Consider the following 137,639-nt stretch of genomic DNA (forward strand, 5'->3'; position numbering starts at 1 on the left):
AAATATTTAATCAGAATAAAAAAAAAAACAGACAGACAATAGAAACTGCTTGTGATCAGACTTCATTCTGCAAGGGCCACCTCTCTTCTCCACCTGCCCAGCGGTGGCTCCACATAGCAGTGTGAAAGGGCTTGCTCCCTTTAGGAAAACAATGGTTGCCAAGAGAGCATGAGTGGAGGCCCCCAAAGAGAAACGCTGGAGATGGAGGTAAGCGCCTGCCCCTTCCCTACCCTTTGGGTCTGGTCCGTGTCCTCAGGAGGCTTAGAGAACCCTGACTCCCAGCACAGCCCAGAGCCCATGCCCAGAGCACATGGTGGCAGGAGGCACTTTGTGTGCGATGCTGACGAGGAACCTGGGGCATGTCAGGCTTTTCAGTATTAGTTGTCTCCTCTCCCACTCTGTCTTCCTCTTAAGTCCTCCAGGGAAGTTGGAATCAGATGGTAAAATACAGAAAGGTGCACCTGCTTGAGAATCCAAAAATTAAAATGGGGGGGGGGTAGGAGTAAGGGAAGATGAACCTCTCAAAATAAGAGAAAAGGCCACACCGGGAGTTGACATTATGGCACAATGGGTAAACCCACCACTTGGGGTGCCTGCATTCCATATCGGAGTGCCGGGGATGGAGTCCCACCTCCCCTCCACTTCTGATCCAGCTTCCTCTTCCTGCTAGCACACCTGGGAGGCAGCAGACGATGGCTCAAGTACTTGAGTTCCTGCCACTCAGGTAGGAGACCCAGATGCAGGTCCTGGCTCCTGGCTTCAGCCTGGCCCAGCTCTGGCTGTTGTGGGCATTTGAGAAATGAACCTGTGGCTGGAAGAGTGCTCCCCACCCCTCAAATGCATAAATACGGAAACACGGTAGCAGCATTGGGCTTTAGGAAGAAGGCTAAGGAATCACTCCCAGTTAGGAGGCATGCACAGGTTGCCTGTCAGTCCTGTCCCTGTGCACCTCTGTTGAGAGGGCAGTAGGTGGGCAGGACACAGGAGTAACATCACAGAGGGGCTTAGGTCAAGGGCAGCAACCTGGGGAGACCTCAGTGTGCTGTGTCTGGCCATTCTCTGCCCATCCCTCTTACCTCTTCAAGGCATCTACCAAGCCCAGAGACAGTCTGGAGCGGCCCGTTTCCTCACGTGAAGAACCATCTATGGGACTGGGGGTCTCCACTTAAGAGACCAGGTAAGAGAAGCTTGATGTGTAAAGCCTCACCTCCACATATATAAGTAAGGATTACTTTTTTTCTTTTTTAAAGAGTGATTTATTTATTTGAAAGGCAGGGTTACAGAGAGGCAGAGAGAGAGAAGTCTTCCATATATTGGTTCACTCCCCAGGTGGCCACAACGGCCGGAACTGGACCCATCCAAAGCCAGGAGCCAAGAGTTTCTTCCAGGTCTCCCACATGGGTGCAGGGGCCCAAGGACTTGGGCCATCTTCTTCTGCTTTCCCAGGCCATAGCAGAGAGCTGGATCGGAAGTGGAGCAGCCGGAACTCGAACTGGCACCCGTATGGGATGCAGTGGTAGCTTTATCCACTATACAACAGTGTAAACCCCAAGTAGTACTTTCTTCATTCTTCTCATAAAGCTAACTGGCAAAGCAGGAGATATACATTAATCTCTACTAAAGTACTAAACGGGGCACCTCCCCTGAGCACAGGGTGGGGGAGGGAGGGGGATTACAGGATTACCGGAGAGCATGGCCCCAGGAGCCCGGAAAGCACTGACTGCCCTTTGCTTTGTTTTGTGTACTGAACTTGCAGGAGGCGGCCACCAGACTAAAGCCTCTCCCGTGCTAACCCAGCAGCAACAGAGAAACAGGTTCTCACTGGAAGGCGCACCAACAGAGGGAGACAGCCTGAGTTCCAGGAACCCACACTCACCCAAGGGTTCCTTTCTGCTCCCAGTTAGCAGCATCATTTCCCATTAAGCTCTGTGCAGAAAGATTGACGGTTGAAATAAAGGGTATGTTTTATTTTAAACAGAAAGGCACCAGATTGGGACAGCACTCAAGTTCACCTGCTCTAATAAACAGTTTGACTTTTGTTTAGAAAAGGGGCGAGGGGCGCAATGACCACCTGTTTTCTCAGATAAACTGGCCACGTCACTAAAGCGCCCAGCTGGCCTCCATCACTTTGAGTAGGGGGACCTGGAGGTGGTTGATTGTCTAAGGTAGTGAGCTGAATTCCCAGTTTGCTAGATCTAATTAAAGGGCGTGGCGGAAAACAGTGGTAGTGATGACGAGGCGGGTGGATGGCTGGGATGGGTGGGCAGAGGACAGAGGGAAACTGCCAGAGTGGAGTCCTCCCTCAGCTTATGGGGCCTTCTTGCTCTAGGAACCATACCCCGAGGCGCCCTGATGCGGCATCCCATCAAGCACTGCATCATAACCTGGGCAGGCATCACATTCCTGTGGCTCTGCATCACTGTGGAATTCCCCAGGGAAATTGAAGATGACCAAATAGCCATGCTTGTCGAAGGCCAAGTAGCAGCCCTTACTCTTGTTTGGGAATTGGGGTTGTGCGGGGGTGGGGAGGGGGCTTGTGAGGACCAGCACCTGGGCTTCCTTCCTTCTGGAACCTTCCCATCTGAGAGCAGGAAGCTCCAAAGGGAACCCATTAGTCCACAACGGAGCTGCTTTTATTGCTCGTTTTTGTTAAGGCAAGGGGAAGAGCCGGCCCTGCTCCCCTGCTCGGGCCTGCACCCTCGGGACAATGGCCAGGCATCCTGAGAGCAGCAGGGCTCACTGCAGACCCAGGGCCCCGCTCCGCCCCTAGTTCCCTAGAAAAGCATCGGGAAGCCACCGGGGGACAAGACCCGCTCCTGTTAGGAAAGGAGACATGTTTTCCTTGTCCGTATCCCAGGGAGGTGGTTATGGCAGCAGCAAGAGCCAGAAACCGCTGGAGGACTGGGAGACGATCTCCCTGAAATACACAGAGAAGATGCAGCGCAGACGAAAGAGTGAGCCCCGCGGGCGGGAGGGGGCGGAGGGCGAGTTCCGTAAGTAAGTGCAGCCTGGGCCGGGGGTGGGGCGGGGTAGAGGGGAAAGCTGCAGTGAAGCTGTTAGAGAAGATGGGACTTCTGACTAGAAAACATTGCCTGGGGCACAGCCTTCATCCCCTGTGGGTGCAGGTTCAAGTCCTGGCAGCTCCACTTCCCGTGATGCTCCCTGCTAATGTGCCTGGGAAAACAGCAAAGGATGGCTGCTTGGGCCCCTGCACCCACCTGGGACCTGGATGGAGTTCCTGGCTCCAGGTTCCGGCCTGGCCCAGCCCCGGTAGTTGGAGCTGGAGAAGGAACCAGTGAACCAGTGGGTAGAATCTCTCTCACTCTCTGTCTGTTTTACCTTTCTTTTTTTTATAGATATATTTATTTTATTTATTTATTTCAAAGTCAGAGTTATACAGAGAGAAGGAGAGGCAGAGAGAGAGAGAGGTCTTCCATCCGTTGGTTCACTCCTCAATTAGCTGTGCCACTCTGAAGCCAGGAGCTTCTTCCATGTGGGTGCAGGGGCCCAAGGACTTGGGCCATCTTCCACTACTTTCCCAGGCCATGGCAAAGAGCTGGATCGGAAGTGGAGCAGCCGGGACTCGACCTGGTGCCCATATGGGATGCCGGCACTGCAGGCAGCGGCTTTACCCACTACACCATAGTGCCGGCCCCTGTTTTACCTTTCTTAGATACATTTCTTTATTTCTTAAACAAATCTTAAAAATAGAGAGAGAAAGCATTGTCTTAGACGGAGTCTCAGGATCACACAGGCCAGCTCCCTCGGGTTTGTAAACTCTGGGGTGAAAGGCTTGCTCACAAGAACAAAAAAAAAAAAAAAAAAAAAAAAAAAAACGAGAAAAAAAAAAAAAAACCAAAAAAACCGAGAAAGGCTTGCTCACGATCACTAAGTGGCTAAGCTGGGACCAGAACCTCAGGCTCCTGACTCCCAAGAGCAGTCCCTTTCCAAATACACGTTCTTCACAGGAGAGCTGGGGGAAGAAGAGCTGGAGAAAAACAGAAAGAATTGCAACAACCATAGTAATAGCTACAGTTCCTGGGCACTTAGAGCGTGTGCCCTTGAAAGTTCACAGCTCCAAGACTCAGAGGGCCCACACCCTCCTGTGCAGCGCACTTGAACACCCCGCTGCTGTTCAAATGCAGATTCTGAGCAATTAAATTCCAGGGAGGGGCGGAGTCTGCATTTCTCAGCAGCTTGTAGGTAAGGCTGACCTTGACCTTGCTAAGGACCACACTAGAGGTAGCTAGGATGCACACATCCTCTCTGCCTAAGGAAAGAACAGAGTGGGGGTGGGGGTAGGGGAGAGACAGGAGAGGGGTACAGAGAGGGTCCCACACCGCATCCCGCCCTCCACTGCCCTTCATAGCCCGCACCACCAGGGAGCACTGACAGCCGTCTCCCTTTCCCGCCCCCTAGCATGGCTGACGGTGGGGCTGACCGCAGCGTCGCAGCAGGACCAGAAGGGCCTCCTGTACACGCTCTTCTCCCTGTTCCGATCGTCCTCCAAAGCCGAGCGCAAACGCCTCACGGTGCTGGTGCACCTGGCCGACTCCGACCTCGCCTGGCTCAGCGAAACCATGGCCCACCTCTCCAGACTCTTCAGCCCGCAGATCTTGGCAGGGCAGCTGCTGGTGATCCACGCCCCGGCCGACACCTACCCCGCAGTGGACGAGCAGGACCAGGCCCACGGCGGGAAAGTGTACTCCAAGCAGAACATAGACCACGCCTTCCTCATGAGCTTCGCCAGGAACCTCTCAGATTACTTCCTGTTGCTGGAGGACAACATCTTCTGCGCGCCCAACTTCATCACCCACATTCGGTCCAAGGTGGCCGCCATGAAGGGGCATCCCTGGGCGCTGCTGGAGTTTTCCAACATGGGCTTCCTGGGGAAGCTCTTCCACAGCAGGGACCTCCCGCTCGTGGCCCACTTCCTCCTGCTCTTCCACAAGGAGAAGCCCCTGGCCAGGATGATCGCCCACTTCCGCACCCTCCTCACCCAGGAGAGCCCGATCCTCTGCCAGCCGTTCCTCTTCTACCACAGGATGTCCTACCCCATCTCTGAGGACAAGGACAGACCAGGTCACAGGCAGAGCCCTGGCAGCCCTGACAACCCACCCGCGTCCGTCTACACGAACATGAACGTGTTCAGCGTCCACTTCCCCTGGGAGGCCTACACTCTGGACGAGTCCTTCTTCTGGACCTACAACGTTAGCATCGAGAACCACCTGACCGTGATTTTGAACCATCCCATGAACCTGAGCAGGGTGCAGGTGCTGACGGGCTCCATCGTGGACGGAGCGAACGCCCTGGAGAAGGGGCAGGTGGAGCTGGGTTACAGCCCCCAGGGGACGCCTCAGCACTGCACCACCTTCATCCTGCTGGGCCACCTCCTGGAGGGGCAGATGGACCAGAAGATATTTATGAAAAGTATGGGGTACCACGTGAGCTGTGTGAGGCTGGTGGCAAAAAGCAGCCAGAAGGGGGGTCTCATGATCAGGCATATCTACCTCTGGGAGGAGAAGCCCCAAATGTAAATACGCTGACAAGGCGATGACAGATCAGTAAGCCTATGAGCAATTAAAACCTTGGGTCCATCATTCTGGCCTATGTGAGTGGCACAGGGGAGACCCAAGGGCATCGGGGGCAGGCAGAGAGAAAGTAGATTCTCCGGCCACCAGGATATCGGGAGACTTGTGCCTTCGCTTTCTACCCAAACAAGGAAGGACTTGGTGACTCCTAGGACCTTTAGATTCCTGGGATGCTGAATCAGCCCAAAATATGGAGTGCGTGGTGTGTGAGTGTGTGTGCGTGCGCTCCAACGTAGGCAGAGGTGGGGTGGAGTGTAATGTGGGTTATAGGAGGGTGAGTGGAGGAATCGTGGGGCATCCATGACATTGAGACCCACAGAAGCTGAGAAAGGGCGAGTCTTTAGGAGTCTGTCTCAAGTTCAGGAAAACAGGTGGCCTCATAGCAAGAAAATGACTTCAGGCCCGCACTTTTAAGCTATTTCCTAGTGTTGGCTAATTCTCTCCTTCCCTCACCAGCAAACCTGAGCATAAATAGTTTGTAACTGAAGCTCCATTCACTGTCAGGAATTCACTCCTTAGCTCCCCCACTGGCTCCTGTATCCACAACAATACAGAAACTCTTTCCCATTTGTAAATGAAAAAAAGAAGGTAAAACCCAGAGGGCCAATCATCTAGTCCTCCTGCTTCTCCTCCTCCACCACCTCCTCCTCTTCCTCCTCCATCTTCTTCCTCTTTTTTTTTTTTAATAAAGATGTATTTGAAAGGTAGTGACAGTGAGAGGAAGACACACACACACACAGATCTTCCATTTGCTGGTTCTCTCCCCAAATGGCTGCAGCTTGCAATGTGGGTAGCACATATGGGATCAAATACCTAATTATATAATCTTAAAAAAGAAAAATGGGCCATAGATCATTCAAAGGGGAAAGAATAGTCTTTTTTTTTTTAATTTTCCAGGTTTAATGTGCTTTATTGGAGCAGAATTTCAGCAACAGATGGTTTTTATTACAGACTGAATGTTTGTGGGACTATCCAGCTAATTCACTTGGACTCAAGTGAGACTAACTATTAAGCTTGTTCATGTATTTCCTTTTCTTTTTTGGAAGATTTATTTATTTATTTGAAAGGCAGAGGGACAGAAGGAGAGGGGGAGAGAGAGATCAGTTTTCCATCCACTGGTTCACTCTCCAAGTGGCCACAATGGCCAGAACCCAGAGTTCTGTCTGTCTGGGTCTCCTTCCCCAGGCGCATTAGCAGGGAGCTGGATCAGAAGTGGAGCAGCCGGGACTCGATCTGGCACTCATACGGGACGTTGGAGTCACAGGCGGCAGCTTTACCTACTGCACCATCACACTGGCTCCTCGTGTATTTTCTTATTTTCAATTTACATGCAAAAAACTTAGTTTCATTCTCATAAGCCGTCACAAAACACACCAAACACTGGAGTAAGGGAAAGGGTTTATTGGGGAAAACCCAGCAGGCTGGAGGGAAGGGGTGAAGAGGGGAAAGGAGAGTGAGAGAGGAGAAGAGGAGGCTAGAGAGCCACATGTTCAAGAACAAGTCCTTTCGAAACTTTGCCGGAGGGCGGGCGGGCAGGGAAGCAGGAGCAGAGAATCCCATTAGGATGGGGGTGGAGCTTGACACACAGTGGTTGGGCCATGTGGCCACCTGGTTTCCAGCAATGTCGGTGGGGGCTGGAGCCTAGGATGTAAATCGGGGTGTAGATCGCGCCATAGATAAGACTGTGGCCATTTTCCTGACATCCACATCCCATATGGGCTCTGGTTCAAGTCCCAGCAGCTCTACGTCTGATCCAGCTCCCCGCTAATGTGCCTGGGAAAGCAGTAGAAGATGGCCCAAGTGCTTGGGTCCCTGTACCCATGTGGGAGACCCAGAAGAAGCTCCAGGCTCCAGGCTTCTGGCTTCAGATCGGTCCAGCTCTATCTAGCCATTGTGACCACTTGGGGAGTGAACCAGCGGATGGAAGATCTTGCTGTCTCCGCCTCTGCCTCTCTGTACCTCTGCCTTTCAAGTAAACAAAATTTTTTTAAATCCCAATATTGTAAATTACAGATAATTTTCCCTCAATTAAGTACATAGCTTCAAAATACATGCTTTTAATAGGTTCAGTCTTGAAGTATAATCCAGTGAGGCTGGCAACTGAATATTTCAGATCCTGTACCAAATAGTGAGGTACTCCAAGGCCTTCAGATCCTTTGAGAAATGTCTGTGACTAAGAGAACCTCTTCTGATGTGGTAAGAGAAGTGTGTTCATCTCCACTTACAAGGTCACTCTTCCAGTGGCCAAGCCTGCCAGGGAGGCTGCGAAGCGTTGCTATCTTTTATAATTTCACCGTCATCAGTGATTCTCTTCAGTTCTTCCATTGTACCCAAGAGCGTTTTCTCATCATGACATCATTTTGGTAATGGCTGTTGTCACATCTAAGCTTTTTGTCTGGCCTAAACTCTAACTCCAGAAACGCATGCCCAAACTTGCCTTGTGCTCTGTGTAGCAGCGCAGCTTGAAATCACTAGTTGAAGCCATTTTTGTTCTCCCATAAGCCCACTGAAAGCCCAGCCAATGTCACAACTGGTGTTGAAATAGCTGGAAATCCACGTGCAGTAGAATGGAGTTGGATCCCTACCTCACTGCACACAAAATAAGTAACACAAAATGCAGTATAGGTCTAAACATAAGGATTAAAACCATAATCAATCAACACACCAAGACATTGTGCTTGCATCATCATTGGCTCTTTGGGAAATGCAAATCAAAACCACAAGGAGCCCCCCCCCCCCCATTGTGGTGTAGTGGGCTAAGCCTCTGCCTTGCTGTGCCTTGCTGTCCCAAATGGGTGCGGGTTCTGGTCCAGGCTGCTCCTCTTCCGATCCAGCTCTCTGCTATGGCCTGGGAAAGCAGTAGAAGATGGCCCAAGTGCTTGGACCCCTGCACCTATGTGGGAGACCCAGAAGAAGCTCCTGGCTCCTGGCTTTGGATCGGTGCAGCTCCAGCTGTTTTGGCTATTTAGAGAGTGAACCATTGGACGGACGACCTTTCTGTCTCCCTCTATCTGTAGCTCTGCCTCTCAAATAGATAAATAAATAAACACAGTGAAATACTACTTCACACCTATCAGGATGACAGCGATTAACAAAAAGGGAGGAGGTGTTGGCGTGGATGTGGAAGTGGCTCCTGTGTTGCTGGTGGGCTGTGACACCGTGCAGCAGCTCTGGAAGGCTGTTCAGTGGGTCCCCACTGTGGCAGGCAGAGTTACCCGTGATCAAGCGTTTCATCCCCTGAGCGCCTCCTGAGGAAATGAAAACCGCGCCCACACAGATGCTTATGTTGTGCACAGATGTTCATGGCAGCGTCACAGTCATGGGAGTGGGAGTGGCGCATCACTGCATGCACTTTGATTCAACAATAAAAACGGATGAAACAGGGATACATGCTAAAGCACACGTGAGCCATGGAGGAAACCGATTTCTTTTTTTAAAGATTTTATTTATTTGTTTGAAAGGTAGAGTTACAGTCAGTAAGAGGGAGAGACAGAGAGAAAGGTCGGTCTTCTGTCTGTTGGTTTACTCCCCAAATGGCCGCAACGGCTGGAGCAATCCGAAGCTGGGAGCCAGGAGCTTCTTCCAGGTCTCCCACATGGGTGCAGGGGTCCAAGGACTCAGGCCATCTTCTACTGTGGATCAGAAGAAGAGCAGCTGGGACTAGAACTGGCACCCATATGGGATGCCGGTGCTGCAGGTGGAGGATTAACCTACTACACCGCAGTGCCGGCCCCAGGAAACCAATCTTACCCAGTGAGTGTGTGGTCGCCACACATTGCATGATCCGCTTCCATGAAATGTCTAGAATGCACAGATCCATGGGACCTGAGTGGATTTGTGGCCACGGGCTGAGGAAGGTGACAATGAGGAGTGACTGCTGATAGGTCTGGGGCTTCTTGGGGTGATGCGAATATTGTGGATTGGTTATGGTGGTGGCTGTACACCTCTGCTACCATATGAAACCACTGCATCATATACTTTATGAAGAATGAGTCTGGGGGCTAGTGTGTGGTTTAGTGGACAAAACAGCCACCTGCAATGCCAGCATCCTACATGGGACCCAGTTCCTGTCCCAGCTGCCCCACTTCTGATCCAGCTTCCTGCTAATGGCCTGGGAAAAGAAGCAGAAGGCGGCCCGTGTTTGGACCCCTATCACCAATGTGGGAGATCAGGCTAAAGCTCCTGGTTTCAGCTTCACCCAGCCATGGCCATTGCTGCCATCTGGGGAGTGAACCAGCTGATGGAAGATCTCTCTCTCTCTCTCTCTCTCTCTCTCTGTTGCTTTGACTTTCAAGATAAATAATAACCCTTTTAGGGGAAAAAAAGGAAAAAGTTTTATGGTATATGAATTATATCTTAATAAAGCCATTATTTTAAAAATGTTTAAAAAGACTTCAGAAGTTGGAGCCGGCACTGTGGTGTAGCAGGTAAAGCCATCGCCTACAGTGCTGGCATCCCATATGAGCGCTGGTTCAAGTCCCGGCTGCTTCACTTCTGATCCAGCTCTCTGCCATGACCTGGGAAAGCAGTGGAAGCTGGCCCAAGTCCTTGGACCCCTGCACCCATGTGGGGGACCCCTGCACCCATGTGGGAGACCCCAAGGAAGCTCCTGGCTCCTGGCTTCGGATTGGTGCAGCTCCAGCCGTTGCAGCCAATTGGGGAGTGAACCAGTGGATGGAAGACCTCTCTCTCCCTCTTTCTCTCTCTCTCTCTCTCTCTCTGCCTCTTCTCTCTCTGTGTAACTCTGACTTTCAAATAAATAAATACATCCTAAGGAAAAAAAAAAAAGACTTTAGAAGCAAGTTAAAAGATTTGGACTATTCTGATGACTATAGGGAATCATTGCCCAGGGACCGGTGTCGTGGTGTCGGGTGAGCCACTGCCCGGACACCAGCGTTCCATATTAGAGCATGGTTTCAGTGCCAGCTCCTCTGCCTCTGATCCAGCTTCCTGCTAATGTACCCAGGAAGGCAGAAGAAGACTTCCCAAGTGCTTGGCCCTCTGTCACCCGTGTGGAAGACCTGGATGGAGTCCCTGGCTTCTGGTTTTGGCCTGGCCCAGCCCCAGCTGTTGCAGTCATCTGGGAATGAGCTAGTTGATGAAAGATCTCTCACTCTCTCTCTCTGCCTTGCAAATAAATCTTTAATGAAGTCATTCAAATCCATCCACAAATTGTAGTAGCATAAGACCTCAATATTTTTATTTATCTATTTATTTTTAAGATTTATTTACAGTTATAGAGAGAGGTAGAGCCAGAGAGAGAGAGGTCTTCCATCTGCTAGTACACTTCCTAAATGACTACAATGGCCGAAGCCAGGAGCCAGGAGCTTCTTCCAGGTCTTCCACGTGGGTGCAGGGGCCCAAGGACTTGGGCCATCCTCCACTGCTTTCCCAGACCATAGCAGAGAGCTGGATTGGAAGAGGAACAGCCAGGACTAGAACCGGCTCCCATATGGGATGCCAGCATTGCAGGCCAGGGCTTTAACCCACTGCACCACAGTGCCGGCCCCTGAGACCTCAATATTTAAAAAATCACTGAGCAATTTCTAGGAGGAGACCCAAGGACTCACATGGTGTCACTGTGGGTGTCGTCTGGACCCCAGATCAAAAGGTGTCAAGATGGGGAAGCCAACTGGAGTTAAACAAGACAAACACACGGTGCCCGTCTCAGCGCCTGCCGCTTACCAGGTGCGTCATCCCTGGCTCTCCCTACATCCTCTCTGTTTCTTTAGGGATTGAGCTTGTAGGGGTCTCCCTGTAACCCCCACAGTGGCTCAGGCCTCCTTCCCTTGGGTGCAGGGGCTGTAAGTGAAGTGGGATGCCTGGGCAGGCCAGGTGCCCGCAGCCAGCAGCAAAGGGGTCCTACCTGGCAAGTGGGCCTCAGAAAATGAAAGGAATTGGGAGTTTTGCTCGAGGAGTGATGTTATCAAGTCTTGCTATGGAAAGATTTGGGGAGGGTTAAAAGTAGGGGGGCCGTTTATAAAAAAGAGGTTGAGGTTGGCGCCGCGGCTCACTAGGCTAATCCTCTGCCTTGCGGCACCAGCACACCGGGTTCTAGTCCCGGTCGGGGTGCCGGATTCTGTCCCGGTTGCCCCTCTTCCAGTCCAGCTCTCTTCTGTGGCCCGGGAGTGCAGTGGAGGATGGCCCAAGCGCTTGGGCCCTGCACCCCTTGGGAGACCAGGAGAAGCACCTGGCTCCTGCCATCGGATCAGCGCGGTGTGCTGGCCGCGGCGGCCATTGGAGGGTGAACCAAAGGCAAAGGAAGACCTTTCTCTCTCTCTCTCTCTCACTGTCCACTCTGCCTGTCAAAAAAAAAAAAAAAAAAAGAGGTTGAAACTGTGACTTGAGGCCAGCATTGTGCACTGGGGTTAGAACACTGCTTGGTACTTCGAACTGAACAAATATTGGCCACCATGAGGCTCATCCAATGGAGAAATGGAGGAAGAATTGTGCTGCTCCCATCCAGGTGCTGGGACTGAGACCCCCCCTCGGTGCCTCCCTGGAGCCCATCCCCCTTCCTGTACCGCCGCCTCTCCTGCCCCTTCCTCTGAGCTTTCTGGGGGGTGAGCTCCTGTTTCACCTCTGACTCCATCGCTCAAGCTCAGTGGGTGTTGCTGAATGAGCGAATGATCCCTTGCTTTGTGTGTCTCTCCGATTCATCACGCTCATGGGACTTTGTCATCTAGTTTCACTTCTGGAAGCCCCTGGAGTCCACACGGGTTCTCAGATGGCTACAGCCTGGATCCTGCCTGAGGCTTGGCACCTACTTACCTTGTGCAGCCGAGGGCCCAGCGCACTACACGGCTGCTGCCAGCTACGGGGAGGTGGCTTCTGAGAAAACTCCCTGACGTCCCCACCCTCTGCCAGCAGCACCCAGCCCTTTCTGACTGTGGTCCCTGTGCTGCCACCTCTGACCGGACGCCCAGCCCCAGGAATCCGAGTCGCCCCAACACCTGTCCCCAGACCCAGCCCTCCCAGAATGTGGCTTCCTGTGGCCCAGGGGAGAAACAGGTGTCTCAGGCTGAAGTGTGGGGCGTGGGTGTCCTTTCGTCTCCATGACCAGCAACTTGGCTGCGGTCAAGCTGAATAGTGGGCTGGGATGGGGGAGAGACAAGTAGGGAGCAACACTCCCCACCGGCAAGTCCTCTCTGTAGGGGCCTGTGTAGCCTCTGGGGAATCCTCTCGGGCCAGGCAGCTCCAGGGGCTGCTTCTGCACTGACCTCCTTCCTCTATCAAAAGCAGCGAATAGGGTCTGGCGCTGTGGCGAAGCAGCTAAAGCCATTGCCTGCAGTGCCGGCATCCCATGTGGGCATCAGTTCGAGTCTCGGCTGCTCCTCTTCCAATCCAGCTCTCTGCTATGGCCTGGGAAAGCAGTGGAAGATGGCCCAAGTCCTTGGGCCCCTGCACCCATGTGGGAGACCCGAAAGAAGCTCCTGGCTCCTAGCTTCAGATGGACACAGCTCTGGCCGTTGCAGCCAATTGGGGAGTGAAGCAGCAAATGGAAGACCTCTCTCTCTCTCTCTCTCTCTGCATCTCCTTCTCTCTGTGTAACTCTGATTTTCAAATAAATAAATAAATAAATTTTTTTTCTTTTTTTTAAAAAAGCAGCTAATCGCCTGTTGGAGGAATGCCGTTGTGTCTTTTGGTAGCCAGTTCCTGCCGAGAGAGGCAATGGCCAGGTGGGACAGGCTCTGGCTGCCAGGTGAGGAGAGGCCATGACAGCTCGTCACAGCTGGAGCAGAGGACCCACAGGCTGATGTGGGTCAGGTCTCTGTTCCCCTCCCCCGCACTCCCCAGCAACCTGCTTTCTTCCAGGTTCCTCCTTCATCTGAAACCTGTATTGACTCCCTACTGGGTGCTGAGCACCTGCGGAGGGTGGGGGCGGGGGTGCTGGTGTCACCTCCTCCAGGAAGCCTCTGAAGCTTCTGGGAATACACAAAGGCTTCTCTGGAAGTACATAGGCTTCGGTGTCACTCAAACCCAGATTTTAACCCCAGCTGGATTTGCTGGCTCAGGGGTTTTAACGTGCTACCTGAGCCGGTTTCCCAGCCTGTAAAACAGGCATCCACCTATCATCACACAGAACTGGCATGCGAATGGAAAGAAATCCCAGTGGAGGTCAGAGGGCACCAGCCTGGCTCTCCCCTCTCTGCGGAGGTGCAGGGGCCCAGCCCTCAGTGCTGATCAAGCAGGCATTCCTCCTGCCCACTGCTCCCCCTCCGCAAAGAGGTCTGAGGCTGCAGCCCCCACCGGGGGCTCTGGGGCAAGGTGCACGCTGGCCCGGGCTCCCGGGGCCTCGTTCTGCCTGGGAGCCTCCGGCAGGCCCGGGCAAGCAGGGCTTCTCCAGTCACCAGCCCTGCCCCGTGTGGGTGTGGATGGGCAGGCTTTTCCCAGCACGAGGCTCCAGGGCATGAGCCTCCCCTTCAGGCTGGACGTTTTCAGGAGCACTGGACACAGCAGGAGGGCTAGGAGGCAGGGCAGAAATCCAGGCTCCCTGGGTCTCCCTCGGCTGTCACCACCCCCCTCAGTTCACTTGGCTGTGGGTGGCATCCACCCAACGAGAAGACGCCAGGATGAGGGGTGTGGCCTGGATATGTGGCTCCGCCCATGGACCACTGGGACCCCCATGTTCTCCATAGGGCCGCTGTGGCAATCACACAAGGTGAACGCGTGTACTGAGCAAGACTCAGAATCGTAACGCTAGAAATGTCATGTCGGGTTCTGACATGACCCAGATTAAAGTCTTTGAATGGCTTCCCATAGCTGTTGGAGTAACCATACATAAACATTTTTAGTTTATTTTCATTTTATTTGAAAGGAAGAGAGAGCAGAGCGAGAGCGAGAAGTTCCTCCATCTGCTGGCTCCCTCCCTAAATGCCCTCAACAGCAGGAGCGGAGCGAGGCTGCAGCCAGGAACCGGGAGCTCCATCCAGGTCACCCATGTGGGTGGCAGAGACCCCGTACCTAGCCCTCCCTGCTGCCTCCCCGCATGCACATTTGCAGGAAGGCTGGGTTGGGAGTGGAGTAGCCAGGACTCACACCAGCTCTCTGATGTGAGATGTGAGCATCCAAGTGGCCTCTGATCACTGATTCAAACACTCATCCCGGGGTGGGGGCATTAATACAGCCTGCGGTGACTCAGGGTCTCACCTCCCAACAGAGCCACACCATTCTTGCAGGCTTTTTTTTTTTTTTAAGACGTATTTTTTTTTTAACTTGAAAGGCAGAGTTTTATATATATATACATATATATATAGAGAGAGAGAGAGACAGAGACAGAGACAGAGAGAGAGATTTTCCATCCACTGTTCCATTGTCCAAATGGCTACAATGACAGGGGCTAGGCCAGGTGGAAGTTAGGAGACAGGAGCTTCTTCCGGTGTCCCACTTGGGTGCAGGGGCTCAAATGCTGGGACCAACTGCTGCTACTATCCAGGTGCATTAACAGGGAGTTGCATTGCAAGTGGAGCAGCCGGGTCTTGAACTGGCACCCAAATAGGAAGCCGGCGTCACAGGTGGAGGTTTAATCTCTACAACACAGAGCCAGCCCCATCTTGCAGGTTTTTTTGTTTTTTTTGTATTTATTTGAAGGATGGAACAACAGTGAGAGGGTGGGGGAGATACTCCCCAAATGGCTGCAACAGCCAGGTCTGGGCCAGGACCAAACCAGGAGCCAAGAACTCCATCTAGGTCTCCCACATGGGTGGCGGGGGCCCAAACACTTGGGGCAAAACCTGCTGCCTGTCCAGCTGCATTAGCTGGAGCTACATCAGAAGCGGGGCAGCCGGATTAGAACCGGCCACAATGCCATCCCCTGAAATTAATTTTTTAATTCATTATTTGAAGTGCAGAGAGAGAGAGAGAGAGAGAGAGAGAGAGAGAGACTTCTCACGTGTCGGTTCATGCCTCAGACACAAATGCCCACAATAGCCGGGATGGGCCAGTCTGAGGCCAGAGCCCAGAACTCAGTCGGCCTCCAACATGCCCAAGGGTAGGAGTTAGCAGGAAGTTGAAGTTGGGAGTGGAGCCAGGACTCGAATCCAGGCACTCAGGCACGGAATGTCGGCACCCCATGCCCACCGCACCCTCCTCTTCACATCCGCGACAAGCTTATCTCCAAACTGGGCCACATTCTAAAGGACTGCGGATTCGGACTTCAATGCGTGAATCTGAGGGGGACACCGTCCAACCCAGAACACCTCCCAAGCACCCCGAGCCTCAGGGCCGGGCTCTCAGAGGCCCCACAGCGTCCAGCTCCCTGGATGCTGGCTGTCGTGTTGGACAGAAAAGCCCTGGAGGAGGAGCCTGAGGCGGGGGAGGGGGTGCCGGCCCCCCCAGCCATGCCCCAGAGGCCCTCCAGGGTCCTCCAGGGTGCCCTGGCCCCACCCCCATAGAGCCACAGCCAGTGAGCTCTGCACACACAGGCTGCAGGAGCCTGAGGGAGTGCAGAGTGGCCGTTCTGTGCCCGGAGGTGTTGGGGTCCTTCCTTAGGTAGCTAGGGCTGACGGCAACAAGCCGACACTGCGAGCCTTCGTGGGTAACGCTGGCTTCCTTCTGCGGGCAGCCAGAGCCAGAGCCAGGGCCCGCCTCGCAGATGAAATGTCCGGGTCCCACTGCGGGCTAAGTGGCTGGGCAACAGGACAAAGTTGTGCTTGTACAGAATGAATGCCACCCTCTGACCTACCTCAAAGCTTCTGGGAGTGCGGGTGAGGGGCCGGGAGGTACTGAGGGGCGCTTTGTGCGGGCGGGCTGGCGGCCAGGGCTGGGCCGCACAGAGCCGATTGTGTGCGCTCCGGGGCGCTGGAGCCCCGGAGGGTCGGAGGAGGGCTGCAAGTCCTGAGAGGCCTTGGCGAGGGGGAAATTGGGATAATTAACCACTGAGAATGAGCGTCTTCAAAAGAGCTTAATTTTGGGGAAATGCAGAGCTACAGAGCGGCACAAAGAACTGATTGCTTCGAGTGGGGACTGAGGCTGATTACAGGGGACCAGCGATGGAGGAGGGAGTGCTTGAACACACAACGGGCACGAGCATTGACAGTGGCTAGCGCTAATGGACACCTCTGGGTCCCAGAACTGGTCCCAGCACGGGGCATACACTTAATCCTCACGGCCGCCCTGGGGTGGGAGTCCGTGTCCTCTCATTTTATAGAGCAGGAAACCAGGGCCCTGCAACAAGACCAGAGCCAGGCAAAGCCCGGGTATAGACCCGCGATGCTGGCCACAGAGCTGTCACCAGTTCTGTTGTTTCTGGCCAGGGAGAGGAGCTCCACGCAGAACCTCACTCCCCTGCAGGGCTCTAGGCACAGCAGTGAGGGCCCTGTTGCATAAACCCCTCACGGGACAGCCCTGGCCTTTGTGACAGCTGAAGACAGCCCCTCCCAAAGAGGAAGTCACAGTCCCCCAAGGGGAGGAGCCTGCCCAGACTCCAGGACCTGGGCCCCAGCCACCCTCAGCCTGCAGTTCCTCTTAGGGCTGCATTCTGTTTCTGTCCATGGAGACGCAGGTGTGTGCCCAACTGGGAGTCTAGCCCAGGGCTCCCCGGCTTAGAGACAAGGCATCCACAGGAGAGAATTCAGTGACAAGGCTCCATCCCTGCCCCAGTGGGGGAGGTGGGTCTTTCTTCCCAGAAGGGAGGAGAGGTGAAGGAAGCACTGGCTCACTGCCGGCCTCCTCTGACCTCTGCTAATGAGAGGACCCCCTCCACATACCCTGCCCCAGCAGGTGCTCAAGGCCAGCGTCAGCACCCCAACACCTGCTCTCAAGGAGGCTGGAGAGCACAGGGAGTGGCACAGAGGCAGTCTCAGTGGGAGGCTGAGGCCCAGGATCTGCACACAGTTTGGTCTCTAACTTTGTTCCCTGTCTCCCTGGGCAGCAAGGGGAGTGCCAGGTTCATTGTGCGGTAAGGTGCCCAGGAGCTGGAGTCGCCTCCGTGGATCACCAGCCCCTGAACTTGCCTTCTTAAACACCCATCTTAAGAGATTTATTTTATTAATTTGAAAGGCAGAGTTAGAAAGAGAGAAAGATCTTCCATCCATTAGTTCACTCTCCAAGTGGTTGCAACAGCCAGGGCTGGGCCAGACTGAAGCCAGGAGCCAGGAACTTCTTCTGGGTCTCCCACATTGGGTACATGGGGCCCAAGCACTTGGGATTTCTGCTGCTGCATTCCCAGGCACATTAGTAGGGAGCTGGATTGGAAGTGGAGCAGCTGGGACTCGAACCAGCACCCATATGAGTTGCTGGCTTTTACCCCCTACGCCATACCGGCCCCTTCTGTGACCATAACTCCTGACTCCAACTTCAAGCTTTCTGCCACACACCAGCTCCACCTTGCTCCCTGCCCACGTAGGCAGCAGGTGGACAGCACCCTGTGGGCGTAACCCAGTGGAACTTGGGTCCTGGGGCCGGTGTGGTCAGCAGGTTAAGTGCCAGCTTGTGATGCGGACATCCCGTATTAGGATGCTCGTTTCAGATCCACCTCCCTGCCAACACACCTGGGAATGCAGTGCAAGATGGCCCAAGTGTTTAGGTCTCTAATGTGGGAGACCCGGATGGAGCTCTCGGCTTCGGCCTGGCCCAGCCCCAGCAATTGTGGTCATTTGGGAAGTGAACCAGTAGCTGGAAAATTTGTCTCTTAAAAAAACAGAACAAAAACCTCCGGCCCTGCCCTTGAAGGCTCCCAACAGGAGTGTTTTCTTCCCACTTCCATTCTGGTCAGGAGATGCCGATGCACACACACGGCCTGCCCCTTCTCAGCTGTGTGCCCACACTCTGCCTCGCACCCAAGTCCCTGCACCAGGGAGGAACAGGTTTAGTTCTAGTCGGTGGGCGGGCCCCTGCCTGGCTCCTTCCTGACCTGCCTGGCCACTGTCATCCCCCGCACTGTCCACCTGCTTCTGTGCTCAGTCGACATATGTCACATCGCACTGCGGTTTGTTCACAGAGCTTCCTGTTCCTCTTAGCGCCCTCTGGGCTTCGACTTCTCGTGGTGGGTTCCACGGCCCAGAGGCCCAGTGCCCCTTGGAAGTGGCCCCGCCAGGGCTCGGGCATGGCTGGGGAGGCATGCAGTGCCACTGGAGCGGCCACTTAGGCAGGGGCGGGGGCCTCGGCTGCTGTTTCCACTCTGCTAGAGGGGAGCAGTCTTGAAGAGCCGCTGATCCCCTTTCTGACCGCTGGAGGGAATGAATAAAGGTGAATTCTACCCGAAAAAAATAGAAGGTGGGAGTTTTAACTTCCCACCTACAGACAGATCTGGACAGGCACCCGTCCCCTGGCGCAGCCGCATTTGGTGACATGAGGCCTGACGGGGGACAGCCCCTTCCCCTGGGGCTCCTCTCCTCTGCCAGCAGCACGCCGAGGTGTCTCCTCTACCTGACCTTCCCCAGGTGACCCCACGTGCTCTCCTGTCGGCCAGCGCTAGCCACCCCTGGACACAGACTCAACTTCCGACTGTGGGCTCCAAAGCAGCGCCTCTGGGGATCCGGATGTGCTCCGGGCGGCTCCAGGTCATCCGGGTCTGTTCTGCATCCCCACCTCCCCCACCCCCAAACTGAAGCCCTTGCTCCCTGGACCCCTGAGAGACAGCGCATTTGGAGACAGGGCCTTCACCGAGATGATTAAGATGAGGTCATGGGCGCAGGTCCCACCCCAACCCAACGGATGCCCTTATCAGAGAAAACCAGGACACCGGCACAGAGACACTGTGGGAAGGCAGGACCAGAGGCACGGAGAGACCTCAGATGACACCAGGCCCTCCCACACCTCCATCTTGCGCTTCCCGTCTCTAGAATGGCGAGGACACGCGTTTCTGTGGTTGAAGCCACCAGTCTGTGGTCCCGTTAGGGCAGCCCCGGGCCCCTACAGGGTCTTAGTCTGGATCCCTCTCCAGCCCAGAGGGAACCACTGGAGGAAGGACATCTCATGCCATCCAGGCAGGAGCGGCTCTCTTCCCAGTCCCTCTCATGGCTTTATCTTGCATCTTGATCACTGCAACAGCCATGCCCCAAGCAAGTCTGAGCGTATCTTGACTGCAGGGCATGACGTCAGGGCGCATTCTGGGAGGGGGGGCTGTTTGTGCCCTGCAGGGCCATTGAAGGCAGCACTGGTTGCACTGGTTTCCATGGGCCAGCCCACCCCACCCATGTCTCCAGATGTTGGCCCCGCAGGGGCTGACAGTTGAGAACTGTCTTAAGGACAGTTCTGGAAGATTCTATAGAGGAGAGTGTTCACTCTCTTCTGTTCCCAGCAGCTCCCTAGCATCTAGAAGAATAAATGGCAGGGCCGGCGTGGTGGTTTAGTGGGTAAAGCTGCCATCTGCAGTGCCAGCATCCCATATGGGCACCGGTTCGAGTCCTAGCTACTCCACTTCTGATCCAGCTCTCTGCTATGGCCTGAGAAAGCAGTGGAAGATGGCCGAAGTGCTTGGGCCCCTGCACCCACGTGGGAGACCTGGAAGAAGCACCAGGCTCCTGGCTTTGGATAGGCCCAGTTCCAGCTGTTGTGGCCATGTGGGGAGTGAACCAGCAGATGGAAGACCTCTCTCTCTCTGCCTCTGCCTTTCAAATAAATAAAAAATATTTTTTTTAAAAAAAGGAATAAATGGCACAGAGCAGGTGCTTAATAAATATTTGAATAAATCTAAAACCCAAGTCATTCAGTTGTGTGATCAGTAATTTGTCCCCGTGAGTCAAATTCTTCCATCGATTTGACATCTGAATTTTTCCCTGGAAGTCTGCAAGTGTTACTTTGAACTGTGTCCAGCTCGGCTTAGTGCTCTAGGTCATTACTTGCAAATCAGCAAGTCCTTTTGCAGCCACAAAATCAAGTTCCAGGGCAGCCACACTGCAGGGAGGGGAGTCGGGGCTCTGGGTATTGGAGATACTACCCATCCACCAGCTGTAAGTGATCTGGCCGTTGCTGGAATGGAATGATCTTTCCACCCAAGTGTCGCTCGCTGCTGTTTCACAATGTGCACCCACTCTCGACCCCTGGGCCACGTGTAACACCTCGATCTCCTGGATGTCCAAGGTCAGCTATAATCCCAACCCAGCTGCTTGGCATGCAGACCCCAAACATCGAGTCCCTCTGGGACAAACGTAACACAGCGTGCACAGGCAGGAGGGGCTGCTACAACCTGGACTTGCCTTTGGCCGGATGTGAGGTGCAGGTGACTTGGAAATGGTTTCATTCCCTTCACTGACTATTTCAGAACAGTTTCCTGTTAGGTATTGTGATGTCTTCACTCTGAGCTCTGGAATGTTTTTAGTACAAAGATCCAGGGACAAATTCTTCAGTTCCATGAACATGAATGGTTCAATTGATCCAGTTTTGCACCTTTTTCTCCAGCTGCAAACGGCTCAAGGTCACCCAAACAAAGGTGCTCATGTTCTCCACACCGCCCTCTGCCTTCAACACCCTGCCCACACCCAGCCCATCTTCAGGATCTGGTTCAAGTGCCAGTCCTCCCAGAAGCCTCCCTCTGTGCAAGGGCTGCCTGTGCTCTCGAGGCACACTGTGCCTGGATCCCACCCAATTCCACCGAGCTTAAAGGAAACCGGGAGACAGAAAACCAGCAGCTGGTTCCTCGTCGCCGGCGAGAGGACTAGCACACAAGGCCAAGTGCCTGCAGGAAGGGGCGGGCGGCACAGAAGCTGGAGCAGGCTGAGGAACTGCAAGCCCTGGGACATTCCGAGGGCGGAGGTGCAGGGTGGAGCCGAGAACAGGAAGCCTGGTGAGACATCTCCATGAAGCAGGGTGGGCACTGTGGCTCAGTGGGTTAAACCGCTCCTCGGGACACCAGCATCCTGTTTCAGAGTGCCCAGGTTCAAGTCCTGTCTCTGCTGCTGATCCAGCTTCCTGCGAATGCCCCTGGGAGACAGCAGAAGATGGCCCAAGGGGTTGAGTCTCCCACCCATGTGGGAGACCTGGATGGGGTCCTGGCTCCTGGCTTCAGCCTGGCTCAGCCACAGCTGTTACAGACATCTGGGGAGTGAGCCAGCAGATGGACGCTTTCCCTGCCTTTCAAATGAAAACAAACACTTTATAAAGAGTCTGTCAGACCCCAAGATCCTGTGTCTCACCTTCTTCAGATGTAACAAATCCCACACATTTATTCCCTGGAGCAGTCCCTCAGGCACAGCTCGGGGTGTAGGGGAGAACCAGGCACCAGGCAGAAAAAGCATCAAGGCCTCCCATCATATCTGTACATTCTAGAGAGAAGGAACTGTCCTTTGTTAGATTTTTAAAATTTTGAAACAGGTGGACAGACAGAGCTACCATCTGATGGTTCACTCCCCAAATACCTCCAACAGCAGACGCTGGGCCAGGCCAAAGAAAGCTAGGAATTCAACCCAGGTCTCCCACGTGGGTGACAGGGACCCAAGTACTTGAGCCACCACCTGCTGCCCCCCAGGGTGTGAGTTATCAGGGAACTGGAATTGGGAGTACAAGGACTCAAACCCAGGCGCTCCAATATGAGACATGGGTGTCCCAAGCAGAGTCTTAACTGCTAGGCCAAATGCCTGGCCCTTCTGTGAAGTCTCTTAAGAGCCCGGTTCTCCGGCAGTGGCTCCTGCTTCCCTCTCACTGAGGCCATTTCTCCTTGATCTTTGGTCCTGGACCAACGGCTGATTAACTGCCCTGCCCCCCAAGGACCCCACGGAGCCAAGTGCCCAGGGGCGCTATATCCTAGGGTAGCTGCAAGTGGCTCAGTTCTTGCTTTGGCCAGGACTAGAGTCGAGTGCACCTGCTGCTGGCTCCAGTAACATCTGTGGGCAAGGTCTCTGCCAAGGGCCAACCTTCCTCCGCGCTCATGCTTCAAGTGTGGCCCCTTTAAGACTTCAAGCGTCTCTGGCTTCGGATCACAACTCCCAGGACAACACTCTCTCTCCTCCATGCCCACCCTGGCGGCAGAGTTTGTAAGGAGCCCAGGCGAGACGGTGCCAGGGACTTGGTCTACTGGGAGCTTGGCCACGGTGTGTGAAGGGCAGGCACGGATTTGCCACAGGTCTTCCCTGCATGTTTGAAAAACTCAAACGGGGGCCAGCATCGTGGTGCAGCTGGTTAAGCAGCTGCTTGTGACACCAGCATCCCAAACTGGGGCACCGGTTCAAGTCCCGGCTGCTCCGGTTCTGATCCAGCTCCCTAATGAGCCTGGGAGGGCAGTGGAAGATGGCCTGGTACTTAGGACCCCGCCACCCATGTACAAGACACCAATAGACTTCCAGGCTCCTGGCTTTGGCCTGGCCCATCCACAGATGTTGAAGCCATTCAAGGAAAGAACCAGTGGATGGAAGAGCTCTCCCTCTGTGTGTCACCCTGCCTTTCAAACAAGGGGATGCCCCGAATAAGAAAAATGGATGCCCCAAATAAGAGAAAGGTAACTTAGAGTCATTCTACCTCGGAGCCACGAGAGGAGGCCTGGCACTGCTGGCTTACCCAAATGCATAATCTGGCTTGCAGCTGGCTCGCTCAGCTACTATCAAATCACAGGCGAATGCTGAGGGCCGGGGGTCCCGCCGCATGGACATCCTCCTTACTGTTGGTCTCGCTAGCGGGCAGAACACACGGGGGAGGAACTGACATGCGTGACGTCACGGGCCAGGAGGGAAGAAGGCAGAGGAAGCAGCAGCTCGTCGGACTCTGGGGGGCGAGCACGGCCGAGCGGGCTGCAGGCTGAACGAGGGGCAGGGCCTGGTCTCTCGGGAGAGCTGGCTTTCCCAGCCTCTTGTCTTCCTTCTGCGCTGATTCCCCTCCAAGCCCAGCCCTCTGGCAGCAGGGGAGCCAGGAGGTTTGGTGCTTGCCAGGAGCGGCCCTGGAGAACAGGATTCTGAAGTGGAAAGGCGACAGCCGGAGCAGGAAGACGTGAGCGGCTTCTGATGGAGGACAGGGCATGAGAATGGGAATGGGGGCGGGGCCGGCTCAGGCTGCACGGGCAGTGGTCAGTGGTCTGGGGGCTTTGTCTCCAGGGGCATCGTGGACTCTGGGAAAAGAGAGAAGTGCCCAGCCCGAGATTTCTACACTCAGAACTGCAGTGATGAGGGGGATGGAGAGCCGAGACCCCCAAGACCCCCAATGCCTGCCCAGCATGCCGCTGTGGGATGGGGAACCGCAGCGTGAGGGCCTGGGCTGTGGACGGCGCTCTCTCAGCACGGCCCTTCCGGGACAGGCCAGGCCAGATGCAAAGGGGCCGGGAAACAGCTTTAACACAGGCAAGCAGCCCCCGACCCGAAGCAGGGCTCCGGCTGACACTCAGCGCTCACGTCTACTTTAAGAAGGCAGAGCCCAGGGCCTCTCCGGGAACAGAGCCCGCCCCGTGGCGCGCACCAGCCTGCCACCTCTCCTGGCTGCGGGGCCCTGAGGCGTGGGCCTGAAGCCATCTTGGGCTGTGCGAGGAGGGGCCATCTGTGCCACCCTCAGCTGCTGGCAGAACCTCTCGCTCATCTCAAGACCAGATGGGACAGACTCGGCCCCTGCACCACGGCTCCTAACTTCCTCAGCGCTCCTGCAGGAGAGACTTCCTGCCTGAAACGCTCTCCTGCTCTCCCTGCGTGCCGAGCCCCGCTGATGCCTCGGTTTCTGGACCCGGGGCCTTCCTCAGGTGGCGGGGCAGAAGCCCAAAGGGTAAGATGGCTGCCACCCATAGGCCTGTGAGGTTGGCCTCTACTGCCCTCTGTTGGCCACAAGGAGCGCGCAAAGGATAAAAAGGCTGCTTTTTTCCAGGCACTGAAACTGAGCAGTTTGTGTCCCAGAACGCCAGGGGCAGGCCAGCAGCTGGAGCCTCCGGAAGGCTCGCTGTTCCCGGAGGTGGGCTGGGGACGAGGGCACACACAGGGACACACCTGCGGTCAAGCACCACGGCCCAGCTGCTGAGCTGGGATACCGAGATCCGGGTGGTCTTGACGGTTCTCCACCGGACACTGCCTGGCCAGAATCCCCGTAGGCAGAGGCCACGCTGCCCTTAGTGCAAAGGCAGCTGGGAAGGCGCACTGCCCGGACAGAATCTCACGCCACAGAGGCCTTCGTCACTCCACACGTTGATTGTATTTGCAAGGGGTCAGGGAAGCAGCGGAGGGAGACACCGCCGGGGTGCGGGGGCCGAGACCCCTCAGAAATCCACGGTGTCGTCCTCGCCGGCCGCAGACTCTGTGCCCACCTCCTCGTAATCCTTCTCCAAGGCGGCCAGGTCTTCTCGGGCCTCGGAGAACTCGCCCTCCTCCATGCCCTCGCCCACGTACCAGTGCACAAAGGCGCGCTTGGCGTACATGAGGTCAAACTTGTGGTTGAGGCGGGCCCAGGCCTCAGCGATGGCGGTCGTGTTGCTCAGCATGCAGACTGCCCGCTGCGCCCTGGCCAGGTCGCTCCCAGGCACCACGGTGGGGGGCTGGTAGTTGATGCCCACCTAAGAAGAAACAGAAGTCCAAGCGCCTGACTTCATGTTGCCGGGGGGGTCTGCCCGAGGACGCCCGTAGCTGGGAAGGGGCGGTGGCTGGGCTGTGGCATTTGCCAGCCCGGGAGAACTGTGCAGAGGGAGGGCAGCACTGCAGGGAGACAGACAGGCCCTGAACGCGGGGCAGCCCGCAGGGCCAGTCCCCTCCAAGTTGCCGTCAAGAGAAAGGGTGCGGGGCCGGCGCTGCGGCACAGTGGGTCAGGCCACTTGATGCGACACAGGCATCCCACGTGCCCGCTGGCTGGAGTCCCAGCTGCTCCACCTCTGAGCCAGCTCTATGCTAATGCGCCCGGGAAAGCAGTGGATGACAGTCCAAGTGCTGGGGCCTCTGCCACCACTTAGGAGACCTGGATGGAGTTCTTGGCTCCTGGCTTCAGTCTGGCCTAGTGCTGGTCGTCGCAGCCACTTGGGGAATGAACCAGTAGAAGGGTGATCTCTCTCCCCATCTCCTCCCCACACCATGTAACTCTCCCTTTCAAAATAAATCCTGGTGCTGGTGCTGTGGCATGGTGGGTAAAGCCGCTGCCTGCAGTGCTGGCATCTCATATGGGTGCCAGTTCGAGTCCCTGTTGCTCCACTTTTTTTTTTTTTTTGGCAGTTATTTGACAGGTAGAGTTATAGACAGTGAGAAAGAGACAGAGAGAAAGGTCTTCCTTCCATTGGTTCACTCCCCAAATGGCCACTACAGCCGGCGCTGCGCTGATCCAAAGCCAGGAGCCAGGAGCCTCTTCCCGGTCTCCCATGCGGTTGCAGGGGCCCCAGCACTTGGGCCATCCTCCACTGCCTTCCCGGGCCACAGCAGAGAGCTGGACTGGAGGAGGAGCAACCGGAACTAGAACCCGGCGCCTACATGGATGCTGGTGCCGCAGGCGGAGGATTAACCAAGTGAGCCATGGCGCCAGCCCCTGCTCCACTTCTGATCCAGGTCCCTGCTGATGCTCCTGGTGGGGGACAGCAGAGGATGGCCTGACCCCTTGGGCCCCTGTACCCCTGTGGGAGACCCGGATGAGGCTCCTGGTTCTGGCCTGGCCCAGCTCTGGTAGTTGCGGCCATTCCTCCCCCCCCCCCGCCTCTCCTCATTACTGTTTCAAATAAATAAATAAATCTTTAAAAAAAAACACTTAAAATATTTTTATTTGAAAGGCAAAGTGACAGAGAGACCTTCCATTTGCTGGTTCACTCCCTAAATGCCCACAAGTGCCAGAGGTGGGCCAGGCCAAATCAGGTGCCTGAAACTCCATCCAGGTCTCCCACAAGGTGGCGGGACCCAAGTCCTTGGGCCATCATCTGTTGCCTTCCCAGATGCGTTAACAGGCAGGGAGCTGGAATCAGAAGTGGATCTGGGACTTGAAGCCAGGCACTCTGATATGGGCTGTGGGCGTCCCCATCAGTGGCGAAACCTGCTGTGCCACAGCACCCAGCGCTGGGGGAAGTACTGTTAATCTTGTTAGGCAGAAAAGTGTGTGTGTGTGTGTTGTGTGTGTGATACAGCTAGGTAAGTGAGCACAGAGATTCAAATGTTCAGTCTAGGTGGCAGGGAGGTGGGTGCTAACGTGGCCCAGGGTCTTTAGAATGTTCACAGAAGCTATATTATGGGGCAGGCATTCGGCACAAGGGTCAAGACACCATTTTGGTGCCGGCACCCCATAACGGAGTACCTGGGTTCGAGTTCCAGCTGCACCTCTGCTTCTAGCTTCCTACTAAAGCACACCCCAGGTAACGGATGGCTTAAGCTGTGTCCCTGCCACCCAGGCTGGAGACCTAGACTGAATTCTGGGTTCCTGGCACCGGCTTGGCCCAACCCCGGCTGTTGCAGGCATTTGGTGCGTGAATCAGCGGATGCAAGATCTCTGCCTTGCAAAGAAATGAAAATACAAAAATTGCAAGAAATTGTGTATTATAGAACCATGCACAGGTTTTGAAATGTTTTGTACCAAAATAAACTTTGAAAAAATGAGATATTTGAAAGAAATAGTCAGAGAGAGAGAAAGGGAGGGAGAGACAGAGTTTTCCACTCACTGATTCACTCTCTAAATGGCTCCAACAGCAGGGCTGGGCCATGTCAAAGCCAGGAGCTCCATGCATTTCTACCACGTGAGTAGCAGGGGCTCACGACCCTGGACCATCCTCCGCTGCTTTCCCAGGCACACTGGTAGGGAGCTGGATTGGGAGCAGGGCAGCCTGGACTTGAGCAGGCTCTGATACAAGATGCCAGTGTCGGAAGTGGCAGCGTTCGGCTGCACCACACGCCAGCCTCTAAACTTAGCTTTTAATTCCATTTTTCCATTAATTTCCTGAAGCCTCCTCATACCTGTTTCTCTAGTTCCCTGTAGTTTAGAAAATTCACAGTTTAAAAAAGTACAAGGAGGGGCCAGTGCTGTGGCGCAGCAGGTTAAAGCCTTGGCCTGAAGTGCCGGTATCCCATACGGGCACCGGTTCTAGTCCCGGCTGCTCCTCTTCTGATCCAGCTCTCTGCTATGGCCTGGGAAAGCAGTAGAAGATGGCCCAAGTCCTTGGGTCCCTGCACCCACATGGGAGACCTGGAAGAAGCTTCTGACTCCTGGCTTTGGATCGGCTCAGCTCTGGCCATTGCAGCCATCTGGGGAGTGAACCAGTGGATGGAAGACCATTCTATCTGTCTCCAGCTCTCTCTGTAACTCTGTCTTGCAAATAAATAAAAAAAAAATCTTAAAAAAAAAAGTATAAGGGGGGGCCAGCACTGTGGCATAGTGGGTAAAGACACCGCCTGCAGCGCCAGCATCCCATATGGGCGCTGGTTCAAGTCCCGGCTGCTCCACTTTCGAGTCAGCTCTCTGCCGTAGCCTGGGAAAAGAGTTAAAGATGGCCCAAGTCTTTGGGCCCCGGCACCCACATGGGAGACCAGGAAGACACTCCTGGCTCTTGGCTTTGGATCAGATCAGCATGGCTCCAGCCATTGTGGCCAACTGGGGAGTGAACCAGCAGATGGAAAACCTCTACCTCTCTCTCTCTCTCTCTGCTTCTCCTTCTCTCTCTGTGTAACTCTGACTTTCAGATAAATACATCTTAAATATATATATATATAAAAGGAACTGTGAAGATCTCCAACAGGACCTAACCCTGACTGACTTTAAATAGGTCTATCCTGAATGAATACATGCATTTCAGATTCTGTGGTTTTATTTTCCCTTAAAGAAAGGGAAGTTTCCCACTGACGCCTCAAGTTCAAGGCGCTTACTCCTCCTCAACAAGCCGGGGGTGTCCTCTGCATGGCTCCGGCTCCTCCCTGTGCCGAGGCTGGGACCGCCGCCTGCCCTCATTGCCAGATCTGCCCTCCCGGCTCTGCCGCCCCTCCCATGGCGGCCACAGCCACTGCTGTCACAGCTGTCACCCCAGAGTGAACCCACACGACTCAGACGAGGTCATGAGCCTCACACCTTGGCAGCGGGCACGAACAAGAGCGTAACCGAGTTCTCGCTCCTATGCTCACAGGGGCCCTTCCCACTCCCGTTCTCCCCACATCCTGATGGCTGACCCTCTGTGCTGCCTGAAGCATCCCCTCTGGGCAGGGGCCCCATCACAGGCTGGGTCCTGGCACACAGAGATGAAGCTGTCCCCGCCCCCCCCGCCCCGGGCTGTCACACCTGTGGAATGTCTTCGCGCCCAGTTAGGTGACACGAGGCTGATACTTTCCCTTTCACAAAGGTAATCTTCCAAGGAGAGTCCTCCCTGGCTTCACAGTCCCCAGGCCTGGCTTCCAGGTGGGCTGAGATGGATCAAGTTCAAGGCAACCTCTACAGCCGCCTTTCTCCTGTTCCTCCCACCCCGGGGCACGCATTCTTCATGCCTGTGATTCTACAGGACCCTCCCTCTCCATGGGTGCACAGGCCACACAGGCCAATCCCTCCCTCTCTCCCGACTTGCCTTGAAACCTGTGGGACACCAGTCCACGAACTGGACGGTGCGCTTGGTCTTGATGGTGGCGATAGCCGCGTTCACGTCCTTGGGCACCACATCTCCACGGTAGAGCACGCAGCAGGCCATGTACTTGCCGTGGCGGGGGTCACACTTGACCATCTGATTGGCAGGGTCGAAGCAGGCGCTGGTGATCTCCGAGACTGACAGCTGCTCGTGGGAGGCCTTCTCCGCCGAGATGATGGGCGAGTAGGTCACCAGCGGGAAGTGGATGCGGGGGTAGGGCACCAGGTTGGTCTGGAACTCCGTGAGGTCCACGTTGAGGGCGCCTTCAAAACGCAGGGAGGCGGTGATGGAGGACACGATCTGCCCGATGAGCCGGTTGAGGTTGGTGTAGGTGGGGCACTCGATGTCCAGGCTGCGACGGCAGATGTCGTAGATGGCCTCGTTGTCCACCATGAAGGCGCAGTCCGAGTGCTCCAGGGTGGTGTGGGTGGTCAGGACGGAGTTATAGGGCTCCACCACCGCGGTGGACACTTGGGGGGCTGGGTAGATGGCGAACTCCAACTTGGACTTCTTGCCGTAGTCCACAGAGAGCCGCTCCATCAGCAGAGAGGTAAAGCCCGAGCCGGTGCCGCCCCCGAAGCTGTGGAAGACCAGGAAGCCCTGGAGCCCGGTGCACTGATCCGTCTAGAGGAGGAGGGGACGCGGTCAGGACACGGAGAGCCCAGCCACGGCGCCTGCCCCACCCTCTCCTCCAGCAGACTTTTCTGCTTCCCCACCTATAGGTGTATCTGCTTCTGGGTTTTGAAAAGACCTGGACGTGGGGCTGGTGCTGTGGCGCAGTGGGTTAAAACCCAAGCCTGCAGCACCGGCATCCCATATGGGCACTGGTTCAAGTCCTGGCTGCTCCACTTCCCATCTAGCTCCCTGCTAACGTGCCTGGGAAAGCAGTGGAAGATGGCCCAAGTCCTTGGGCCCCTGTACCCACGTGGAAAACACTGAAGAAGCTCTTGGCTCCTGGCTTTGGATCGGCACAGCTCTGGCTATTGAGGCCATTTGGGGAGTGAACCAGTGGATGGAAGACCTCTCTCTGTCTCTCTCTACCTCTCTCTGTAACTCTTTCAAATAAATAAAATAAATCTTACAAAAAAAAAGACCTGGATGTATAATTTATACCTAAGTGTGTGTGTTTTAAGTGGCGAGCATATACAAGGGGCCTTTAAGAAGTTTGTGGAAATGTGTGTTATGAAAAAACTATGGTTTGTGGTGGCGTGGGAGCAGAACAGGAGCTGTGGCGCTGGAACCACGGCCGGACAGGCATCTAGGAAGTTTCTTCCGCTCTTTGTCCAGGTCTTGGTTGAGAGGAGCACCACTAACCAAAGGAGGCGTTAGGCTCCCTGAAAAATCTCGAGGGAAAGTATTGCAGCAATTGTAGCAGCTGTTGGACCAGCCTCGAAGGGAAAGGGTGGAGAGCTTCAAGCAGCGAGTGTGAAAGTTGAGGGTAAAGTTCTTCTTCCAGAATATGGAGGCACTACTGTAGTTCTAGACAAGGGTTATTTTCTATTTAGAGATGGTGGCATTCTTGGAAGATACATTATGTAGACTGAAATCTCTGAAACGGCATCCCACGAAGCTTCCATTCCACTGAAGTTCTGAAATCTTTCATCATGGAAATAATTTCCACGTCTCTTTTATAATAAACCAATGCCACCTAAAACAATGACACCCATTGTCTCTAAACTTTAGTTGCACTGTTCTGGTGTAAGCATTTACAAATAAAACATAAAACAAACAAACAAACAAACAAAAAAAAACCTATGCCGGCCGGCGCCGTGGCTCACTAGGCTAATCCTCCACCTTGCAGCGCCGGCACACCGGGTTCTAGTCCCGGTCGGGGCGCTGGATTCTGTCCCGGTTGCCCCTCTTCCAGGCCAGCTCTCTGCTGTGGCCCGGCAGTGCAGTGGAGGATGGCCCAAGTGCTTGGGCCCTGCACTCCATGGGAGACCAGGATAAGTACCTGGCTCCTGCCATCGGATCAGCACAGTGCGCCGGCCGTGGCAGCCATTGGAGGGTGAACCAATGGCAAAAGGAAGACCTTTCTCTCTGTCTCTCTCTCACTGTCCACTCTGCCTGTCCAAAAAAAAAAAAAAAAAATAAGCTTATCTCTTAATTCCCTCTTTTGGGGCTGGCGCTGTGGCACAGCAGGTTAACACCCTGGTCTGAAGTGCCGGCATCCCATATGAGCGCCGGTTCTAGTCCCGGCTGCTCCACTTCCGATCCAGCTCTCTGCTATGGCCTGGGAGAGCAGTAGAAGATGGCTCAAGTCCTTGGGCCCCTGCACCTACATGGGAGACCTGGAAGAAGCTCCTGGCTCCTGGCTTCGGATCGGCATAGTTTCGGCCGTTGCGGCCAACTGGGGAGTGAACCATCAGATGGAAGACCTCTCTCTCTCTCTCTCTCTCTCTCTCTTCATAACTCTGACTCTCAAGTAAAAAATAAATCTTAAAAAAAAGAGTTGTGATGATAATAATAATAATAATAATTCCCTCTTCTAGGCACTTGTTGAATTCTCTTGTAGACTCACACATAGAACTGAACCCATCACTATGTGAAGACTCCCACTGCCCCTAGAGCTGCCTCACGTCCTCTTGCTGCACCTCTGAATGGGTGGGAAAAGGAGGTCGGAGGCCTGGAGTTCTTGGGGGACAGATGACCCTGAAAGACTGGGCTGTGTGTGCAGCGCTGGGGATGGAGGGCACAGGATTTGCAGTAGGGAGCTGGGCCCTCTCGGCCTCACTGCTTCACCGTGCAATTGCAGCAGCCTGGCGGTGGCCGCGCTGCCCTGCTGAACAGACCCAGGACCATGTCTCAGACCGGAAGCCAGGAGCCTGCAGGTCTAACAAGTACCCGAGGCTCCCTGCACCAGAAGGGTCGTGTCAGTTGAAGGTACTTCGTTTTCTTTTCATTCTTGGGGGAGGGAGCACAGAATCCCATCCCTGGGGTCACTCCCACGTCCTCAGTCCCTGCTGGGCACAGAGCTCTCATCAAGACAGGGCCAAGTTGGGGCCGGCGCTGTGGCATAGAGGGCTAAGCCTCTGCCTGCAGTGCTGGCATCCTGTATGGTTGCTGGTTCTGGTCCCAGCTGCTCCTCTTCCTATCCAGCTCTCTGCTATGGCCTGGGAAAGCAGTAGAAGATGGCCCAAGTGCTTGGGCCCCTGCGCCTGCGTGGGAGACCCAGGAGAAGCTCCTGGCTCCTGGCTTTGGTTCAGCCGAGCTCCAGCCATTGTGGCCATTTGGGGAGTGAACCAGAGGAAGGAGGACCTTTCTCTCTCTCTCTCCTTCTCTCTGACTATACCTTTGCCTCTCAGATAAATAAATAAAATCTTAAAAAAAAAAAAAAAAAAAAAGGCCAAGCAACAGTGCCAAAGTCCTTGCTTCCAGGCGACCTTACCCCTGGCGCTCAGGGCCTTGGGCAGGGGATGGGTGAACCAGGGAAGCCTCTCCCCAGGTGGAGAGATCTGCATAGGCGTCTAAGAACAGCATGCTGAGCCGGCGCCGTGGCTCAATAGGCTAATCCTCCACCTTGCGGCGCCGGCACACCGGGTTCTAGTCCCGGTTGGGGCACCGGATTCTGTCCCGGTTGCCCCTCTTCCAGGCCTGCTCTCTGCTATGGCCAGGGAGTGCAGTGGAGGATGGCCCAGGTGCTTGGGCCCTGCACCCCATGGGAGACCAGGAAAAAGCACCTGGATCCTGGCTCCTGCCATCGGATCAGCGCGGTGCGCCGGCTGCAGCGGCGGCCATTGGAGGGTGAACCAACGGCAAAGGAAGACCTTTCTCTCTCTGTCTCTCTCTCTCACTGTCCACTCTGCCTATCAAAAATACAAAAAAAAAAAAAAAAAAAAGAACAGCATGCTGAGCCGGCAGGGGAGCCCTGTTCAGGCTTCCAAGCCAGATCTACACCTGGTACACGACAGCTCCCCCTAGAGGGAGCCGAGTGGACATACAGGCCAGAAGACAGCCTTGGGCACCAGCCACAGGCTGCGGCTGCCCTTTCGCAGTGCACAAGCTCAGCCTCCCAGGGAGGAAGCTGAGGGCGCAGTCAGCTCCTGCAGGTGCCAGGTCCTGCTCCCTGGTCCTGCTCACCTGTTTCCGGATCCGCTCCAGCACCAAGTCAATGATCTCCTTCCCCACGGTGTAGTGGCCACGGGCGTAGTTGTTGGCCGCGTCCTCCTTGCCAGATATTAGCTGCTCAGGGTGGAAGAGCTGTCTATAAATGCCAGTTCTTACCCCATCTTGAGGGGAAGAGAGAGGGCAGAGGTCAGAGGCCGACACAGGCAGGCACTGGGACCTCTGCGGTGGGCTCCCCTGGGTGTGACCCACAACAGCCAGTGATGGACACAGGGCCCTCCCCAGGCCCCCTCCTAACCCAGCTCCTCCCGGGCCCCTGAGGCAGTCCAGGGTGCCCTCAGCAGTGCCCCCCTCTTCATTCTGCTGGGTGAGGGCTCGGAGGGCCACCCGCTGGAAGGGCTAGACAGGGACTCCCTCCTGATGGGGTTAGAAGGCTGCCGGATGCAAACCGCTCCCACCACAGTTTAAGGCCTAAAACCACACACTTTAGGAAGACGGGGGAGGGGTCGGATTTCCAGGGGCAGGAAGAGGAGGAGAACAGCCTGCAGGAGGCGGGCAGGCTCCCACAGGCCCCCTCCCGGTAGGGGGCCGTGGCCGATGTTGCTCTACTCCCAGCTCCTCAGGCGTCCTCTGAGGGCAGGGAGTGGCCCTGACCCTTCCTGCTGGGATCCGTTCCTTGCCACATGCACCACACCAGGGCTGACCCCTGACCCAGGCACTGGGCAGTTTCCGGGCAGAGCTGGGCCACCGATCTCCCTCTCAGCACAGGGGTCTCTGAGACCCCTCCTGGACACCACATCGGCACATGCCACGGGCCGCAGGCTTGGGTGCTGTCCTCGGCCAGGTCAGCCTGCATTCTGAGTGCCCCCCAACCCCTTCCCAGGGGCAGGGCTCCCCACTCACCTATGACGGCAGGCTCCAGGTCCACAAAGACAGCCCGGGGCACGTGCCTGCCAGCCCTCGTCTCGCTGAAGAAGGTGTTGAAGGAGTCGTCGCCGCTCGCCGGGGCCTTGTCGCCGAGCACGGTGCCGTTGGGTTGGATACTGTGCTCCATGCAGTAGAGCTCCCAGCAGGCATTGCCCATCTGCACCCCGGCCTGGCCCACGTGGATGGAGATGCACTCGCGCTGGGGGGTGGGGGGGGCGGAGGAGGGGCAGAGCAGAGCCACAGGCTGCAGCAGCGTGGGCAGCAGGCAGGCAGCGCAGAGGGGGCTTCCCCGAGAACAGCTCTCCTTCCCCAAAGCTGAGGCTTCCCAGTGTAGCCTACTCCAAGCCTTCCCACCCATCCCAGGCCCTCATCGCCCGACCTTGACACCAGGCTTTGGAAGTTCAGGACAGGAAATAGACAGCTGAACCTCACGGGTGCCAGAAGCCCTCTGGGGGGGGGGGGCATGTGCCAAGACAGGTCCGCCAGGGGCTTCTGCCCCCAGCCCGGGGCCTCGGAGAAGAGGTGCCCATGGCAGCTGCTCTGTCTCCCCCACACGCTGAAGGGGCAGGAGGCCAAGCTCAGGCCTGTGGACGAGTTGAGGAAGCAGCCCAGGAGCCAGAGCCAGGCTTGTGAAAACTCACCCACCACCTCGCCCTGGACACCTGTCCCGGCCTGCTGCAGTAGCAGGGGTTACCTAGGCAGGTAGCACACAAGGGTCACAGCCCAGGCCTAACACCCACTGTTCAAGCCCCCTCACCCAGCCAAACCCGGGGACAAGCAGGCCTTCCCATGTGCAGGTCCTTTCCGCCCAAGCCACTGTCCAAAGATCCCTTTAGGGCCAAGCACCTCCGGGGGGGGGGGGGGCAGCAGAGAAAGAGCCCAGGAGCGACCAAAAGGCTTCTGTGAGGCGCGACCCAGAGAGAAGGAGCCAGAGGGCCTTCCTGCCGGCACCTGGTGCCTAAGAACCCCCTGGTCAAGCACCGGGCCAAAGGCGCGGATCTCTGACCTCGGGCGGAGCTGGCCGCTCCAAAGGCATCCGGGAACGGACTCCGAACCGGAAAACCTGCCTGCACTGCCTGCCTCGGAGCGAGACCTCGGAAGGAGGCGGACCTCAGCTGCAGACCCCACACATCTTTGTCCCCCGGGCTCCCTCGGTCAGCTCCAGGCGCCAGCGCGAGAGGGGCAGTGCTGGCCCGGCCTCCCTGGGCGTCCGGCCCTTCCGCGCGGCTCCCCAAGTATCCCTGGCACCCTGCGCATCCCCCAACAGCCAGGGCCGCCCGGGCTCCCCTTCTTCCCGCGCGTCTTTACCATGGTGGCTCTGGCAGGCGAAATTCTAGCGGGCAGGGAGCGAAGACGCACCAGGAGTCTCCAGCGATGCCACGCATCCCTGCGCCCCGCAGTCCCCGGGGCTTAAGTACTCACGCGGAGGCGCCGGCCGGTCAGGGCCACACCCTACGCGCCCCTCACTGGGCCAGGTCCCCGCCGAGGCCCGCCCCTCTCCCCGCTATTGGCCGGCCGCATGCGGGAGAGCCATGCCGGAGCGGTCATTGGCCAGTTTGTAAAGACCAAGGGAGGGAAGGCAGCGAGGGTCCGCGCCCTCCAGGCAGCCCCACCCCGGCCTTTGCGCGCGCGTGGGCTGGGAGTGGGCGGCTGAATCGTTCAGGTTTTGTCTACCAGAAACGCCGAGGACCTGGTGCAGAAGTGCGTGGTCCCTGGAGCGTGATGCTGCTGGGGCCCTGCAGAAACGAAGGTGTTCGCGCGTCTGAGGTGGGCGCACAGGTGTGGGGGAGCACCTCGCAGGTGCCGGCGGCTGGAATCGCGGTAGCGGCTCTGGTTCGGGTGACTCCGCTTCCTGGAGGCGCAAGAGGTCCAGGTTACTCAGGGTAGAGAGTGAAGAGGATTGGGGTGAAGATGGAGAGGGGCTGGCACTTATATAATTCCACTGGCTCGGGCTCCACGGAGGGGCTTTGAAGACAGGAGCAACGTGATCAGGGCGGCGTCTGGGGCAGCGACGTTACCCGTGCGCTGTTGACCCCTGCGCTGGCTTCCTGTTGCTCCATGCTGAACGGCATGCGTGCGCTTTCCCTCTCGCCAAGCTGAGATGTTTTACTTCTAAATACTCCTGCCTAACCAAGCAGCTCGTTTCCTACCTTGGAGGGTTGATGTTTGGTTTCATCAAATGACGGATCCCCCTCCCCACCCCCACCCCCACCCCCAGCGATTACTTTGGGATCTGTGCAGCCCATGCCCCAGGAGCCCCAGGCATCCCGCCTCTGATTCATCCCTTCCTGCCTGTGGCTGGCTGAGTCAGGCGTGGAGGTTTGCACCGCCTGAGGCAGAGGGGCTCTCGTGATGTGACGACTTTTTGCTGCTCTAACTCTGGAACACTCCGAGTTACTAGGTCACTGGCCAGTGAGATGGCAGACGAGCTGGCCCCTGGACTCCTGCATCCACTTTCCCATGAGACTCTAGCTCCTGCCATTCAAAACTGTCCTGGCATTGAAACCAGACTCCTGTTCCGGTGACGGAGGGAAGTTTTTAAGTCCAGGGACAAAAAGGTTCCCTTCACATTCTGGAAAGTGTTCTTTGGGGCGGATTTTAGGCGGCTGCCAGCTCTCAAGCGCATGGCTCTGGTTCGCAGATAAGGAGCGTTCAGATGGGCGTGTGGAGGGCACGGCCAAGTCAGGCTTGTTCGCTGCCTGCTGCTGCCCCCAGCGAAACAGCTCAGATGTTGTATCCCATCCAGGCAGGCGCGTCAGTGACCAAAGTGAGGCTGCTGGGGCGGCGTTAGGATGCCATGGGGGTGCCCATGTGCCACACTGCGGTGCCCGGTTCAAGTCCTGGCTCCAGCCCCGATTCCAGCTTCCTGCCGGTGCTGCACGCTGGGAGGCAGTAGTGATGACATCCGAAGTAGCTGGGTCCCTGACTCCCGCATGGGAGACCCAGACTAAGTTCCCGGCTCCTGGCTTTGGCCTGGCCTGGCCCAAGCCATTCAAAGTATCTGGGGGGTGAACAAGCGCATGGGAAATGTCTGTCTCCCTGTCTGTGTGTACGTCTCTCTCAATTTTTTTTTCATGAAGCTACCTGTGATAAGTGATATTTTATGGAAGACCATTTGGACTGGGCTCCTGCACTGGGCCATGCAGACCAAATCAGTGTAGAATTTAACTGCAGCAGCTTGGCTTTCGCCGGCTGCAGAAAGCAGTGAGCTGACTCGTCTGTAAGCAGAGGCTCAGCTGTGACAGCTGGGCTGCTCGAACGGGCTGGAGCCCAGCCAGCTTGTTCACTAGGTCTTGCCTTAGTTTCTCTGTGAACACCGTCGAACCAAATCGTCAGTTTTCAGAACCCACTCTGGTTCTAGGAGCTGCTTGATTCCTGAGTTGTGTTTTTGTTTTGCTCAGAAACTCTGAGATGTCACTAAGGAATTCCTCTGAGCAGCTGTGGCGTGCGCAGTGGCAGGGTCCGGAGCAGAGCGCCGGGCATCAGGTCAGCAGGAGCGAAGCCGCGGAGCCCCTCTAGGGCTCGCTGTTCTGCTGCATCTGAGGACTCTTGGCTGAATTCTTTGAGTCCCAAAGCTCCATGGACCTGTTTTGTTTAAGAAGATTTATTTATTTGGAAAAGTAGTTACAGAGAGAGAAGGACACACACACACACACACACACACACAGAGAGAGAGAGAGAGAGAGAGAGAGAGAGAGAGAGAGAGAGAGAATCTTCCCATCTGCTCATTCACTCCCAACCGGCTGCAACAGCCAGGGCTAGGCCAGGTCAGAGCCAGGAGCCCCATCTGGGTCTCCCGTGTGGGTGCAGGGCCCAAGCACTTGGGTCATCCTCTGCTTCTTTCCCAGGTGCATTAGCAGGGAGCTGGATGGGAAGCGGAGCAGCCAGGACATGAACTGGCACCCACATGGGATGCTGGCATCAAAGGTGGTGGCTTTGCCTGCTAAGCCATGGCGCCAGCCCTCGTGGACCTGTTTTGAGCCCTGTGAGCTTCTCTGAATAATTTTTTCCCCCAGACCAGGTTTGGAAGTTGTAACAGGAACAGGACTGAGTCAGGTGAGAGGCGCCAGGTGTCTGGGGCAGACAGAAACTGAACTGGTTCAGTAGGTGGGTAGGGCAGCTGGAGGATGAAATGATGGGTCCATCTGGAGCCAGCGTCCAGAGCTCCCTTCTGCAGGAGAAGGGTGTGACCTTGGCGGGTGGGGGGAGTACCAAGGGTCAGTCTGTGCTGTGAGAGGGCATCTGACCTTTCTGGAGTTTACGGTGACTGCCTGAGTCAGGCAGAAGCTGGACCAGGCACAGGTATGGAATTTCTCTATTTGGAAGGTCAGCCAATTTCACGTGGAAGAATTCTCAGAACCTGTGCTTCTTAGAGAAATGGGTGGCCCTTACTGAACATAATTTGGAAGTACAGTGGCCACAAAAAAGAAGTGTCTTTAAAAATTTTTTCCTTTGAGGGGCCGGCACTGTGGCGTAGCATGTAAAGCTACCACCTGTAGTGCCAGCATCTCATATAGGCACCAATTCAAGTCCCAGCTACTCCACTTCTAATCCAACTCTCTGCTGTGGCCTGGGAAAGCAGAAGATGGCCTGAGTACTTGGGTTCCTGCGCCCATGTGGGAAGACCCAGACGAAGCTCCTCGCTCCCAACTTCTGATCAGCGCAGCTCCAGCCATTGCAGCCAACTGGGGAGTGAACCAGCGGATGGAAGACTCTCTCTCTCTCTCTCTCTGCTTCTCCTTCTCTCTCTGTGTAACTCTGACTTTAAGATAAATAAATAAATTTTTTTATTTGACAGGTAGTTATAGACAGTGAGAGAGAGAGACAGAGAAAGGTCTTCCCTCCGTTGGTTCACCTCCTAAATGGCCGCCACAGCCAGCACTGTGCCAATCCATAGCCAGGAGCCAGGTGCTTCCTCCTGGTCTCCCATGCGGGTGCAGGGCCCAAGCACTTGGGCCATCCTCCACTGCACTCCCAGGCCACAGCAGAGAGCTGGACTGGAAGAGGAGCAACTGGGACAGAATCCGGCGCCCATATGGGATGCTGGCACCGCAGGTGGAGGATTAACCAAGTGAGCCACGGCTCCGGCCCCATAAATAAATCTTTAAAAAAATTTTTTTTTCCTTTGAAGTGCAGGGCGGGGTGGGGGGGAGGGAGAGAGAGAGAGAGAGATGCTGAGAGATTGAGAGTGAGCTGGAGAGGACACAGATCTCCCACCTGCTGGTTCACTCCCCAAATACGTGGCAACAGCAGGGGCTGGGCCAGGCTGAAGCCAGGAGCCTGGAACTCAATCCGAGTCTCCTATGTGGGTGGCAGGAGCCCAGGCACTTAAGCCATCATCTGCTGCTTCCCAGGGTGCACCTTAGCAAGAAGCTGGAATCAGAAGTGGAGCTAGCACCTGAACACAGGCATACAGATATGGAATTCACATGTCCAAGTGATATTTTATATTTTATTTGTTTATATTATATTTTATTTATTTATTTTAAAGGCAGAGAGTTACAGAGAGGCAGAGGCATAAAGAGAAAGAGAGGTCTTCCATCTGCTGGTTCAATCCTCAGATGGCCAAGTGGTTGGAACTGGGTTGATCCGAAGCCAGGAGCTTCTTCTGGGTCTCCCACGTGGGTACAGGGGCCCAAAGACCTAGGCCATCTTTTACTGCTTTCACAGGCCATAGCAGAGAGCTGGATCAGAAGAGGAGTAGCTGGGACTCGAACTGGTGCCCATATGGGATGCTGGTGCTGCAGGCAGCGACTTTACCCACTGTGCCACAGTGCAGACCCCGAGTGGTATTTTAACTGCCGAGCCAAACTCTTGTCCTAGAGGAAGTCTTAATTTGGATAAAATTGTATACTTGTAGGCTACAGTAGAAAATGAAGCATCTAAAACACCTAGGGAATAATGGGCTCTATCTTTAAATTAGTACATAGAGGCTTTTAAAAGACAAAAATGGCAGCAGGGGTGAAGATATCCTCAGAGTAAATGGTTCTGGGGGTAGAAAACGGGCCCCAAGCAGAACAGAAAACAGCTGACAACCAAGCCTGTCCAGGTGTGGTGCGACCTCCGGCCCTGTGCCGGGGTGGGGGTGGGGGGCATCCTGAGAGCGCGGCGAGGCCCGCGATCTGTCTTTAAACCGCAGGCACTTGGCAAGCCTTGTGCTGTGCCCTTTCCAGCGCGCACTGTAACGTGGCGGTCACCTGCAGCAGTGTCTCTGGTGGAACTCCAACAGGCGGCCCTAATGCTGGACCCTGTCCTTGTATTCATGCGAACATGATGTTGATGTGTTTCGAAAACTGTAGACTTCCGAGGAATACATCTGAGCTGTGGCTTCCTATCCTTGCATCATGACTGTAACACATTCCTAAAGGGTTTCCTCTCTCGTGGGAAGCACCCTGACAAACAGGCTTGTGAGAACTGAGATCAGTACTGGACCGAGCTCCGGGGGGGACTGGTTGTCCATGAGGTCCACTGAGACCGCCTGCCGTGCGCTGCTGATGGACACTGTTCTGCACCTGTTTTGCAGAAACTAAGCTGATATTGGTTAAGCATGGATTCGTGCAGAACTTGGCCTTTCCACTGCTAAGAGATTTGCATTCTGCACCTGTTATCAGGGAACACATGATTCTAAAGGAATCTTGTAAAAAGATTTATTTATTTATTTATTTGAAAGGCAGAGTTACAGGGGGAAGGGGGGCTGGAAGAGAGAGAAATCTTCCATCTGCTGGTTCACTCCCAAAATGGCTGTGATGACCAGGGCTGGGCCAGACCAGAGTCCGGAGCAGCTGGCACTCAAACTGGTGCACACAAGGCATGTAGGGGTTGCCACAATGCCAGCCCCGTGCAGGGGGTTTTCATGCATTTTCCATGAACTTTTTGAAGACCTCCCTTCCTCCCCATGTGTCGTACTGCTTCAGAGGACCCCTCCCTCTGGACCCCTGCAACTGTGCGCCTGTGGGAGACGTCAAGGTAAAGCTGAAAGAGAAGAGCTCCCGAGGAGCGGGCCGCACGCTGGGGACAGTCACGGGACTCCTGCTCCCCAGCATCTCCCTGTGCCTGCCTTTTCCACCTGACGGGGCTGGACTAGCGACTGCGCTTACAGGCGTCTGCTCTTGCCGTTTTAATTTAACCCAGTTATGGGTGCTGGATTACTGATATTAGCTGAAAGGGAAGTCTGCAGTTGCTAATACTTGCTGTTGCATCTGGATAAATGCATCAAGTATTATATTTAGTTCCAGGAAATCAGCAAACAAGCTATTTGATTAAAATGAACTTCTCACCTTCCTAGCACATACTTTGCTAATTTAATTTTGGTTTGGTTTCTGAGAACCCTGGCTAAGAAGCACGCATCAAACTCTTGCTGAATTTTTTAAAAAAATATTTATCTATTTGCTTGAAAGTCAGAGATACACAGAGAAAGAGGAGAGGCAGAGAGAGAAAAAGGTCTTCTGTCCGATGGTTCACTTCCCAGATGGCCGCAACAGTCGGAGCTGTGCCGATCTGAAGCCAGGAGCCAGGAGCCAGGGGCCAGGAGCCAGGAGCTTCTTCCAGGTCTCCCACGCAGGTGCGGGGGCCCAAGGACTTGGGCCATCTTCCACTGCTTTCCCAGGCCATAGCAGAGAGCTAGATTGGAAGAGGAGCAGCCGGGACTCTTACCAGTGCCCATATGGGATGCCGGCACTTCAGGCCAGGGTGTTAACTCGCTGCACCACAGTGCCAGCCCCATTCTCTTGCTTTTATCCCAATGGTCATTACAGACTTTCTGGTGTACTTCTCCCAAAGTTGCCTTCTTCTTTTTAATATTTACTTATTTATTTAAAAGGCAGAGTAACAGAGAGAGAAAGCGCGACAGAGCGAGAGAGCGAGCACTTCCATCCGCTGGTTCACTCCCCAAATGGCCGCAGCTGGGCTGATCCAAAGCCAGGAGCCAGGAGCTTCTTCTGGGTCTCTCATGGGGGTGCAGGGGCCCAAGCACTTGGGCCATCCTCCACTGCTTTCCCAGGCCACAGCAGAGAGCTTGATGGGAGGTGGGGCAGCCAGGGCACTAACTGGCACCCGCATGGGATGCTGGCATTCCAGGTGGCTGCTTTATCTGCTACGCTACAACATCAACCCCAAGCTTTTGAGTCGTGTTTTTTTTTTTTTTTTTTTTTTTTTGTTCAGATAAACTCTACTAAACTTTATTGGTCTAAGAAAATTTTCTTTAACATGAGTCATAAACTCAGAATCATCTCTTCCTTGCCTCGGCTCAGTAAGCACCATTTCACCTGCAGTTGCAGACGTCCTTCCAGGAGCAGAAGGTGGCCCACGAGCCTGGGTCTCTGACACTCACGTGAGACACAAGGACGGGGTTCCTGGCTTTGGCCTGGCCCAGACCTGGCTGTGGTGGTCATTTGGGAAGATCTCTCTGTCACTCTGCCTTTTAAATAAATCCATGTTTGACCCCACCCCAGGGGCTGTGAATACACAGGCGACAGTGACGTCCTCTGTGCCATCTGTGTCCACACGTCACACTGATCGAATCCATCCCTCCTGCAAAGCATCTGGGTTTTTCTGATTACCTAGACCGCTTCCAAGTTTTCCTTCCTATCTCCCTTGCCCGCCCTTCTGGCCTTTCACCTCGCTGGTCTCAACTCCTGAGCCAGTGCACACACACACCATTTTCACATCTCCTTAGGAAAGAAACGTTTCCGAAGTTCGGAGGGTCCCACGGTGGGCTCCAGCTTTCAAGCAGCCTAAGGGATCCTGCTAAGCCTGCAGGTGCTCCCGCCCCGTCCTCCTCCCCCGAGCCATGAAATGACACTGAGTTGCAGTGACCACCACAGGCGGTCTGGGCGCGGGAGGGCAAAGGCAGAGGTTTTGTAGGAACAAGACTGTCCTGCTCACCGGGTGCTGGAGAACCTGGGGCTTCCATCATCATCCTGGAGCCAGAGCCAGGACCGTGCAGGCTGTACCTGGCCTTCACATGGCTGAATTACTCAAACTGGTGCTGATAGGAGCTCACCTTGTCCTGTTGTCTTAGCTTGAGATCGGTCACCGCTGTGCTGGCAGTGACTGGCGGCCGGGATGGAACCCCCAGGACCCAGCCAATCCCTGCTCCTCACCTCGTGCCACAGCCTCTTCAGGTCAAGGCAGAAGGGCTAGTGTGCAGACCCATGGGAGTCACTCAGCCTCTTCTTAGCTCTGTGGGGCCACGAGTGTTCCCAGCCCACCAGCCCTGCCCGCCTCATTACTGGATCACAGTTTATCCAGGTCCCCAACCTGAAGTCCACTGAGACCACCAGGTTTGGATTGAGGATAAACCCTGCTCTAATTGCAGCAGAGGACTTGTTTCTGGCGTCCAAAATTAGAACTGCTTATTATAGCATTATGCTTTGGCTACATATATATTTATATGATTAGCTATATGTGGCTGCCAGTTGCCATATCAGATAGTTTTTTAAAAAAAGATTTATATATTTGAAAGGCAGAGTTAGAGAGGCAGAGAGAGAGAGAGAGAGAGAGAGAGAGAGAGAGAGAATGAGAATCTTCCATCGTCTTGTTCACTCTCCAAGTGGCCCCAATAGCTGGAGCTAGGCCGATCCAAAGCCAGGAGCCAGGCGCTTCCTCCAGGTCTCCCATGTGGGTGCAGGGCCCAAGGACTTGGACCATGTCCTACTGTTTTCCCAGGTGCATCAGTAGGGAGCTAGATCTGAAATGGAGCATCCGGGACTTGAGCTGGCGCCCATCTGGGATGCTGCTATGCCACAGCACCAGCCCATGGCTACACAGTTTACACACTATGCACATGGAACATTGCTACTGTGCCTTGGGTACACAGTTTACACACTATGCACATGGAACACTGTTACTGTGCCTTGGGTACACAGTATTCACCTGTAACACTGTTGCTGTGCTTTGGGTGCAGTTTACACTCCTCATACCTAACCTTGTTTCCATGGCCAAAGGGAGCCCAAGTTTCAGTGGTCTTCCAGGACATCTGGGGACACTTCTGACACTTGCCTCTGAATTCCAGGAATTTAATTTCCCAAACACCAGGAACTCGTGGTCACAACGGGAAGGTCGGCACTGATGCAGTCAGCAGCTGTGTTCCCTCATCCTCCAAAGACTAGTGCCCCGTCGGGGCCTCATGGTGTCCCCTTTGCAGACCTTGTGCATCTGTGTTCGTTGTCTTTGTCAAACAGCATTAAAGCACATGTAAATTCCTATTCTAAGTTTTAACTCACTATTTCTGCTTCAGAAATAATTTTTTTTAAGGAATTTATTATTTATTTGAAAGGCACAGAGGCAGAGAGAGAGACAGGTCTTCCATCCACTGGTTCACTCCCTAAATGGCTGCAATGAAAGCCAGGAGCCAGGAGCTTCTTCCAGGTCTCCCATGCAGATGCAGGGGCTGTCACTTGGACCATCTTCTACTGCTTTCCCAGGCCATAGGCCATAGCAGAGAGCTGGCTGGGAAGTAGAGCAGCTGGGACTCGAACTGGTGCCCATATGGGATGCCGGCACTGCAGGTAGCAGCTTTACCTGCTATGCCACAGCATCAGCCCCTCATTTTAACTTCTAACTCCGTTTTCATCCTTAGGGTCATGGTTAATTTTTAAATGTGCACAGGTTTAGGAGATACTGGGAGTAAAATGTCATCTGACTTTGAAGAACATATGTTCAGGAAAGTGGGCTTTGCCTAGGACTGTTAGAAAACTTTTATTGTAAAAATGATTCAGAAAAATGCACAGATGTACAGCTCAGTTTATTACATGACCACTCCCCAAGGGGGCGGGGGTGTTTGGCCTGGTGGTTAGAGACGCTGGTTAAGGCACCTGCATCCCACATCACAGTCCCTGGGTTTCAGTGCCAGCACTGCTACTGAGTCCTGCTTCCTGCTAGTGCAGACCCTGGGAGGCAGCAGGTGATGGCTCCGGTCCCTCTCTGCCAGCCACGAGGGAGACCCGGATTGAGTTGTGGGGTCCCTGCTTGGCGTTGCAGGCATTTGCGGGGAGTGAACCAGGGAATGGGTGATCACTCACTTTCCAAAAAAAAGTTCTCAATAGCAGGTACTTTAGGCTTTGTGGGGTTTGATAGAATTGAAAATATATAGATGCGTCTATCAGCATTAAAAAGTGTAAAACGTTCCTAGCCGCAGGCTCCTGAGCCTGATTAAGCAGGTGCTGGCTGACTGGGTTTGGCCCACGGGCAGCAGTTCTCTGCCTGAGATCGTTTCCTCTTAACCTCTCTCGGCAGTGTTGTCCAAGGTTTCAGGCTGCCACCTCAGCTGGCTCCTGGTTCTCTACTGCTCACCTGCGGCTCCTCCGCTGTTACAACCTTCCACGGAACTCATTTTGGTTATGGGGTTTTTCTAAACTCTAGAATTCACTATTTTTTAAAGTTTTTTTTTTTTTTTAAGGGATTTATTAGGGGCCAGCGCTGTGGCAAAGTGGGTTAACGCCCTGGCCTGAGGCGCCAACATCCCATATGGGCACTGGTTCGAGACCAGGCTGCTTCTCTTCTGACCCAGCTCTCTGCTATGGCCTGGGAAAGCAGTAGAAGATGGCTCAAGTCCTTGGGCCACTGCACCCACATGGGAGACCTGGAAGAAGTTCCTGGCACCTGGCTTCGGATCAGCACAGCTCCAGCTGTTGTGGCCATCTGGGGAGTGAACCGGTGGATGGAAGACCTCTCAGTCTCCGTCTTTCAAAAATAAAATAAATCTTTAAAAAAAAAAAAAAACAAACAAGGATTTATTAGAGAGAGACAGAATGAATGGCCCACATGCAGGTTCACTGCCCAGAAAACCACAACAGCTGGGGCCCAGCCAGACGGAATCCAGGAACTCAGAACTCCATGTCGGTCTCACTGCAAGTGGCAGCTCAACCTGCCATGCCACAATGCTGGCCTGAGAAGTCGCTGTTTCTTTATGTCTAGGTATCTGCTGTAATTCCCAAACTTACCTCTCTCCTTGAGCAGAGTAAGCAGTTATTCTGAAACCTGTGTTTGAAAACTCTGATATCTCTATTGTGTGTTTTACTAGTTTTGTTTGTTTGTTTTAGGTTTATTTACTTATTTGAAAGACAGAGGCAGAAAGAGAGGTCTTCTATCTGCTGGTTCACTCCTCAAATGGCCTCAAGGGCCAGAGCTGGGTTGATTCAAAGCCAGGAACCAGGAGCTTTCTCTGGGTCTCCCACATGGGTGCAGGGACCCAAGGACTTGGGCCATGATCTGCTGCTTTCCCAGGCCATTAGCAGGGAGCTGGATCAGAAGTGGAGCAGCCAGGGCCGGCGCCGCAGCTCACTAGGCTAATCCTCCACCTTGCGGCGCCAGCACACCGGGTTCTAGTCCCGGTCGGGGCACCGGATTCTGTCCCGGTTGCCCCTCTTCCAGGCCAGCTCTCTGCTGTGGCCAGGGAGTGCAGTGGAGGATGGCCCAAGTGCTTGGGCCCTGCACCCCATGGGAGACCAGGATAAGTACTTGGCTCCTGCCATCAGATCAGTGCGGTGCGCCAGTTGCAGCGCACTGGCCGCGGTGGCCATTGGAGGGTGAACCAACGGCAAAGGAAGACCTTTCTCTCTCTCTCTCTCTCTCACTGTCCACTCTGCCTGTCAAAAAAAAATAAAATAAAAAAAATAAAAAATAAAAAAAAGAAGTGGAGCAGCCAGGACTCAAACGGGCACCTATATGGGATGCTGGTGCTGCAGGCGGAGGCTTAATCTAATACACCACAGGTAGCCCTGCTAGTTTTCTTATTACCCTGTCTCATAGGTGTGGTTACATTTTTACAAATTTTAAGGGAGGTACTAGGTTGTCTTAAATAGATACACCATTGAACTCCTGGAGGAGCATAATTTGATACAGGTGTACAGTAAGTAACACCTAGTTACATTTCACCGCATGTTGGATATAATATTACCAAAGTGGTCTGCAGCAATAACTTAACAGGACAGTATTTTCCTCTAGAAAGGCTTTATGCTTCCTTATGCCAAGGGTTTGGGGCAGCTACCGCTCTGGGGTCCCCTTAATCTGACCTCAGCGAGTGAGGTAACGGGAAGCTGAGCTGTAGTTCCCTGCAAGAACCTACTTCCACCTTCTCAGCCACCCTGTCCCTGGGGTGCAAAGGACCAAGGGCTGCAGCCCAAGGTCAGGGCTAACCTTTGACCTGACATTCTGCCCACCTGGGAGGCTGCTAAGTCACTCCTGAGGCCCTGAACCCTGGCTGCAAGTGCCCCCAGAAGCACAGGGCCCCAACACCAGGCCCACCTCCCAGGACCTCCATCTCTTCAGGATCCTGGCCCAGGAATCCCTAATATCACATCAGTTTTCTGATGCCTTCAAACAGATCTTTGTATTTTAAAGATTTACTTATTTATTTGAAAGGCAGAGAGAGAGAGAGAGAGAGAGAGAGAGAGAGAAAGATCTTCTGTTGCTGGCTCACTTCCCAAGTGGCTGCAACAGCTAGGGCCGAGCTAGGCTGAAGCCAGGAGCCAGGAGCTTCATCTGGGTCTCCCACGCTGGTACTAAGAACCTAAATGCTTGGGCATCTTCCACTGCTTTCCCAGGCCATTAGCAGGGAGCTGGATTGGAAGTGGAGCAGCCAGGACTAGAACCAGCACCCAAACAGGATGCCAGTGTTGTCAGCAGTGACTTTACCTACTATGCCCCAACACCAGGCACCAAACAGATTTTTTTTTTTTTTTTTTTTTTTGGAGAGGCAGAGTTAGACAGTGAGAGAGAGAGAGAGAGAAAGGTCTTCCTTCCATTGGTTCACCCCCCAAATGGCTGCCACGGCCGGCACGCTGCGCCAATCCAAAGCCAGGAGCCAGGTGCTTCCTCCTGGTCTCCCATGCCGGTGCAGGGCCCAAGCACTTGGGCCATACTCCACTGCCTTCCCGGGCCACAGCAGAGAGCTGGACTGGAAGAGGAGCAACCGGGACAGAACCAGCACCCCAACTGGGACTAGAACCTGGGTGGCCAGCACCGCAGGTGGAGGATTAGCCTAGTGACCCGTGGCCCTGGCCTCCCAAACAGATTTTTAACATATTTTGTCCAGTCTTTCTCTCTGTCCTCAGTGGGATGGCCAGTGCCAATTACCCCCCCCCCCCATTTCTGGGAGCAGCCTCACACATAATGTGCTCATGATATGAGAGACGTCTGCATACCCCTGGCCACCTTTGCTTTTGTTAAACCAAGTCAGTTTTGCAGAGTTAGGCCTTGGCTAAAATCAGTTGCTCTCTGTGATAGCAACTGCAGGTTTCCATCCTCAGAGCACCAAGCCCGGGGGTCCGTGCCCGCCGTGGCACAGGGAGCAAACGCACGCACATCGCCGAGGGCCTGCATGGGGAAGAGTGAAGAGCTGACACTGTCCTCCAGTGCGCACTGTGTCACCGCTCCTAGCCCAGACCCAGACCCCAGGGCTCCGCTTTCTTCCCAAAGACGCGCAGAGCGATTCTCCGCCGCTGCAACACCTTTATTTCCCTCAAATCCCACCAAAGCGGCAGAAGAGCCACTCGGTGCTTTTGGGTCCTGAGGCAACAATGTTTGGCAATTCTCAAAAAAGGAAATACAAACCGATTAAGTGTATATAAAACTTCATTAGAAAGAAAAAAAATGCAAATTAAAATAATGAGTTACTATTTCTTCCCTCTGGGTAAAGTGGCCAAGTATTTTTTCTAAGGATAATAAATACCCCATGTTGGTAAGGGGTTCAGAGAAACTAGAGCTCATCGACACTGCTGGAGGTGGGCGCAGTCCCGCCGAGGACCGCGTGCCAGCCAGGGCGCAGCCATCAACAGGGAGCCCTGCGGCTCCACCTCGCACCACACGCACACGTGGGGAGCAGCCCAGGGCGGGCGCAGATCCAGCTACAACGCCACACGCGAAATCAAGCTGGCGGGTTGTTTACACAATGACAGAGCTCACGGGAACACCAGCAGCGCTGGGGTACACGGCGTCTGCCTGCTGACATGGGGAGAGAGCCACCCTCTGCTGTCATAAATAAGTTACAGAAGACTACAGCCTGGTTTCTGTCTGCTTTCAGAAACACTGGACACGTTCCTGTACACGCACACAGAGAAAAGCCCGGGGAAGGACGCGGCCGCCGCGGTGTGGCAGGACTGCAGGCGAAACTGGACACCGATTCTAATTTCACCCAATGAACCGGTGCCACTTCTGCGACTATAAAAGAAAAGCTAAAGCCTACACTTAAGAAACGCTCAGCTTGTGAGGCGGGGGCACAGGAAGCACCGACTGGGTTTTGCGGCTTGGGTCTGTGCCTCGAGGGGCCGCTCCTCTGCGGCTGCTGGAACGGGCATCTCCGCTCACTCCGGCTCCAGGGGAGTGGGCTGGCTGCCCCCTGTCCAGGCTCTGCCTCCCGCGAGGAGCCCAGAGGCAGCTCTGGGGTGAAGGGAGGAGCCCCACAGCTGCGCCAGCAGGGCCAGGCTGACGGCGAGCGCGGATCCTGGGCCGGCACAGTCAGCGGGTACTCAAAGTCTGAGCACGGTGCCCCGTGGGCTCGGTAAATGAGGAGCGCACAAGGGCGGCGCCTCTGCGGATGACACAGCCCACGGCGTCGCGAGTCCGCGGCACAGGCCCGCTCCTTTCAAGTCCTCCACCCCCACCCCCACCGCTGATTCCGCAGAGAAGCCCAAGAGCTGAAGGGAAGACGGCCATGTCTGCCTGCTGTGTTCCAGTCAGAGGCTTCAATGCACAAGTCTGTGAATGCCCGGGAGAGCTACCCTGGCGACACAGTCAGGCATCCGACAAAGTCGCTCTGGGGCCCGTGTGGGCGGGGCTTCCTGAATGAGCCGGAGAAAGGTGGAGCTGCGACCCCCGGCCCCTGCGCACCTTCTGTCACGCGCCCGGGTTGAAGCAAGCAGACAGGCAGCCCTGGGTAAAGCAGAGCCAAGGAGAAAGCAGGGGGCGGGACAGCGTCAGGACGGGCGGGGGAGGGGACCGGAAGCAGGAGGCATGCCCCTGAGGCCTCGGGGAAGCGGGGACCCCTTGACGTGCTCACGCAGCTACATCAGTACCCAGAAGGCGGCAGACACCGCACAGGTCAACCGCCAGTTCTTGTGGGGAGCCGGGGTGGAGCTGAGTCCCCGCCCCGCGTCACTCATGGGAAACCCGTTCCAAGGCCACGTAGAAGCTGTTCTTGTCATCTAGGCAGTGCCAGCCAATCGGTCCAATTTCACAGTCTGCGCAGACCAGAAACTTGATGTTGCCCACGTCCTTGGTGAAGCCCACGTTCTCAAAGATGAACATGTCCTCGACCAGCCAGTGCTCCTGGAGGAGGTCGCCCTCAGGGCTGCTGCCGTCGGCCAGCGCCGGCTTCTTTCTCATGGAAGGCAGGAAGAGCTGCAGGCAGAGAAGGAGAACAGAGCTGGGCTGGCCCCTCACGTGCTGCGCTGCCCCCTAGTGGCCATCTGCAAGGGGGCGGGGAGAGGGACCCTCTTACAAAGTTACAAACCCTGAGGGTGAGTGGCTCCTGGCTGCCCTTACCATGCCTACAAGGCCCTCACTGGTTCTGGTGTCTCCCGACCCATTATGCATCAACCACACCACCTTCTCTTCTTCCTCCATCAGTACAAGTCCACTTTGCCTTCAGAAAGAGATCTTCCATCTGCTGGCTCACTCCCCAAACAGCTGTAACAGCCGGGGCTGAGCCAGGCCAACACCAGCAGCCGGGAACTCCAGGCCAGCTCCTTGGCATTCGGCCCAAATGCATGTTATGCTTTTCACACCGCACCCCACCCCCTAAAGGGCTTTCCTGCTGTTTAAGCTGTGCAGCTTGGTCCCTGGTGGCTCACGTGTATACTGCTGAAACCAGCACCCCAATCAGGGGAACGCACACAGTGCTCCCCCCAACAGGTTCTTCACGCAGCCCCTGACGTTGTCCTATTGTCTGAAATGACCTCAGTGAACTGGCTTCCCTGCCAGGTGTCTCCCTCCACTGGAACCTCAGCTTCCGGAGGCAGGGAGCTGCCGTGCCTGGCTCATTCCCGCATCACCAGGGCTCAGACTAGAACCTGGGTCAGGGCTGGCGCTGTGGTGAAGCAGGTAAAGCTGCCACCTGCGGTGCCGGCATCCCATATGGGCGCCAGTGCTTGTCCCAGCTGCTCCACTTCTAATCCAGCTCTCCGCTATGGACTGGAAAAGCAGCAGAAGATGGCCTTAGTCCTTGGGCCCCTGCACTGCGTGGGAGACCTGGAAGAAGCTCCTGGCTTCAGATCCGCCCAGCTCCAGCCATTGTGGCCATTTGGGGAGTGAACCAGCAGATGGAAGACCTCTCTCTCTGCCTCTGTAACTCCGTTTTTCAAATAAGTGAATAAATCTAATAAGTAAATAAGTAAGAACGACCCTGGGTCTGAACCCATTGGCAGAAATTAAAATATCTGTCGAGAGAACAAGTGCAGGCCCCTAGCGTTGATCTAGTTCATCACATTCCTAAGGAATACAGAGGAAAATCTCTGTCCGGAATGTGGAGAGTCAGCCCAGGATCCCGGCCCCGCCCTCCAGCTACAGGAGAAAGCCTCTGTCACACACAGCAGCTTTGTCCCCACAGGGGCAGGGGACACGCACGGCTGCCCCGGGTGCCACTGCCTCGCTCCTCACCTGGCCCCCTCTTCTGTGCCTCCCATCATCTCCAGGGGCTCAGTGTGCTAGTCTGGCAATCCGGCCGAAAGCACAATTTCAAAAATAATTTTCAAACTGGACTGACAGCCTAAGGGCAGTGACTGTCCTGGGAGGCCGCAGCAGGTGACCACTCGAGGGCTCGGGCCCTGCCCCCCACGTGGGAGACCCAGACGGAGTTCCAGGCTTCTGGCTTGGGCCCGGCCCAGCCCCGCCCATGGAGGCCGTCTGGGGAGTGAACCAGCGGATGGAAGATCACCCTGTCTTTCAAATAAACAGATCTCACAAAAGATCATTCTACGGGGCAGGACATGCACGTGGCTCACTTAGACTACACTTTGCACTTTCCTGCGACTATACTGGTTTTCAATAAAAAAATCTACCTTAGTTATTTTTTCCCATTCTCCTCCCTTGGGGTGATGGTGGTGGAATGAAAAACAAGTCCGTCTTTGAGACCCACTTCCAGTTTGGCAGCCTCGCACCCCACGGACGCAGGGTTCGCGGGGCGTGCCAGGACGCCAGTCCCGTACCCCACGGACGCGCCAGGACGCCAGCCGGCAACACGGACGCAGGGCCCGCGGGGACGCGCCAGGACGGCAGCCCCGCACCCCACGGACGCAGGGCCCGCGGGGACGCGCTTGCTCCTGGCCGTGGAAGGCGTTCGGCCGCAGCGGCGGCTCCGTCACTTTCTCGGGCCGCTGCGGAGCCGGCAGGCGCCGGTCAGGAAGGGGACCGGGCGGTAAGGTCCGGCGGGTGGCGCTGACGCGGGATGGAACCGCATCGCACCGTCGCGGCTGCAGCGGGCCGCGCACCAGGGCCGGGCCGGGGCAGCAGACCCGGGGTCAAGCTTGGCTCGGACGGAGGGCTGCGATGGCCACCGCTGGGCAGGGAGCAGCGAACAGGAACGCGTGCTCTGCAGCCAGCGCGCGGCGGCAACCCAGGGGCGGAGCCTCTGCGAGAGGCGGGGCCTCGAGCCTGGGGGCGGGGCCTAAGGGCCGCGCGAGGAGGGGCGCGGTCTCCGGAAGTCGAGGAGGCAGGACTAAGCCGCCGGCGGCTTCGGCCCCTGTGGGAAAGGGTGCGGGCGTCGGCGCCTCTAACGCGCCTCCCTACCTGTCGGCGGGAGAAGAGAGCGGTTCCTGGCTGCAGCACCCGGGAGCCGCAACGCTGGCACAGCACCGCCTTCCGGTTTCGGCCCTCGGCTGACACTAACTCGCTCAGCTGCTCCGCGGGTTCCATTGCCGCTGCCGCCACAGCCTCCTCCGCCACGATTGCGCAGGCGCTGTCTCCGCTCGCTTTCCCGGACTGCGCGGGCGCGCCTGGGTAGAGGCGGGGCGAGGAGCGGACGGCCACGCCCCCTGCGCCGCCCCGGACGCCACTGCGCAAGCGCGCTCATTCACGGTCGGGCCCGAGTGGCCGAGTGTCGGCTTGGCTTTGTGACAGGATCACTTCCTGGTGTCAGCGACAAATCTCCCTCCCTGCCCAGCTGATCTTGGGGCTTCCCTTAACATTAAGACCTAGAGAGCACTCGGGATGCCCTTCACTCTTGAGTTCTTTGGGTCCCAGGAGTGAATGGGGACACTGTCAACAGCAGGTTTTAGCCGCGTTAGCAAACCCTGGAGGGGCGTGTACCTTTCCGGGACGGGAAGCATGGCGTGGGGGTTTTGATTGGCGTCTGTTGCGGTCATAGTGGCCGCTTACTACGCCGCAGAGCTGAAGTGGTCAGGAACTTGCCGAGTCATCACCCCTCTTCCGTGAGGTGGGCACTCGTGTCCCCAGTGCCCGAGGTCTGAAGGTGCACGGCCCTAGGTGCTGTCACGTTAGGACAGCACGCTTTCTCGCTCCATCGGGTCAGTCTGCAGCGCTCCGGCTTGTACAGCAACACGCCGGGGGTTTCCTCAAAGGGGCAGAGGAAGCCGACTACGAGGGGAAACTGTCATGCGATCCACGTCTGATGGACCCGTCACCCCCGTTTGCATGTTTCTCCTCTACCCTCTTCGTTAATCCCAGGGCTAGCAGCCCGCTAAGCACGGAGGATAGGGTTGGCACTTTGTATCCGAGAACACAGCCCAACGGCACGTGAGAGAGAACCAATGAGCGAGTAATTCTGTCTGCGGAATTAAGAAGCGCTTTACCTAGGCGGCATCGGGCAGGGGTTTAAAAGGCTAGGACTGTCAGGAAAGCGACGTCTCTGAGCGCAGTCTATGCATGAACGAAGGGGAAGTACAGGAGGAGTGAAGACCAGAAAGGTGGAAAGGGCTTAGCTCGCCATGGGGCCAACGTTTGCTAATTTGAACTGTATAATGTGAAGATCCATGGGATTTTGGGCTAAGAGTAACTGTTCATTTTTATTGAAAATCTGCACTTTTCTAAAAGAATGTTTAAGTATTCGAAGGGGAGAATACTACACAGCAGAGAAAGAAATACGGTTATCTTCCATCTGCTGCTGCACTCCCCAAACGTCCACAACAGCCAGGGCTGGTCCAGAGCAATACAGGGGCCCAGCACTGCACTCAGGTCTCCTCTGTGCACGGCTGGGCCGCAGGCACTCAGGCCGCCCTCCGCCGCTTTTCCAGGCACAGTAGCAGGGACTTGATTTGGAAACCAGCGCTCAAATTGGTGCTCTAATCTGGGATGCTGGCATGCCAGGTGGCAGCTTAGCTTGCTGTGTCATGATGCCACCTGCCCCTAAAGAATCTTTTTTAAAAAGTTTATTTGAAAGGCAAAGTGACAGTGAATGAGAATATCTTCCATCCACTGATTCACTCCCCACATACCCACGGTGAATATGGCTTCAGAGCCAGGGCTCAGCCAGGTCAAAGGCAGCTGCCTGGGTCTCCATGCAGGTCTCCCATGTGCATGGCAGGAACCCAAGTACTGAGCCATCACCTGCTGGCTCCCAGGGTGCACGTTAGCAGAAGCAGAGGCAGGAATTAATTCCAGGCACCGATAAGGGGTGTGGCTTAACCCACTGTGCCTGCCCCTGCTGCCTGTTCAGTACCACGATGGTCCTATTTGCTTGAGGAGGGTAACTGATGACAAGATGGAGGTTAGAGTGCAAGAGGGGAGAAGGGTGGAGGTTAGGCATGGGAGGCTCTCGTGAGTCCAGCCGACAGATACAGGCTCCAGCAGAGGGAAGGCAGGCGTACCAAGGGACCGGAACAATTAGAGAGGAAACCAGTGGAACTCTGAAACTTACTGGATGTCTGTACTGTCACACGGATGACACGAGACAGTGACAGCTTTCCTAGGTTAGGTAACTAAGTGGCTGGTTGCCTGTTATGGAGCTGGGAAAACAGGAGGAAGCACCAAACCAGGGGTGTGTGTGTGTGCACGCGTGTGTGCGCACGCACACGAAGGTGAGCAAGAGGGAAGAGTGGACAGCAGCAGTGAGCTTTTTTTTTTTTTTTTTTTTTTTGACAGGCAGAGTGGACAGTGAGAGAGAGAGACAGAGAGAAAGGTCTTCCTTTGCCGTTGGTTCACCCTCCAATGGCCGCCGCGGCCGGCGCGCTGCGGCCGGCGCACCGCGCTGATCCGATGGCAGGAGCCAGGAGCCAGGTGCTTTTCCTGGTCTCCCATGGGGTGCAGGGCCCAAGCACCTGGGCCATCCTCCACTGCACTCCCTGGCCACAGCAGAGGGCTGGCCTGGAAGAGGGGCAACCGGGACAGAACCGGCGCCCCGACCGGGACTAGAACCCGGTGTGCCGGCGCCGCTAGGCGGAGGATTAGCCTATTGAGCCGCGGCGCCGGCCTGCAGCAGTGAGCTTTCTATGCTGACTTTGCTGCTGCGGCTGCAGTTTATGAACCACCTCTCAGTGTGGCCTGAAACTCGTCGTCAGCCTCCCAGCTCCCCTTCACTGCCTCCCCCTCCAGCTGCCTGGCCCTGGCCCTCCTCTTGAGACGGAGTGAGCCTCACTGTGCAGGCACTGGTTCTCGGGGCAGGCGAGGCCGGTGGCCTCTTCCGGGAAAATCACCGCCTCTGGGGCCCTTCCTCCTGTCCGCCCTGGGAACATCAGTTCTGCGATTCTGTGGGCCTGTCCCGTACAGCTGCGTGTCACACGCCATAAATCGAGGCACAGAAAGACGACTAGGCCGATGGAAACCATGCCGTTCAGTGGGCACTAAACGAGCTCAAGATGGCGTCTTTGCTCCCTTTGGTTTCCCAGTCCATTTCAGGTGCGAGAGCAGCCAGTGAATTCGGCACATCCAGATAAACGTGGTGAGGACCTCCTGCCGGGGCAGTGGCTACCTCTTACCTGGGTCTAGCAGAGCTGGTGGCAAACACACCAGGTGAACACGCTGAGTTGGGACCTGCAGCTGACCCCTACACCCGGTCCTCCAAAATGCCTGCTGAAGGCACAGCTGATAAGCCATGTACTCTCTGAAGTCATTTGACACAGTTGCTTTTTAATGTTTTCTTAAAAAAATACAAAGGAAATAAACTCTGTAGGGCAATACAGCTCAGGAAAAGAGGGGGGAAATGGAGCTGCAAAGCGGAGGGCAAGGGCTCCCTCGCTTAGGTTTTCACGTTCCCACACTCACAATACATAAAGCAAGAATTTCACCGCACGACGCAGACGAGCCTTGGAAGGCGGCTCTGAGATGGTGACCACAGAGGTACCGAAACGAAGAAAGGAACTTGTCCTTGTCCCGGGATGAATAAAGTCCACTCTAGGGAGAGGTGAATGTACCAAGCACAGCAGTAAAGACCACTCCCTGGGAGAAGCGCGCCCTTAAGAGAACGGGGCAGTGATCGGCTGCTGGACAACGAGGCTACTGCCCCTCCCCAAATAAATAGTGTGGAAGTGTCAGAGCCTGGCAGGGCCTACTCCACCCATTCGAGACAAACGCTGCGTGGCCAGGTGCGCCCGGCAGGGACTAAGACTGTGAAAGCACAGGTACCTCTAGTGGTCCCCAGGTGCACCAAACTCCCACGTCGACGCCAGCTCCTCTCAGCCCAACAAGGGTTCACTCTGTTACTGTTTCCAGTGCTGAGATGCACAACACTCTACAGAGACCCCGGCAAGCAAAAGGTCCTTCTAAAACATCCGTCCTTGTCAGGCTTCCCGGTTCTTCCGCAGCGGTGTCCTGGGCTCACACCCAGTCCACTGAGCTCCGCTGACTTCCCTGTCTGACTCAGTTCTGAACCAGCAATCCTGCTGCGCTGAGTGCGTGTCAGATCCCTCTCTCCTGGGGCCCCCAGTCTGGCCAGGGTTCTCTCCTTTGCTTCCCTCCAGGGTGGAACTCTGTTGTCCCTAGCTACCTGTAGGTTACAAAGATACTTGCTTCTGGAGGAAGAAAGCCTGTATCCTTCCCATCACCCAGGCTGGATATTGTCCACGTCTAGGTGGCCACAGGCACCTCAACTCTGCAATATCCGAGGCACAACATATATATATTCTCCCAAGCACACGGTAAGTTAGAAGCGACAAGAAAGCGCTCCCCAGACCAGAGGGTCAGGTGATCTGGTCTCACAGCCACACACTGTGCACGGTCTTCCCTTGACCATCTGTCACCCGCCTGCTGAGGGTCCACTACCAGCACGAGGGGGAGTGTGTGTCAAATAAGCACAACCATCAGGGCACCGGTGCCTGCAGCCACCCTGTTCACACAGTGAGAACCAGACATTCTGGAAAGGATCCTTGACTCTCCGCAACTGTCCCTCGGGCCAGTCACTGGCTCTGGCTGGAGCGCCAACAGCGGTCACTTCTCTCGGAGGACACACACACCAGCGTCGCAGCGCTGGGTTCCCATGGACGTCACGACTTCCCAGCTGTCAATGATGGGGTCATAGCACTCAATGCTGCTCAGCAGGGAATTCCCGTCATATCTAAGGAGGACAAAGCAGAGAAAGAAATGAACTCTCTGTCTCTCCCCACACTAATGGTTCCTTAAAGGTTGTCACTGGAGCTGTTTCTCCCAGCCCAAACCCTGTCTCCATCCACCAACGACTGATGACCGGGTCCCCCAGACTTGCCCTGGATGGATGACGACTCTGGCCTGCTGTCTAAATCCTCACCCTGCGATTGCATAGAGCCTCCCCCGAAGCACCGTGGCCCCTACATAGCATCGTGGGGTGGTCATACTAGTGACAGTTGTCCAGGAATCCGTACGGATGTTGTACGCTTCGACAGAAGAAAGGTGGGCTGTACCATCAAATCCCCCCACCACATAAATATGGTCATTCAGCAGGGCTACTCCAGCACCTGGAGAAAAAGACGGTATTAGCAAATGAATGGTACGAAGCCTCGGCTCTGAGGTTTAGAAACAAAACGCGGTCACTCATGGCTGGGTGAATTTTAGGGTAGCTGAGGGACACGGAGGGGGTTTGGACAGGCCTGGCATAATCTAGTCCAGCACAGGTTATCCCGTGTGCAAACTCTCCAGCCAGGACTTGAAGCGATGAGAGGAAACCGCAATGGTCCCCCTCTTCGCTTTCATTAACTCGGACCCCACTCTTCCTCCGGAGAAAAGGGGACAGGAAAAGGAGGCAGTGAGGTGACGGGGGCAAAGGAGCACGTTTTACCCGGAAGTGAACCAGAGGATCTGCTCAGCGTTCTGTGCCTCCTGCAGCTCCGCCCTCCACTCCAAAAAGCTCTTGGTGGGGCGGGCGGGGCGGTGCAGCAGGTTAGGCTGCCACCTGCAAAGCCGGCATCCCCTACGAACAACGGTTCACCTCCTGGCTGTCCCCCTTCTGATCCAGCTTCCTACTAATGTGCCTGGGAACGCAGCAGCAGATGGCCCAAGAACACGGGCCCCTGCCACCCACATGGGAGACCTGGATGGAGTTCCTGGCTCCTAGCTTTGGTCTGGCCCAGTACTGGTCATTACAGCCATTCGGGGAGTGAACCAGCAGAAGAGCGAGCTCTGTGTCTGTCTCCCACTCACCCACTATAACCCTGCTCTTCAAATAAAACAAACAAGAAGCTCTCAGTGAAGAGCTACTCTTCTGTTCCGACACACTAGCGACTGCATTTCTTTCTTTTTTTTTTTTTTTTAAGATTTATTTATTTATTTGAAAGTCAGAGTTACACAGAGAGAAGGAGAGGCAGAGAGAGAGAGAGAGAAAGAGAGAGAGAGAGAGAGGTCTTCTATCAGCTGGTTCACTCCCCAATTGGCTGCAATGAAAGGAACTGCGCCGATCCGAAGCCAGGAGCCAGGAGCTTCTTCCAGGTCTCCCACGTGGGTGCAGGGGCCCAAGGACTTGGGCCATCCTCCACTGCTTTCCCAGGCCATAGCAGAGAGCTGGATGGGACATGGAACAGCCGGGACTAGAACTGGCGCCCATATGGGACGCTGGCACCACGGCGATGGCTTTACCCGTTACACCACAGCGCCGGCCCCGAGACTGCAATTCGCACACAGTATTTAACATATGTTACAAACAAACCTGTACTTGGTAGTTCAGGGAAGGAACAAAGAAAAAAAAAGATGAATAAAACAAGATGGGGGCTGCCCTCAAGTTTATCATCTGGTTGAAAGTGAGAGTCACTGGTGTCCTGGTCTCCAGAGAGCAGAGACAAGAGGGAGCCGGCGGCTGACTATTAACACGGGGTCAGCTACACAGGGGTCAGCGGTGAAACCTGACTTGCTGCCCCCTGTGCTGGGACCACACCACCACCACTGCACGCGCACCATCTATCCATCCTCAGATCTCACTGGTCTTACCAGAACGCTTGGTGGCCATTGGTGTGACATTAGTCCAGTGTCCTGTATGAGGGTCGTATTTCTCAACTGAATTTAAGATATTCAAGCCATCATATCCTCCTGCAAGACAGAGCCGAGACCATTCTGGAGAGGACTGTGAGTGCTGCAGCCTCTCCCAGCCGGCTCTTCCATGGTTCCAGCACTCCCACAGGTTTTTTTTTTTTTTTGACAGGCAGAGTGGACAGTGAGAGAGAGAGAGACAGAGAGAAAGGTCTTCCTTTGCTGTTGGTTCACCCTCCAATGGCCGCCGCGGCCAGTGCACCATGCTGATCCGAAGCCAGGAGCCAGGTGCTTCTCCTGGTCTCCCATGGGGTGCTGGGCCCAAGCACTTGGGCCATCCTCCACTGCACTCCCGGGCCACAGCAGAGAGCTGGCCTGGAAGAGGGGCAACCGGGACAGAATCCGGCGCCCCGACCGGGACTAGAACCCGGTGTGCCGGCGCCGCAAGGCGGAGGATTAGCCTAGTGAGCTGCGGCGCCGGCCTAGCATTCCCACAGTTCTAATACACTGCACACACAGAGCGGACTGCCACTCACGAGGGGACGCGTTCTGACACAGACCAGGGTTTCGCTGCAGGAGTCTATGAACTTCATTCTGGCCCAAAGGGACCCCCAGCCGGAGGCTCCTGCACCCCAGGCTGCATACCTAGACAGTAGATCACTCCGCTGGCCACTACCAGGCCAGCACCCTCCCGGGCTGTCTGCATGTCTCCCAGCATGCTCCACTGGTCAATGTTTGGGTCGTACCGCTCCATACTGGTGTGACGCCTGCTTCCATCAAAGCCTCCAGAGACATAGATCATATCTGCCCAGAATGAACAAATTGTAGATTTGAGAGAATGACACATTTCCAAGGACTCTTTACTCTACAAACTCTTTTTTTGACAGGCAGAGTTAGACAGTGAGAGAGAGAGAGAGAGAGAAAGAGAGTTATAGACAGTGAGAGAGAGACAGAGAGAAAGGTCTTCCTTCCGTTGGTTCACTCCCCTAATGGCTGCTACGGCCGGCTCTGCGCTGATCCGAAGCCAGGAGCTGGGTGCTTCCTCCTGGTCTCCCATGCAGGTGCAGGGCCCAAGGACTTGGGCCATCGTCCACTGCACTCCCGGGCCATAGCAGAGAGCTGGACTAGAAGAGGAGCAACCAGGACAGAACCTGGCACCCCAACCGGGACTAGAACCCAGGGTGCCGGCGCCGCAGGCAGAGAATTATCCTAGTGAGCCACAGCACCAGCCTCCTCTACAAACTCTCCACAGGTTCTTCAAACGCCTGGGAGCAAAAGCAAAATGTTTAATTACGTCTTCTGGACAAGGACAGCAGCACAGTCAAGACATCTAAAAAGAACAGGATACGATGAAATCCTTCAAAGTGTCTGAAGCCAACATGGGAGCCTGTAGGAAGACACCCACTGCCAGTTCCCCAGCCAGCGTACTGGAATTTACCAACTTTGTAGTCAGTGTTGAAATATCCACAAATATTAAATAGCTTCTGTAACTGATACTTCTAGGGCAAAAAGGACCACGTGGGCTTACCAATTTTTTCTTCAGGTTTCATGTTCCTAACAACAGGAGAGGTGGGAACCCTGATCTGGCACATGCAGCCCTGTGCACCCAACCTACCTACCTCCCAGGGTGGTAGCTCCCGCGAGGCCTCGGCGGACGTTCATAGGAGCCACCGAGTACCAGACCCCGTCCTCGTCCGCCGTGTAGTCCAGACACTCCACGGAACTGAGGCGGGAGCGGCCGTCATAGCCTCCGACCACGTAGATCCGGTCGTGGAGGGACACTGAGGCCACGTAGCGTCTCTTCCGCGTGATGCTCTAGGGGTTGGGAGGGAAGAGGTGCACAGCATTTCCGGCAGGTGAGTCTGGGGCTGCAGCTCTCGCCAGCCCGCTGTGTGTGTCCACGCACATCTGTCGCTTCACCTGCCACCACCAGCCTTCCCTGAGGCACTGGTTCCTGCGCACGTGGCCTCACTGTCCACTGAACGCAAGGCTTGCTGTGCTGCGTGGAGATGCAGGCCCGCGACACAGCTGCCTCTTCCCAAGCTGCCTCGAGACTTAACGGCTTTCTTGCCCACCACCTCTTTCCTTTCCAGAGGCCTGGGCTAACTGACTGGCACAGCTCTCCCACGTTGCTAATCAAAGGGCCAGAATTCATAGGCCCTAAAGGGTAGGAGGAGGATCGATCAAAAAAGTTCCATGCTTTCTCAGAAATTATCCTTCATTCAACACTAAAATAGACACATACCGAGGGAGAACAATATGAACTTCTGAGTTCAATAAACACGAGTTCAATTTAATAATCTTCAACAGTTTCATCTATTTGTTTAATTTATATGAAAGGCTGACAGAGAGACACCTCCCATCTACTGATTCATTCCCCAAATGCCTGCAGTAACTGGGGCTGGGCCAGGCCAAAAGCCAGAAACCAGCAGCCAGGAACTCGACCTAGGCCCCCATATGGGTGGCAAGGACCCAAGTACTTGAGTCATCAACCGTTTGGCCCCAGGGTGCACTTGGACAGAATGCTGGAATACAGAGCAGCGCTGAGACGTGAGCCAGGCACTCTGGTAGGGGACGTGGGTGTCCCAAGTGGCATCTTAACCAGTGCACCAAATGTCCACCCCAATTTAACACTGAGTTCAGTAGGACACAGCATGACCAATGAAGCATGCTGGGAGTCATGCAGGCCACCTACACAGGCACTTGACCAGTGGGACAAGCTGAATTTCATTTGACACAGGGCCACAGACACTTATTTCTAAAGCCTAACTTTCTAAAGTCAGGACCTCGGCTCCCTGAGCATCTTCCATGCACGGACAAGGCCGTGATGGTGAGAACATCACGCTGCCTGTGGGCCTTTCTGCTCTTCCAGCTGCATTCGTTACAACCCAGGTCAGCGTCTGTGCACATTGAAGCTCTCTCCCCACAAACCACCCCTCACTCACGGGCAAAAAGCTCCACTCCTGAGTCTTGGGGTCATACTTTTCTACCACGTCGATGGGAGACTGCTGGCTTCCGAAGCCCCCAACCACCAGAAGCACCTCATTGGCTCCTAAGGACAAAGGCAGAAAAAGACAGGTGACCTCATCACAGCGGCCTGGGTACCTCCCCCCCCCCCCCCCCCCCGGGAAGTGCACGCAGCAGTTCCAGGACGCCCTGTCTGACGTGGCTGAGAGAAGCAACTGGAGAAAGGAATCCCATCACAGACTGCCTAGGAGGAGATTACTGCTGTTAGAGGCTCTAGCTCTGGAGGACTGAAGCTCTGGAGCCTACGTGTGGCCCACACTGAAACTCTGGACGGCCAGGTTGAACACATCACCACACCATCCTCACCTACCCGGCTGGCGCTGCCACCATAACTGAGGTCTCACCTGTGGGTGGGAGGCACAGGCACTCTTGGCTCACGCCAGGCTGGATGGGCACTCACACGGGGGGATTTTTCTTTTTAATATCTGTGTATTTAGTATTTAGTTTTATCTAAAAGGCAGGGTGACAGAGGAAGAGAGGGAGGGAGAGAGACAGAGATCTTCCATCCACTGGTTCACCTCCTAAATGATGTCCATGGCTGGGGCTGGGCCAAGCTAAAGCCAGGAGCCTGGAACTCCATCTGGGTTTCCCACATGGGTGGCAGGACCCAAACACTTGGGCCATGTTTTGTGTTGTTTTTCTTTTTTAAAGGTTTATTTTATTTAGTTGAAAGGCAGTTACAGAGAGGCAGAGAGAGAAAGAGAGAAAGAGAGAAAGAGAGAAAGAGAGAGAGAGAGAGAGAGAGAGAGAGAGAAAGAGATGTCTTCCATCTACTGGTTCACTCCCTAGATGGCCGCAACAGCCGGATCTGCTCTGATCTGAAGCCAGGAGCCAGGAGTCTCTTCCAGGTCTCCCACATGGGTGCAGGGACCCAAGTGTCTGGGCCATCTTCTATTGCCTTTCTAGTCCACAGCAGAGAGCTGGATCAGAAGTGAAGCAGCTGGGACCCTAACCGGCACTCATATGGGATGCTGGCACTGCAGGCGGCAGCTTTACCCACTATGCCACAGCGCTGGCCCTTGCTGCCTTCTTAAGTTCATTAGCAGGAAGGTGGATTGGAAGTGGGGCAGCCGGGAATGGAACTGGCACTCTGATATGGGATGCTGGCATTCCAAGTGCCAGCCTCACCCGCTGTACCACAATGTGGGTGCAGTACTTTTTTTTTTTTTTTTAAATAACAGAGAAAGAACATTCTAACTTTGTCACAAAAATGTTGAAGGTTGAGGCTTAGGAACCAAAGAGCAGGTTTTTAGAATCTCTTTTCCATGATCATTTACTTTTCCACTGAGTCGACTGCAAGATCACATCCCCTGCCAATTCAGCCACAGACGCAGATTTCCTGGGAAGTCCTTCTCCATTCTGTGGAGGCGCGGCAGCCTCCGCTTCCCCTGGGGGATTATTCTGAGGAGACTTCTTACCTGTGCACTGGCTCTTCTGGAACTCAAGGGGGAGCAGTTTACGGGGGGTTTGGACAACTCAATGCTCAGGAGATGTGTAGGAGCCCAGTGACCCGGACCTTTTAAAAAACCTGGACTTCAAAGAGCAAATGTAGTAGATTGGGGCTGAGAAGAAACACAGATAAACCCCTACGGGGCCGGCGCCGCGGCTCACTAGGCTAATCCTCTGCCTTGCGGCGCCGGCACACCGGGTTCTAGTCCCCGTCAGGGCGCCGGATTCTGTCCCGGTTGCCCCTCTTCCAGGCCAGCTCTGCTGTGGCCAGGGAGTGCAGTGGAGGATGGCCCAAGTCCTTGGGCCCTGCACCCACATGGGAGACCAGGAGAAGTACCTGGCTCCTGCCATCGGATCAGCGCAGTGCGCCGGCTGCAGTGCGCAGGCCGCGGCGGCCATTGGAGGGTGAACCAACGGCAAAGGAAGACCTTTCTCTCTGTCTCTCTCACTGTCCACTCTGTCAAAAAAAAAAAAAAAAAAAACATTGTTACAATATTCTTAGGCATTTAAGATGTTCATAGTTTTGGGTTATATACCTTGCAATGAATATCCTTGAAGATGAAACTTTATTTGGTCTTTTTTTTTTTTAAGAATTATTTTATTTATTTGAAAGACAGAGTTACAGGTTACAGAGAGAGGTGGAGCAAGAGAGAGAGAGGTCTCCTATCCTGCTGGTTTACTCCCCAAATGACTGTGACAGTCAGAGCTGAGCTGATCTGAAGCCAGGAGCCAGGAGCCTTTTCCAGGTCTCCCACGTGGGTGCAGGGGCCCAAGAACCTGGGCCATCTTCCACTGCTTTCCCAGGCCACAGCAGAGAGCTGGATTGGAAGAGGAGCAGCTGGGACTAGAACCGGTGCTCATATAGGATGCCGGTACTGCAGGCTGCAGCTTTACCCACTACTCCACAGTGCCGGCCCCTATTTGGTCTTTTAAAAAGATGTATTTTCTTATTAATTTGAAAGGCAGAATGACAGAGAGAAAAAGAAAAGTTGGAAAGAAATAGAGCTTCTCCATCTTCTGGTTTACTCCCAAATCCCTGCAATGGCCAAGCTGGGCCAGGCCGAGGCCAGGAGCCAGGAGCTTCCTCCAGGTCTCCCATGTGGGTAGCAGGGGCCCAAGGACTTGGGCCATCTTCCACGCTTTCCCGGGTACATTAGCAGGGAGCTCTATCGGCAGTGGTGCAGCCGGGACTTGAACTGGCACCCATATGGGATGCTCTCGCTGTGTGGTGGCTTAACTTGCTTTGCCATAATGCCAGCCCATGCAGCAATTTTTAAAAATTTTGAGCTAGTCAAGTAACCTCGAAGGAGTCTACGTTTTTCTCCTTTGGAGGTTCTGAACCAGGGAGAGAAGGGGAAGATGGCAGTTGTTGTTTAATGGGTACAGCTTTCAGTTTTGCGAGACGAAAAGTATCCTAGACATTGACTGTACAACGATGGAATGTATTTAACACTCTGAAACCCTACACTTACAAATTAAAATGATAAATTTTATGTTGCATATATTTTAAAATTAATGAAAGAAAAAAGGGGTAGAAGTTTGGCATAAGCTGTTAGGACACCAATTGGCACACCCACATCCCACAGTGGAGTGCCTGGGTCTGAGTCCCAGCCCCACTTCCGATTCTAGCTTCCTTCTTTTTTCTTTTTTTTAAAAGATTTATTTATTTATTTGAAATTCAGTTATACAGAAAGAGGAGAGGCAGAGAGAGAGAGGACTTCCATCTGCTGGTTTACTCCCCAGATGGCCACAATGGCTAGAGCTGCGCTCATCTGAAGCCAGGAGCCAGGAGCCAGGAGCTTTCTCCAGGGATCCCAAGCAGGTGCAGGGGCCCAAGGACTTGGGCCATCTTCTACTGCTTTCCTAGGCCATAGCAGAGAGCTGGATCGGAAGAGGAGCAGCCGGGACCAGAACCGGCGCTCATATGGGATGCCGGCGCTTCAGGCCGGAGCGTAAACCCACTGCACCACAGCACTGGCCCCCTCTAGCTTCCTTCTAATGAGCACTTTAAGGGGTGGTGGGAGACGACAGATCAAGCACTTGGGTTCCTGACACCCACACAGCAGACCTGGGTTGAGTTCTGGATTCAGGATGCCCAGCCCTATCTGTTGTGGACAATGGTGAGTGGACTGGCAGATGATCCCTGTCTCTATCTTCTAAATAAGCAAACATACATACAATTAAAGAATTTTTAAAAAAGTATTCCATCCAAAGTCTATACAAATATTTTCCTATAGTTTCTTCCAGGCGTTCACATTTAATCCTATGGTCTATCTTGTGTTGACATAAATATCTTTGTATATAGTATGAGAGACACATGTTGTCATCCAGCAGGGGTGAACAGAACAGAACCATGTGCAATAATTTCTTTTTTTTTTTTTTTTAGATTTATTTTATTTATTTGAAATACAGAGTTACAGAGAGAGGTAGAGAGAGAGAGAGAGAGAGAGAGAGAGAGAGAGAGGTCTTCCATCCGCTGGTTCACTCCCCAGATGGCCGCAACAGCCAGGGCTGGGCCAGGCTGAACCAGGAGCCAGGAGCTTCTTCTGGGTCTCCCACGTGGGTGCAGGGGCCCAAGAACTTGCTATCCCAGGCCATAGCAGAGGGCTGGATCAGAAGAGGAGCAGCTGGGACTAGAACTGGCGCCCATATGGGATGCCAACACTGCAGGCCAGGGGGCTTTACCCACTACGCCAGAGCACCGGCCCCTGCAATAACTTCTCTAAGAGTTTCCTCTCAAACAATGCAGTATCTGGGAGGATAGGGTTGTGGCCCAGAGGGCTGGGACACACGCATCCCATTCTGAGTCCCAGCTGCTCTGCTTCCAACTCAGCTCCCTGCTAACGTGCCTGAGAAGGCAGCAGAAGATGGCCCAAGTCCTTGAGCCTCTGCTACCCATGTGGGAGTCCAAGATGGAGTTTCTGGATCCTGGCTTTGGCCTGGCCCACACCTGGTTGCTGTGGCCATTTGGGTAGTGACAAGAACATGGACAATGTCTTTTTCTGTATCTCTTCCTCTGTCACTTGCCTTTCAAATAAATAAATAAATATATTTTGGAAAAAACAAAACAAAAGAGGTCTTTGGGTGGTGGTGGGATTATGGAAGATCTTTATTTTTTGCTTCTCTGTATTTCTAAAATTTCTCCACTGAACATGTAGTGCTTGTGCCATTAAAAAACTATAGGGGGAGAGCTGGCATAGTGGCGCAGCAGGCTAAACTGCTGCCTGCGACACCGGCATCCTATTTGAGGGCTGGTTTGAGTCCTGGATGATCCACTTCTGATCCAGCTGCCGTGGGATGGCAGCAGAAAATGGTCCAAGTGCTTGGGACCCTGCACCCACATGGGAGACCCAGACGGAGTTCCAGGCTCTTGGCTATGGCCTGGTCCATTTGGGGAGTGAACCAGCAGATGGAAGACTCTCTGTCTCTTCCCCTCTCTCTGTAAATCTGCCTTTCAAATACATCTTTATATATAATATATATATATTATATATATATATTTATATATATAATATATATAATATATAATATATATATATAACATACACACATATGTATATGGGGGACAGACCACTTTCAACTGCACTGGGCTCCTTCTCCTCCTCTTTGCATTCCAGAATGGCAAACACACATAAGGAGAAGGAAAGAGGTGGGTAGAAGTGTACTACATATTATACGGCACCCAAAATAATCTCTAATTCAGTCATCAAAATATACTGAAATAAAGTGACAGCATATTACACAACACTCGGCGATTTACAACGTGCTTCTATCCTTCATCTCACTCTCTAAGCAGTCAGGCGAAACAGGGAAAACATCCCTGATTTCTAGGAAAGTGTAGAGTGAGCAGGGGACTGGTCTGAAAAGACAAAGTCAAAGATGACACAGATCTGCAAGGTCTCGTTCTATCAAGCACTCTGAGATCTTTCTCCCTGCAAGAAGTCACTGAGAGGCAGCCTTCACCCTGCCAGCAGCCGGCTTACCCAGACGAGCCCTTGTCCTGGGCCCTTGCATCTGACTGCGCAGCTCAGGCCTCAGATGAAACTTCTTCGCTTCATCAACCAGGTCCCTGCACTGCAAACTACAGCGGATGAAAGGCTGAAAGAGAGCAGACAGCAGGGTGAGTCAGCACAGGGCCCACCTCGCATGGCCTAGGAGGGCAACTGGCGTAAGAGATTAATTTCTCCACTTCAATACAGAAACCAGTTTCCAAAGCCTTGTGGTTCCAGACAACTATGCTGTGGGTTTCTAGATAGGACTTAAAAATTTATTTATCAAATTTGTTTGTTTCCATTTTAATTTATTTATGTGAGAGGCAGAGAAACACACAAACAGGGACAGAGAGCTCCCACCTGCTAGTTCACTCCCCAAATGCCCACAATAGCCTGAAAAGTGCCAGGCTGAGGCCAGGCGTCAGGAACACAGCCTTCGTCTCCCAAGTGGGTGAAGGCACCCAAGCACTTGAGCCACCACCTTATGCCTCCCTGGGTACACGTTAGCAGGAAGCCGGAATAGGAAGTGGAGCCAGGACTTGAACTCGGCCCTCTTGATATGGATGCATCCCAAGCAGCATTTTAACCACTGCACCAAATGCCTGCCCTTATTTTTATTTTTTGATAATATATTACATGAATCAACAACAAACAACAAAAAGGATATACTGAGACGTACTCCTCATCTACTCAGGTGCTTAACAACTTTTAGGAGTTTGCACGTCCTTCCAGGAATTATGCAAATCTAAGAATATAGTAACGAGAATTGTAAGGGAAAACCAAAAAGCATCTGTTATTTTCTAGGGTAAATGGGGAGAAGTCTATCTTGCCTGAAATAACTTCCCCGAGGTTCACGGCTTGATCATAACCCCCATGTCTATTTCCAATAGAGCTGGGTACTGGACATCTTTTATTTGCCTCCCCAGATTCACTCTGCACCTCCTCTACTCTGCTCTCTGGTTCAGAAGTCGGCCTATGTGAACTATCTCAACGGGCTCCCATGCCCTGAGCTTTAGGTTTGGACAGGCTCAACCAAAGGTCATGGTTCTTCTGATGGTATGGGTTCTACACAACTCTTTCTGGGTCCAGTAGTCACTCCTCAACTCTGTCCCTGCACACTCAGGGGTTAACAGCCACATACGAGTGATTTCACTGTCTTTTGTTGTTTCTCTGTACTCACACCTTTGTGTGTGTGTGTGTGTGTGTGTGTGTGTGTGTATAAATAAAATGGCCTTACACTTGCATATTTTGAGCATTCCACTATTTCGTACTGGGAGACCCTGAATGATACAAGCTCTAATTACATAGCACATGTATTAACCTGACCCAGTAAGTCTTTGGTATGAATTGGAAAGTTAGATAAAGAAAAGTAGTAGGGCTGGCACCATGGTGCAGTAGGTTAATCCTCTGCCTGCGGCGCCAGCATCCCATATGGGCACCAGTTCCAGTCCCAGCAGCTCCACTTCCGATCCAGCTCTCTGCTATGGCCTGGAAAAGCAGTAGAAGATGACCCAAGTCCTTAGGCCCCTGCACTTGCATGGGAGACTGGGAAGAAGCTCCTTGGCACAGCTTTGGCCGTTGCAGCCATTTTGGGAGTGAACAAACGGATGGAAGACCTTTTTCTCTGTCTCTCCCTCTCATTGTCTGTAACTCTCCCTCTCAAATAAAATCTTAAAAAAAAGAAAAGTAGCAAACACTTATGTTCAAGATATGGTTCTAAAATTTTTTACATATTAACTTATTTAATACTGATAACAGCTCACGGAGGTTATGTTCTATTCCCACCTCCATTTTATAGATAAGAAAGCCGAGGGGCTGGTGTGGTGGCCTAGCAGATAAAGATATGCTTGTGAGGCTGACATCCCATATGGGTGCTGGTTCAAGTCCTGGCTGCTCTACTTCTGATCTAGCTCCCTGCTACTGGCCTGGGGAAGCAGCAGAAGATGGCCAAAGTCCTTGGGCCCCTGCACCCATGTGGGAGACCTGGAAGAAGCTCCTGGTTCTGGCTTCAGATGGGCCCAGCTCTGGCCATTCCAGCCATTTGGGAAGTGAACCAGTGATGGAAGATCTCTGTCTATTTGTCTAACTCTCTAACCCTGCCTCTCAAATAAATAAACCTTAAGGGGAGGGGGTACCTGCTAAGCAAGGCATTGTTGTCCCGTTTTTTAGAGCAATTGGAAACAATTTCTGGTAATGGAGAAGGGAACAAAATCCATCCCCTGATGTTCCTTACGTGAAGAAAGCACCAGGGGGCACTTAAAGAAAAAGAGGAGGAAACACACAATTAAAGCCTACATTTCCACCGTGTCAGGAACCTGATTTGCCCAGCAATGAACTTTTCCCAGAAGTATGCTTCTGGCCTCCCCAGCACCACCTCTCTGGTATGCCTGGAGAGACAGCCAGGAGACAGTCAGGAGACAGTGTGCCTGCATTAAAACCACAAGGGGCAATGAGGCTGCCAGGTGGGATGTGCACACCCCATGCCGGAGTGGCTAGGTTCAAGTCCTGCCTCCACCCCCGATTCGCTTTCTGCTCACACACACCCTGGGAGGCTCAAGGAATGGGTGAGTGCTCGCCACCTACATCGTAGACCTGGACTGAGTTCTGGCTGCCAGTTTCCGTTGGCCCGGCTCAGGCTATTGAAGGTATGTGGGGGAGTGAACCAGTGAATGGAAGTCTCTCCCTCAAATTAAAAAATCAGAATGCAATCAATCCCCATGACACTACCCTATGCTACTAGCGCTGGTCCAGGCTTTGATCCTGAGTATCTGCCAAGACTTACCTCGGCATCTATGACATCTGTGATGTACCTAGGGGTAAGAAGGGGCATCCGCACATACTGTAGCAGGTCGGGCAAGGACTCTTCTCGCTCCTTCTTGGCGTGCTTCACCCAGTTGATGACGGCCTCAAAGACTGGCTCTTCGGAATCCACCTGCAAGGTAGAATCACACATCACGACTCTGCTCTTCCAAGTAACTCACAGCCTGAAACGCGTGCTCTCCTCTCCACTGCCAGCACTGTCACTTCCTATCTTCTGGAAACAGCAATCTTTTCAGATCGGGAAATGGATGCAAGTCAATTTGGTTAAAAAAAAAAAAAAAAAAGTCCAAGCTAGTATCTAATAAACTGTCAGTCACATGTTGGCCTTCATGTTGGAATTTTTCCCATTTCTGAATTCTTCTGGGTCATTTCAGCTACTTTAGAGAGAACGCATGGGCAACCTGTTGCCCTGTTCAAAACTAGCTCTTGACATAATTTTTATTCCTAACTTAGGGCCTCCAGGCCACCCAAGCCTCTGGCGTAGGAGCTTCTCTGTCACCATCACATGGAACGTTGCAGACGCTAACACACCGTTCACTGGTGCCGGAGCAACCACTGTGTCCACGCTTGTGCTCTTGAGATGATACATGTGACTGGGCATTTGGGAAACTCAGGTCTCAGCTTACTCATGATGATCTGGATAAGGTAAGACACCCTAGGAAGCCTGCGCCATGCCACTGGGTACATAATAACAGCAGGATCCCACAAAGACAAACACTCAGATACAGGTCATGTTTCCCTCCCAGCAACTCCTACAGCACGTGTGCTGGGCAGACCTTTCAGTGTCACCGTGACTGGACTAAAATCCACCCTGCCAACTTTTCCCAGGAACTGTGGGACTCACTGAACCCCAGCTAAGTGCCAGGCATTCTCTGGAAGCTGGTAATACAATGGTGAGCAAACCAGACGTGATCCTTGTTCTTCAGAGGGAAGACAACTGCTCGATCAGAAGAACAAGCCACCCCACGGTTCCCCCGAACTACACAGGAAAGGTGCCAGACAGAAGAGCTGAGGTTTCCTCATGTAGATGGATGAGTCAGGGACGGGTTTTCCAAGAATGGTCCACTGAAATCTGCTGGACGAGAAGCAGTGAGCCAGGGAGTTAAGACGGGGCTCTCAGGCAGACAGAAGAGCACTGCCTGGCCCATCCAGTAGCCACTAGCCATGTGTGGCTATTTACATTTAAATTTAGAGCAGGGGTGGGCTTTGGCCCCGTGATTGAACCGCTGGTTAGGACGCACACATCTCACATTGGAGCTCCTGGACTCAAGTCCAGGGGCTCCAGTTCCTGATTCCAGCTTCCTCCTAATGCAAAATCTGGGAGACAGCAGTTAGGCCCAAGTAGACGGGTCCCTGCCATCCAGACAGGGCCACTGCAGGAATCTGGGAATGAATCAGCATATGACAGAGCACCCTCTCTTTCTGTTCTCAAATAAGAACAAGAAAACAGAGAAATTCTTCATGGGTTTCATTCTTCACGGGGTGGGTGTTTGGCCACGCAGTAGGACACCGTGTCCCACATCAGAACACCTAGGTCCAACTTCCAGCTCCAGCTCTGGCTCCAGCTTCCTGCTAATACAGACCCTAGGAGGCAGTGGTGATACACAACAGTTGGGTTCCTGCCTCCCACACGGCAGACCTGGACTGAGCTTTGGTCCCCAGCTTTAGCCCAGCCCAGGCAGTTGTAAAAACAAGATTTTTTTCATTCATGATCTGAGATTCCTGCTTTTACTGAAGACGGAATGTTCTACTGGATAACGATGGATTAGACTTACAGAGAAACAGCTAAACTGGGAGAGAAACCCTCCAATGCTAATGCTGCAAATTTTCAGAGAATTCTTCACCATATGGGGAACTGCCATCCTTACTCAATGTTCAGAACAGCCCGTGTACTCATGGAAGAGGCAACTGCAGACGAGCGGCTGGAACAAGTGCCACACAGCAGAGACTGAACGCTGGTCGGCTCTCCTGCCGTGTTCTCCTCACCAATAGGATGCACTCCTTCCCACTGCTTTAAGCACTGCTGCTTTATTTCATAAGAGGAAGGATTAGCAACTGGGAGTCAGACTGGTTCCTATCCTGGCTGGCACATGAACAGAAAACAAATATGCCATCTGCTGTATTTTCAGAGAACACGCAAAAGGCAGTCTCAAAACTCAGTAAAGGGAAATTATACAACAGAGTCTTCAAACTTTTTGTCACAGCTCCTAAATAAGGTTTGTTATTTGCTCTCTATGTTCCATCTAGTTTATTCCGAAATCTATACCATTTCAAAACACTAAAAATGGGGCCAGTGTTGTGGGACAGTGGGTTAAGCCGCTACTTGTGATGCCTGCAACCCACAGCAGAGTGCCAGTTCCAGTCCCTGCTAATGCTCCTGGGAAGGCAGCAAATGACGGCCCCTGCCACCCACAGGGAAGACCAGGCAAGATCTGGCTCCTGGCTTCAGCTTGGCCCAGACCTGAATGTTGTGCCATCTGGAGAGTGAACCAGCAGATGGAAGATCGATTCTCTTGCTCTTGCTCTTGCTCTGCCATTCAAATGATCTTAAAAAAAGAAAAGAAAAAGAAAAGCAACTAGAAAAGTAACTACTTCTGTGCTTGCTTCCTCATTTGGATGATTGGAAACAAAATGACTACACGATCAGCTCATAGTTTAGTGGTTAAGAAAATAAGCATGGCTGGCACTGCGGCTCACTAGCCTAATCCTCCGCCTGTGGTGCCGGCACTCCGGGTTCTAGGACTGGTTGGGGTGCCAGATTCTGTCCCGGTTGCTCCTCTTCCAGGCCAGCTCTCTGCTGCGGCCCGGGAGGGCAGTGGAGGATGGCCCAGGTCCTTGGGCCCTGCGCCTACATGGGAGACCAGGAGGAAACACCTGGCTCCTGGCTTTGGATCGGCGCAGCGTAGTGGCCATTTGGGGGGATGAACCAACAGAAAAAGGAAGACCTCTCTCTCTCTCTCACTGTCTAACTCTGCCTGTCCAAAAAAAAAAAAAAAAAAAGAAAGAAAAGAAGCATGATTTGAATCCTGGCTCTAGCAGTTCCTGGCTGTGGCATGAACGTTAACCTCTAAGTAACCTCTGAAAATGGAGATGTGAGAATATAGACACCAATGATGGTGCAATCAGAATAGAGGGGACAGAATTTTTGTTTTGCTCATAATTGGATTCTCCACACCTGGAACTGTTCTAGGCTCAATAAACAGATGGTAAATGAACCAACAGTAGATACTGAGTATTGGCTATCTTTTTAAAAAAAATTTATTTGAAAGGAAGACTAACAGAGGCAGAGCAAGAGAGAGAGAGAGAGATCGATCAATCTGCTGTCTGTTGGTTCACTCCCCAAATGCATGCAAAAACCAGGGCTAGGCCAGGCTGAACCAGGAGTCAGGAACTCTACCTGGGTCTCCCAGAGTGGTGGCAGGGGCCCAAGCATGTGGGCCATCATCTCTTGCCTCCCAGGAGGCATCAGCACGAGGCTGGACTGGAAGTGGAGGAGCTGAGTCTTGAACTGGCGCTCCCACATGGGATCCGGGCATCCTCAGCAGTGGCTTAATGCTCACCCCAGATTAGTTATTCTGTTATAATAAGCAACACACTTCAAATCCACAGTGCTTACTCTGGTAATATTCCAGCAAATTACCAGTTTCCAAGTGTGAAGAACATTATTTTTGGTTATCCTGGCATGGCAGCACAAAAATATAACGTACCAGGGCTGGTATAGCACATAAAGCCACCGCCTGCCACACTGGTATCGCATTTGGGCACCAGTTTGTGTCCTGGCGGCTCCACTTCCGATCCAGCTCCCTGTCTCCCTGCTAACGGGCTGGGAAAGCAGCAAAAGATGGACCAAGTGCTTGGGCCCCTGCCACCATCATGGGAGACCCCCGGGATGAAGCTCCTGGCTTTGGCCTGATCCAATCTTGGCTGTTGCTGCCACCTAGGGATTGAACCAGCGAAAGGGAAGATCTCTGTCTCTCCCTTTCTTTCTGTAGCTCTTTCAAATAAACAAATAAATCTAAGGGGGGGAAAAAAAGGATACCTTATTCTACACCATAGAGTGAGAACTAAGGTTTTGGCAAATTCCTTACTCTGTAGCATTAAAAAAAAAGATTTATTTGAAAGTCAGAGTTACACAGAGAATAAGAGGCAGAGAGAGAGAGAGAAAGAGAGAGGTCTTCCATCTGCTGGTTCACTCCCCAAATGGCTGCAACAGTTGGAACTGGGCTGATCTGAAGCCAGGAGCCAGGAGCTTCTTCCGGGTCTCCCACGGGGGTGCAGGGGTCCAAGCACTTGGGTCATCCTCTACTGCTTTCCCAGGCCACAGCAGAGAGCTGGATTGGAAGAGGAGCAGCAGAGACTCGAACCAGCGCTCGTATGGGATGCCAGCACTGCAGGCGGCGGCTTTACCCGCTACGCGACAGTGCTGGCCCAACTCTGCAGCATCTAAAACAGTCGCTTCCCCAGGCTGCTGTGAAGCACCGTGCGGGAAGATAAAATAATTCCCCTTTGTTTGGAAGTAATTTCACCATCGTGCCCCACTCAGTTTTCCCTCAGAAAAATCACTAAGGAAAGGTATAAAGATAAAGCTGACTAAAATTTGATTAAATTACATAAAAATCCGAGCTTTAACAAAATAAATCAGGGAGTAATCATTTGGTTTACAAAAATATATTATAGTATTTCAGGCCGGCGCCGCGGCTCACTAGGCTAATCCTCCGCCTTGCGGCGCCGGCACACCGGGTTCTAGTCCCGGTCGGGGCACCAGATTCTGTCCCGGTTGCCCCTCTTCCAGGCCAGCTCTCTGCTGTGGCCAGGGAGTGCAGTGGAGGATGGCCCAAGTGCTTGGGCCCTGCACCCCATGAGAGACCAGGATAAGTACCTGGCTCCTGCCATCAGATCAGTGCGGTGAGCTGGCCGCAGCGCGCAGGCCGCGGCGGCCATTGGAGGGTGAACCAACGGCAAAGGAAGACCTTTCTCTCTGTCTCTCTCTCTCTCACTGTCCACTCTGCCTGTCAAAAAAAAAATATTATAGTATTTCTTTAAGTAACAAATTCCTTCTACAGTATTTAGAATTATTTTTTTTTGAAAGATTTGCTTATTTATTTCTAAAGTCAAGAGTTCAGGGAAGAGGTCTTCCATCCACTGATTCACTCCCCAAATGGCTGCAAGGGCCAGGGCTAAGCCAGATAGAAACCAGGAGCCTGTAGCTTCATCTGGGTCTCCCATGTGGGTAGCAGGGCCCCAAGCATTTGAGTCACCTTCTGCTGCTTTTCTCAGGCCATTAGCAGGGAGCTGGATTGGAAGTGTGGCAGCCGAGACTCAAACTGGCGCCCACGTGGGACGTCTGTGTTCCACATGGTGACTTTACCTGCTTTGCTACAACCACAGCCCCCAGCACTTGAAATATTAATCAAAGTTTAATTCTGTTTTAAAAAGATTTATGTATTTGAAAGGTAGTAGCCTGCTTAGGGACAAAGAGAGAGAGGCTGAGAGAGAGAGAAAGAAAAGGAGAACAAAATCTTCCATCCACTTGTTCACTCCCAAAATTCCCACAAAAGCCAGAGCTAAGCAAGGCCAAAGCCAGGAGCTAGGTCTCCCAAAATGAGTGGCAGGTATTTGGGCCGTCCTTCACTGCTTCCCAGGAACATTAGCTGGAAGCTTCATCAGAAGCGGGTAGGGCCGGCACTGTGGCATAGCAGGTTAAGCTTCTGCCTGTGGTGCTAGCATCCCATAGGGTGTCTGTTCAAGTCCCGGCTGTTCCTCTTCTGATCCAGCTCTCTGCTATTGTCTGGGAAAGCAGGAGAAAACGGCCCAAGTGCTTGGACCCCTGCACCTGCATGGGAGACCTGGATGAAGCTCCTGGCTCCTGGCTCCTGGCTTCGGTACAGCCCAGCCCCAGCCCCAGCCATCATGACAATTTGAGGAGTGAAGCAGCGGATGGAAGATATCTCTCTCACTCTCCATGTCTCCCTCTCTGTAACTCTGCCTTTCAAATAAACACAGTAAAATCTTTTTTTAAAAAGGAAAAACATGATATTTAAAAATTATTTTCACTTTTTATTTGAGAGGCAGAGAGGAGAGAGAGAGAAACAGACACAGAGAGACATCTGCTGGTTCGCCATCTAAACGCCTGCACCGGCCAGGAGTTAGGAACTCAATCCAGGTCTCCGTCGTGGGTGACAAAGACCCGGATTCTGGAGCTGTCACTGCTGCCTCCCAGGGTGCACGTTAGCAACAGGCTGGGATCAGAAGTAGAGCTGGAACTCAAAACCAAGGCACTCGGATATCGGAGGTAGGCTCATAAATTTTAATCTCTGTGCCAAATGCCAGTTCCAAAAATCACCCTCTTATTATTACCAGAGAGGAGCAAAAATGATTTCTTAGTCTTCTGAAGAATCAAATTTCTACCTGGGTAAAACAAGCTCAACAGGTAGACTTGATTCTAGATATTTTCTAGAAATTATTAACTGAAGAATTGGGCCACTGGAGATGAATCCTATGAGTTCAAAGATATTTAACAGCCCCATGTGTGGACTGTGGACTTTTTTTTTTTTGGACAGGCAGAGCTAGACAGTGAGAGAGCGAGAGAGAGAGAGAGAGAAAGGTCTTCCTTCCATTGGTTCACCCCCCAAATGGCCGCTACAGCCGGCGCACTGCACCGATCCGAAGCCAGGAGCCAGGTGCTTCCTCCCGGTCTCCCATGCGGGTGCAGGGCCCAAGCACTTGGGCCATCCTCCACTGCCTTCCCGGGTCACAGCAGAGAGCTGGACTGGAAGAGGAGCAACCAGGACAGAATCCGGCGCCCCAACCGGGACTAGAACCCAGAGTGCCGGCGCCGCAGGCGGAGGATTAGCCTAGTGAGCCGCAGCGCCGGCCCATGTGTGGATTTCTAACTCTAGTTCTTCGCCTCACTATAGACCTCTATGCAATAAAAAACTCTGCCTAGCTGCTGGTATTGCGGTTTGGAGTGAGAACTGCTCAGCCTCCTCCTGCTGGGTTAAGACACTGAAGGCCTGCCCGGCACAGGCAGCACCTAACCCCTCTGCCAGGCAAGCGCTATTCTTCTGACACCCAGTTGACCTGTCCCCTCCTCCTGTCCCCACCAGCCCCACAGCGCAGTCAGGACCTGGTTCCAGCTTATGCACATCCTCACTTTGAAACTTCTGTCTCTCCGCTCCACACCCGAGCAAAGGTTTACTCTCCTTCCACGTGATCTTACCCTGTATGGACTCACTACTCTCCTGTGTTCGTCTAGCTGCTCCTATTACTGTACTGTGCATTCCCGGGAACCAGGAACTCCATATCCCTGGCACAGTGATTGCTACACAGCAGAATGCTCAATAAACGTCTAAAGGAGTGAATGGGTAACAGAGAAGAGGTCAACAGACACCCACTCCACCTGCGGTTCCTGTTCACTCTGCATTCTGCCTAACAGAGAATCTCACCACTGGCATCATACATTTAATTGAGGAAAGTGACGGGCTCTCTATAAACATGCAAAGAAGCTTGATATATATAACTGTGGGGAGTTAACAAACCCTTGGCCAGTACGGACGCCTACTTATGAGGCTCTGCTACAGACACACGGCAACTTCACCCCGCTGTGCGAGTTTCCTAGCGGCCCAGCTTCGAAGGCGGCAGACACCACGCCAAACCTGTACCTGGATTTCATCGCACTTGATGAGCTTCTCCACCTCTCCCTGACTTAGAAGGATGAACTCTTCATGCTGCACCACTTCAGGAAAGTGCTTCTGGCTAAAGACCTCAGCTGCTTGCATCAGGTCAACACAATTGTGCGTTTCAGCAAAATCCCGGATACCCAGGCAGTTAGAAGGGTCCAACTGACTTTCCAAGAACTCACAGCAGGCTTGCTTCACACCTAGGACAAACAGGTGGTGAACACTTCAGTACACTTGGCCAGTATATATTCTAGGATCTCAATATCTTTTCTATCAGAGGAACCCTGGCTCAACATCTAAGAAACAGGTAAAAAAAAATTTATGCACACAAATTCCAGTTTCACTCTGTCTTATGTGCTCTGTGGCTTCAAGCAAGAACCTCACACTTGTCTCTACCTCATCTTTAAAATCAGGATGGCAGGGACACTGGCGCAACGAAACCAAAACTCTTCTAACACTGCTGCGAACCGAGCTTTAAACGCAAGTGCTGATTCAGCACAATGCACCGTTTTCTCCGTAACGTCAAAACTTACTAACGGACCCTCAGAACAACCTTGTACTGCTCTAATGGCAAAGTTCTGAGCATAAACTGAATTTTGTAATTGTGCACGAATGCAAAAGCTTCACAGTCTCAAAATCCTGCATTCAGACTGGAAATGTTAAACTACGTGTATATCAGGACTGAATATAATGAGAGCGACTGGAAATTTAAAAAGGCAGATTGGGAGCTGGAAGGCAGCCCATTCCTGTGAAAACCTACTTTCACTTTTGAGTGCTGATTTAGCTTTTATTTTCTAATTGATATTTTACATGGTTCAAAAACTTAAAGAAACAAAAGGGTTGCCCATGAAAAGCCCTCCCCCCACTCCAGCCTCCCTAGAAGAGGAGCAGTATCCATGCAGGCCACAGACAGTCTCAGTTTCGTTAATTTCCTTACGGGGAGGAGCACCAGGTGCACAAACGTAAGGAAATGCATACACCGTGCCCTCCTCCAGGTCTTTAGGAGCAGAACAGGGGGAACTGTTCTCCCTCAAAGAAACAAGCGCTCATATCGCGAGAGCTCCCTTTACATGGCTATCGACACCTGGTATTCTGCCGCCCACACAAAAGCCAAGGGCAGTGAAGGCAAGCGTCCCGAGTCTGTCTCCATCAATGTCACGCGTGAGTCTGCAGCGCTCATTCCAACACCTCCGGGGACACCTGGGGCGCGTACCTTTCAGCTGCAGCAGGCAGGCTGCGGGCAGCAACTCCTGCACGTTCTCCACCGTCACGTGCACCGTCTCTGTGTACACGAAGTCCAGCAGGATCTCCATGGTGGACGCCGTCAGACCCTGGATATCAACGTAAGGCTTCCCCTTCTCTGAAAGCTACAAACTCCGAGTAAGAATGATGCTCAGACTCTCACAAGGCAAACGCAGCATCTCCAACGCGAGAGCTGAAAGGCTGATGATAGTATGAACTGAACACACATTAAACAAACCACTCTATTTCGCTGGACTTGTATAGAGCAGACAGGACATGTATTTGTAGCTTTTTGAATGGGGTGGGCAGTTACCTGAACCCCAGATATACACAGTAGGTGGCACCTTCTGGAATATCAAATTTATTAGTGAATAACTGAAAACACTGACTTCACACTAAAACAGAGTTTACTGTCGAATAGAATGCAAAAGTTCCATGAACATACCACTAGTGCTCATGAACTTCTTTTTAAAAAAATTTATTTATTTACTTATTTGATAGAGTTACACACAGAGAGAAGGAGAGGCAGAGAGAGAGAGAGGACTTCCATCTGCTGGTTCACTCCCCAACCGGATGCAACGGCTGGAGCTGCGCCGATCCGAAGCCAGGAGCCAGGAGCTTCCTCCGGGTCTCCCATGCTGGTGCAGGGGTCTGGGACTTGGGCCATCTTCCACTGCTTCCCCAGGCCATAGCAGAGAGCCAGATCGGAAGTGGAGCAGCTGGGACTTGAACCGGCGCCCATATATATGGGATACCAGCACTGCAGGCTGCAGTTTTACCTGCTACGCCACAGCACTGGGCCCTGCTCACGAACTTTTAAGACACAATAGTGGGGTAAGTGCTGTGGTGTGGCGGGTAGAGCCACTGCCTGCAGTACTGACATCCCATATGGGCACTGGTTCAAGTCCCAGCTGCTCCATGTCTGATCTAGCGCTCTGCTATGGCCTGGAAAAGCAGTGGAAGACGGCCCAAGTCTTTGGGCCTCTGCACCTACATGGAGACCCGGAAGAAGCTCCTGGCTCCTGGCCTCAGATCGGCGAAGCTCCGGCCACTGAAGCCAGTTGGGGAGTGGATTAGCAGATGGAAGACCTCTCTCTCTGTCTCTCCTTCTCTCTCTGTGTAACTCTGATTTTCAAATAAATAAATAAATAAATCTTAGGAAAAAATAAAACAAAACACAATTTCATGCTTGCAGAGAACGCTGTGGGGCTATGGCTCCACGCCTCCCAGGATTACCTGGCTGTGTCATCTGTCCACAGACAACATTTGGTAATGCGGAACAGGAACACACAGATCACCCGGGGCCCTTCCATAACACTAAATACAACTGCACTGTTCAACACTTCTTCAAAAGATGGAGCTGGCTCTATCTTCAGGTTACTTAGTTACTGGTAGTATTTAGTCTAGAAGATCTTGAAATTATGAGAGCCGAAGGGGCCAGGTTCATAAAAACTGTTTAACTAAGAGTGGAAATCTCTGAGTTTACAGGATAGAAACTTCAAAAACTGATTACCTATGATAATGATAATTTTACTACTTTTTTTTTTTTTGACAGGCAGAGTGGACAGTGAGAGAGAGAGACAGAGAGAAAGGTCTTCCTTTGCTGTTGGTTCACCCTCCAATGGCCTCTGCAGCCGGCGTACCACACTGATCTGATGGCAGGAGCCAGTGCTTCTCCTGGTCTCCCATGTGGGTGCAGGGCCCAAGGACCTGGGCCATCCTCCACTGCACTCCCTGGCCACAGCAGAGAGCTGGCCTGGAAGAGGGGCAACTGAGACAGAATCTGGCGCCCTAACCAGAACTAGAACCTGGTGTGCCGGCGCCGCAGGTGGAGGATTAGCCTATTGAGCCACAGTGCTGGCTCATTTTACTACATCTTAACCTTAATTTAGAAATTTATATTACTCACAAAATTCCAGGCCACCCCATTACAAATTATATTGCTTTGTTACTTTTGACTTCTCCATTAGCCCAGAGAATAACAAAACATTTTCTACTGAAGCCAAGAACAAAACCAACCTCAGACATTACAAAACCTCACTAGGGGCTGGCACTGTGGCACAGCAGGTTAAAGCCTCTGCCTGCAGAGGCATCCTATATAGGCACCAGTTCGAGTCTCAGCTCAGACAGTGAGCGGGAGAGACAGAGAGAAAGGTCTTTCCTTCCACTGGTTCACTCCCCAAATGGCTGCAATGAGCGGAGCTGGGCCAATCTGAAGCCAGGGACAAGGAGCCTCCTCTGGGCCTTACTTGTGGGTCTAGGGGCCCAAGCACTTGGGCAATCTCCTACTGCTTCCCCAGGCCTTAGCAGAGAGCTGGATAGGAAGAGGAGCAGCTGGGACTAGAACCAGTGCCCATAAGGGATGCTGGTGCCACAGGTAGAGGATTAACCACAGTGCCAGCCTTGGTTTTAACATTTAACGCAGTACAAGTTTGCAGACAATTACTGTCCGAATATATTAAATACAGTCAATGCTAATGATACTAAAATATATAAATACATGTTTTCCAGAAGTTTCTCATTCAATAAACTATATTCCCATGAGTCAGTTTAAATATGATTTTACCACACATGAATTTAGAGCAATTTCATATTTCATATATAGATACATATTTTAATGATTTATTTATTTATTTGGAAGGCAGAGTAACACAGATCTTCCATCTACTGGGTCACTCCCTGAATGGCCGCAACAGCCAGGTCTGGGCCCGGCCAAAGCTAGGAGCCAGGAGCTCCACCCTCGTCTCCCACATGGGTGGCAGGGCCCACGTACTTGGACCACTGTCCACTGCATTCCCAGGCCCATTAGCAAGAAGCTGGATTGGAAAAGGAGCAGCCAGGGCTCACCATGGGAGGCCAGCACCACACGCAGTGGCTGAAACCACCAGGCCACAACACCAGCCCTTCACCTTCATATTTTGCATCACAATTTTTCAGTGTACTTCTGAATCTACTAGGATTTTTTTTAAAAGATGTATTATTTATTTGAAAGGCAGAACTACAGAGAGAGAACGTGCAGCCCACAATCTTCCATCTACTGATTCACTCCCCACATGGCCCTGAAGGCCAGGGTTGGGCCAGGCTGAAGCCAGGAGCCTGGAGCTTCTCCCAGGTCTCCCACATGGGTGCAGGGCCCAAGGACTCTGGCCATCTTCCATTGCTTTCCCAGGCCATAGCAGAGAGCTGGATCAGAAGAGGAGCAGCTGGGACTCGAACTGGTGCCCATATGCAGTGTTGCATTGTGGGTAGCAGCTTTATTTGCTATTCCACAACACTGGCCCCTATGATTTAATATTCACAGCAAACTGGTAAGGCTATCTGGTCTGATATGATATTATTTCCACTTATGACATAAAGGATCTAAGGTTCAAAGAAGTTATGTGACTTGACCAGGGCCACTTAACTAAAAGCGACAGATAAAACTCAGGTACCCTGGCCTGTCTGTGATCTTCTGACTGACAGGAGACTGAGGAGACGGCAGGGCTGGAAGAGAACAGGGAAACCATCTAGTCCAGCCACCTATTTTACAGATCAACCCAGTGAAGTCAGACGGTTGCCAGGGTAATACATAATTGCTAAGAGAACTAAGTGGGCCTTGGGGCCGGCGCTGTGGTGCAGTGGGTTAAAACCCTGGCCTAAAGCACCGGCATCCCACATGGACGCTGGTTCTAATCCTGGCCGCTCCTCTCCAATCCAGCTCTCTGCTACGGCCTGGGAAAGCGGTAGAAGATGGCCCAAGTGCTTGGGCCCCTGCACCTGTGTGGGGACCCGGAAGAAGCTCCTGGCTCCTGGCTTCGGATCCGCACAGCTCCGGCCGTTGCAGCCATCTAAGGAGTGAATCAGCGATGGAAGACCTCTCTCTCTGTCTCTACCTCTCTCTGTGATTGTCTTTCAAATAAATAAAATAAATCTTTATAAAAAAAAAAAAAGGACCAAGTGGGTCTTGGGACTCTTTCCCTTAAACCAATTACTCTTAAAAGTAAAGACAAAATCATCTGGCATTTTCTTGCCAGATGCCAGTTTTTAAAGAAAGAATGAGGAAAAAAAAAATTTATATGGAACTCTATACTAATTTCTGAATGGGTTAAAAGAGTGCAGACAGGTTTTCTTCAAGCTGACACCAAACAGGAAGCACAACATGCAATTAGCAGCCAGCAGCCTGGATGCATTTCATGGGCTGCGGCTGCTGGGTGACACTCTCCTCCCCGAGAAAGGGCCCGGCTTCTGATGCTCTCGGGCAGGGATCACCCAGAACCGTACAGCATGGTGACCTATAACGCTGCATTACACGAGGTCATTTTAACATCAGCCTGGAGGAGCTGGAATGACCTGTTAGGTTTCTGCGTGTTTCCTACCAGCAGTGTGACTGAGTGCTGGTTCACAGCATCATTAACTGCACTGGCTTTAAAATTAGATTACAGGGGACGGTGCCGTGGGGCCACAGGCTGAGCCACTGCCTGCCATGTCATCCTGTATCAGGTCCCGGTGCTCTGCTCTGACCAGCTGCCTGCTAACCAGCCTCGGAAGGCAGCAGATGATGACCCAAGTCCTCGGGTTCATGCCACCCACGCAGGAGGACCAAGGGGGAGTTTCTGGCTTCTGGCTTTGACTGTTGCAGGCATTTGGGGAATGAACCAGTGGATGGTTCTCTTTCTCCTTCTCTCCCCCTCTCTGTTGCTCTACCTTTCATGTAGATAAAAATAAACATTTAAAAATAAATGAAAATAGATTATAAACATATATCAGAAGCTGGGGAGGCATAGTAGTCAAAAATTGTTTGGGGAGGGGCCCGAGCTGTGGCATAGTAAGTTAGGCCTCCACCTGCAGTGCCAGCATCCCATATGGATGCTGGTTTGGAATCCCAGCTGCTCCACTTCCAGTCCAGCTCCTCCTAGTGGTCTGGGAAGGCAGTAGAAGATGGCCCAAGTGCTGGGGTCCCTGCATCCACAAGGGAGACCTGGAAGAAGCTACTTGCTTCAGATCGGCCCAGCTCCAGCAGTTGTGGTCAAGTTTGGGGAGTGAAACAGCAGATGGAAAACCTCTCTCTGTCTCTCCCTCTCTCTCTCTCTGTAACTTTGCCTCTCAAATAATTAAAAAAAAAATTAAAGCTTAGAAAAATGTGAAGGCAAATTTTATAGCTGGGGGCCAGTGCTGTGGCGTAGCAGGTAAAGCCACCGCCTGCAGTGCTGACATCCCATCCAGGCACCAGTGCTCCACTTTCCATCCAGCTCTCTGCTGTGGCCCAGGAAAGCAGTGGAAGATGGCCCAAGTCCTTGGGCCCCTGCACCCACGTGGGAGACCCGGGAGAAGCTATCAGCTTCGGATCGGGTGCAGCTCCGGCCATTGTGGCCATCTGGGGAGTGAACCAGCGGATGGAGGACCTCTCTCTTTGCCTCTGCCTTTCCTCCTCTCTCCGTGTAACTCTGACTTTCAAATAAATAAATAAGTCAATCTCTAAAAACAAACCAACACAAAGTCAATAACGTCTCATTACCCACTAAGCTGTCCTAAGCACTTGACACGTAATTTTCTGTCTTCGCCACAGCCTTGCGTGACGCACTGGGCAGCACTATTATCTCTAACTCAGAGGTGAGAAAACGAAGGCACAGGCATGTGCGGATCTCACTGTGAATAAGCCTGCCTGCTTACACAGCGTCTTACAAGACTCCACTACCATATGAAGCTTGGGTTGTCTTCCTCGGTGAGGCGAGGCGAGGCGCTTACAGGCATGGGCTGCACGGGTGCGGCCTGCTTACCTCGCTGGTGAACATGGCGCAGAAGTAGTCGCTGCAGGCAGCCAGCACGATCCGGTGGGCGGGGAAGTCTTTCTGCTCCACTCTCAGCGTCACGTCGCAGAGGGTGCTGCTCTTCCTGAGGGCGTTCATCGAGTTGAGGATGGATTTAGCATGCGTGTTGGTCATTATGTCTTTGGGGGCCATCCTGCCTCCCATCAAGCAATATGGAGAAAGAACAGAGGGGGCCCTGGGTCCTGGAACTGCAAGAGAAGGCAACAGAGGCACACAGGCCATCAGCTTCCCAGACGGGGGCTGAGACCTCTGCAGGCACAGACGCCCACAGGGACAGCCCCTGCGCTCTCTGGGCTCACCGCCATCTGGCCGCTAACTCTTCTAGCTTAAGGAGCAGCCCTGCTTCCTCTCAAGTCCTCTGTCATGAGTGTCCCTGCCACCTGCAATTTATTATAATCGGTGCTCAACTGTATTCTAAACAGAAAGGCCTATGTATCTTCATGGGATTGTCTCAAGTGATAAAAAGGTAAAATCCCTTAAAGGTGTGACATCATGGCTATTTAATATTCATAAGAGAATAAGTATTCAGAGGGTGGGTTCTTGGTTCATATGGACCCTAGCAGGTACACAATTAAAATTTAACAATTAAATATAAGAAAAACAGTGTATTCAACTTAGAACAAGAAAGGCTAGTATTGGTGAAAATGAACTGGTTTCCAAAGAAATACAAGATGCAAAGAATTATGCATCAGGATTTCCAAATATAATTACATTTCTTCTGAAAGTGAAATTTCAAACGACAACCTGGGACCTGCTTTGAATAGCAGAGACCACGCAAGCCATCTGTGGTCTCCCCAGAGTCGTCAAAACTCCTCAGTAGGAGTCTTCCTGTTCTACACGATTGGGAACGTCCACCAATGCTAACACATCAATATTCACAGCACTTCTTCTATACTCAGAGAACTTGTCAGGATAGAAACCTAAAATCCCTCTACTGCCAACTTCACCGCCATCGCTGCCGTGGCCTGTTACAAGTCAGCCCTCTGTCCCATGGCTCCCCACCCACACCGTCAACCAACTGCAGATAGAACTATTTGAGAAAAAAAAATCATGGGTATTATACATGCACACGGTTTTTCCCTTGACATTATTGCCTAAGCAGAGTATCAAAACCACTTACACAGCAGTTACAATGCATTAGGTAGGCTGCATGCAAACACAGCGTTCTACAGGAGACCTGAGTGCCAGCCTATCTGGTATCTGTGGCAGCTCCTGGCACCAATGCGCTGCAGACACCAAGGGACGGCTGTGCCCCAAAGTTCACTTGTGCGCATCAGCTCAGTGATTCCCTACCTAACAGCAACTTAAGGAACAGGTGCTAGTTCACAGCCTTTTTTTCTCCTTTGGCTTCAGGCACAATTTCTGGGAGTGAAATGGGGGGTGGTCATTAAGAGAGTACATCTTACTGGGAATCCAAAACTTTCAAAAATAATCCAAGAAATTAAAAAAAGTTCGCAACTCACGGTCAGGATGTTTGAGGAGCAAAAACAAGACCCCAAACTCATCTACTTCTGTCCATGGTCCGCACATCACTCTACAGGATCCACCCAGCGACTGTGCCACAGGCACTTTGCACACCAGGCGGTGATTCATCAGAGCGAGCGTCCTGCACAAAGGTCTTCCTTCGCTCAACCGAGGGCCACCCTGGGATGCAAGGGTCCGAAGGACCTCGCGCGGGGACAGCGGCCCCCCCAGGCAGCCTCAGCACAGCCTCACCCTTACCTTTCGGAAGGGCCCTATTCTAGAACCTCCGATCACACCTGAACACGGGGGTTCCACCACGGCAGGTTGGGGGCGGGGCCGGGGTGTCCACTCCTGGTAAGGGTCAGTTCCCGAGAAGGAAGGAAGGTCTTCGCCGCGGACCACGCCGGGCGCTAGGCTGGCACCGCCTGGCAGAGGTAGCGGAGGGGCGCGGGTCGCCGGGCGCCGCAGGCCAGAAGCCCCCCCGCCTTCCTCCTCGGAGGGAGCCCCAGGAATGGGGGAAGGGCCACCACCTTACGAAGGCAGGGGCTACCTGCCGCCACCTCCGGTCCACTCACCTCGGCTCCCGGGCCCAGCGGCCGCGCCGAGCCCGGCCACGGTCCGTGGGGACGGGGCGGGGAGCGGGGCGAGCAGGCGGCTCAGCAGGAGCCGGAGCGCCGCCGCCGCCCCCGCTCGGAGGCTCTGGGGCCGTCACCGTGGGCGTCCCGGCTCCGGTCCCCGCGGCCGCGCGACGTGATGACGTAATGCCAAGCGAGGCCCGCCCCCCTCCTCCCCTGGGTCGGCATCACGTGAGGCGTCGTCGTCACCTGACCCGCATGTGCCCGGGGCTGGCTTCGGCCAGCAGCAGGAGAGGGGGCGCCCGGGGAGGGGATCGCGCAGGCGTCCAGCTCTGTGATGCGCTGAAACCGAGTTTCTTTCTGCCCGCAGCCCACGAGGCAGGCCCCACGGGGAGCGTTCCCAGGGCTTCTAGGCGAAGGCGCTGACCGCAGGGGCTCCGTTTTACCTGCCAGGGATTCGGGTACTGCCTGTCATCCAGGAAACCCAGAGACACTGCAACTGTCTCAAAATCCACGGTCTACAGTGGCGGCCTCGCGCCGACTAGTGCTGTGGCGAGAACCCCGAGACCTCGGGCGTTCTCTGCGTCACAGTGGGGCTTGCGAGGGTCTCGGAGCAGCCCTGCCGGACCTGTCTGCCGTCCCCGGGGGTGCAGGGAGGGGGCGGCTAGGCCTTCTGCTTCTTCTTGACTTGGACGCATTGTTAGGGGCCGGGGCTGCTCAGTTCCACCTAAGTCAGTGCCCACACTGCTTTCCTGTGCGCGGCCTCTGATGCCTAAGGTTGGTGATACCCCAGCACGGTGGGCGGCTGCTACTTTGCTTGGTGTCTCTGTCTTCCATAAGCAATCTTCCCACCCGGAGACTCCCTGGTTTACACATTGTGGTTGGAAGTGCAAGGCTGGGGCAAGTTCTGCGGAGTTTTGGAAGTCATCACAGGTATGAATGCAGATACCCTTTGGCTGCGCAATTGTTTATCAACGTATCCGCCATGTATACTGTATGCGGCAGTGTTGTGTGTAGATGAAAAACCCTCAACGTGCATTAGGAGGGCTGATTCAGTAAGGTGTGCATTCAACCCTGTACCATGCTGTTGTGAGCAGCAGGTGTCGTCTTGCTATTATTTGTATCAAAACGTGAGAAGATACATTCAATTATATTCGATCGTATGTGTATAAAAGAAACAAAGTACAAAACAAAATGGTAACATTGGTTTTTTTGGGGGAAGGGTCTGGTTGGTCATGACACAGGGTAGAAAGGTTTCTTTTTGTGCCTTTTGAGCTTTGCATCATGTGACTTAAAATATGTACAATTTAAATAAAAACAATTCCTTGTTTTCTGGATGCAAAATATCCCTTTAGTGAGACTACCCAGTTTCTGGCAGATACCTTAGGAATTTTTCCAAATATGAGAGGGAACTTGACTTTGGGGCCCTTAAATGACTGAGCCCCACCCCTGCCAGTATACCCACTGTTTAACCCGAGATTGAAAGAGGTGCAGCTAGCAAAAAGATTACCCCAGGGGGGTTCTAACTCAGGCTTCCCTGTTCTTCAGGGGCACGGTCCCAGCACGTGTACTCATGGGGACACTATGCTTCCCACACAAGAATACCTCCAGCCATTCCGATACTTGAGCCGACATCCTACAACCTATACTGGAAGACCAGGTCTGAAACAGGTCAGTTCATGAGTTTGGTCCTGATCCTCGGTGTACATAGTTACCAAGGGATTTCAGGGAAGACAGGGAAGCTGCCCTGGAATTCTGGATCCAGGTGCACAGAGGGGAAGTCGAATCGAGCAGTCAGCCAGGCAAGACACATGGCATTCTGCACTGCCAGGCTGTGGCAGTGTAAGAATGCACCTGTCAGGGACCCGAGCCCCAGGAGCAACCCGAGCAGAGCCCAGGCCACTCCTGAGTCTCACTCCCCAGCTTTGCACCCTGGCTTCTCCGAGGCTGATTCCTGCTTCGCTGGCGGCAGCTGGGATTCACGGGCAGACTTCCGAGGGGAGATGGGACGGTCAGAGGACCAGAGTTCCCCCAAAAAGGGCTCTGCTGAGGCCTCCTCGGATTGCAAGGCAGCCTAGGACGTTTTCCCCCTCCTGGGGCCTTCCCCTTCCTTCTTGCATCCACCTGCATCCGGCTTGCTTCATTTACAGGAAAACATTCACCCCATTTTGAGGACAGGACAAATAAAAAGGGCATTCAGGAATTTCTTGGGGTCTACTCACCTGAGTTTAAAAAAGTTCTGTTTTCTTCTAGCCGGCGCCGTGGCTCAATAGGCTAATCCTCCACCTTGCGGCACCGGCACACCGGGTTCTAGTCCCGGTTGGGGCGCCGGATTCTGTCCCGGTTGCCCCTCTTCCAGGCCAGCTCTCTGCTATGGCCAGGGAGTGCAGTGGAGGATGGCCCAGGTGCTTGGGCCCTGCACCCCATGGGAGACCAGGAGAAGCACCTGGATCCTGGCTCCTGCCATCGGATCAGCACGGTGCGCCGGCTGCAGCGGCGGCCATTGGAGGGTGAACCAACCGCAAAGGAAGACCTTTCTCTCTCTGTCTCTCTCTCACTGTCCACTCTGCCTGTCAAAAAAAAAAAAAAAAAAAAAAAAAAAGTTCTGTTTTCTTCTAATTGCAAATTGATAGTCTATAGAGATAAGGCTCCTTCCTATTTTTTTTTTTTTTTAATATTTATTTACTTGAAAGGCAGAGTTAGAGAGAGAGGTCTTCCATCCGCTGGTTCACTCCCCAAATGGCTGCAATGGCCAGAGCTGGAGCTTCTTTGGGTGCAGCGACCCAAACACTTGGGCCATCTTTTGCTGCTTTCTCAGGCGCATTAGCAGGGAGCTGGATCAGAAGTGGAGCAGCCAGGACTTGAACTGGCACCCATATGGGATGCTAGTGCTGCAGGCAGTGGCTTTTCATGCTTCGCAACAGGGCCAACCCCCTAATTTTTGATTTACTGATACAAAAGGGACAGAATCAGATTTTTGGCCCCTCCTTTCTTAATACTTAATTTTTTTAAAAAAAATTTATTTATTTATTTGAGAGGTAGAGTTACAGACAGTGAGAGTGAGAGACAGAGACAAAGGTCTTCCTTCTGTTGGTTTATTCACCAGATGGCCCCAACGGCCAGAGCTGCACCGATCCAGGAGCTAGGAGCTTCTTCCCTGTCTCCCATGCAGGTGCAGTGACCCAAGGACTTGGGTCATCTTCTACTGCTTTCCCAGGCCACAGCAGAGAGCTGGATCGGAACAGGAGCAGCCGGGTCTTGAACCGGCACCCATATGGAATGCTGGCGCCACAGGTGGAGGATTAACCTACTCCGCCATGGAGCTTGCCCAACGCTTATTTGTTTTCATGTACTGTCGCTCCCCGTCTTCGTGGAGGAACGACACAGGACCCTGCGCTGTTCTTTTGTCTGCTCGGCCCTCCCCAGGTTTGCTGCTGGTTCTTCCCGGGTTGGCTACTGACCCTTCCACCTCCGTGGAAGGGCGGTTCCCCCTAGCCACTTTCCCCACTTCCGCAGGGGAGTGGCACACCGCCGGCCGGCTCTCTCAGGGGCTGCACAGGTGTTCCTTCAGATAGATGTTCCTGGTGCATGTTGTCTCTCTCCTCCTTTATAGTCCCTTTCCACCAATCCCAACTCTGCTACCCACACGCCGAGTACGCTGCTCTCCTCCAATCAGGAGCAGGTCCTACAGTTTATTGGTTGAACTGGAGGCAGCTGTGTAGAAGCTGTTTCTCCCTTCTCAGCGCCATATTGTGGGAGAGCAGATGCATAGAATAAGTTTTAATTCCAGTAACTTAGTCTAGTCCGAGTTGCTCCCCACAGATCCCCCTTTCTTTTTATTTTTTTGGCGTTGATACACGCCTGTCTTCGGTGCCCCGTGGCACACACTCTGCTCTGCTTGCTAGAGTTGCCCACAGGTGCTTACAAGCCCTATCAGTCAGGCAAACCGAATCCGGGTCCTCTCTTCGCCATGTTGTGAGGAGGTTTTTAGGCGCTGATGCGTGCCTGTGTTCGGTGCCCTGCAGCGCATGCTCTGCTCTGCTAGAACTGCCTGCAGGTGCTTACAAGCCCTAACAATCAGGCAAACCGAATCCAAGCCTTCTCATTGCCGTATTGTGGGGAGACTTATTGGTGTTGATTCGTGCCTATCTTCAGTGACCTGCAGCTCATACTCTGGTCGAGCTGCCTACTGGTGCTTATCGCCTTACTAATCAGGCAGACCGAATCCAAGCCTTCTCATTGCGGTATTGTGGGGAGACTTATTGATGTTAATTCGTGCCTGTCTTCGGTGACCTGCGGCGCATAAGCTGCTAGCCGCCCACAGGTGCTCACCACCTCCCTAATCAGGCAGACCGAATCCAAGCTCTCTCATTGCCATGTTGAGGGGAGGCCTTATTTTTCTCTATTTCTCTATCTCCGGGCATTCCTATCTCTCCCATTTTACTTCTATCTGCCAGCATTCCTATTTCTCTCATTTTACTTCTAAACTTCTGTTTCTCTTATCCCTGCGGTTTCCCGGTGCCCGCCCCGAGGCTGCTTCTCGGCGGCTTCCCGGCTCTGAGCCGCTTCAGCCCGCGCTTCTCTCATCTGCGCGGCTTCCCGGCGCCCGCCCCGTGGCGGGTTCCCGGCTCTGCGCGCACGCTCCGTGGTCTCCGCGCCCCTTCGCGCCCCCACCACGGCCTCCGCGCCAGCCCCACGTTCCCTATCTATTTGCGCCCCGTGCTCTCTCTGCACACGGCGGCCTCCGCGAGTCACACAGCATAGCTCACGTTTCCGCCACCGGTATTCAGTCCAAGTTCCCCGGGCTAACCTGGCGAATTCAACCTAGCTCACGCGTCTCTGCCTTATGGTTTGGCTTCCCGTCCTCTGCTCCCCGGGCTAATCTGACGGATTCCAACCTAGCTCACGCGTCTTCGCCTCTGGTTTTAGATTTTCGCCCCTTGTTCCCCGGGCTGACTCGACGAATTCCACGCTGGCTTACGTCTCCGCCTCGGCCTGCCCCCGCGGCTTCAATTTCCCTAACATTTTTCTCTACCCGGTATGTTTCCTAACTTTTCTTCCAACAATATTCCCCTCTCATTTCTCCTGGCCTCTCCCCATAGTCCGCATCCCAGTCCAAGCCTCCTCCAGGTTTCACTTTCGCTTTCAATCTCCTAGCTTCCCCGCCATAGTCCGCATCCGAGTCTATGAAAGCTTTCACTTTCGCTTTCAATTCTAACTTCTTTCCCACAGTCCATATCCGAGTCTATGCCTAGGCTTTCGATAGCTTCTTCTGGCACATTTTCCGTCCGGCTTTCCCTAGGCTCTTTGCTAGTCTCTCTCTCCGGTATTTTCCCACTTCTTCCCGCTTCTTCCCTCCTAGGTTTCCTATCCGAGTCACGGCACCATTATGTCGCTCCCCGTCTTCGTGGAGGAACGACACTAAACCCTGCCTAGGCTTCATATCCGAGTCACGGCACCATTATGTCGCTCCCCCTCTTCGTGGAGAACAACACTAAACCCTGCCTAGGCTTCCTATCCGAGTCACGGCACCATTATGCTGCTCCTCCGCATGCGGAGGAGCCGCACTGGACCGGACGCTTGTTGTTCCCTTTTTTACAAGTACTTTCTATAGTAAAGTAAGAATAAGTAAACAGCAAACTCCCAAAGCAAGAATGAGTAGAGAGAAGTGAGAAAGAACAAAGCAACAAACTTCCCCGCGAACTCTCCAACGCACTCTCCAACCAACCCACACCACCATGCCGTCTCTCTCCTCCTATATAGTCCTTTTCCACCAATCCCAACTCTGCTACCCACATGCCGAGTACGCTGCTCTCCTCCAATCAGGAGCAGGTCCTACAGTTTATTGGTTGAACTGGAGGCAGCTGTGTAGAAGCTGTTTCTCCCTTCTCAGCACCATATTGTGGGAGAGCACATGCATAGAATAAGTCTTAATTCCAGTAACTTAGTCTAGTCCGGGTTGCTCCCCACAATGTACTTGAAAGGCAGAGTGACAGACCAAGAAAGAAAAAGATCTGCCATCCACGGGTTCACTCCTCAAATACCTGCAGCAGCCAGGAACCAGGAGCTCCCTCGGGGTCTCCGAGGTGGATGGCAGGGGCCCAAGTACTTGGCCATCCTGTGCTGCTTCCCAGGATGCACTAGCAGGGGCTGGGAAGAAGTCAGAACTTGAATTAGCACTCCGAGTTGAGCGTCCCAAGTGGCGGCCTGATCTGCTGTCACAACACTGCTCCATGGCCCCTCTTGAACCAGTTTGTTGTTCTGTCCTCATTTCCTTACTCTGAGCCTGGACGGGAACAGCCTGTACTGCGCTCGAGGTTTCATCAGCTGCTCTGGGTCTCCTGACTTCCTCCTCCGGACAGTGGATGCAGCCGGATCAGAGAGAACCTTGTGATGCCTTGCAGGTCTATACTAATGGCTGCAAACGCAGATGCCTGCAGGGAACTCACAGTCTTCCCTAAGACGATAGGACTGAGGCCAGTGTATGAATCCAGGTCATTCTGACTCAAGTCTCAGAACTTAAAAGTTCCTTTTGCTCCTGGTTTCATTATCTTCCCTTGCTTTTATTGGAACCGCCAACAAGTGGCAAGTAACTATTACCTTCTTGTTACTGTACTTCTAGTTTACTCACTCTGCATTCTTGTTGAGGACCTGTTCTGTACTAGGCATTACAAAGTAAAGACCCTTTAGTTAGTTATGAAGTAAGCTAGCCCGGATGGGTGCCAGCTGCATCGCCTGTTGTCAAGCGTTGTTTCATGTTGTTTCAGTGTTGTCATGTGTGTATGCTCCACATGTGTCCACACCAAGTGGTCCTGCCCATGGGCATGCCCACCCGCAGCATCTGCTCTGTTCCACGTCGCGCCAACACGCGCTCACTATTAGGGTTTTTAATTTGTGACAGTCTGATGGAGTGAAATGATCTATCACCTTGGCTTTGATTTACATTTCCCTGCTACCACTTGAGGCTGAGAAATTGTTCCTGTTTCTTGGCCTGCCTGGATCACTTCCAAAAAGGATCAGTTGTTGTCCCAACTGTACAGGCTTGTCTCTGGTAGTGAACTCCTCTTTCTAACTCCAGAAGACTCTCTAGCTGAGAAGTGAGTCCTGCCAGCTTATGCGGTCTACACAGTGAATAGAACTCAGGTCAGGTTGACTGCAATTCACAAAGGCGGCTGGCGCTACGGCTCAATAGGTTAATCTTCCGCCTGCGGTGCCGGCACCCCGGGTTCTAGTCCCAGTCAGGGTGCCGGATTCTGTCCCGGTTGCCCTTCTTCTAGGCCAGGAAGAGGCCCTGGAGGGCAGTGGAGGATGGCCCAGGTGCTTGGGCCCTGCACCCACGTGGGAGACCAGGAGAAGCACCTGGCGCCAGTGTGGTGTGCTGGCCGCAGCGCACCAGCCGTAGCGGCCATTGGAGGGTGAACCAACAGCAAAGGAAGACTTTTCTCTCTGTCTCTACCTCTCACTGTCCACTCTGCCTGTCAAAAAAAAAAAAAAAAAAAAAATCACAAAGGCACAGAAAGGCCCGGAATAACCCCTTGATCAGACAATCCCAGGCAAGGTGGTTTCAGTGTAACTGAACTCTGGCATATCTACCAGCACCTTTGAGAATCTTCATTATTAAACACTATTACAGCACACCAATTTCTCTGGTAAGATAATTTGTGAAGCAAGCAGAGAAAAATAAAGCTTGGTTGAGGAACCGGTGCTAACAACTCAGCTAGGTTCAGACACCGGCCCACAGATGCCACCAGCCTGTGATGCCTACGGCTCACTCTCACCGCAGCAGGATCTGAAATTGTTAGTCTTAATCCCTTGGAGCTGTGTGCAAACAGTTGAGACAACGCACGTTGAATCTTTGAATGCCAAGTGTCTTCTGTATGTTCTTTTATTATCATCATACTCTGCATCAAGATACATAGCAATGATAGCAGGTTTCTTCTTAAAGCTTAGTATTAAATATTAAATATCTTTCCCCATTTTAATCTTACATTACTCTGCCAAGAAAAAAAATTAAAACTCAAGTTATCTGAAGCCTGGACACACCTCCATGATTAGCCGGGCTCGGAACCAGTTGGTGGCTTTATGCTTCCTGCTGTGTAAGCAGATCCGGGCCCTAGAAGGATGGGGCCAGGTTATACTTGTTTGTGAAAAGTGTGCTACAAAAATGATGGCCTGTCATAAGCCAGGTTACAAAGTAAGGACGGGGTAAGGGAGGGACGTTTTCTTCCAGAAAAAAAACAGAATTTCTGAAGAGTCCCAGTCCATAATTTTTTCCCCAAAATGGTTAGAGGAAGGGGTAAAATCTCAACATGAGCTTCAAAGTTCCGTCTCTGTGAGGGGCCAGCAGCTGCCGTGCCGAGGAGGGGACGGCCAGGTGGGCCCGTCGCCACCCTGCCCGGCTGGCAGGAAGGACATGCAAGTGTACTGCCCCGTGGGGTGACCGTGGGGTGACCGTGGGCTGCAGCTCGGCTGATACTGAATTCTCTAAGAGGTTTCTTCTAGAAACAGACAACTCACACTCTTCCTCTCACTTCAGCAGAGAAGTTATTTTTAAAAGCACTTGGGAAGTTCCTCCTCACCGCTCGGGTGGGAAGGCTCAGAGAAGGGAGTCGTCAGTGCAGCCGCCTTCCAGGCCGTAACGGAACTCCTGGAGGTTGGAGACCCCGTAGAAGTGGACAAAGGCTGCTGCCACCACCAGGACGTGGAAGATCTGATGAGACTGGAACTGCGGGGACAAGCAGAGGAGAGGCCTTAGGATGATGTAAGGGAGGACCCGAGACGAGAGGAGAGCATCTGCCTCGTCCACATTCTCCTCGAAAATCTCTCTTCCCATGGTGGAAGCGATTCGTGTTTATTGCAGAAAAATGTCAGCACACAATCCTTGTCACAAATACAGCGCTGTGTGAACACTGGCTGCTTTCCCCCAGCGTACGTGCCCTCGTACGTACCCACCAACACAACCGAGTCTCTCCGCGCCTTCCACCCGGCCCTTTCACCCTGGGCCGGTCACTCACCAGGACAGGCCCTGCTGCAGGAGTCACTCCTTACCCAAATGTCAAATTTTCCAGGAAAGAAGCGCTCAGGAATGCGTGCAGCATAAAGGCCGGCTCCAGTGATGTACATGACAGCCATGAGGAAGAACCAGCCCATCTGGCCCACCGTGGTGGCCTTGACAAAGCCCTCGGCGATGGTAAAGTGCATGGTGGGCACGACGCCACTCAAGCCAAGCCCCAGGAACACACCTGAAAGCAGCAGACATCAGCTCAGCACGCTGGGGAACGGCCACCCGGGGGAGGCTCGCTGTCTCACTCTGCGATCCCAGCACTCGTGACAGCCCGCTGTTCCCTCCGCACGAGGACGGGAGCTGGCCGTGTACGGCTTCTGTGCCACGGCCTTTCACAAGCACAGATGCCTCCTGTTCACTCCTGTTCAGGAGCCCGGGCAAGCACAGCACGCCAGCCGGCGGCAACATCTCTGCGCTTCCCAAGCCAGAGAAGAGGAAGAACCCTAACTTCCCAGATTAGCAGCGAACACACAAGGCGAGAGCCCACACTGTACCTGACCAGAGAGCAGGACTACCTTTTCCAGCCTGTTGACAGCCTTGTCTACAGCACAGTGCCTGGCACTTGATAAGTCTTCAATTTCTTAACATTTAATATTAAATATTATATAATTTACAAATTTTAAATAAAGGTTAAAACACTGTAGACTTAAGAAATCTAAAGGGGCTAAAGATCAGTGGTATTGGTAGTGTAGCCACAAGTAATCAAAGTGTGAAATTAGAATCTAGCTGAGATAAACCTGGCCCCGGCCTGTGGCTGTACCAGCTGTTCCTGACTGTTCTAAACCAAGTATAAGAGCAGCCATTTTTTTTTTTTTTTTTTTTTTTTTTTGGACAGGCAGAGTGGACAGTGAGAGAGAGAGAGAGAGAGAGAGAGAAAGGTCTTCCTTTGCCATTGGTTCACCCTCCAATGGCCGCTGCGGCTGGCGCGCTGCGGCCGGTGCACTGCGCTGATCCGATGGCAGGAGCCAGGTACTTATCCTGGTCTCCCATGGGGTGCAGGACCCAAGCACTTGGGCCATCCTCCACTGCACTCCGGGCCACAGCAGAGAGCTGGCCTGGAAGAGGGGCAACAGGGACAGAATCCGGCACCTCGACCGGGACTAGAACCCGGTGTGCCGGCGCCGCAAGGTGGAGGATTAGCCTAGTGAGTCACAGCACCGGCGAGCAGCCATTTCTACCTGCAGCTAACTGACAGCAGGGTCATGATCTGTCCTAGTAACAGCCCACCGAAATAGCGCAAGACTTGCGGAAAAAACTTAGCCTTAAGAATCTGAGCTAATTTCAAAAGTTCTAATAATCAGGGTGTAGGTGGGGTCCCCAAACTGCAAACCTTAGGGCCCAAGACTGAGCCCATCAGACCCAAGATCCAAGTACCTTGGAAGCTTACCCAGGTCTGCCTACCCACCTGCTCTTGTCTGCCGGTGCTTAGGGGTGGCGAAACGGTCCCACTGTGCCACGATGATGGCAGAAATGCCCAGGACACAGACGATGGAGAGGTAGATGAGCCGGGGCTGTGGGGAGCAGTAGAAGGAGTAATAGAGCCAGGGGACGAAGCTCCCCATAATCAGCAGAGCAATCCCTGAATAGTCCAGTCTAAAAAAAACCAAAAAAAAAACCACAAAAACGAAACACATCAACAAGAGAAATGAAATATGGCTCATTTCCCGGGTTCTTTCTCTGCTCCTCCGCTCTCAAATTTAATCATTGTTGTCTTCGCTTCCCCTGCCCTCCATCCCATATTCTCCATTAAAATCCAATGTCAAGCAGCACCACCATTTTAGTGGCAAGGGGTCCGGTATGGTGGCACAGTGATTAACACTGCTGGGGACATGGGGACACCCACATCTCACACAGGAGTGCCTGGGTTCAAGCCCCCCACTCTGCTCCTGATCCAGCTTCTTGCTAATGTGCACCCTGGGAGGCAGCAGGTGACACAGCTCAAGTACTCGGGTCCCAGAACCCCGTGAGGGAGGCCTGCATGGTCCTGACTTTGGCTTGGTCCAGCCCTGGTTGTTGCAGCTATTTGGGGAGTGAACTCGTGGATGAAAAAAAAAATCTCTTTCAAATAAGTTAAAATGGAAAAGGCTCTGAGACTCCCTGCGTGCAGACCACTGTCTCTCTGCCTTGGCCATGAACGGCCCTCTCCCCTGGGGGCTACCGGGACTGAGAAGCTCCATCGCAATCCAGCTGGCCCCCTGGATCACATGCAGGGTGGGCCCCGAATATTGCCCCGTTCTGAAAGATGTGCACTAAAACCAAACTCCTGACTCTGGGAGCAGAGGGCTACTTCAGCTCGTTCTGTCTTAGCTGACTTTTTAAATGATGCAAATGTGTTCTTAGGACTGGTGTTATTGGGAAAAACAAAGTAATTAACCACCAAAACCAAAAACAACAAAACAAGCACACAAACAGCTCAGCTCAGGCCTGGAGCTGGGGGACAGGGAGGGCGTAGATGATGGACATCTGGGGCTTCCAGCAGCGCATGGGCAGCAGAGATAAGCGCTCCCTCACTGGTGGGAGGGGCCGTGGCAGAGGAAGCACGCGCTATTCACCACGCCCCGCTGTGGCTGGGCCCACAGGGGGGTCAGCTGGTACTGGGCGCCAGGTCACGGGAAGCAGTCCACAGCACTCCGGTTTTCACAAAAGACAGCACTGCTCAGCCAGAAAATGCATTCCACACTGGTTCCCACCCGCTGAGGAGGCTGCAGCAAGTTTTTCACGAAGTGTTTGAGAGAAAAGCTGTCCCCGCAACTCGAGCCACACAACAGAGCCTTCCTGTCGGGGCAGCCATTTAGTCCAGGGCTCAGAGGCCTGCGTCCCCCAGAGCAGCACTGGAGCTCAACTCTCAGCTCTGGCCCCTGACTCCAGCTGCCCACCAGCGCAGACCCTGGAAGCCAGTGGTTACAGCCCCTGCCACCCACGTGGGAGACCTGGACTGAGTTCCTGGCGCCCGGCTGCAACCCAGCCCCATCCCAGCCACTGCTGGCATTTGGGGAGTGAACTGGCAGACGGGGGCTCCCTCTCTGTCTCTCACCAAAAGGAAAGAAAAACTCTGTTCATCTGGCACTTGAGGATTTCCAGGGCTCGTTAGGAGTTACAGGCATTCCCAGCAGCCTGTCCCACCAGCATCACACAATGCGGGCACAGTGCCCGGACTTCTGTAGCTGCGCCCTCAACTCACTTGGAGAAAGTCCGAGAGACCTTCTCTGAATGACAGTAGACGGTGTGGAAGAGCCAGGAGAAGCTGAGGCAGAGCACTGCGCCCAGGAAGAACATCCCGAACACCACCTTCTCCTGGAGGGGGGCCATGAAGTACATATTTGGTCTGAGCATGGTCAAGATTCCCAAAAACAGAAACAGCACGAAACCTGTAGGGAGGAAAAAGCAAACCCGTGAGGAGAAAGGGAACGCGCACACGCTGGCGGCTGATGGGTTCAGACCCGCGAACCGCAGCAGGATCAGAAGTTGAAGCCAGTTTGTGGGAACTGCAGGTGTTTTTCATTCTCTTTAAACAGTGGGGACTTAGGAAGCAGAGAAATTGCCTCCACCTAGAACAGTCCTGCCAGGGATAATGAGAATGTCCAGCCCCAATTTCTTATTTCCAGGCCTTCTACCCTCAGTCTTTAGAATCAGTCATCAAAGACCGACCAAGGTCACTAGGCGTTAAAGACACGACTCTAGGGGCTGGTGTTGTGGCATAACGGGTTTTGCCATCACCTGCAACACCAGTATCCCATTTGAGTGCCAGTTCGAGTCCTGACTGCTCCACTTCCAATCCAGCTCCCTGCTAATGCACCTGGGAAAGCAGCAGACGGCCCGAGTGCTGGGGCCCTGCACCCACGTGGGAGACCTGGATGGAGTTTCAGGCTCCTGGCTTCAGCCTGGCCTAGGCCCAGCCTCTGTGGCTATTTGGGGAGTGAACCAGCAGGTGGAAGTTTCTCTTTGTTTGTCTCTCCCTCTCACTGTTTCTGTAACCCTGCCTTTCAAATAAATAAATCTTAAAAAAAAAAGGGGGGGGTACAACTCCAGCTATCCATTAACCAGAGCAACTACACGGGCCTTCCTTCCCAAGGACAAAGGCTACACAATCCCTTGGTGGTTAAGGAAACAAAGCCGGATCCCCTCCCCCCACCCCGACCCAAGCCACTCACCAAGCAGGTGGGTCCAGATGTTGCCGGTCTCCGTGTGGATGCGGAAGATGCTTCGGAAGCAGGCCCGGAAGGAGGGCATGGGCGGCCGGTGGCCGTGGAGCAGGTAGTCATTGTCCTTCAGCCAGTCGGGCAGCACGTCGTACGGGATGACCCGCCAGCGGCCCTCCCATACCTGCAACAGGCAAGCTCGCGCTAGGCAAACACTGGCTCCCTGGGATGAGCAGGGACCCCGAGACCCCATCTGGGAAACTGTCGGGCAAGCTTCTGCTGGTCCCAGGGACGAGCAGGGGCCCCGAGACCCCGTCTGGGAAGCTGTCGGGCAAGCTTCCGCTGGTCCCTGGGACGAGCAGGGAAGCAGCGTGGACCAGCTGAGACAAGTCACAGCTTGTGTGGGCTACCAGGGCGCTGACTCAGACTCTGACCGCTTTCTAAAAACTGCGACGTCCTTGTCTCACGATTGTGTATCTGGATATGTTTTCGTACGCGATTTTCAGCTTTTAAAACAAATCTGCCACACCTCCTTTAGGCCACTTGAAATTTCAAAACTGAACTAGTGAATGAAGACAAATTTCACTTCGGGTTTTATAAACACACGAGCCCTTCTCCGTCCCTCTCCAGGAGACGGCCTGCCCCGCTCCATCCCTCCCGCGGTCACACTCTCAGTTCTTTTTGGCCGTGACTTCTACGGTCTAGAGCAGGGGTCTGAGTCTAGGGTCTGTGCACCATGGACAAAATCCAGGGAGTGGATGAAAACTTGGATGGAAAAAAGGACCTTGGTTTTCATTTACCTCTAACTGCATTTAGGATTTCCCTCAATTACAGATGTAGGCAACGGACCAGAGCATTAGAACATATGGCTTTGTCGCCAACAGAAACCTCTGATGTTCTCGCATGCTACTTCTGCAGGTATTTCAGAATGCTCACCACTACTCAGAAAGTACACTTCTACTCGAGTTCAGCAATACTGCTCATGTGGCATGTCACAAAGGAACCTACAGCACCGCAGTGCACTGACATAGACTTCTTAGCATAAAACAGCAGAGAACCCCTGCTTAGACTATTGTGAACAATGCCGGGTACAGCAGGCACTAAACATCTGCCCAGGCTGCATCACCTCGACTTCACCTTAACCAACAAGACAAACCCGCCCGCAGCGGGAAAGCTCCTGGGCCCACGGCAGCTCGCCAGCGGGAACGTCCAGGTAAGCCGGCCGCCCTCGCCCTCCCAGGACAGGCTCCCGAGCTGCACCTTGTACACGAACTCCTCCATCTTCTCCATGGCGTGGTGGGCCTGCAGGGGCAGCGTCAGCACCCGCACCTCCTCCTCTTCTTCCTGGGGCACCGGGCATGTTTGCTCTTCTTCAGCCTGCGGGAAAACACAGGGAGTCCCCTCACCCGCTGTGCCGCCCCAGGCCTGGCGAGCAGCAGAGAAACACAACTCAGTGCTTTCTGCCGGCCTCTCTCCTACACAGGGCCAGAGCACGACAGGAGGATGCGAGGGGAAGTTCATGGGCGACGCAAGTAAAAGATGCATTCATTTTGGTACAAGAAGATTTGAAATTTATATACATGATACTCAAAAAGCTCATGAAAAATGTATATTAGAAAAAACTGCATGCAAAGATTTCAATTTTTTCATACCAAAATAAACTCATCTTTACACCCCAGTTTTCTACAAACTTTTAAAGTACCCCCATATTTACTGGTTCACAACACTGTGGTCTGAAATTATGAACACTTTGTAAACGCGGGAGTGGAAGTTCCACTTGGCACCAGGAGACAGGTCCTGGCGGAGAAGACAGCTGAGGGACAGGGGACGAGCACACCAGCCCCAGGTGTTGTTTAAGACTGGATGGCGGGGCCGGCGCTGTGGTATAGCAGGTAAAGCTGCCACCTGCGGTGCCGGCATCCCATATGGGCACCAGTTCGAGACCTGGCTGCTCCTCTTCTGATCCAGCTCTCTGCTATGGCCTGGAAAAGCAGTGGAAGATGGCCCAAGTCCTTGGACCCCTGTACCAGCCTGGGAGACCTGGAAGAGGCTCCTGGCTTTGGATCGGCCCAGCTCTGGCTGTTGCAGCCAATTGGGGAGTGAACTAGTATATGGAAGACCTCTCTAACTCTGCCTTTCAAATAAATAAATAAATTTTTAAAAACAAAAACAAAATGACTTGATGATGGAGCTGGTGCTATGGCAAAGCAGGTTAAGCCACTGCCTGCAGTGCTGGCATCCCATATGGGCACCAGTACAAGTCCTGGCCGCGCCACTTCTGATCCAGTTTCCTACTAATGTGCCTGGGAAAGCAGTGGAAGATGGCCCAAGTGTTTGGACCCCTGTACCCACATGGGAGACCCAGGTGAAACTCCTGGCTTCAGTCTGGCCCAGCCCTGGCCGTTGCAGCCATTTGGGGATTGAACTAATGGGTGGAAGCTAGCTCTCTCTGTTAACGCCACCTTTCAAATAAATAAATAAATCTTAAAAAAAAAAAAAAAAGACAACGGCCCATCCTTCTCTTGAGGCTGGTAAATCTCAGCTTCCCCCAATTTCCAAATAGTTCTTTCAGACCACTACATTTTCAACTTGTCAAGTAGGCACAGAGTCTCTGACTGCCTTCATAATTCTGTTCCTAGTTCTGTGAGCTGACTCTGGGGATGCTATTTGACTGCAACTTTGTATCCACGGAGGCTCCCAGGAGGGTCAGTGCTCAGAACTGGTTCCCCAGACGGCGGCAGTAGCAAGAGCCAGTACCCATGCAGAAGAGAGACCATTCAAAGAGACCGTTCTCTCCGTCCCAGGCCTCCAGCCATGGAGATGGAGACCCTGGCAGTCCTGTCCTTTCTCTGGGCTGCTCCCTCGCCCTCTTGTTGAAACACACAGTCCCTCTTAGATCCTGCGATGCAGATTCTGCTTGCCTATCCCAACATCCACCGTCTCTCTTCCTAGGTAAGTCCTTGTACTCTTCAGGGTGGCAATGCTACTCAGGCCCAAGGAAAAGACTCGCTTTGGAGCCTCCATTGTGGCTGAATGTAACGGCGTCGTTCCCCTCGGCCCGCGTGTCCTGGAGTGTCTTCCAGAGGGAAGGAGGTGTCCTCATCCCCAGGGAGTAGTGTGCGTGACGGACAACGCCTAGAACGACTGAGGAGCAAGACGGGCTTTGACAGGCGTGCGCCCACCTATCAGCCACGCGCCGGCTCCTTCCAGAACCTCTCACGTGAGACGCTGTCTTGTCAAAGCTGCAGAAGTTGTGCTGCTATAGGCCGTCGAGCGCGCTCCTAACCGACTGCTCCCTCCCCTTCCTGGCTTTCAGGCCTTGTGCTAAATGCTGGGGTTACAAAGAGGAGTGAATTCCCAGAAACTCAGAGTGGAAAAAACAGGCAAAAAGATACCGATGAGACCTGGGACAGAGATGTTCCTGGGGGGCTCGGATCCTAAGGCACAGCGGCCGACAGAGGGCCAGGGCGCGCGCCTGGCCGGGGAACGGCTCCGGGAGCGACTTACTTTGGTTGGGTTGGTGACTGCTCGTTTGCCCTTCTCTTCTAAGAGGGGTCCCAGTTCGGTCAGCTCCACCGAGTCTGCGTCCCTGTTGCTGGCAGGTGCCCCGTTGCCCTGTGCTGCCGCGGATCCTTTGTGGGAAGACATCAGGCTGGCACCGCAGTACCCTGCAGCCTCAGCTTGCGGGAGGTCGGGGGCTCTCAGCCCCAGGAGGCAGAGATCTCCCTGTGATGGTTGACGCTGAAATCAAACACAATGTGAAGGTCGTCGATTTATTCCTCTTATAGTTTCACCTCCATAATTTAATACTAAGACACAGCTAATCCACACACACCGTGTCTTCAATTCTGAAAGCCAACGAATTGCTTAGAAGAATTCTATTCCTGCCTGTCTTTAATAGCATTCTGTATTAAGAACCTGCTGATCCTGCCGACAGGGCTGCAAACAGTCACCACCGAGACAAGCTACCCCACCCCCACTCCTTCTCTAGGTGTGGAGTCCCTGCAGCAGGACAGTCTGCGCGATCACTCCCGCCACGGGGCTGCAGCTGCTGTCCGATCACCCAGGCTCAGAAATGAGTTAAACACCAACTGACTCAGTTGCGCTTTACCTACAAATGCTCTGACAAATGTGTTTTGCATACAAAAGCCACTTGCCTGTGCGAGGGATGACCAGCAGGAAATTTGTTTGTAGGATCTGCTAATTCTATAGGCATTATAGGATTACAGGCTGGGTTCTCCTTGGATAGTAAGATTTCATCACAATCTCCCCTTAAAGCAAGCAATATTACCTGGCAGCAGGAAGTTGAAAGCAAGAAGGCAGCCCCAGGTTTGCCCTTTGCCTCACAAACAATACACACACACACACACACACACACCCCTAATAACTGGCTGCACAAGAGCCTGTCCCAACCACCACAGACATAAGCTAAGCCCCACTCAGTTTAGGTTTTCAGAAATTACAAAAAGGAACACAAATCCTTTAGGGAAACTGAAGAAACCCAGAATTCGGTTTTCTAGGAAAAGGCATAGAAACACTCGGTTCTCCTGGGCTGGACTTGGGGTTGCAATCTCTCACCAGGCCTCAGGGAGATGCCAAGAACACCAGAAGGAGGGAGCTGGTCCCAAAGATGTTTACTTGTGCTGCAAATTACTGTTCTGCTCCCCTCCCCGACTCCAGACAAGGGACTTTATTACACACAGGGAAGTTGTGGCCAGATGTTAAGAATTTCCTTGCGGTGGTTACCCAAGCCCTAATAACCACAGGCCACTGCAAAGAGGGCCAAGTCACACCTGCACATGGAGTGAGCTGGTCACAGGAGACGCGACTTTGCTCCCGTACAAGACACTCTCTTGTTGATGGCTGTTCGCCAGGAATGCAAACATCTTTGGCATCCTGTACCAGTTTCTATCCAAGAGTAATTATAGTTTCTTCTAAGGGACTGCATTGGATATATGCAATCAGGTGGGATGGCTAATTTTTTGTGTTAACTTGAACAGATTAGGGGACACCTACAATGCTAATAAGGCATTATTTCTGGGTGTCCCTGTGAGGTTGTTTCTAGAAGAGACTGGTGTTTGAATCATTGCATCGAGTAAGGAAGCTGTGTCCTCACTCACTGTGGGCGGCACCATCTAATGGGCTGCGGGCCCGGACAGAACAGAGAGGCAGAGGAAAGACAGAATTCATTTCTTCCTCCCCCCTCCCCCTTCGCTCTCACGGCCAGACGTGCTTCCACCCTTGGACATCTAAAACTCTAGATTCTCCAGCCTTTGGGCTCTGGGACTTGTGCCAGCAGCCCCACGTGTGGATGAGTTAGGCTGCTGGCACCCTGGGTGTGCACGAGGCCACTCTGTCGGCTTTCCTCGTCCTCCGGCTTGCAGATGGCCTGTCATGGGACTTAGTCCTCGTTATCATGTGAGCCAGCTGCCCAATAAATCCCTTCTCTTCCATCCATCCACCCTGTTGGTTCTGGCTGGGGAACACTGACTAATACTTTAATTTGCCCTCAAGTTTCAGAACAGTCATGCCTCATACTACATGTTCAACCCAGAACCAGAGCTGAAAGCAACAGGCAAACCTAGCCCGAGAGAGACAGACAACAGCTCACCGCACAGCAGGCAGAGCTTACGTGGTGACAACGCGCACAGTTCCTCTTCCCCTAAATGTGCAAGCCTCTGACAAGGCAGATGCCCGCGCACAGTCAACAGCTGAGCTCAAGGAGAACAGGAAACTGGAGGCCCCTGAGGACCTCGGGAGATCCCGGCCCCCACCAGAAGAAACATTAGGAAACGTTTCTCAATAGGCTGACCTGAAAACACACTTCCTTAAAATGACAGGCTGCTGAATAAACAGCTTCCCGAAGAAATAATCTATACCACCAGCAAAAATGTAACTAGACTTGGGCATCTTGGAGAGGTCTGAGAGAAGCACAGAGCAGACCCAAGGCAGAAACACAGCTAAACAAACAGCCTCGCATTCGGGATGCAACGCTACACAGGTCAAGATACACATCTCTGATTTGGGTCAGACCTCATGTTTCAAGATGATTGAAGGGGCCAGCGCCGTGGCTCACTTGGTTAATCCTCCACCTGCAGCGCCCGCATCCCATATGGGCCGGGTTCTAGTCCTGGTTGCTTCTCTTCCAGTCCAGCTCTCTGCTGAGGCCCGGGAAGGCAGTGGAGGATGGCCCAAGTGCTTGGGCCCCTGCACCCGCATGGGAGACCAGGAGGAAGCACCTGGCTCCTGGCTTCGGATCGGCGCAGCACTGGCTGTAGCAGCCATTAGGGGAATGAACCAACGGAAGGAAGACCTTTCTCTCTGCCTCTCTCTCACTGTCTATATATAACTCTACCTGTCAAATAAAAACAACAACAACAAAAAAAGATGATTAAACGAGGGGGCCCGCGCCATGGCACAGCCAAAGAAGCCTCCGCCCGCAGCTCTGGCATCTTTTATGGGTACCAGTTTGAGTCCCGGCTGCTCCACTTCCAATCTAGCTCCCTGCTGTGGCCTGGGAAAGCAGCAGGGGATGGACCAAGTGCTTGGGCCCCTGCACCCATGTGGGAGACCCGGAAGAAGCTCCTGGCTTCAGACTGGCCCAGCTGCAGCCGTTGTGGCCATTTGGGGAGTGAACCAGTGGATGGAAGACCTCTAACTCTCTGCCTTTGCCTCTCTGTGACTCTGTCTTTCAAATAAATAAATAAATCTTAAAAAACAATTCTTTAGGGTGCTAGTGCTAAACACACCTGTTAAATGTGCAGTGAATGGGTTGGCTTGCTCTGGGGAGGGGATACAAGAGCCCCACAGTACAAGGAAAAGGCAAGAACTCTAGCTGGTGCCGAGAAGCCAAGTCATGCTCACTGTGTGCAGTCTGCCCTGTTCATTCAATTTTTTTTTTCCTTTTTTAAGATTTATTTCTTCGAAAGACAGAGTTAGAGATCTTCTATCTACTGGCTTACTCCCCAAATGGCCACAACAGACAGGGCTGGGCCAACCAGGCCCATATGGGATGCCGGCACCATAGGTAGTGGCTTTACCTGCTATGCCACAGCGCCAGCCCCCCTAAAGAATCTTCAGGTACCGTACAGAATACAAAGTTGGACAAGTGATGTCACCATCTCCAAAGAGCTTAGACAGATGGCATAAGGGCGACTTGTTACACGTACAGCGTAAGTAATTCAATCTCACTGCTCCGGACAGGCAGCGGGGAGAGGACCCCCTCAACCAATGATCACCGATCACACATTGTGTTCGCTTAACTCCAAGTTGGGCAATTAGGGTGCAAAAATCAAAAGCAGAATCCAGTTTGCTATTCTTACTCTTTCCTCATTTGGTCTAGAAAGCGTCTACGTCCTCAAGGCTCCTGGCCATCACAGACGTTCTCCTAACTCCTGAGCCAGCCTGCCTCTCAGGAGCTTCCACCCCCTCCACATCTTCCAAATCCAGAGCCACCAAACCTGATGGACAGGCCAGTGACATCACAAAGCAGCCATCAGCTACACCTCAGCACATAAAATACATCCTCACGCCTGGAAGCACGTCCTGGAGAGCATGCCATCACGAGGAACGTCCACCGTCCAGTGGGGGCTTGTAAACTGCAGCAACAGCGACAGGAAAGGGAGAGAGGGTGGGCGGTGGCAGGAAGAGCAGCAGGCACGACCAGGCCCTGGGAACATCCCTTCCAGTCAGGCTCACGACCACTGTCTTAGTTGTTATAGTCAGCACAACCCCTACGGTACAGAGGGATCCCGGGAGATTCCCCCCACAGTGTAGATGGATCCTGGGAGATTCCCCCCACGGTGTAGATGGATCCCGGGAGATTCCCTCCACGGTGTAGATGGATCCCGGGAGATTCCCCCCATGGTGTAGATGGATCCCGGGAGATTCCCCCCATGGTGTAGACAGATTTCGGGAGATTCCCCGCACGGTACAGGCGGATTCCGGGAGATTCCCCCCATGGTGTAGATGGATTCCGGGAGATTCCCTCTATGGTGTAGACGGATTCCAGGAGATTCCCCCCACGGTGTAGACGGATTCCGGGAGATTCCCCCTACGGTACAGATGGATTCTGGGAAATTCAGACCTGGAGCCAAAATACACTTGAGCTTTCTGCCAGCTTTCTGTTGCTCACGGATTTTAGAGGAAATATTTTTCCCCTCAAACTTGCCACACCCAACATAGCAAATCATGATTGAGCTGAACTCCATCGGAGCGCATTTTTGATGGGATTTCCTCAACTCAAGCTAATAACTCCCAGCCAGTGGGCTTTCCAACTGCCTAAATCTAGGATCTCAGGGAGTAAAGCCGTGGAGCCAGGGGGGCGGCTGTGCTCCCATGAATAAGATAATCCTGGGTTAAACTTGCGGGAGAGACTGACTCTGGATCTCTAGCGGTTAGCTGGAGAGAGATTCCCTTACGGGTGGTGGAGACACTCCTTCTCCCGTTGTGCAGGTGCTAGCACACACCTTCACTGCAGTCAACGGCACACCAAGCTGCTTCCAGTTTTTCATCTGAGCTCCCTAGACGCTCTGCGGCAGGCTCCATCCACGCAGGCCCCGCTCGCGGATGTCAGTGCCCTAAATCTGAACTTGTCTAGCAGCACAGGGAACACGGTCGTCTCCACGACACAGGAGAGCAGCGTCACTGCTGGGGACACGGGGCTCACGGCAAAGCCCGCACTGAGAGTGCCCCGCGGGAGAGCCCCCCGCCGACGCCGGGGGTCGCTGATGCAGGGCCTCCCTTCCTCCGCAGCTCTGCCCCAGTTACAGCTCTCCCAGCACCAGAGGCCTTTTGTCTCTAACAGAGACAGGCAAACTTCCCTAATGTCATGATGCAAAAAACAGACCAGAACAAATGAACTGCACACACCACTGAGGGGTCTTCATGCCAGTCTGCTTTCAATACCCATCTTCCAGAGACACTACAGATGCACGAGTGCCCAATACGGCACCCACTTTATGCTGTGCACCCCAGCAGCCCCAGTGAGCAGGCAGACCAGTGGGGGCCTAAGAGGCACTCACTGGGGACTGGTTTGGCTGGAGGGTGCTCTCAGGGGCTTCTGTGCAGAACAACTGTGATGAGCACCAGCACTGCGGGGTGGGGGGGAGCCATAATTAACCAAGTGGGACCACAAGTACCCGGGCCAGGATAACACAGCAGGAGTGTCAGGGTTTCCGTCTGGAGTCGAGGGAAATCTCCCAGGGAAACAGAACAGATTCACTGGCCTAGAAAGAAGGGCAAATTCTATTTGTGAATCCGAAGACACCCACTGATTGCTCACAATACGCATGGTGCTGCGGCTACAGAGACAAGGCCAAGAGAGGTGTGACACAGTTACCGGCCTCGATTTTAAGAGGGGAAAGAACTTGTTAGTATCACTTCAAGGCTAAGTGCTGGAGGAATTCAGAGGAAAAGCTCAATTTGACTTTCAGTTGAAGTGACCAAGAAAGGAAGAAGGATTTTGTGGGAGAAAAGGCCTTGATTGGTAGACAGGAGCAGGGTGTTCCCGAAGGGTACAGGACAGAACAAACGCTGAGCGTGAAAGGACACAGCCCCAGGGCGGTGAATAATCCACTTTTTCATAAAGAGCCTTGGAAAGGTAAAATGAGGCCAGAGCGAAGAAACTAAAGGTCGCCTGAAAACCTACTTAAGGTGGCGAACTCCCTCTGTCGGCGCCGGCAGCGGGAGCCTAAGCGGCCCCCTCTTAGCCTTCCCACTCCCCCCCACCTGCTGGCGAATCGGTTTCCTTCGAAATCACGTTAATTTCCTGACCCCTGCGAACCGCACTTAGCAATTAGGTACAGCTGCTGAGATCTATCCTAAAAAGGACCTAAGAGCAGCATTCCAGGCAGATTCCCCAGGGGCCACCCACACTTGGGCACAGGAAACTTCCCCCTGGGACAGAGACGCGGTGGCTGCGAGCCGGCGACCCTGACGCTGCAGCACGCCCAGCGCCGCCCCGTCTAAATTCCTGGCAGGGTGCGGACGCCACAACACCTCAGCATCGGCGCTTGCGCCATCACAGCAGAAAAGCAGTAAACAGACCCCACTGTGCCTGTCTGAGAAGTCCCGGCCAGCACGGGCCTCACTCGACGGGAGCAGGCGCTGAATCCCTGCGGCTTCCTAGCCGGGACTCGAGGCCAAGACGTGGGGGACCTGCAGCCCCCCCGGGCCCCTGCCGCCTCGCCGACGCCCCAAATTGTGAGAACCGAAATCCCGCTGGCCAGCTTCTCATCCTGCCCCGAAGCGTCAGACAGGGGGGAGCGCGCCTCCCTTAGTCACCACCTTAAAAACCCAAGGCGTGCAGCCCCCAATTCCCACACTAACACAGCATCCTCCGAGCCCACCGTCCTCAGGCAGCGGAATTCCGTTTTTCCCCACAGTGGTTCACATTTCGGCTTTTAGGGCTGCCGTAAACGCGGAGTCTGCCCACCTGCCCGCCCTCCGACCCCGGCAGGGCGGGGGCACCACCTGCTCGGACCTGCCAAGCCCTGGCCGAGGAACCTCCACGGTCCGGCGACCGTGCAGAGAGCCGATTCTGCGACCCAGGCCCGCACCCCACCGCCCACGCGCGCGGCCTGGCCGAGGCTCGGCTTTGGCGGTCGGGCCGGACCCAGGGCCGGACCCAGGCCCGGACGCCGTCGGGGTCGGCCCCGCGCACGCCCCAGGACGGCCGAGAGCCGAGGCTCGGCCGGAGGGAGACCCAGCGCGGCCAGGGGGCCGGAATGTTTACAAGCCGACCGCCGGGAAGCCGGAGGCGCGCCCGGCTCCGGGGGCCGCCGCCTGGGACCCTCGGGACGTGGGGCGGGGTGCTCCACGGCTGCCCCCTCCGCGGGGCTGGCCGGGCTCGGGCGCCCGCGCTCAAGCCGAGTTCCCGCCCCACCGGCCGGCCTCGGGGACACTTACGGCTGGGCGGGCAGGCTCTGCTGGGGGCCGCGGTCCCGGGCGCTACATCCCGCGGCGCTGGAGGCCGCCTGCGGCCGAGCAGCCCCGGATCCTCAGCGCCCTCCCCGCGCCGGAAGGGGCGCGCGACCGCACCGCGTCACCTCCGCAGCCGCGTCACCTCCTCGCGGGCCCCTCCTCGCCGCCTCCAATCCCAGACGCCCCTCCCGGACTCCCAATCACAGCGCTGCTCCCTTCGGTCCCTCCCCGGAGGCCCGGCCTGCCCCTACCCCCGCCCCGCCCCTGGGCCCCGCCCCACCCTCCCGGCCCGCCCATTGGGCCCCGCCCCGGACACTAGGCCCGGCCCAGGCCCCGCCCAGCATCCCGCCCCCGGGTTCCGCCCATCCTCCCGGCCCGCCCCCTTGGGCCCCGCCCCATCCTCCTGACCCGCCCCCTGGGTCCCGCCTCTCTTGCCCGGCCCGCCCCCGGCCCTGCCCCGGAGGCCCGGCTGGCCCTCGGCCCAGCCCCCGCACCCGGCACGCCGCAAGTCCTCCCTCCCCGCGTCTCCTTCGCTCACACTCTGCCTGGCAGCTCCGGTGCCAAACCCCTCGAAAGCCGCGCTGGGGCGCGTGATGGAGAAGGATTGCAAAGAATTAGACCGAGCCCGGGGAAGGAATGCTGAGTCCTCCCCTCCCCCACTGTGCCCTCTACGCCGGGAGAGAACCTGCAAGTCTATCACCAACGCTCGGTCCCTCCTCTTCAACCCCGTGTTCCCCGCCTCCTGGACTGGCCCTGGCTTTCGGGCCAAAGCTACGTGCCGGCTCCACGTGCACCTGGAGTGCTCACCTGGGAGACAGGGCGGTGCGGCCTTCGGGGGACCGGGCGCTTCTTCAGTTCTTTGGGGTGGCACACACGCAAGGCCTTTGTGGACCCAGGAACCCACGATCTTCCTCGGGGCTGCGGAGCCACGCAGACCCAGGCTCTGCCCCTGGTCAGCCTGTGATCTGATGCACATCAGGGAACCTCTCCAAATGGGAGCCGAGTGCTGGCTCAGGATTGAGTGAGATAACGCATGCAGGGGCTTCGTCTTTAAAAAAAAAAAAGATTATTTATTTATTCATTTATTTAAAAGGCGGAGTTACAGAGAGGCAGAGAGAGAGAGAGAGAGGAAGAGAGGTCTTCCATCCGCTGGTTCACTCCCCAGATGGCCACAGAAGTCAGTGCTCCACCAATCTGAAGCCAGGAGCCAGGAGCTTCTTCCGGGTCTCCCATGCGGGTGCAGGGGCCCAAGGACTTGGGGCATCTTCTACTGCTTTCCCAGGCCATAGCAGAGAGCTGGATTGGAAGTGGAGCAGCCGGGTCTTGAACCAGCGCCCATATGGGATGCCAGCGCTGCAGACAGCGGCTTTACCGGCTATGCCACAGTATCAGCCCCTACATGCAGGTTTTTTAACATCAGCATTTCGTAAGCATTAGCTGTGACTGTGTTGCCCACTGCAGGAACCTCAGAGCTGCTCCACTTCTGTAGGAGTTCACAAGCTGCCTCTCACCCATCCCAGGCCTCATCTTCCCCCATTTCCCTCGTGCATGTTGGGCCTCAAGAACTGCTGGCTCTAGGGCCGGCACTGCGCCTAAAGCCGCTGCCTGCAGTGCCGGCATCCCATATGGGTGCTGGTTCGAGTCCTGGCTGCTCCACTTCCGATCCAGCTCTCTGCTATGGCCTGGGAAAGCAGTAGAAGATGGCTCAAGTGCCTGGGCCCCTGCACCTACATGGGAGACCTGGAAGAAACTCCTGGCTCCTGGCTTCAGATCGGCTCAGCTCCAGCCGTTGTGGGCATCTGGGGAGTGAACCAACATATGGAAAACCTGTCTCTCTCTCTCTTTCTCTCTCTCTCTGCCTCTGCCTCTCCTTCTCTGTCTGTGTAACTCTGATTTTCAAATAAATAAATCTTAAAAAAAAAAAAAAACTGCTGGCTCTCCAAAAACTTCCTTCACTCCTCCAGGTTTTTGTAAAAGCGGCTCCTTTGGTTGGGCTGCCCTCCCTCGTGGTCTGCCGAAAATCCAAGCACTTCACGGCGCCTGGCTGTAAGTTTGGCGTTGGCCTCAGCCGATCCCATATTCAGATCCAGGCTCTGCCAGGCACTGGCCAGCTGGATGGCCTTTGGTAAATGCTTAATCTTTGACTCACAAGACTATCGTAAGGATTAAACAATGCCGAATTCTTAGCATAGTGCCTAGTACATGGCTGTTAACCAAAATATGTTGATTCTGTTTCTCCTATTCCTTCTCTGAATTATTCTCAACTCCTCCCCTTCTGGGCCTGCTGTGTAGCTCCACTGCAGTGGGACTGAGACTGTGTTGTACCGACGTGTCACTTGTCTATCTAGAATGAGCTCCCTGGGGGTCTAAGACTAGTCTTGGTCACTGTTGTACCCTCAAGGCTTAGCACAGCGCTAGGCACACAAGTCCTTAAATGATGTTTTTAAAGTGGATAAGGCAGAAACCCTTGCAAGTCAAGGAATGGTGCTCTTCCATGGTGGAAATTCTCTTTGCTTGGCTGCTTCCCCAACTGAACTCAACAATCGTAAGATTCGCCTTTCTGGGGGCCAGTGTTGTGGTGCAGTGTGCTAAGCCCCCACCTGTGACGCCAGCATCCCACATCGGAGCACTGGTTCCAATCCTGGCTGCTCTGCTTCTGAACCAGCTCACTGCTAAGTGCCTGGGAAAGCAGCAGGAGATGGCTCAAGTACTTGGGCGCCTGCCACCCACATGGGCGACCCAGATGGAGTTCTGGGCTCCTTCCTGGCTTTGGTCTGGACCTTTGGCAAGTTGTAGAGTGTATCAGTGGATGAAAGAGATCTCTCTCTCCCTTTCAAATAAGTAAATAATAATAATAATAATAATAAAAAGATTTGCCTTTCTGGAGGTGATATATCTGGGACTTTTTCTTTTTAAAAATTTATTTATTTATTTGAAAGTCAGAGTTTCAGAGAGAGAGGAGAGCCAGAGAGAGAGAGGGAGAGAGATCTTCCTTCTGTTGGTTCACTCCCCAGTTGGCTGCAACGGCTGGAACTGCGCCGATCCAAAGCCAGGAGCCAGGAGCTTCTTCCTGGTCTCCCACGTGGGTGCAGGGGCCCAAGGACTTAGGCCATCTTCTACTGCTATCCCAGGCCATAGCAGAGAGCTGGATTGGATGTGGAATAGCCCGGACTAGAACCAGCACCCATATGGGATGCCGGCGCTTCAGCCCAGGACTTTAACCCGCTAAGCCACAGCACTGGCCCCATGGGACTTTTTTTTTTTTTTTTTAGATTTATTTTATTTATTTGAAGGATAGAGTTACAGAGATAGGTAGAGGTCTTCCATCTGCTGGTTCACTCCCCAAATGACCACAATGGCCAGATCTGAAGCCAGGAGCCAGGAACTTCTTCTAGGTCTCCCAAGCAGGTGCAGGGGCCCTAGCACTTGGGCCATTTTCTACTGCTCTCCCAGGCCATAGCAGAGAGCTAGATCAGAAGTGGAGCAGCCGGGACTCGAACCAGCACCCACATGGGATACTGGCATGCAGGCTAGAGCTTTAACCCGTTGTGCCACAGCGCCGCCCCCTGGGACTGTGTCTTGGGAGACCAGGATAAGTACCTGGCTCCTGCCATCGGATCAGCGTGGTGCGCCGGCCGCAGCGTGCTGGCCGCAGCAGCCATTGGAGGGTGAACCAACGGCAAAGGAGGACCTTTCTCTCTGTCTCTCTCTCTCACTGTCCACTCTGCCTGTCAAAAAAAAAAAAAAAAGCAAAACCACACTCACTAATCGGGACATGTTTGCTGGAATCCTGCCAAATGGATCCCTGGACACTGCTCGGTGGAGGGCTGAGTTCTGAGGGTCCCGCGAGCTTTCTCTAAGGGGCCTGGGAGACAGCAACATACAGCTCCACGCAGAAAAACCACGTGGCCTCCGCCTGAGCCTGGGGCATTGTTTTGCTCTGGTAGACCAACAAGAAGAATCCGAAGCTGCTGACCTGGAGGGAGTGGCTTGGGTCACACTTTGAGGCCAGAGGGGCTGGGGAGGCCGCCTTTGTCCAGGCGTCACCAGGCCTGGCCGGGGCCAGTGATGTCAAGTTACTTTTTAAAGCAGAGGATCCTGTGCCAGACAGAAGGGCAGCATTTGGATTTGTCTGCCAGGTGCCCTGAGGAATGAACGTGGTAAAGACAAGGCCGGAGGAGGAAGGGGGGGGGCGTGGCCGGAGCAAGGGAGGGGCACTGGGCTCAGAGGTGTCCCCTTGTGCGTGACTCCTTCCCCCACTCAGGGTCTTCCCGGGAGGGGTGGAGCAGCTGCTCGCAGAGTGTGGGGTAGCTGCTCGCAGAGTGTGGGGTAGCTCATGTTTCAGCAGAGGGCACAGCTGCTCTCTGGAAGCTCGCGAGAATTCTATGCTGGGACCCTTCTTCCCCAGGCCCTGGAACATTCGGAAAAGGACTCCCAACACAATCACACCTTGGGTATCACGCCGGGGCCTCAGCCCCATTTATTTGCATAGCCAGAAGTTCCTGCCACAAGCAGCCATTTCCCTTTTGCCTGGGCAGGGGCCGAGATGGACACACACACACACACACACACACATTCCACGGCTCCTCTGCCTGAGGTCTAGCGGCTTGGAGAAACCATTGCCTCCTGCCCTGCCATCTCCCTAAGACAATGTCCACAGGCCACTGAACTTGCACTCCTACGCTCATTTACAGACTTTGCCCTTGAGGCTAAGGGTACTGACTGTGAAGTAAAACACATCACACGCACATCACAGGCACAGAGCAGGCGAGACAATGATGCCATCCAGGAACCAGGCCATCCTGGAAGAAACGTTCAGGTTCCCTTCTTTCTGACTCCATGGGCCTCACCCGGCTTTTTTATCACAGGGAGACTTGATCGGAGGGAAGGCCCCAGCCCTGGCCCATCCCCCTGGCCGCAGGAATGCTGTTCCTGCAGACACCATCTGGATTTCAGCTCCCGAGTGACACACACAAGGCTGATGGTCTCAGAAAAGGCATCTAGGGCTTGCAGTGCTCAAGCACTGAGTGGGGACACTCGCAGGCAAGCTGAGGGTGTTCAGTAGGTGAACCGCATCTTCTGCGAGTAGCCCAGTTTGTCCAAGTTGGGATGGCAGGCCAGCTGCACCATCGGCGGCGGCCCACACAGCAGCAGCAGCACGTCGGTCCCCGGGGCGGGCAGGTGCTCCCGGATCATGTCCGCAGTCACGAAGCCCTTGCCGTAGGCCCAACCTGAAGTACAGGGGAGAGGAAAGGACTGGAGCTGGCGAGCCACACTGGCAGGTGTGGGTCATCGGGGAGGGCCCTGAAAGACTGCTGGGAAGGTAGCAACAGCTACTCCTGCCACTGACCCAGTGGACAGGAATCGGGAGAAAGCGACCAGGAGGCCACTGTGCCTGGGCGCTGAGACTTGGCAGTGTGGCAGTGTCAGGGAGGGGCGGCTTCACTGGACTAGGGACTCAGCGAGGGGCAAGGCCTCGGTTGGGATGATGTGGGCATTTTGAGATGGCCAGGAGTCGGGGAGCAGGTACCTTCCGGGGGCTGATCCAGAGTGAGCCAGAGCTTGAAGCGATCGGGGTGTCGGGCCTGCAGTTCCTCCAGGTCCTCCCGCAAGATGATGTCCTTTTCCGTCTGCAATGCGAAGGAGAACAGGCCTTAGGAGGCTCCTCGGGCCCACAGCAGAAAGTCCTCTGCAGCGACAACTCCTCAGTGAAGACAGAAAAGGCGGCTGCAAGGATGCTAAAGTTCCGGGACCAAGCGAGACATGGACTTAAGGACGTTTGGCTGAGGGCAAGGACAGGGAGCAGCCTCCATGGACACATCATGAAGCAATACAGACAGGATGTTTAGCCAGGGCCCGAGAGTCTAATCAGCCCTGGACACCTTCACTGTTTTCTTTCGTCCAGGCCAGGGGAGGAATCTGGCCAGTTCTGCCCATCTGTCTGTCCGGTCCCCACAGCAACCTTGAAGTCCCTGGACTGAGAAGTGCAAACCAACCTGGTTGGCAAAAAGTAGAAAGCACTGGGTGGGATCCGCAGGGTCCTTCAGGACGGCCCGGATCAGCTGCAGCATCGGGGTGATTCCTGCACGCAGATGCCCCACGTGAGATGCGGTGGCCGCACCCTCGGCCCTGGCCCGGCTGCTTCCACCTTAATCCCACTCACTTACTCCATCTCCCTCTAGTAAACCCTCCAACCCCCTCCTGCAGGATCTACAGCGCTCGTATTTCTAGACACCTTCAATATCCACATGAAGTTCACATTGTGGAAACGCTGCTAAGAAACCAATCTAAGACTCTTCCTCGGAAAGAGCCTTAGGGGCTAGGACTCAAATGATATGATGTCATCGGTGATTACAAGGATCTGTTGATTCAGGCATGAGGGTTCTGGAACAGCAGACTTGGCAGAGGTTAAATGCAAGTACTTTGGAGTCAGGCAGAGCCGCGTACCAATCCTGCGTCTAATGAAACAACCCAGTGGAAACCATTTAATCTCTCCGAACCTCCAGTTTCTCATCTGTAAATTGGAATGGCCAGGGGGCAGCGCTGCGGTGTAGAGGGTAAAGCTGCCACCTGTGACGCTGGCATCCCATATGGGCACTGGTTTGAGTCCCACTGCTCCACTTCCCATCCAGCTCTCTGCTATGGCCTGGGAAAGCAGTGGAAGATGCCCAAGTCCTAGGACCACTGCACACACATGGGAGACCTGGAAGAAGCTCCTGGCTCCTGGCTCCTGGCTTCAGATCAGACTAGCTCTGGCTGTTGTGGCCACTTGGGGAGTGAACCAGCAGATGGAAGACCTCTCTCTCTCTCTCTCTCTCTGCTTCTGCCTTTCTGTAACCCTGCCTTTCAGATGAATAAATAAAATCTTTAAAAAAAATGGGAAAGGCTAATACCTACTTCACAGATCCTTATCTAAGGGTCTACAAGTGGCTAAAATGCACAGAATTTAATCAGACTCCCCACTCCCTGGAAGTGTCCAGGGGTGACTTGTTTTCTTCCTGACTAGCCATCACCAGTTGCTTCTCTTAACACTTACCTAAAAATTGTTAGCTCTACTAAGTGTGAAGAGAGCCCACCTGTTATTCTACCAGTTGAAATGTTCTAGGTTTCTATCTGCTTACGCCTTGTTTTTTCAGAAGTCTAGGCATTGCTGGGATTCCCCTGGTTAACAGGTTGGCTACGATTACCAAATCTTCAGAGGGTCAGCTGGGACTCTGCCTGGGCACAATCAAGAAAGGCAGGAGAGAGCGCCCCTCACGCGACAGGCACCTGTGCCTCCAGCGATCATCCCCAGTTTCTTTGCCACTCGGGGTTCTGGTGGCGATTTCTTGTTGGGCTGAATGTTAAAATTCCCTAGGAAGTCGAGAGGAGAGAGGGGTAGAGGGACAAAGTAAAAATAGGGAACCAAGGGAACAACAATAGAATTGAACATATGCCCCAGGCCAGATTAGCAGCTACCATGAAATCTGATCCTGGAACTTGGGTGGAGGTTTGAGTTGAGCCAGCCCTGACAATAATACACTTGAGGGACAATGAGGCCAGAACTGTCTGTCCACCAGGGAGTGCAGGGCCACAGGCCAGCATCGGCTGCTCCTGGTGAGGGCGACGGGCAGGGGGCCAGGTGCGCCTTTCCGGAGGGGCTGCTAATGTACCCAGCTGTCCTGGGGGAAGACTGAAAGCTCGCCCTGGCTCTCCTCCCAGCGCAGCCTGGGGGACAGATCTTAGAGGGAAGGAGTGGAGAGAGCTTGTTTGTATGACTCATCTCCATAGCTCTCCTGGCTGGCGAACTCCAGTGGACAGGGAACAGCGCCCTGTGGCAAATGGGGCTGAGAAGTTTGCCTTTCTGTAGGATTAGCTGTGTTCAGAAGGAAGGGCGAGCCTGGCCCTTATACTGTATGTACGTACACACACACACACACACACACCAGGAGTACCGTAGGCTTTGGAGAAGTGGCAGCCAGGCTCAAGGAGCCTGGCTATTACCCTTCCCGGTGTAGGTGAGCAACCTACAAGGAGAAGACAGGCTATTACCCTTCCCGGTGTAGGTGAGCAAGCCGCTCGGCCCCCGAAACTCCACCACATCCCCAATCTTCAGGCTGTTCAGGTACTGAGACATCTTCCCTCCTTCAGGAAATTTGGGGTGCACTCCCTTCAAATAGACCTGGTAAGATGAAGGAAAATACCCTATTTGGACTGTCACTGGTTTCTGACCCTCCCCAGGCCAGAGCAGGGCATGCAGGTGCACACACTCACGTGGGCATGCACACACTGTCTTTCCCCATATCCGCAAAAGGTACTCCCTCTTCTGCTATGAAACAAATACTGGAAGATTCTACAAATACGAGGAAGAGAGAGTGGGGTAAGGCGCCCCAGGAGCTTACCTTGATGACAAGATCCACGTAGCCTTGGTCTTCATCACTGGTGACAGGCGTGTACGGCCTGATGACCAGGCTGCCATCGATTCGGGCAGAGAGGTAGACGTGTTTGCCTGGGGACCACGTGCAGAGCTACGTATAAGGGCAGCTGGGATGTGCTGCACCCATTACCTTTCGAAAGGCTCAGAGAGATTCAAGAGAACAGGGTCTTGCTGCCTTAACGTCACTGCAGGACCTGGGCAGCAGTAGGGGAGTCAGGGGTCTGGGCCGTGGGGAAAGAAGTGTTTGCTGGGGGAGGGGAGGGGGTGGGGAGGAAAGAGGCAGGCTGTTGAATGTAGCAGGTGCTGGAGGCCGAGACGCCACGCCCTGCAGGGGTCCAGGGGCACCTCACAGCCTGGAGGATCCAGAGCCAAGCGGGAGGGGACGGTGTGTGGAGGAGAAGGATGGAGCAGGTGGAGCAGGTGACCCCCGGAGGGCAATCACCCTCACAGGAGACCCCGGGAGGGAGCCCGCGCCATGCTTTCCTTACCCACAGGCAGCCCCAGGACGTGGTGGGCGGTGGGCAGGGCAAAGCGGAACCTCTTGGTGTTGTGGCTCACCGTCTGCAGGGCGGGTACACAAGGGTTTCACCCAGGGTCCGCCTGGCCAAGCCCCTTGGGACCGCCAGCCACTGCGGAGGCCGAGGCCGTCCCCTCCTCTGTCCTGGAGCACCGCCCTGCCCCGACCACCTACCGTCTTGTCCAGCAACCGCAGCAGGTACTTCTCATTGGGGTCCAGGAGAGTGACCTGCGGCCGTCGGGACCTCCGAACCACGAAGGCACCCACGGCCAAGCCGAGCAGAGTGAGCAGCCCCACCCCCAGGGAGGCAAGCAGCACCGGGCTCTGCGGGGAGACAGGAGAGCGTGACCGCCGCGCAGGGCCAGGGCCCAGGGCGGGGGTGGCGCGGGCGCACAACCAGCCGCTCCGGGGTGGCTCCCCAGGCCCAGCGCAGAAGCCTGCCAGCTCCGCGAGGTGTCGCCTGGCGGGGTCCAGCGCCCGGAGATGCGGTACCAGGACCCCAGCATGCACGGCGGCCCCAGAGCACGGCGGGGCCGGGCTCGGCGGTGGCGGCCGCAGGTCCGGAGCCCAGTGCCCAGAACCAGACGCGGCGGGGTCCCCGGGGAAAGGGGATGGACCGAGGGGCTCACCTGCGGGATTCCCATGACCGAGCGCCTGGTCCACCGCCACCCAGGCTCACGGATCCCACAATGCGCCGCAGGGCGGGGCGAGGTCGGGGCCTGCGGGCGGAGCCGCGGGAGGCGGGGCCAGTCTGTGGGTGGGGCGTTCGGAGGCGGGGCGTTCGGAGGCGGGGCTCGCCGGAGGCCGGCCTGCGCCCCGCCCCTTCTCTCCGCTGCTCCAGTCTTTTAAGAGCGCGGCTGCAGCCCCTCCGTGGAAGCCCGGGGGTCCCTGCCACCTGGACGCGGTTCTGCCCAAGCGGTGGGTGATTGGCAGTCTCTGGTTCGCGCAAGCCGGACGCAAAGTGCGTGGTGTGAGGGCGGAGGCCGCGGCAGGTGCAGCCGGCGGACGCTGGGTGAATCTCCAGCAGCCCTTCGCCGGCGGGAGCGCGCAGCCGAGCGGCCGCGTCCTTTCGCAGCCCTGCACCGGGAGCCAGCGTGCCGGGTTCCAGACAGGCTTCGCGTTCCGGCTTGGGCTCCTGTCGCCATAGGCCCTTTCTGGCTGGGAGGCCTTAGCTTACCCGAATTTGTAATTTTTTTGTAATTTTGTAATTTTTTTCCCAGCGGATGATGTACTTTCTTATGAACCTTTAACTTCTAAAAATATTTATTTATTTATTTATTTAAAAGAACTGCAGAGAGAAGGAGAGACAGAAATCCTCCATCCGCTGGTTCATTCCCCAAGTGGCTGCAACGGCCAGAGCTGGGCCCTCTGAAGCCAGGAGCCAGGAGCTTCTTCTGGGTCTCCCACGCGGATGCAGGGACCCAAGCACTTGGGCCATCTTCTGCTGCTTTCCCAGGCTCATTAGCTGGGAGTCTGATGGGAAGTGGAGCAGCGGGATCGGAACGCTATACCGCGGCGCAGGCTCCACCGTTCAGTCCGTTAAGTACAGTGGTAGCTCTGGGTTCCCCCAGTCCCCAGTGTCCATCCTTTGTCAGGTCGAGGAAGATCCCTTCTATTCCAAGTTTTCTAAGAGCTTTTATCCTGAGTGGATGCCAAACATTGTCAAATGTTTTATTCTACATTAATAAGGCCATCTTTATATTATTACATAGACTTAAGGAAACGTTGAGTCCATATTGCTTTCCTGGGGTAGATCCCACTTGATTGTGGGGAGCAACCAAGACTAGACTAAATTACTGGAACTGCTAGGACTAATTCTATGCATCTGATCTTCCACCATATGGCGCGGAGAGAGAGCAAACAACTTCCACACAGCTGCCTCACCAGTTAAACTGACAAGCTGCAGGAGCTGATCCTGCTCCTGATTGGAGGAGAGCAGCGTGCTCGGCGTGTGGGTAGCAGAGTTGGGATTGGTGGAAGAGGACTATAAAGGAGGAGAGAGACAACATGCACCAGGAACACCTGAGCAACCCCTGAGCAACCCCTGAGAGAGCGGCGGGGTGCTGCCCCTCTGTGGAGGCAGGCGGGCAGGCGGGCAGGCGGGCGGGTGGGCGGGGCTGGCAGCAAACCTGGGAAGGGCCAGGCAAAGAGAATAGCGCAGGGTCCAGTGTCATTCCTCCACAAATGGGGGAGCGACAGTTATTCATTTTTCTGGATTTGATTTGCTAATATCTATGTTTATGATAGATATTGGCCTGCAGTCTTCTACGTTGTGTACCATTGTCATATGATTTTTATTGAGTGTGTTGTTTGAATCAAGATCAAATTAAGGTCCATGCGTGGGAATTTCTTGATATGTTGTTTACATTCTTTTCCTCTTTCTTCCCCACCCCTGGTTGGTTGGTTTGTTGTTGTTGTTTTTCCCTTAAGAATTTGTTTATTGTTGAAACAGAAGGCTGTGTTCCTAACCATTGTAATTTGCTGTCTGGAGCCCCGGTACTGGGCTCAAAGGGCACCGCTGTCTGCATTAGGAGCCTGCAGAGTCGGTGAAGCCAAGTGATGTACGGGAAGCTGGGGGGTTGTTATCCTGGGGCTCCAGTGCTCCTGCGGGGGTGGGCCACCTGGGAGGAGGGGCCACTTCTCACTTGGAGCTCTCCCTGAGCATCTGCTGTGGGAGCTGAGCTGAGGGGCCAGAGAGAGGGTTCCACACAGCAGGGCTAATGAAGCAGTCAAGGCAGGAGGGGAAGGTGGATTATAAAGTTGTGGGAGTTGAAAGCAGCAACTCAGGGAGATGAGCGGGAGAGCCGTCACAGGACACACTTGCTGAGCACCTGTCCCTGGGGGCACCACACAAGCAGAGCTCTGCGAGACACAGATCCCCCGTCATGGATTATGTAGTGTGCGGGTCCTGCGTCTAGGAAAGAGACCCTCAAAGGAGCACCTGCACCACCATGTTTATAGCAGCACCGTTCACAATAGCCAACCTTGGGAACCAACCAAGCCGTGCATCATCAGATGAATATGGATGAAGAGAATGTGGTGTATATCCTGAAACATTATTCAGGTATAAAAAGGTGAAATTCTACCATTTGTAGCAAAATGGATGCAACTGGAGGACGTGATGTCAAGTGAAATAAGGCAGACCCAGAAAGACAAAGTTCACATGTTCTCCCTTATATGTGGGAGCTAAATTTATTTATTTATTTATTTTTATTTGACAGGTAGAGTTATAGACAGTGAAAGAGAGACAGAGAGAAAGGTCTTCCTTCCGTTGATTCAACCCCCAAATGGCCGCTACGGCCAGCGCTGCGCCGATCTGAAGCCAGGAGCCAGGTGCTTCCTCCCGGTCTCCCATGCGGGTGCAGGGACCCAAGCACCTGGGCCATCCTCCACTGCACTCCCGGGCCACAGCAGAGAGCTGGACTGGAAGAGGAGCAACCGAGACAGAATCCAGCGCCCCAACCGGGACTAGAACCCAGGGTGCCGGCACCGCAGGCAGAGGATTAGCCAAGAGAGCCATGGCGCCGGTCAACTAAATTTTTTTTTTTTTTTTTAAAGAAACCAAACCTGCTTAAAAAACAAAAAACAAAGAAATGCCTGGGTATATCAGTATTGTAGCAAATATTGTTTTGTAAATCTTTGTTTTGCACCCTTGTCAAACCAATGGTTAAGGACCATATGCTCCTGTAGTATTAATGCTCTGTGATTACTTTAAAATTTACCCTGTATGGTGAGGGGAAAAAGGGAACAGAGACTGTGTTTTGACTCCCAACTGTTCTGAGAATAACATCAGGTGTAGGCTCCAGACCCCCCCTCCAGGAAGGGGTCCCCACCTATCTCTTCTTCCTCACATGGAGTGGGTTCCATCTGCCAGCTGCCCTTCAGCCACCATCTCCCAGTGTCTTGGACAGTCTTGCCACCTGTGCCTCTGTAGCCTTGGAGAACGCCGTTCCCTCTGCCTGAAACGGCCGTCTCCCAGCCTTCCGCCCACCCTTCGCGGAGGCTGGTCTGCTTCATTAGTCTCAGCAGAATTCCACAGCAGCCCCCAGACTCCTGCCCCGTGTCGTGCACGTCCCGTGGGCTGGGCTTTCCGCTGGGGTGGGATACTCGTGGGCTGGTCGTGTGCTGTGAAGCTTTGTTTTAGTGGACAGCCGAGATTCTCCGGCTGCGTTTGAGGAAGCTGACTGTCATGCTGTGAGAGGGGCTCCTGAGGGTGGCCCTGGGGAGCCTGGGTGATACCCAACACCAAAACTGGGACTTCAGTCCTACAGTCACGGGGACTGAACTTGCCAGCAGCCTCGTAGATTGCAGCCCCCACTGACATCTTGATTTCAGCCTGGGGAGACCCTGAACAGAGGACGCACTAATCTGTGCCTGAACTCCTGCCCACAGAAGGTGTGAGATGGGGCCGGCGCTGTGCCTTAGCAGGTAACGCCTTGGCCTGTGGTGCAGGCATCTCATATGGTCCAGGTTCAAGTCCTGGCTGCTCTACTTCTGCTCCAGCTCCCCGCTAATGGCCTGGGAAGGCAGTGGAAGATAACCAAAGTCCTTGGACCCCTGCACCCAAGTGGAAGACCTGGAAGAAGCTCCTAACTCCTGGCTTTGGACTCGGCCAGCCCCAGTCGTTTCGGCCATTTGAAGAGTAAACCAGTGGATGGAAGACTTCTCTCTTTCTCTCCTTCTCTCACTGTGACTCTGCCTTTCAAATAAATAAAAATTAGGTCTTTTGAAAAAATATATAAAAATTAAAAATATATTTAAAAATAGTGAAGATACGGAATCCACCTAAGTGTCTGTCAGTGGATAAATGGATGAAGAAAATGTGGTCTCTACACAATGGATACTGCTCAGCTGGGGAAGAAGAAGGGAATCCTGTCACCCATGAGGACCTGGATGGACCTGCAGAACAGTCCACTGAGTGAAATAAGCCAGGCCCAGAAAAGGAAATACCTCGTGATTGTTACTGGAGAAGGCAAGGGTTCTTGTCTTTGCGCAAGAAGGAATTCAGGCATGAGACAGAGTAGCGGAAAGCAAATAGCAAGGTTTATTAGGGCAGGGACATCCGTAAGAACAGATGGGCACCTCTCCAGACAGGACCTGAGAAAGTGCGCAGTCGCTCAGACTGGGGGAGAGCGAGGTTACATGGCTGAGTGGAAAGAGTACACCTGGGCAGGCCAGGCGGGTGGCTCAGCAGAGAGGCAGAGGGCTGAGGGCGCAGTCCGGTTGTGGGGGTGGGGTTTAAGGGGATGGGTCTTGCTTCCCCACCTCTGCTCTTCCTGGAACAAAGGACTTTTTGGATGTAAATACGAAAAATTCCTATCTGAGTTTTTCCCCTGAAGTTATCAGACAGGAGGAAGCCTGGCCAGCATCAACCCGCCTTAGAGGAGCCTTAGAGGAAGGATGGTTATGGGGTAGAAGGGGCAGAGCATTTGAAGTGCAGATACTGGGCTGTACCTGGAAGGTTCTCAGGATGCTGGACCTGGATGTCAATTCCTTAGGCCTTTGTCACACACACATAAGCTCATTTCTGACTTCCTACCTAACAATGATCTCAAAGTATGTAATTAGAAATGTAGCTTCCCTAGGACTGTGGTTACCAGGGGCAGGTTGGGGAGGTGTTGGCCAAAGCACAAAAAACTATGGTGCAAAAAGACGAGCACCTTCAAGCAGGTCCATGGGGTACTAGGTTGCCTATGATTAATGACAGGACGAGGCAGCTTCAAAATGTGCGTGGAAAAGGAATTAGAAAGAGTATATATTTTTTTCCTTTTAAAGATTTATTTATTTATTTATCTGAGAGCTAGAGTTACAAGCAAAGAGAGGGAGAGGCATAGAGAAAGGTCTTCCATCTGTTGGTTCACACTCCAAATGGAGCTGGGCCCATCTGAAGCCAGGAGCCAGGAGCTTCCTCTGAGTCTTCCATGTGGGTGCAGGGGCCCAAGGACTTGGACCATCTTCTGCCACTTTCCCAGGCCATAGCAGAGAGCTGAATGGGAAGAGGAGCAGCCAGGACTTGAACTGGCACCCGTATGGGATGCCAGCGCTTGCAGGTGGAGGTTTAGCCCACTGTGCTACAATGCTGGCCCCGAAGAGTTTCCTATGGTGCAAAACAATTCTAAAACCCATGCGTAGTTTTTTCATAATATGTGTTTTCCATGACCTTTTTGAAGACCTGTGGTCTATGAGGCTGTTTTTACAGGCTGAGTACTTTTACAGCTTCAAGCCACGTCTTGTCCCCCGTGACTCAGCACCCTGCAGTTCCTCTGCATCACACCGATGGCCGCGTTCCTGCCTCTCCTGCCCCTTTAGTGTGGGAGCTCCCTGACAGCAGCGACTTTGTGTTTCCTGATGCATCCCAAGCACCCACAACACTGGAAATCACAAAAGAGGCACTTTTATTTTCTAGGAAGAAACTATACACAAAGGAAAACAGAAACACAGGTTGCACTGTCAAAGCAAGAGGTCAGGCAAACCCTAAACACCGTGCGGCTGCAGGGCGGACTCACCCCACTTCCGGAAATCCAGCCAGCAAGGAAGCAGTGAGCCCAGTGGGCAGCTGGCAGCAGGCAGCAAGGGGAGCTTGGTGGGGATGAGGCAGTGTGGAGCAAGCTGATGGTGGGTCCCTGTCACAGCTGACACACGCTAAGCCTAGCAAACCCCCCATCTTATGAAGGGGACCACTACCAAACCTGCCCAATCTTTGCATCACCCGGAGACATTGTAAAGCAAATCCTGTCTGGGAGAGAGGGGAGATCTCCTTAACCTAAAATAGCCTCTGAATCACTTCACAGGGAGTCCCTGTCTTGATGGATAAATCTGCTTCCTCCCCGGGGGAAGACACTGCTCTAGCATCCAAGACTGGTTGCTGTCCACACATCCTGGAAAATGATGTCCAATGTGGTGGAATGAGGCCATGCCAAGATGGCCGCTGGCAATGGAGCCTGCCTGGCAACAGGCTGTGATTGGTTAGGGCATAGACCGCCCCTTGACCAGATTGGCTGTTTCAGATATATAAGCTGCTGTACAGACTGAAATAAACGAGTCTGCAGGCTGCTTGCCTCTTGCCCTCTTTCACCCGATTCCCCAGGAGTCTGTGTGGTGACTCCGCACCTCTAGCCTGCACTGCGCTCTTCCTCTCAGAACAAATCCACAGCAACAGTCCAAGACCTGGGAATGCCCTGGAAAAGTGCCCCCCAAAAACTACCTTTGTTTCTTTAAAAAATTTATTTATTTGAAAGAGTTACACAGAGAGAGAAGGAGAGACAGAGAGAGAGAGACAGAGAGAGAGAGAGGTCTTCCATCCGCTGGTTCACTCCCCAGTTGTCTGCAATGGCCGGAGCTGTGCTGATCCAAAGCCAGGAGCCAGGAGCTCCTTCCAGGTCTCCCATGTGTGTACAGGGGCCCAAACACTTGGGCCATCTTCCACTGCTTTCCCATGCCATAGCAGAGAGCTGGATAGGAAGTGTAGCAGCTGGAACTCAAACTGGCACCCATATGGGATGCTGGCACTGCAGGCTGTGGCTTTACCTGCCATGCCACAGTGCTGGCCCCCAAAACGACCTTTCAACAGTGATTGATTAAAAAAAAAAGCATCGTGATGTAGCCACCGATGAGACCGTCATGAAGGAATGGAAGAGGAATAACTGAATGTTTGTGGGGCAGCACAAAAGGGCTTGGACCTGTATCTGACTTGACAAATGCATTTAAGAATGGTGGTGTCGGGGCTGGTGCTGAGGCACAGCTTGTTAAGCTGCCGCTTGTGACGTGGCATCTCGAATCAGCATGTGGATTTGAGTCCTGGCTGCTCTGCTTCTGATTTAGCTCCTGGTAATATGCCTGGGAAGGCAGCAGCTGATGGCCCAAGTGTCTTGGCCCCACCACCCACGTGGGAGACTCAGATGAAGTTCAACCTCCCAGCTTTAGCCTGCCCCACCGAGCTGATCCAAAGCAAAGGCTGCTGCTCCCAATTCCAGCTTTCTGCCAATGGAGACTGAGAGGCAAGGTCATGGCTCAAGTTGTTGGGTCCCTGCAACCCTGGACTGAATTCTTAGCTCCCAGCTACAGCCTGGCCTACTCCTGCCCATTGTGGGCCTTTGGGGAGAGAGCCAGTGGATGGGGGCCCTCTGCCTCTCTCCCTCTCTCTGCTTGTTTAATTAAAAATGATAGTGCAAGCAAATCATTTAGAAATATAGATGCAACACCAGAAGAAACAACTGATAGACCTGGAAGTAGGTAAGTTTGGGGAACCCCTTTGAGGCTGGTGTGCTTGAGCTCCACCTTGCTAAATCCTAGGACTGGTGGTGGACGTGGCCTACCAGTGGTCTTTAACCTCACGTATTATTTCATCCTCCTTGAAACACTGTCTTCACATCACACTGTCTTCACATCACACTCACTTGGTTTTCCACCTGCCTCTGCATCATTAAAAATCTCAATTTTGTTTGAATACTAAGGGTGAAATCTTGATTGGAGAGGGTTTAAGAGAGCACTTCATAAATTTACAAAGCATAAGCCGGTGCCGCGGCTCAATAGGCTAAACCTCTGCCTGCAGCGCCAGCACCCTGGGTTCTAGTCCCGGTCAGGGTGCCGGATTCTGTCCCAGTTGCTCCTCTTACAGTCCCTGCTGTGTCCCGGGAGTGCAGTGGAGGATGGCCCAAGTGCTTGGGCCCTGCACTCCATGGGAGACCAGGAGAAGCACCTGGCTCCTGGCTTTGGATCAGTGCGGTGCGCCAGCCACAGCAGGCCGCAGCGGTCACTGCAGGGTGAACCAACGGCAAAGGAAGACCTTTCTCTCTCTCTCTCTCACTGTCCACTCTGCCTGTCAAAAAAACAAATTTACAAAGTATGGATATAATCCTTTCAAGTATGGAGATTTATTTTTAAAGATTTTATTTATTTATTTGAGAGGTAGAGTTACAGTCAGAAAGGAAGAGACAGAGAGAAAGGTCTTCCATCTGCTGGTTCACTCCCCAGATGGCCGCATGGCTGGAGCTGAGCTGATCCGAAGCCAGGAGCTTCTTCCCAGTTTCCCACGCAGGTGCAGGGACCCAAGCACTACTGCTTTCTCAGGTAATAGAAGAGAGCTGGATCAGAAGTGGAGCAGCTGGGACATGAACCTGTGCCCATATGGCATGCCAATGCCGCAAGTGGAGGCTTAGCCCACTACACCGCAGTGTAGATTATTTTTACACGATTTTGGAATGTTCTGTGTTTAGTGCAATTGCTTAAAAGTAGTCCCGTCTGTCCATAATGCACCGCCAGTTCCTCAGGAGGGGGACTTCTGCGCCTTGACCCCGCTGACATCTGAGTGGGGGACATCACCTCTGGGGGCTGCTCCGTCCATTGTTTGTTTAGCAGCATCCCCAGCCTCTTTGCACCAGAGGTTAGGAGCCTCGCCCAGTTCTGACAGCCGAAAAGCTGTCCAGACTTCACTGTCTCCTGGGAGGAAAAATCATCCCTGCTGGGAAACCACTATCAATGAGAAGGAAATCAGGGACAATGGGATGGAGGGAGACTCCGAAGACGGCGCGCGTGGGGTGTGAGCATAGAATAGACCTGGGGACACAAAACCAAACATTTATTTGTTGTCTCACTTTATAATTACCTTTGTTCTGGCCTTTTTTTTAAAGATGTATTTGAAAGACAAAGCAAGAGCAAGAGGATGGGGGTGGAGAAAGACAGAGAGAGAGAGAAGGAGAAGGAGAAAGAGACAGAGAGATTGTTCATCTGTTGGTTCATTCCCCAAATGGATGCAATGGCTAGGGCTGGGCCAGGCTGAAGCCAGGATCCAAAAACTCCATCTGGGTCTCCTGTGTGGTTGCAGGTGCTTGGGCCATCTTCCCAGGTACATTGTTAGAGACCTGGATCGGCGCTGTGGCGTATTGGGTGAAGCCACCGCCTGCAGTGCCAGCATCCCATATGGGCGCCGGTTCTAGTCCCGGTTGCTCCACATCCCATCCAGCTCTCTGCTATGGCCTGGGAAAGCAGTAGAAGATGGCACAGGCCAGCGCCGCGGCTCAGTAGGCTAATCCTCCACCTAGCGGCGTCTGCACACAGGGTTCTAGTCCTGGTCGGGGCACTGGATTCTTTCCCGGTTGCCCCTCTTCCAGGCCAGGTCTCTGCTGTGGCCCGGGGAGGCAGTGGAGGATGGCCCAAGTGCTTGGGTCCTGCACCCCATCAGAGACCAGGATAAACACCTGGCTCCTGCCTTTGGATTAGCACGGTGCGCCAGCCACAATGTGCCAGCCATGGCGGCCATTGGAGGGTGAACCAACGGCAAAAGGAAGACCTTTCTCTCTGTCTCTCTCTCTCTCACTATCCACTCTGCCTGTCGAAGAAGAAGAAGAAGAAGAAGAAGAAGAAGAAGAAGAAGAAGAAGAAGAAGAAGAAGAAGAAGACGACGGCACAAGCCCTTGGGCCCTTGCACCTGTGCACCTGTGTGGGAGACCCGGAAGAAACTCCTGGCTCCTGGCTTCAGATTGGCACAGCTCCGGCCATTGCGGCCAATTGGGAGTGAATCAGTGAATGGAAGACCTCTCCCTCTCTCTTCTTCTCCTTCTCTCTCTGTGTAACTGACTTTCAAAGTAAATAAATAAATCTTTAAATAAATAAATAAAGAGAACTGGGTCGGAAGTGGAGCAGCTAGGACCCTACCTGGTTCTCTGTTGTGGGCATTGCAAGCTGTAGCGCAATCCTGTGGGCCACGCGGGCCCCTGCTTTGGTCTCTGACACACTTGCTATTTAGAACCACCCACGTCCTCAAGGGACACTGCGTTCTGCACCTGCTGTATTTCTTGGGCTTCTTTCTTGGGATGGCATAGTCTGGGGTGAGGAGCCCATGTCTGGAGAGCTTTCATCTTCTCATGGGCACAGGAAGAACCCTAGAAATTACTGAGATCAATCGCTTCTTCTTTTCTTATTTTTAATGGCTTTTTAATCTTCGTTTTCCTGCCCACTACTCCTCACTGCAAGCCGTGCCACCCTTGGTCAGTCTTTGCTAAAGATGACGGCCTGAACGAAGTGCACATTCTTCACGACCCTTTGACCACTGCAATTTGTCAGAGAATAAAGGGCCAGATGGTGCTTCAGACAGGGCTTGGAATGCAGGACGGCAGGACGCGAGGGAGCTGGCGGCTCTGAGTGCTGGCTGGTCGGTATTCTTGCGAGAGAAGAGGGAGGCAATTCTTTAAATAATGATAACGATCCTTAGATGCCTGCTACAGGTTTAAAGAAAACTTTTAAATTAATTTACTTATTTATATGAAAAGCAGAGACAGAGGGAGCTCACTTCCATCTGCTGATTCACTCTTCCAATGCCTGCACAAGCTGAGGCTGCCTTTTGCAGCGACGTGGATGCAACTGGAGACCATTACGCTTAGTGCAAAAAGCCAGTCCCCAAAGACAAGCAGCATGTTTTCCCTGATCTGTGATAACTAATTACAGAGTAGAAAAAATGTAATGTATGTGAGTGAAATTGACATTTTGAGATTTGATTATTATTGTTTATAGCCCTTGTCCATATTCTTCAGAAACAGTGGTTTTTTAGTTGATATTTGTTGAATTCTTTATTTAGTGGAGGGTTAAGCTTGTGATTATAAAGTAAATTATAAGTGGGGCTGGCACTGTGGCGTTGCAGGTAAAAGCCACAGCCAGCAGTGCTGGCATCCCATATGGGCACTGGTTCAAGTCCTGGCTGCTCCACTTCCGATCCAGCTCTCTGCTATGGCCTGGGAAGGTAATAGAAGATAGCCCCAGTGCTTGGGCCCCTGCACCCACGTGGGAGACCCGGAGACCCAGACTGTGCCATTCCAAGAAAGAAGCCCAAGAAGTATAGCAGGTGCGGCACACACGGTGTCCCTTGAGGATATGGGTGGTTCTAGATAACAGAGTGCCAGAGACCAGAGCAGGAGCCTGCGAAGGCTCCTGGTTCCGATTGGCCCAGCTCCAGGCATTGCTGCCATCTGGGGAGTGAACCAGTGGATGGAAGCTCTCCCTCTCCCCACATCTCCTCTCTGTAACCCTGCTCTTCAAACAAATAAATAAATCATTTAAAAATAAATTATAAGCCTGTCATTGTAAAAAATTAAAAGAAAAATAAGAAAAGTAGGAGGGAGGATGGGATTGAGGGAGAGAGTGGTGGGAAGTATCGTTATGCTTTTAAAACTGTATATAGGAAATACATGAAATTTGTTCTCTTTATGTAAATAAAAAAAAGGAAAAAAAAGACGTCATGGAACCACACGCACACAAGCACACACACACACACAAGCTGGGGCTGGGCCAGGAGCCAGGGACTCTCTCCAGGTTTCCCTGTGGGTGGCAGGAACCCAGGTACTTGAGCCATCATCTGCTACCTTCCTAGCACATTAGGAAGCTGCACTGGGAGTGCAGAGTAGCTGGGACTGGAGCAAGCACTCCAAATGCGATACGGGCATCCCAAGCAATGGCTCTTTTCATTCCATGTTCCACAAATGAGAAATTATTTCCATATAAAGGAAAGCAACTTTACTTAACTGTACATTTTCAAAATTTTCTTGTTAGTCACATATTATTGTTTTTAAAGATTTGTTAATTTATTTGAAAATAAGAGTTACAGAGATGAGAGAAGCAGAGAGATTTTCCACCCACTGGTTCATGCCCCACATGGCCACAACTGCCAGGGCTGGACCAGGCTGAAGCCAGGAGCCAGGAGTGTCACATCTGGGTCTCCCACATAGGTGTCAGGGGCCCAACCACTTGGGCCTTCTTCTGCTTCCTTTCCTGGGCCATTAGCAGGGAGCTGGCATGGAAGTGGAGCAGCTGGGACAAGAACTGGTGCCCGTATGTGATGCTGGGGTCGCAGGCAGTAGCTTTACTGGCAACACCACATCGCTGGCCCCAAGTAGCTTATTGTTTACTCATATTTCCAATGCTGACATTTGCCTTAATAATATGAAAATCCTTTTTTATAAAAAAATATTTATTTATTTTACTTGGAAGTCAGAGTTACACAGAGAGAGAAGGAGAGGCAGAGAGAGAGAGAGAGATCTTCCATCTGCTGGCTCACTCCCCAGTTGGCTGAAACAGCCAGAGCTGTGCCAAGATCCAAAGCCAGGAGCCAGGAGCTTCTTCCGGGTCTCCCACGTGGGTACAGGGACCCAAGCACTTGGGCCATCTTCTACTGCTTTCCCAGGCCATAGCAGAGAGCTGGACTGGAAGTGGGGCATCCGGGACTTGAACTGGCGCCTATATGGGATGCTGGCACTGCAGGCAGCGGCTTTACCTGTTATGCCACAGTGCCAGCCCCATGAAATTACTTTTTATAATGTATCTGATGGTTTGGGTATTTGATGTCTTTCTGCTCTGATTTGATTGGATTAATTTGCTTGTGGGTCTCAGTATGGGGTTTTATTACCTTGTGCATTTGTGATATTAATTTTTCCTCTGAGCCTATGTTTCCTGGAATTTTGTAGGGATTCTTTGAGTCCTAGATTATACCAAAATATTTTTATTTGCTCTTTCCAGGCATCACAGCGGGTGGCACTACAAGCTTGGGTTATGACCCATTTAAAATGTAATCTTGGGGGCAGGTGTGTCAGGTGTGTCTGGCTACACCACCTGGTTCTGGCTCCTGACCCAGCTCCTGTGAACACAGACCCTGGAAAACAGTGCTGATGGGTTCCTGCCACCCACGTGGGGGACCTGGATTGGGTTTCTTGGTGCCCAGCCTCAGCCCCAGCCACTGCAGGTATTTGGAGAGTGAATCGGCTGCTAAGTAGTCTCTTGTGGGAGTAGTTTTACCTGGCAGTCTCCCATTACACTTGACACTGTGGAATAACCTCTGACCTTTTCTCTTGTCCCATGCTTCTTGCACAGCTGTTAAAAAAGGAGCTTGGTGTCCTGTATTAGATTCACTTCATTAGGGCGAAAACTGGCTGAAGTCTTCATTTACCCATCTGAGTTCCTATTTTGTTTAAGTTTTTGGTTGCTGTGAGTTTCTCCTTTCATTTCACTAATAAACTTTAAAACTTTTTTAAAAAATATTTATTTGAAAGCAGAGTTACAGAGAGAGAGAGAGAAAGGAAGGAAGGAAGGAAGGAAGGAAGGAAGGAAGGAAGGAAGGAAGGAAGGAAAATAGAAAGATCTTCCATCTGCTGTTTCACACTCCAAATGGCCACAACGGCCAGGACTGGGCCAGGCCAAAGCCAGGAGCCAGGAAATTCTTCCAGGTCTCCCACGAGGGTGCAGGGTCCTAAGGACTTGGGCCATATTCTCATGCTTTCCCAGGTGCATTAGCAGGGAGCTGGATTGGAAGTGGAGCAACCAGGACTTGAACTGGTGCCTCTATGGGATGCTGGAGCTGCAGCCCATGGCTTAACCTGCTGTGCCACAGAGCTGGCTTCTAAAAACAACTTCAGTCCAAGGTTGCCTCAAAAAATGTGTGGAAAAAGGGAATGGAAAGATGTTTATTTTGGTGCAAAATGTTTTGAAAGCAATGCATCTCATGACACACGTTTCCATGAACTTTTGGAGATCGACTCGCCTGCCTTGATTTCATTCCTGATGTATGTGTAGCTGTTTCCATCAAGAGGGTTTCTCGGGGTCCGAAGTCAGAAAGACCTTTAGGATGGCCTAAAGTTTCTTCTCATGATTACCCTGAATGTAGGTGCAGGATGAATAATGTGGTTTGTTTTTTTTTCATTTAAATGTTGAATCTTGGAGATCTTTTTAGGTCACAGGTAAGTTTTTTTTTTTAAATAGAAGAGTAGGTCATTGGAAGCAGACCTCTCATTGGAGACAACTCCAGAGGTTGCATAAACATAAAAAGTATTTGGTTTAAAGCAAGAGGGGAGTAGCAAGGAAGCGACGATTCTCAGGCGAATGCACTAAAGATTCCTGTCAGCTGACTCAGCCGCTCTCGGATTTTTTCATGGAAATCCCACTCGGAGATTTTGTTTTCGACTGCTGGGCAACCTAAATGGCAAGAGACAAGGGAATTTTGTTCTTCGCGAGATGTGCATGTGGTCTTCCACGTGTTTCTAATGGAAAAATAAGTATTCTAGTGAAAGGAAACTTCTCATAAACAAGAAACTGCAAAAAACTGCATTTGTGTGTTTATTAGGGTTCATCAACTTGAAGACTGACATCTCTGCCACGTTTCATTTTAATTATTTCTTTTTGCTGTCAAGTCCCTTGCTGATGTTATCTTTTTGTTTTAAAGATTTATTTATTTATTTATTTGAAAGTCAGAGTTACAGAGAGAGGAGAGAGAGAGAGAGAGAAAGAGAGAGAGAGGTCTTCCATCCGCTAGTTCACTCCCCAATTGACTGCAATGGCTAGAGCTGGGCCAGGCCAAAGCCAGGAGCCAGGAGTTTCTTCCAGGTCTCCCATGTGGGTGCAGGGACCCAAGGTCTTAGGCCATCTTTCACTGCTTTCCCAGGCCATAGCAGAGAGCTGGATTGGAAGTGGAGCAGCCAGGTCTTGAACCGGCGCCCATATGGGATGTGGGCACTGCAGGCTGGGGCATTAACCTGCTGGCCAGAGCGCTGGCCCTGATGTTATCTTTGGTTCGTCTTATTCATGCTGTCTTGAACAGCGCCCAGCATGCAGTATGCACCCAGGCATGTGCTGAACAGATACATGGAGGCGGATATGAGTCTAACTTCTTATTTTCCAATGGAAATAGAAGGATTTCTGCAATAAGAAACATATCGTGTCTTTCCTCAAGAGGGTGCGCCTACTGGTTTAGCTATTCTGAAATGCTGAGGGGAGACAGGGGACAAATCAATGCTCGGATGAAAGCGAAGTGTTCTCTCCTCAAACTGAAACACGAGAGCCTACAACAAATTGTGCCCTCACTCTAGCAGGGTCGTGCATACTTGAAACACCCATTCCCAAATCCCAGCCCAGCAAACAGGTTCAACAGGGTCTCAGCGTGAAGACATCTGGATCCACCGGTATGGCCAAGTCAGTTCCAGCTCTGTGGTCGCGGTGCTGTTGAGACTACTGCCGACTCTAGGTTCCAGGAAAGATCCTGGGAAGCGTCTGTATGGCCAAGAACCAAGTCGGTCCACGATCCCCCCCCAATCCTCCTCCTCCTCCTCCTCCTCCTCCTCCTCCTCCTTCTCTCTCTCTCTCCCTTGGAAGACAAAAGGATTCTGTCTTGTGTCTGTCTCCCATCAGACAGTGTCATCTACCCAGAGTAGCCTAGAGAACTCAGAATCGGGGTGCCACCATCGCTTGGTACCCGGATCGGCCCTGGTTTCCATCTCTTGCTCTGTGTCATTTTTCACAGCACGTCCTCTCCCTCTCCAAAGGCTCCCAGTTTGGACAATAAATTTCATAGTCACCCTACTTGGAATGAGCATCCTTTGATTAAGTTCTAGCTTTATTTCTTTCCAACCATGCAGATCCTATGCGCAAGCCTGATTCTTTCCACGTCCCCTTTGTCCCCTCTAACTCTCCTCCTCTTCCTCATACTCCGTCCAGACTTTGATCTGCTTAATCAGAAGCCAAGACTCTTGAGATTCTAACACCAGCAGTTGTATACAACTCAGCTGCTCCACTGCACCTTCTTCGTAGAACACCCTCTGGTCCAGATTCCCTCCCACCAGCGGCCCTAGCAGGGTGTAGCGAGCACAGCCCCCGGAATCCCCTATGGGCTCAGAGCCCAGCAGAACTTGCCCCTGGTGGAGCCGGTACAGCCCTTGCTCTGAAGTGCCTGTCAGCACTGCGACCCGGTTGACTCTCTGCGGGCTGTCCAGGATGACGGTCAGGTGGTTGCCTTCCACAGGGTCCAGGGTGAAGTAGTACTCCTCGTTGAGAACATAGGCATACTGGGGGCCGATGTGCACCAGGGACAGCATGTCGGTGTGAACCACCGCGGCGGGGTTGTCCGCCTCCCCAAAGACCCTGTCTTCCTCCACAGGAAAGCAGGCGTCCTCAAGCTGGGACCTGTTGCCCATGTGGTGGAAGAGGGAGACGCCGAAACGAATAGGAACCGTTTGAGCCAAGAGAAGACGGAATTTAGAGAGCAGCAAGTGAGTGGGAGCGTCCTCAGGGAAGAGGAGGCAGAAAGAGGTGAAGCGAGGGAGGTCGCTGCTGCGCAGAACCTGCCCGGAGCCCAGGCTGGAGAACTCCAGGACCACCCAGCGCAGCTCCCTCCAGGCCGCCAGCGTCCAGTAGATGGCAGAAACAAACCTGGGGGCGCACTGTGTGTTGTCTTCCAGCAGCAGGAAGTACT

At 53.5% G+C, this 137,639-nt stretch overlaps 7 protein-coding genes, 1 long non-coding RNA gene and 2 pseudogenes across 19 annotated transcripts in view; 3 read left to right on the forward strand and 7 right to left on the reverse strand.

The window, feature by feature from the left end:
• The first annotated feature begins 2,568 nt into the window (after positions 1–2,568).
• On the forward strand, positions 2,569–6,153 carry LOC100341451 (alpha-1,3-mannosyl-glycoprotein 4-beta-N-acetylglucosaminyltransferase-like protein MGAT4E). Its single transcript, XM_051821111.3, has 2 exons — positions 2,569–2,954; positions 4,420–6,153. The coding sequence occupies exons 1-2, from the start codon at positions 2,834–2,836 to the stop codon at positions 5,535–5,537; spliced, it is 1,239 nt and encodes a 412-aa protein (XP_051677071.2). The 5' UTR covers positions 2,569–2,833; the 3' UTR covers positions 5,538–6,153.
• Positions 6,154–7,578: 1,425 nt separating this feature from the next.
• Positions 7,579–8,172, reverse strand: LOC100341195 (protein mago nashi homolog pseudogene; annotated as a pseudogene).
• A 16,434-nt stretch (positions 8,173–24,606) lies between these two features.
• Positions 24,607–35,434, reverse strand: LOC100340939 (tubulin alpha-1 chain). Its single transcript, XM_051821112.3, has 5 exons — positions 35,296–35,434; positions 33,964–34,186; positions 33,076–33,224; positions 28,939–29,619; positions 24,607–24,987 (listed from the first exon to the last, which is right to left on the reverse strand). Exons 1-5 carry the CDS (start codon positions 35,296–35,298, stop codon positions 24,694–24,696), a joined length of 1,350 nt encoding a protein of 449 aa, XP_051677072.1. The 5' UTR covers positions 35,299–35,434; the 3' UTR covers positions 24,607–24,693.
• On the forward strand, positions 30,002–30,631 carry LOC103351023 (10 kDa heat shock protein, mitochondrial pseudogene; annotated as a pseudogene).
• A 12,984-nt stretch (positions 35,435–48,418) lies between the features above and the next one.
• RABIF (RAB interacting factor) lies at positions 48,419–52,920 on the reverse strand. The gene is made up of 2 exons (XM_002717588.6): positions 52,711–52,920; positions 48,419–50,325 (listed from the first exon to the last, which is right to left on the reverse strand). The coding sequence occupies exons 1-2, from the start codon at positions 52,834–52,836 to the stop codon at positions 50,080–50,082; spliced, it is 372 nt and encodes a 123-aa protein (XP_002717634.3). The 5' UTR covers positions 52,837–52,920; the 3' UTR covers positions 48,419–50,079.
• Positions 52,921–55,984: 3,064 nt separating this feature from the next.
• Positions 55,985–87,547, reverse strand: KLHL12 (kelch like family member 12). 11 transcript variants are annotated; one of them, XM_089311305.1, is made up of 13 exons: positions 87,360–87,547; positions 85,270–85,384; positions 79,485–79,638; positions 78,254–78,471; positions 70,555–70,704; positions 67,764–67,878; positions 64,118–64,237; positions 62,250–62,356; positions 60,924–61,119; positions 59,950–60,108; positions 59,266–59,364; positions 57,617–57,803; positions 55,985–57,427 (listed from the first exon to the last, which is right to left on the reverse strand). In XM_089311305.1, exons 2-13 carry the CDS (start codon positions 85,282–85,284, stop codon positions 57,301–57,303), a joined length of 1,647 nt encoding a protein of 548 aa, XP_089167431.1. In that variant the 5' UTR covers positions 85,285–85,384; positions 87,360–87,547; the 3' UTR covers positions 55,985–57,300. The 11 variants fall into 11 exon arrangements, with proteins under 11 accessions (XP_089167431.1, XP_069911199.1, XP_089167424.1 ...); XM_070055098.2 differs by having other exon boundaries at positions 85,270–85,508; positions 87,360–87,521; XM_089311298.1 differs by having other exon boundaries at positions 57,684–57,803; positions 85,270–85,508; positions 87,360–87,519.
• Positions 87,548–87,569: 22 nt separating this feature from the next.
• On the forward strand, positions 87,570–90,754 carry LOC103351003 (uncharacterized). The gene is made up of 3 exons (XR_011381340.2): positions 87,570–88,292; positions 88,908–89,030; positions 90,532–90,754. It is a non-coding gene; the product is annotated as an uncharacterized LOC103351003 (long non-coding RNA).
• A 4,472-nt stretch (positions 90,755–95,226) lies between these two features.
• On the reverse strand, positions 95,227–111,578 carry ADIPOR1 (adiponectin receptor 1). Its single transcript, XM_002717585.6, has 8 exons — positions 111,471–111,578; positions 104,070–104,303; positions 101,823–101,939; positions 100,575–100,746; positions 99,605–99,791; positions 97,829–98,016; positions 96,408–96,601; positions 95,227–96,084 (listed from the first exon to the last, which is right to left on the reverse strand). The coding sequence occupies exons 2-8, from the start codon at positions 104,208–104,210 to the stop codon at positions 95,956–95,958; spliced, it is 1,128 nt and encodes a 375-aa protein (XP_002717631.1). The 5' UTR covers positions 104,211–104,303; positions 111,471–111,578; the 3' UTR covers positions 95,227–95,955.
• A 4,357-nt stretch (positions 111,579–115,935) lies between these two features.
• CYB5R1 (cytochrome b5 reductase 1) lies at positions 115,936–121,109 on the reverse strand. Of its 2 annotated transcripts, none has more exons than XM_008268565.5 (9): positions 121,048–121,109; positions 120,593–120,742; positions 120,390–120,462; positions 119,867–119,973; positions 119,517–119,646; positions 118,755–118,838; positions 117,482–117,567; positions 117,016–117,115; positions 115,936–116,716 (listed from the first exon to the last, which is right to left on the reverse strand). In XM_008268565.5, the coding sequence occupies exons 1-9, from the start codon at positions 121,060–121,062 to the stop codon at positions 116,544–116,546; spliced, it is 918 nt and encodes a 305-aa protein (XP_008266787.1). In that variant the 5' UTR covers positions 121,063–121,109; the 3' UTR covers positions 115,936–116,543. The 2 variants fall into 2 exon arrangements, with proteins under 2 accessions (XP_008266787.1, XP_069911207.1); XM_070055106.2 differs by having other exon boundaries at positions 119,469–119,646.
• Positions 121,110–136,851: 15,742 nt separating this feature from the next.
• Positions 136,852–137,639, reverse strand: part of LOC138843034 (alpha-1,6-mannosyl-glycoprotein 4-beta-N-acetylglucosaminyltransferase) — a 3,005-nt gene continuing 2,217 nt past the window's right edge. The window contains exon 4 of the mRNA XM_089312005.1: positions 136,852–137,639. This exon is cut by the window's right edge and continues 351 nt beyond it. Within this exon, the coding sequence (XP_089168131.1) occupies positions 136,852–137,639 (788 nt within the window).

Source organism: Oryctolagus cuniculus, chromosome 13 (genome assembly GCF_051225735.1).
Source record: "Oryctolagus cuniculus isolate XC-2025 breed Fujian yellow rabbit chromosome 13, ASM5122573v1, whole genome shotgun sequence".
NCBI classification, from domain to species: Eukaryota; Metazoa; Chordata; class Mammalia; order Lagomorpha; family Leporidae; genus Oryctolagus; species Oryctolagus cuniculus.

Bases quoted from the DNA above. Each gene is read 5' to 3' on its own strand.
- LOC100341451 (XM_051821111.3), top strand. From the start codon at position 2,834: ATGTTTTCCTTGTCCGTATCCCAGGGAGGTGGTTATGGCAGCAGCAAG. The intron at 2,955-4,419 runs GTGAGCCCCGCG...CCCGCCCCCTAG, and splicing joins GATGCAGCGCAGACGAAAGA to CATGGCTGACGGTGGGGCTG.
- LOC100340939 (XM_051821112.3), bottom strand. The intron at 33,225-33,963 runs GTGAGTGGGGAG...CTTCCCCTCAAG, and splicing joins CCTGGAGCCTGCCGTCATAG to ATGGGGTAAGAACTGGCATT. The intron at 24,988-28,938 runs GCAAGTCGGGAG...GTTTCTTCTTAG, and splicing joins GGTGTCCCACAGGTTTCAAG to GTGGGCATCAACTACCAGCC.
- RABIF (XM_002717588.6), bottom strand. From the start codon at position 52,836: ATGGAACCCGCGGAGCAGCTGAGCGAGTTAGTGTCAGCCGAGGGCCGA. The intron at 50,326-52,710 runs GTAGGGAGGCGC...CTCTGCCTGCAG, and splicing joins CTCTCTTCTCCCGCCGACAG to CTCTTCCTGCCTTCCATGAG.
- KLHL12 (XM_070055098.2), bottom strand. From the start codon at position 85,464: ATGGGAGGCAGGATGGCCCCCAAAGACATAATGACCAACACGCATGCT. The intron at 62,357-64,117 runs GTACTTCTCCTG...CTTTGTCCTTAG, and splicing joins GATCCGATGGCAGGAGCCAG to GAGCCAATGAGGTGCTTCTG. The intron at 57,428-57,616 runs GTGAGGATTTAG...TGTCCTCCTTAG, and splicing joins AGGCTCTATGCAATCGCAGG to ATATGACGGGAATTCCCTGC.
- ADIPOR1 (XM_002717585.6), bottom strand. From the start codon at position 104,210: ATGTCTTCCCACAAAGGATCCGCGGCAGCACAGGGCAACGGGGCACCT. The intron at 100,747-101,822 runs GTGCAGCTCGGG...TGCCTGTTGCAG, and splicing joins TGGAGGAGTTCGTGTACAAG to GTATGGGAGGGCCGCTGGCG. The intron at 98,017-99,604 runs GTGAGTTGAGGG...GGTTTTTTTTAG, and splicing joins GTCTCTCGGACTTTCTCCAA to ACTGGACTATTCAGGGATTG.
- CYB5R1 (XM_070055106.2), bottom strand. The intron at 119,647-119,866 runs GTAAGCTCCTGG...TCATCTTACCAG, and splicing joins ACGTGGATCTTGTCATCAAG to GTCTATTTGAAGGGAGTGCA. The intron at 116,717-117,015 runs GTACCTGCTCCC...CCTGTACTTCAG, and splicing joins TCTGGATCAGCCCCCGGAAG to GTTGGGCCTACGGCAAGGGC.